Source organism: Dryobates pubescens, chromosome 10, assembly GCF_014839835.1.
Source record: "Dryobates pubescens isolate bDryPub1 chromosome 10, bDryPub1.pri, whole genome shotgun sequence".
Lineage (NCBI taxonomy): Eukaryota > Metazoa > Chordata > Aves > Piciformes > Picidae > Dryobates > Dryobates pubescens.
The window spans coordinates 26591752-26717735 of NC_071621.1; the positions used below are offsets into that span (position 1 = coordinate 26591752).

At 44.0% G+C, this 125984-nt stretch overlaps 1 protein-coding gene across 1 annotated transcript; it reads left to right on the forward strand.

Annotated features, from left to right (window-relative positions):
- Positions 1 to 24624: 24624 nt before the first annotated feature.
- On the forward strand, positions 24625 to 95370 carry ARHGAP20 (Rho GTPase activating protein 20). Its single transcript, XM_054164747.1, has 15 exons — positions 24625 to 24829; positions 35890 to 35975; positions 57955 to 58125; positions 62955 to 63104; positions 65080 to 65121; positions 66161 to 66245; positions 69058 to 69135; positions 76299 to 76365; positions 78300 to 78482; positions 83535 to 83713; positions 87250 to 87411; positions 88948 to 89057; positions 90926 to 91115; positions 91711 to 91822; positions 93421 to 95370. Exons 1-15 carry the CDS (start codon positions 24731 to 24733, stop codon positions 94473 to 94475), a joined length of 2769 nt encoding a protein of 922 aa, XP_054020722.1. The 5' UTR covers positions 24625 to 24730; the 3' UTR covers positions 94476 to 95370.
- Positions 95371 to 125984: the final 30614 nt, after the last annotated feature.

The following is a 125984-nucleotide window of genomic DNA, read 5'->3' on the forward strand; positions in this document are numbered from 1 at the left end:
AAGCTGTGCCAGGGGAAGTTTAGGCTTGAGGTGAGGAGAAAGTTCTTCACTAAGAGAGTTGTTAGCCATTGGAATGTGCTGCCCAGGGAGGTGGTGGAGTCACCATCCCTGGAGGTGTTCAAGAGGGGATTGGACATGGCACTTGGTGCTGTGGTTTAGTAGTCATGAGGCCTTGGGTGACAGGTTGGACTTGATGATATTTGAGGTCTTTTCCAACCTTGTCGATTCTTTGATTCTATGATGTCCTTAGGCTTTCCCACTGTTTCAAAAAGATATTTAAGCCCTTGGTTTCAATTAACCCAATAAATAATTATTCCTTCCACCTATGTCCAAGGGCTTGTCTTTGCCACCTGTGTGGTCAAGCAGTCTTGAGCTGCAAAGCAGCTTGGAAAGACCGTACAGAACAAACCTGCACAGCTCCAACTCTTCTGCTGTGTAACAGTCGTTGAAAAAAATGGTCATCATGCACCACATTGAACATATCTAGGCTACAGCCCTCTTTGAGAGCTAGGAGTCTCTCTCAGACCCTCCTGACTTGTGAAAAAAAGAGGCAAAAAAGGTAAAAAAAATAAATGCAGGTTTCCTGCAGTGCCACCTAGCCTCATTATCACCTTTCCTGGCACCACTTTCAGCTCAACTTCTCCCTCAAAGGATTTGAAAGCCTAACATGGCTGAGACGGCATTGCTTTTGGAAACTTTAGGCTATTTTATTTCTGCTTTTTCCTGATTTTTAGACTTAACACATTTTCTTTTTTTTTCAGCTATATGATAAGTACCATCAAACTGTAACGAGGGAGAATGACTTAAAACATAATTTAAACTAGCCAAAAGTGATAAAAATAACAAATCCCGTGGGTAGCATCCAAAAGACTTTCTCTCATACTGACTGATTAGAAGGCTCATTTAATTGTCTGGGTGCAAATTTTGTGTCACCAATTCCTGATGTTCAGAAGTCTTGAGACTTTAAAATTGATAGGTTCACGCCACTGTTGTTTGCCTTTTGGCAAATAGAATAGAATAGAGTAGAGTAGAGTAGAACAGAATAGACCAGGTTGGAAGAGACCTTCAAGATCATCGTGTCCAACCTATCATCCAATACCACCTAATCAGCTAAACCATGGCACCAAGCACCCCATCAAGTCTCCTCCTGAACACCTCCAATGATGGTGACTCCACCACCTCCCTGGGCAGCCCATTCCAATGGGCAATCACTCTCTCTGTGTAAAACTTCCTCCTAACCTCCAGCCTGGTGCAGCCTGAGACTGTGTCCTCTTGTTCTGGTGCTGGTTGCCTGGCAGAAGAGACCAACCTCTGCCTGTCTACAACCTCCCTTAAGGTAGTTGTAGAGAGCAATAAGGTCACCTCTGAGTGACCTTAAAAGGGACCTCCCCACTGCAGGCTCCATTGTTTCAATGTAAGGATTTTTCTCTTGAAAAGCTGAGAAAAAGAAGGGATTTTTTAATTCTTAAAAGCAAGGTGAGATTTGCTGATGTTCACTGAGTTTCAAGAGCTGTGGTCTAAAAATATTGCAAGTGCTGGGCACGCCACAAACGCTGTAAGGAACTTTAGAAGTGGACAAGCCTAGTAAGAAAAACAGCCCACACGTCATTAGTTTTTAAGGGCTGCATTCCATAGAATTTAAAATCTTGATTTCACAGACTCCTGAAATGCCTGGAAAGGGTCTCATCGCCCTTGACTGATTCAGGTCTGCCTGTTGCTGCTCGTCATACACACTGGGAATGTGCCCCATTTCTTTAAAATGGGCATTTTTTTGCTGGCAGTACGTTGCCACCTCCATCTCTGTCTGTGTCTCCATTGAACACTTCCTGCAAGCCTGGCCCAGACTCTCAGCTGCTATCCAAACAGGGCTAGGAGATGGACCCTGGGGAGGGTTGGGCTTCTTGAGGAAGATGACCCAAGAGACATGGAGCCAGCAGAACTGCACTGCAGAAGCCAGATGCCCGTTGCAGCACTGGTTCCTGGGGCAGAGTACTGAAGCCCTGCAATGCAGTTGCCTTTTGAGGAAAGGCATAACAGGGGTGCTGGTGCTGCAGCATACATTTCTGGAGGCTGGACCCTGCCAAATGCAACAGATATATGGGGTATTAAGCAGAACTGGTAGCCAAACAGTTTATCTCCCTTTTTTTTCCCCTGTAGCTGAAGACACATCCATTAGCCCATGGTGCAGAGTTGTTTACAGAAGCAGACCTAGTGGCAGTTAAACTGTCCATAGCCAAACTTTCTTTAAAAGTTTATCATCCCCATTTCAGAGGGTTTACTTAAGAAAAGGTCCTGCTTGACCAGCCAGGCAGTATCAGAAAGCTCAAGAGCCATGTAAAAGTGATGCAAGAGGGACAGCGCTGCGTTATCAGCACTGGTAGGAAACACAGCCGTGGCCATAACGGAGTTGTGCAGATACTTGCATTGTTTAACATCTGTGCTCGGGCCAGGCTCTCCTTGATTAAGAACAGCCAGATGGACACCATAAATCAGCTGGAAACCCCTGGGCCAAACTCTGTGCTCAGACTGATTCAAACAGCTCCATTTAATGTCACAAATGGGATTTCTGCAAATGGAGCTCAGAGCAGAATTTGGCCTTTCATGTTTGTTTAGATTAAGAAATTTGGACAGTAAAAGGCCGCTTATATTCTGGCTAGCAGGCTGGGTATTACAGCACTCGGATAGTGGGAAGCCCAGACAGATGGTTACATGAATCACAGAGAGACAGGTCTGATTATCTTGATATTTTCCATGTGATGGAGGGATGTGGTGCCATATGGTGGAATATGGCTGAAGGACCCTTGTCAGCTGGGCGGGATGTGATCTCTTTCCAAGACAAGTGGCAGAGTGCAACAACTCCGGCAGTGAGGAGGACAGACCAGGAAGGGGCAGCTTTCTGGGAGAGATGGAGATGCTAAGCCATTAGCAGCATCCTGATGGGAGGATGGGAAGAGTAAAACAGGGCAGGCTGGTCAGGTCCCCCAGTGCAAAGGCTCTGAAGGATGCAGGAAAACAGAGAGGGCAAAAGTAAATGTGTGACGATGGAAGGAAGAGAGAGGCTTTATACTGAGGAGGAAGGAAGCCAACAGCTTCTGTGGGGCACAAAGGGCAGTAGAGAAGCACTGCCGATGGGGAAGAAGTCTGCTCTCTGTTTCCACAGGCTGCTGTTGTTCTGATGGACCTTACAGTTATTTTTTACAAGCTACCTTAGAATAGAAACAGCCTATAGTTTGCTGCTCTGTCTTGTCCTGAGGGCTGCAGAAGAAAGGAAATTGCATCAAAGGAGTGGATTTCCACAGACCTCTAAGAGCTGTTTTTCAACAGTGAACTTGTGCATGGAGATTATTTAGAGCCACTTCACTTTCATAATCTGTTGGCTGGGATTGATAGTCCAAAGCTTTCCATTTTGCATATGGCAAATCTATTTGCAGAATGTCACATTAAAAAAGCAACCCCAAACCAACACATACACACAAAGTACTACCTAAACCCAAGGAAATTTGCCATTCCAAAGTAATCAAAGCATAGAGTGGGTTTATTCTTTTGAACTCAAACAACAGGAGCTCTCCAGCAGATGGTGCCCAGGGCTAGTGGTGCACCAGAACGGTGGGTCCTGACTGTGTGGAGAGCATTGAAATGATGGGACCCACCAGAAATAGCTCTGCCCTCACATTGGCAGTGAATCCAGACCACAGTGCTAAAGAACACATTCAGAAGTTAAAGAATATTTGAGCAGCAACTCCTTGGTTAACCAAGGGCCTGGGCACCCAAGATGGTGTGGGGAGGGCAGGTGGTGCAGAGAGATGTGCAGTGTGTATCACAGCTTGACCAGCACTTGCCAGAGAGGATGGTTTGTTATTTTTTGCAAGGTCTGACAGGAAAACGTCACATGTTTAAATTGGGGAAGTATTGTAGATGTTGTTTGGGTCTGGTCAGGGAAATGAGGAATGAGTTGTCTTTTGTTTGGGTTCTGTGGTTTGCTCGCTGATGTCTATGGCTGTCTGTATATTTAGCAGAACTCAAAACTAAGGCTAGATACATCAGAGAGCAAGTGGAAAAGTACTGAGGAGAAAGCATAAGAGAGATGTCTGGGAGATACCATGTGAACTGGCTGGACCACAGAGCAGGTACACTGAAGCTCATGCTATTTTGTGCTGGAGCTGGCTGAGGACATGAACCTCACAGGACAGAGCATGTGAGCCATGGTGATGATTCATTGCTGGCCTTCCACCTCCAGAGCCTCCACTGTTGGAAGGCATCCCAGTTTGGCAGGACAAACTGGAAAGGCAGCATTGGAAACCAGGGGGCAACGTATCTATAGCATGAGCTGTAAGGAAACAGCAGAGCAGACGACTCTACCTGGACGTAAATGGGACAAACAGTTTCAAACCAGGTGCTTAACGTTAACACACTCATGTGTAATATGGCATGCAGATTGCTGCTCAGATTCATTATCACTAAGTGATGTCCAGCAGCAGAGTTCTAGAGTGAACCATGTTTTCCACCTGTTTTCACAGAATCACAGAATGTTAGGGGTTGGAAGGGACTTTGAAGGATCATCTAGTCCAACCCCCTGCCATAGCATGATCACCTATACCAGATCACACAAGAACGCATCAGGCAGGTCTTGAGTATCTCCAGAGAGGGAGACTCCACAGCCTCCCTGGACAGCCTGTCCCAGCGTTCCATCACCCTCACAGTGAAATAAGTTTTCCTCATGTTTCCATGGAACTTCCTATGCTTCCACTTCTGCCCATTGCCCCTTGTCCTATCATTGGGCATCACCACAAAGAGCCTGACTCCAACCCCTTGTCACTCACCCTTTATATATTTATAAACATTAATGAGGTCACCCCTCAGTCTCCTGTTCTCCAAGCTAAAGAGCCCCAGCTCCCTCTGTCTTTCCCTGTAAGGAAGATGTTCCACTCAATAATTTTTGTGGCTCTTTTATGAGTGTAGACCTCTCTAGAGGCTGCTGGGAGTACATGTGCAGACAGTGCAATGACAGTTTTTAATATTCTCAGAGTGGAGTTACATGCTGCTGTTTCATTCTTAGAATAGGAGAAGACTGTACCTTGTTTTAAAGTCATTACCTTGTAAAGGATCTGATTGCCTCCTGTGTGCTGAGGAAATAGAAAATGTCCCTAATTTGCTGTTAGAAGATCAAATGGACAGATTGCACAACAGAGGAACTGGGCCCTTTGCATGGAGAAATAGCTTCCTGCAGTAGGTGCTGGCCTTTTGAGTCAGCAGATGGCTTTGTCAAGAAATATGAGGTACATTTGCAGGCATGTTAGCTTGGCTAACCTCTTACCAGAGGCAATGAATAGAAGAGGCCAAAGAGAATGGAAGTGGTGGGGAGAAACCTCGTTATGCTCCTGAGGTGAGGCTCATGCCACACAGTGTGAAAGGTAGGAAGGATTAATTGTGCTTGCCAAAAAAGCAGGATTTAGGGCGAGAAAAAGGATTTGATATCAGATTTAGCATCTGAGGCACTTAATGGAATGACTCTGGCAATTTGTTAGCCAGATCAACATATGATTTCTTACTTAGAGAGGAAATGCTCATCTTTACTCAACACACCGACGCAGGGATGGATGTTAGTAGAGACTACTAAGAAAAAAAGGACCAGTTTACCTCATCTGTCCTCTTTTGTAAATGTCTTCACTTTCAGTTGTTTATAGCTTCCATCTTCTCCATGTAATTCAGGAACATCTCCAAGTAAACCCCAAATTCAGAGGCCAAGCCACAAAATTATGTGCCAGCAGTGAGCCAGTACATGGGAGCTGGGAATCAGTTGCTGGTCCTCTGCTGCTTCCACGGGCAGCAAAGGAGCAATGAGAGGTGGTTCAGGGGCAGACATTCAAGGGATTTTGACACACTCCCAGCCAGTGGGGTCTTCATACAAACCAGCTGTCTGGATGGGCTGTGCAAAGCTGAGCTCTGGGTATCAGGACTGAAATAAATTCTTGGAAAGCAATGCAGATTTGATGCTTTGCTGGAGTTGCTACAACTGCAGTACAACACCACGCATGCTGTGAGCAAAGGGCAACTATCCAGTTTCAAAGCAGAGGTCACTGTCATTGCTGCCAGGGATCATTTCTGAGATGCAGAATGATACAGTAAATAACAACATCCATCCAGCCTATGAGTCCAGCTTACAAAGCACAGGTTCTGAGGTTTGATTTTTAAGATGCTCAACCTTACCCAAGGCCTGTAGTAGCTGTATCGTGATCAGATTGCTCTCCTGCTGATGCCAGCTCGTGTGCTGGTATCATCTCAAACCTGTGGAGAGAAAGTTGTGTGGGTTTATGAAGCTTACACCATTTGGATTTTATGACTGCAGACATCTCCTGCCTCTGCAGGCTGCAGTAAGGTGGGATGCACTCTCTTTTTCCAGCTGGAAGTAGAGATCCCCTGTTTGATTCCTGCTGCTGCTGCCTGTGGTCCAGTTGAGTGGGAGGAACATGTAAGGGCTTGCTGGAAGAGTGGGTCAGGAACTTGCACACTGGGGCTGTGCTGCCTCACGAGCCGCCAAAGCCTCAAGGTGAAAACTGCAGTCAGTGGGCAGGAAAGCAATGAAACTGTCTAAGCAGGTGTCTGCACACACAAATGTGTGTACGTGAGAGGTATTGAGGGAGACACAGAGCCAGAAATGCAGACAGGCAAACCTTCCAGGAGACATACAAGAGATTCTAATGCTTTTGATTTACCCTTAAGGAGATTTTCCTGTTATGTCATGGGGAAAATAAACATGTACTTACTGTTTTATGGCAATCAAGGTAAGAAATTTGTTAATCTGCCACTGTAATGACAGAAAGCCTGGGCTGGTATAGTGTGATACTGAGTTTTTACAGATACAGAGGCAAGATGAGAAATGCTAAGGAGCAGTCACACCTAGAAAGGACAATGGAAGCATTCCTATGGTTTCTTACTTTTGGAAGTGGGAAACTCACTATGGACAAGCACAGGCAGAGACACCATCTTGCCTGTGAATAAAAGCAACCATAAACAACTGGAAAATCTGGGGTTCTTTTTAGTCTTCTAGGTGCATGGATTTCTGCAACTTGTACCTATGCAGTTGAATTTTATGAATCAAACTGAAGTTTAGCAAGTTTCTAAAGTAAGTTTCAGAATACAAAACATTTTAAACCTTCACCTACTTGGACAGTATTTTTTTGTTTTCAATAATGAGCTCAGTGAAACACATTTCCCTTAGACTTGAGTCTGATTCTCCCTAATTAATTCCTTTCCTTTCCTAGTGTTCTTTTCTGGACACTACCATTTCAGTGGGGTACCACAGTTTCCCATTCTTCTCTCTCTGACTCTGTCACTGTGAGCGGAACTCATTTTTCTCCTGAGTGTTATGATTTCAAAACAGAAAACAGCTTTGAGGTAATTTAGTGGCTGACTCAGCAGTTTTCCAGAAGACAACTTAATTTAGAGACAGGTTCTAAATTCCCCATCTCTGAGGTATTGAAAAGTCACATCCCCCTCACGGATGACTCACTGCACATCTCAGTGCAGCTCAATGTCTGCCCATCTGGGCACGTGGGATGGTGCTCAGTGTGACATTCGGTCTCCGCAGCAGACTCTGTTGAAAATACTTCTGGGCCAAATGTACAAAAATGCTGAACTGCAGACAGCTGCTGCCCTTGCCAGCAGGACAACTGATGTGAAAACTGGCTTATCACAAACTTTTATGTACCGAAAATCTCACAATGTGGAACAGAAAGAAACCGTTCCTGTCCCTGATGTTTGGTGCGATGATTGCTGCGGTGCTCTACAGCACGGCTCTCACCTCTCCTTGTCAAGTGGATGCCACAAACTCTAAATCAAGTAACATTATCTCTGACACCTTGGCTGTTACAGTACCAGATCAAAAGATTTATACCTTGCTCAACATAAAGTAGTTACAGCTTGTCTGTGCTGAGGAAAAAGTCAAAAGTGGAATTTGATGTCATTAAAAAGAAATATTTCTCCTTAAAGCAAACTCTGTTTATTACGGTGATTTAATTCAACCTGTCCCTGTCCTTACCACCAGCTGCTCAGAGATGCCTACTCAGCTTTCAGCTTGTGAAATAAATCTCTCTAGCAACTCCCACCAGTATTTTTGTGTTATCAAGGCAAAAAATAGAGACTCTATTTGAAGAAATTCAGCTTCAGACATATCAGAAATATGAGCCACCCCCTTCCAAAAACCCAGGTCATCTTTACTTTGTATACTGAATACACATCTTTCATTTCCTCAATCAAACATGATTGTAAGATTCCCATGGGCAAAGCATGTAAACATACATACACACCCCCAGGCTCACAGATATATGAAATGATAATGTATTTACTTGTCCCTGTCAGGCCTCTATTATGTACATATATTTCCAAGCCTGCTCTCCTTGCAGTGAGTAGTAAACTATAGAGAAGTCACTGACTGTACCCATAGTGACCAAAAAACTCTGTAGAGGGAAAATTCTTGTGTGGAGATAATAATATATTTAAACCTCAGAAACCTCCATGCTTACGCACACTGCATTTTCAGAAATGGATATATATACTTAAAAAAAGGATCAAAGAGGTTTAAAGGTTAAGGCTGAAAAGATAACTGACAAATTTGAACTAATATTTTCCAACTCATCAACACCCAACTGTTTCCTGATTGTCACTTCTTCTTTCTGGGAACCTGTGGTAATACTTTTTAAAAGGGAAATAAACAGAAAAGTGGAAAGAAACCAGTCCCAAATCTTCTCCCCCTGCACCCCAAGCACTGTGTTTACAAATTGGCCAAGACTCAGTTTACTGATTAAAAGCCATGGCTCTCTGCTAAATTGTGGTAAGCCATGGTGTAGTGGTAAACCACTGCTCTGCATATAGAAAGCTCTTGAAAGCATTACTGAGTTGGCATTGCTCATGCATTTTACAAGTATTAGATCTGCGATGCAAGTTATGAGAGAAATCTTCTTTGGTTTGCGAAAGTAATAAACATCTGGGGGAAAGGATGACCTTCTCGCTGAGAACTAATGATAAAATAAACAAACATCCTAAACCACATGGAAAAGCAACAGAGTTCCTTTGAATACGTGTTGTGCGTTATAGGACATGTGTAAAAACATAGAGAATGATTGCTCAGGTATGAAACAAACCTTTGAGGTCTCTTCCAACCTTGGTGATTCTGTGTGATTTCTCTGTGTGTGTGTGTGTGTCTCCCTTCCCTCCACATTAATATAACATCAGGATTGCAAAATATAATCGTGAAGCATCATGAGGGCAGCAGAATTACATTCAAGAAGCCACATGTGTTTCTAAATCAAAGATCTTGCCAAACAGTCTTGCTTACATTTTACGATGGAGTTTTACCATTACCGGACAAAGACAGTGACGTAAAGGAAATAATCTGGGATTTTAGTGGAGCAAATGATAGGGTATCTCACACCAAAGAACAATAATCAAAACTGGCCTGGAAATGAACACTGCCACATGGACTGAAAACTGGCTGGAGAGCTATGAACAAAGTGCTGTGAAGGATAACAAAACATCTAGCAGAGAAACCTTATGAGGGACCAGGGTGCCTGGTCTTTGTTTCAGTCTTACAGAAAAACTGTGCCTAACATCCAAGACTTGGGGTAGCCAACCTGTAGGCTAGGGCAATGTACTCCCCAGAGCAAAGGACTTGGCCTACAGCCTGCTTTCTGCTGCCAGCTGTCCTCAAAGTCCTCCAGGCGCAGGCAGGACATGAGCACCACCGAGAACAAATGACTAATGCTAGCAGTTATTCAGAAACATGAAAAAAAATACATTGGGATGAAACAAGGGAAAATAGCTTTTTGTTTATTTGGTTGGTTGGGTTTTTTATTTGTTATGCCTGGGAAAATATTCCTTGCTGTAGGTAGCTATAGAAAGTAAAGAGGAGGAAGTGATTAAGAGGAAAGAAAACTTTAAATAGTAGCAAAAGCAAAGTTCTCAGAGATTTTTGAATACCACCATCCCTGCCATCCCTCATGCAGTGCAGCAAAGATATCAGTGCAGTTGTATCAGACACAATTATTCTGCTGAGCTGCACTTCATTTTCTTTTTTGGTTTATATTTATTGCTGTCCTATGACCAGCAGGATGAGGGAGGTGATTCTTCCCTTTGCACTCGTGAAACCCCACCTGGAGTACTGCATTCAGTTCCGGGGCCCCCACTATAAGAAGGATGTTGAACTGCTGGAGTGGGTCCAGACGAGGGCCACAAAGATGATCACCCCTATGGAGACACACTGTGGGAGATGGGGGTGTTCAGCATGAAAAGAAAGCTCCAGGAAAAGCTTATTGCACCCTTCCAGTACCTGAAGGGGGGTCTACAAGAAAGCCATGAAGGCACCTTTTACAAGGGCTTGTTGTGCTAGGACCAGAGGGAATGGATTTAAGCTTGAGGAAGGTAGATTTAGACAGGATATTAGAAAGAAATTCTTTACAGTAAGGGTGGTGAAACACTGGAACAGGTTGCCTAGGGAGGTCATGGAAGCATTTAAAGCCAGGTTGGTCAGAGCCTTGAGCAACCTGGTCTAGCAGAAGGTGTCCCTGCCCATGGCATAGATGTTGAAACTAGTTGATTGTGGTAGTTTTAGGCTGTACCTTTAAAATTTTCCACAGATCTTGAACAGAAAGTGGTAAAATGTAAATAAATCACCATTGGGTGTAAAAAGGAAAATAATGGTAAGTTCTAAACAGTCTTATTGGACACACTATCAATAAAGTGGGGTTGTATATACTATCTTTCTCTCTTTCGGCTTCCTCACTCTGGGAGACACTAACTTGCTTCTGGCTGGTTTTGCTGACCTTGGCTGTATTAATTTTTTTGGCTGAGTATCGTAACAAAATACCTCTGTGCTCTTTTCTCTTGTCCCTTTGTGTCTAGGGGGGATAAGGAGGGAGGCAGGGAGTGGGGAGCTCCACAGGGAGTTAGCAGCTCCCCTGGTTTTTGGTCAGGAGGGTTCTGTGCTGTTTATAAATTGTAAATACCTGTAAATATATGTAAATATTATATATTTTTTACGTATTCATTGCATTTCATTGTAAATTGTAGCTGTGCTTGTAAATACAGCTGCATTTGTTTCCATCTGGGCTGGGCTGGCAATTTACTCTTAGGGGGAATTTTCAGCCCACCACAATGATCTTTAAGGTCCCTTCTAATCCAAACCATTCTATGATTCTATGAGATTTCCTAGAGTATTGTGAGAACAGGAGCTTTTATTCCAATAACTCTTTGGTGCCACTCAGAAACAAACATTGCAACTTTACTAGACAGTAGGAAAATGTGCACCACAGCTGATATAATGCCTGGGACCTGTAAATTTACAATGTTTTCCACAGGAAGATGAATGGCATCTGAGCCAAGAAAGATCCTGGTCTCGCTTGACATCAGCAACAACTGGTAGACAAAATGATACTCACTCTACATAGGTCAATATATAGGCCAGAAACAAAGTCAGCTTTATAATGAAAATCCTTCCATGATGTCATTTAGGTATTAATTTAGCAGAAGGATACTATCATTCCCTAACATGGTATTTATTCTGCTGCCATACATTAGGGTGTTCAAAGACTTGAGTAAAAGAAGGAGCTTTCAGTAATTAATCAGCCTGCTCTGATTGCTAGCTTTTCAGTGCAAGTCTCTGGAAGAGTAAATCATTGTTATCTCCATTACCATGCACATAATTCATTAGCAAATGCTCATATGCCAATTACACATCAATCCATATACACCAATTAAGCAATGAAGCAACCAAAGCCACAGGCTGGTAAGTCGAGCTCAGCTTTGTCCTGCAATCTCTAAGGCACAGAGGTTAAAGAAATACCTTCTCCTCTTGTGTTAGGCAGCAGATGAAGGCATAGCAGAAAATACTTTTCGCCCTGCTGAGAGCTCTTTATCTACAGTGAGCAGCCACTCTTCCAAAAACACAGGGTGGCCATCCCAAATTAGAGGAGGTGGACACAAGGGGATATGGGGTGTGCTGTTCTCATGGGATGGTCAGGAGTGGCTAGGGTGGGTGAGACACCACCAGCAGCTTTCTGTTTTCAGACTTTGAAATGAGGGAGAGACAGGCAGGGGCTGCACTATTCTGGCATATCATAGAATCATAGAATCAACAAGGTTGGAAAAGACCTCAGAGATCATCAAGTCCAACCTGTCACCCAACACCTCATGACTATTAAACCATGGCACCAAGTGCCACATCCAATCCCCTCTTGAGCACCTCCAGGGATGGGGACTCCACCACCTCCCTGGGCAGCTTAAACTATTCATGAGATGCAATGAGGGATTTTTATTACCCTGCCAAAAGAAACTTTTGAACTGAAGAGAATGGGAAAGGTCCTGCACTGACGTAATTCCAAGGGTTTCCACTGATAACAATGGAGGTATGCAACCAAGTATCAACCTGCTTTCTGGTCATGGTTCCTTCTCAAACACAGTGTTACTCTAGAGTCTTCATTAGCATCACATTATAAAACTCTGTTAAGAAATGCAGTTTGCAAGCATCTTGCATGTGAATGCAGAGGCTGAGGCTTCCTGAGTCACTTTTAACAGGTTTACATTCAGGTGGAGAAAAAGGAAAGGTGGGCTGCTGCTAACATTGTGCATGAAATAACCTTCCTCTGGCAGCTTTTTACTTTTCCTCATCAATCCAGTGAAGTAACTGTACAATTATGACATCTAAATAACATTGCAAAGAATAAAATAAAGTGAAAGGCCACAGTATGTTGTAGAACAAATGTGACATCAGAGCCAGCTCAACCTTTTGAAACCAGCAGAATAGTTCTGACAGAAATACATGCCATGATGTCATACTGCAAAGCATTAAGAATCCGGCAAAACCCAGACTGTACATTCATACACATTTCAATTTCAGTTCATAGAAATGTATATTTTTGCTATCTTGGTTATAAAACTGGCCTGATAATCCCATGATTTGGCCAAAACCTATAATTCAGTTGTTTTTCTTGACAGGCCTTTTACCATCAACAGTTTCCAGTGACCGGTAAGTCTGCGAGCCAACAGCAAACCTCTTTGATACAGAACTAAGCTGTGAACCTTGAAGAGCAGCAGAATCAACATGACAGCCCTGTGGTTACTGTTTCTGATTTCTTTTTAATAAATGCACAGTGCTCTTCCTGTCACTAATTTTAGCCTGGGTTTTTAAAATTATTTTTGTGGCCAAGTACACATCTTCACAGCCAACTATGTTTTGACAATTGCAAGTACATGTGAAGTTGGTAGGCTTGTATGCTGTCCTGAAAAGGTAGTGCCTGGGCATCTAATTGTGATTCTCTCTGCTATGTGTTTGATTTCTCCTCAGGCCTGAGATTGGCTAATACCACAATTACATTTAAATGGAATGGAATGGAATGGAATGGAATAGAATAGAATAGAATAGAATAGAATAGAATAGAATAGAATAGAATAGAATAGAATAGAATAGAATAGAATTAACCAGGTTGGAAGAGACCTTTGAGATCATCGAGTCAAACCTATCATCCAACACTATCTAATCAACTAAACCATGGCACCAAGCACCCCATCAAGTCTCCTCCTGAACACCTCCAGTGATGGTGACTCCACCACCTCCCTGGGCAGCCCATTCCAATGGCCAATCACTCTTTCTATGAAGAACTTCTTCCTAACATCCAGCCTAAACCTCCTCTGGCACAGCTTGAGACTGTGTCCTTTTAAGGTGATCTTGTATTCAAGTTGTGTGCAAAATAGTGTAATATATGGTAGTGCTATCTTACTGATGGTATTGTTCTGTTCTGCTCTATTCTGCTCTATTCTATTCTATTCTATTCTATTCTATTCTATTCTTGACACCATGCCTGAGGGTCTTCCAGAAGGAAACCCACCCTAAAAACTAGATCATCTAAGTACCATATTTAGAAGCATCTGGAAAAAGAAAAATTTAAAAAAAGGAAAAGAAAGAGGAAAAGAAAGAGGAAAAGAGAAAGGAAAAGGGAAAGGAAAAGAAAAAGAAAAAGAAAAAAAGAAAAGAAAAAAGAAAAAGAAAAAGAAAAAAGAAAAAGAAAAAGAAAAAGAAAAAAAAAGAAAAAGAAAAAGAAGAAGAAAAAGAAAAAGAAAAAGAAAAAGAAAAAGAAAAAGAAAAAGAAAAAGAAAAAGAAAAAGAGAAAGAAAAAGAAAAAGAAAAAGAGAAAGAAAAATAAAAAGAGAAAGAAAAAGAAAAAGGAAAAAAAAAAGTCATGTGCCTTTAATAAAAAGGCATAATTTTCAGCAAAGTCACTTGAATATGCCTCACATTAATTAGGGTTATTTTTCCACACTCTAGCCTTGTAACAGTTATAATGAATGCATACACAATATTTATGTCACTATTTTTAGGCTGAGGGAAGCTCCAGTTGTTCCTTTGCCAAGCTGACATTGCTTCCTGCTCACAGAGGGAGCCAGGCGAAATGGCCCAAAGGTAACCTATCCTCCTCATCCAGGTCACTGACCAGAGGTTTGCTCACAATGATCTCCATGACAGCAACCTTGCAAAGCCCATGCTGCTGCTGAGCAGACTCTCAGGACTGTGCCCTTGCCACCTCCTTGTCCCCCCTGCTGCACATGACATTCCTTGACTCAGCAGCACCGTGGCTGCCACCTCTGTGCCTTCTCTGACCCTTCATTTCCTTCCCACCCCTTCAGCTCCTCTCCTGCTGCTCCTCTGCCCCAAATCATCTGCATTCGCAGCAATGAATTTCTTCACTTTTCAAGCATCCTGGAGGAAATTTTTTTTTTCCAAAACAGATTAATTTTCTATAAATATTATTTTTACCTTACTTTCCTTACCAAAAAAAAAAGAGAAAACGTTTTATTTTTAGCATAGTTTACAAAACAGTTTTTGTTTTGACGAGTCTGGGAGTTATTACAGTAACAATTGTTTTTTTCCTCAAGCTTGCATCCTAGAATAATTCAAGTCCACAATTATCCTACAGCTTAGGTTTCAATTCACATACATGCACCTCAGTAACCATAATCTTTCTGTTAATTTAAAAGTAATAACCATTTAGCTTTGCTTGACAGCCAGGGCTCATAGGCTGCTGATTCAGGAGAAATCCTGGATCACCGCTTTCATATTTAGAAAGAAGTGTGATAAGAGTATTTGCTGGAATCTCATCTAAACATATAATAGCCAAGTATTTTAAAAGCATTATACATAGTTTTCTGGCTTCAACACATATAATCACAGAATCACCAAGGTTGGAAGAGACCTCAAAGATCATCAAGTCCAACCTGTCACCACAGACCTCATGACTAAACCATGGCACCAAGTGCCACGTCCAATCCCCTCTTGAACATCTCCAGGGATGGTGACTCCACCACCTCCCTGGGCAGCACATTCCAATGGCTAACGACTCTCTCTGTGAAGAACTTTCTCCTCACCTCGAGCCTAAACTTCCCCTGGCACAGTTTGAGGCTGTGTCCTCTTGTTCTGGTGCTGGTTGCCTGGGAGAAGAGACCAACCCCCTTCTGGCTACAACCACCCTTCAGGTAGTTGTAGAGAGCAATAAGGTCACCTCTGAGCCTCCTCTTCTCCAGGCTAAACAATCCCAGCTCCCTCAGCCTCTCCTTGTAGGACTTGTGCTCGAGGCGTCTCACCAGCCTTGTTGCCCTTCTCTGGACACTTAAGAAATATGAAACTAAGAAGAGGACACAGTCTCAAGCTACACCAGGGGAGGTTTAGGCTGGATGTTAGGAAGAAGTTCTATACATAGAGAGTGATTGCCCATTGGAATGGGCTGCCCAGGGAGGTGGTAGAGTCACCATCATTGGAGGTGTTCAGGAGGAGACTTGATGGGGTGCTTGGTGCCATGGGTTAGTTGTGTAGGTGGGTTGGATTGGTTGATAGGTTGGACTTGATGATCTTGAAGGTCTCTTCCAACCTGGTCTATTCTATTCTATTAATACATTTCACTTTGCTAAATGGATTTTTGCATCATAAGGAATGACAAAAGTTCTGGTAAAATATTAAGGATGAACTACCAACCTCCCTGTACCCCTCCACATGGCTACACCTTTCTTCAGCGAGTGAAAAAGGAGAGAAACATTTGTTTTGGAGGTGGGGTGTGAAAGGAAGAAAAACGTGCATGTTGCCCTTACAAACAAAATGTATCCTGCTTTGGAAATGATGATTTAAGAAGGAAATGTACCAAATGGAAAGAATTCAGAGGACAAGACTGGTCAGAGGACCAGGATCCTTCAACTGCAAGGAAAAGCTGAAGGATTTGGTATTGTTTAGTCTAGAAAAAGATGATTTTGGGGGCATAGTGTCCAAATATGTAGAAAGTAGCTCTGAAGAGAAAGAAATAAACTCTTCACATCCCTTGGGCTTAGGACAAGTTGTCATAGGCTTAACTGAGGTGCTTCTCAGGCATCAGGGAAAATCATTCCCAGCTCACAAGGGAAGCACGTGCCCATCGTCACCCATTTCTAAAAATAAGTTACCCAGGAGGTCTTCAGTAAAACCTTAGGTAAAGCTGCTTGGTGCAAGGTGAGGTGATCTTCTGAGGTTCTTCCTGAGTCTGCTTCCTATGATTATTGTGTTGGAGTCATGAACAGTTTGGACACACTCCAAATCCATTGCTTTTTCCCTTAAAACTGGAATTAGGACTTGAGAGGCAGGGGGGCTGTGGTGGGAGCCTAGGTCTCTACCTGGGGCACAACTCTACCCCACTCTTGCTGGCTACCCTTTTCTGGTAGTCAATCCCTCTTGCATTACAGCAAAAGCCAAACACCCTCTGGAGGTTGACAGCTATCATTGTCCACATCAGCTGGAAGGTCGAGGAATTTCAGCTCTCATTGTATTGTGTTTGCATGTCAAGGTTTCAGTGGTGGGGAGGCTACAGGGGTGTCTTCTGTGAGAAGCTGCTAGAAGTTTCCCCAATGCCTGACAGAGTCAACGCCAACTGGTTCCAGAAGATATCCACCTCCAGCCCATGGAGGACTCCATGCCTGAGCAGGTGAATTAAACCAGAGGAGACTAACTCCATAGGAAACCCATACTGGAGCAGGCTCCTGGCAGGACCTGTGGCCCTGTGGAGAGAGAGGGTCACTCTGGAACAGTTTTGCTGGCACGACTTGTGACCCTGTGGGGACCCACACTGGAGCAGTCTGTTCCTGATGAACTGCACCCTATGGAAAAGTTATACCCTGGAGAACTGTCTCACATGGGAGAGACCCCCACACTGGAGCAGGGGAAGAATGTGAGGAGTCCTCCCCTTGAAGTGGAAGGAGTATCAGAAACAAAGTGTGAAGCACTGGGTGCAAATCACATTTCCTGTTCTCCTGTGCTGTTGGTGGGGAGGAGGTAGAGGAAATTTGGAGTAATTAAACTTGAGAATAAGGGAAGGATGGAGAGATGTTTTAAGATCTGATTTTATTTCCTAGTATCCCTAGCTCTGATTTGACTGGCAAGAAATTACACTAATTTTGTTAAGTCTGGTTTGCCCACAATGGCAATTGATGAGTGATCTCTCCCTGCCCATGAGCCTTTCATTATGTTTTTTTCTTCCCCACCAACCTGAGGAAGGGAGTGATAGAGCAGCTCTGGTGGGCATCTGGCATCCTGCCAAGGTCAACCCACCACGCTCATATAACCCACCATTTAATCTGTAAATTGCTAGTGGTGTGGTTAGAGGCTGAGACACGCAGGAGAGCCAAGTCCTTGCTCAATGGAGTGCAGTGAAGTTTGGGCTCCCACCTTGGCTTACAGAAGCTGAAGATACATACAGCAGGTTATACTGAGTGATTCAACACTGTGTACAAGAAAAATAGAGCCATTTCCTCATGGATCCCTAGTCAGCAGGAGGATGTCTAGCTCATTTTTTATTCATCTGAGTCAGTTTTGAAAGCATGTTATGAAAGGACAACTAAAAGTCTTGCCCATCATTTTTTTAATGTCTGCCATTCATGGCTTGACAGTCCCACAAGCTACTAGGAAAAGGGAGTTCTCTATGGTGAATGGAAAATGGTAAATCCAGGCAGGAATCAGAAGTCCAACACAATCCATCACAATGTTAAGACCACAAACTGATAAAAAATATGACCCTCTGGGTTCTTAAATACACCCACAGTAAAAACTGTCTCAGTTGTGAATTAGCGACAAAGTGATGCCTGAAATAAATCCAGAGCCAAGATGATAACGTGATGACTTTTCTGGATGAGTGCATGGTACACTGGAAAGCATCCCCTCTTCATGGGAGTTTCCTTCATGTTTCCTAAAAAGCCAACATCAACAGTCCACTTTCTGCTTGCAATATATTTAAGTCCCATCGGCCATAAAACAAAGATGCTCTATTCTTAATTCAGCCCCAGTAACTTCCCCTTCAAGTTACTACAAATGTTCCTGTTATGAATGTATAATTCTCACTGGGCACATATATGCCAACCTGACTCATGTTACCTCATTTATCACCCTGTGCCTCAACCCACTGAAATGGGAGTTTGGCTGTCTACAGGGCTGATGCTTTGTGGAGCTCCAGGGAGTCCATCAGCAACACCTGGCTATAACATAAAAAATCGTATAGGTTATTTATGATCTGTGTGCTTCTCAACCACAATTTCAGGACAAGCATCTGAAAACACCCCCTTATCAAATTTTAGGTGATAGGATGTCTTTTCTCAACAATACATTGACGAATAGAAACCAACCCCTGTGTTGATCATCACTGCAAGTGCTGTAGACTGTGGGTTTTCCAGGAGTCAAGCAGCATGATGGGTACAGTGAGATCCAAGGAAGCTCAAGATTGTACTGAAGAGATGTGTGTCCTGCACATATCTGAACACTTGGTGGATGTTTCCTAAAGCCACCCTCCCTTCTCTTAATGACATTTGCTTTCTATACTCAGGATTATGCTGCAGATTCATTTGAGAGTATTTCCAGCACTACCCATCTAGCTGAGAGCAAAGTTAAATGGTTCCAGGCACAAGTGCTCAGATTTAGTTCAGAAATGTTACTTTCAAAGGGAAGAGATTAGGCCTTATCTTAAATAAAATGCTATCTTTTCATGTCTAATACTTAGCTGCCACAGTAGGTCCCTCATGGATAAATATCCAGTTAATGACTTAACTTTGCCTCGCAATATGCAAGTAAAAGATTGAACTTTGTACAGTGGCTGCAAGAAAATCTTCAGTGAAGGGAAACAAAAAATAAACAATCAAGATAATGCATAAAAATTAGAAATAAGGTCCAGAAGAGCCAGGGAAAATGTGAATAGCAGGAAACTTTGAACACCACTTGCTTATGGGTGGTGGTGATATCAGGCCATACACACACTGAGACGCTTACACCAGTCACAAGCATCATACTAGTTTAGCTACACTGATTATAAAATGAAGCTTGCTTCATTAAATCAGAGCAATGCTTGCATGCAGGAAACATCCAGTCCTTCAAAGGCAAGATTCCCTTTGATGCACTGGCCTTAATTTCACATGGCATATGTAATAAGGCTGAAAGAGATATTAAGAATTGCTAGGATCACTGCTAGGTTCCTCTGTAAGGCTAGGTTGTAAAAGTCTTCCCTCATATCTGAGCAGCAGGTGTGGCTGTGGGATGACAGCTCTAGCTGACCATAACAGTGATACCACATGGAGTACCAAAAGCTCAGACTGTCCCAGTACTTGTGCTGTCCTAATTTCTACAGAAGAGCTGTCAGCTGGGGTTCACATTCAATGTGCACACTTTGTCCCTGCTGTTGGAAACATGCCACATGCTGCAAACTCAGACTCCACATTCACACAGGGCCACCCTGTATTTCTGGGACAGAAAGAGAGAAAGTAGATTTTTGTTCATCTGACAATATTGGCAGAACTACACAAGACAGAGAATCTAGCACAAAAGGCCTTGCAAACCTTAGAGCATGGGAAGGGGGAGAATGAATATTTCCTCTTAAGGTGAACCTGTCTGAACAAAGCATCAGTAACTGCTGTAACCCAAAATCCAGGACATCATGAACTCTGCTTAGCACCTATTCACACAGCATTTAGTAATTCTATTAGCAAGTTGCTATCAAAATAGAAGGGCAGGGCTTTGTACCTGGGCTTTCTTCTGCCCAAGCCCTCCAGGATGACAGAGGATGCTCTCAGCTTAACACAACTTCTTTGGCAAGCAGCAGCATCAAATACTGTCAACATGAGCAACAAAGGATTCACACTGTAGGGTAAATACTTGCTGCTACAGCTCCTATGCTGAATTTCATCATTCATTCCATCCATCCACCCATCCTTTTTCTCCTTCTCCAATCTTTCAGCTCAGCTTTTCTGCTTAAGATATGGCCCTATTTTATACTGTTCATAAAGCATGAACACCATAAGATTCTAGGTGCTGGGATATTAAAACAGAAAGTTGTTGCATCAGATCTCATTGAAACACAACTGCCTCTGAAGTTTCCAATTCAGCCCTACTGCAGAGCTTTAATTGCATGAGGCATCTGAGAGGGTCATAAAATTAGTGCTCAGGCAAATGTACCCTTTCGGGGCAGATTTGGTACAATCACAATTGTTCGGTGCAAGTTAAGTACAGCTCACTCATTTTTGGCCTCACATAGTCCTTTGGATATCATGATTTTCTTGGAAGGGAATGTCTGCTAACGTGTTCGGAAAGCTCATAAAAACTGGAGGTAGCTGCAGCCTTTGTATCTAGCATTTGCTAGCAGTTCACTGTGGGTTTCCCTAATGTGGCAGATTTACAGGGGTCATATTTCCATCTGGATGGGTTTGCCCATGAATAATTCTCCTCTGTCTTGTGCACAAATGTGTTTTTCCTGCAACACCCATATATTTCTCTGTTCCAGTCCGCGCTCTGTCTCCCCAGTATTTTTCTTCACACAACACTGTGGCCAAGGTAACAGAAAGAAAATCTTTCTATCAACACTCATGTTATTTTCTGAGTCTTGTATGCCTTCTCTTAGGGCAAGGCTCAAGCATGATTTTAGCTGGTGATGACGATAATTGGTGCAGTTTAAGGATGAATTGGTGCAAATATGTACTTTGGCTTTTCATAGTCCAGACCAGTATGGGTGAGAAACACCCAAGCTAATGTTAAAACTCAGACAGCATTGAGAATATGAGAGGAAGTGCCCACCAGATGCTTCATGACAATTTCAGAGCATGTCTGCTCTGGGCTGCAGGGTAACAAGGAGTTGGGGTGCTTTGAGCAGTGACAGTCCTGTCTTTGTGGCTGCCTCTATATCAGCACATGTGGGAGTTTCTGCACTCCTGGTCAAGCAGTGAGGAAGAGACAGTGATTTTCCCATTGGGAGTCTCTGCACAGAGGTGGATATGGGTCAGGCAGAGGCAGCACTGAGGATGCTGCACAGGCTGCGATTGCACCCTGTCCACAGCCTCCATCACACCGCCCATCCTCTAAGGTCTCTCAAAATCCAGTCTAAATTCAACTAATAAAATTCTGATCTACCAGAAAGACACTGCCAGTTAAGCTGTGAACAGTCCTTTGGGAGAACCTATTTTTCTTGTTTCCTGGTTTTGACATTTCTTAGTGGGTTGGTTGGTTTGTTTATTTTTACCCTTTGAGGTTAATCACTGTGAGGCATGGGACCTGCTCACTGCCAGCATCACACCAGAGGTCTTTTTACAATTGGGGTGCTCCAGGCTGCCTGTACCTCACTGCTGTAACCTTCATGCTCCCTCCATGCCTCTATCCCTCACACTGCAGCGAGAGAAAGTGAGGCTTGTAGAACCTTGCTCCTTCCAAGTCACTCCTGAAAGCTCACATCTCGGGTGCTAAACTTCTCATTCACTTTTCAGGCAGAGAAGTTATGGGAGAGTTAACACCAGAGAATACTTCAGCTAACAAAAACTTGATGGCTTTGTGTTTGCATACACAAACATTGGAATGGGCTGCCTGGGGAGGTGGTGGAGTCGCCATCATTGGAGGTTTTCAGGAGAAGACTTGATGGGGTGCTTGGTGCCATGGGCTAGTTGTTTAGGTGGGTTGGATTGGTTGATGGGTTGGACACGATGATCTTGAAGGTCTCTTCCAACCTGGTTTATTCTATGTATTCTGTGTATTTTATGTATTCTATATTTGTGCTGCACCAAAAAGAAAGCTCCTCTGATTTTTCTCACCAAAATGGCAAGATGTTGATCTATTCATCTTCAATGAAGAGCATACAAAATGTGCTCATGGTAGTAGATAAAAGAACCTCCAAGCATGTATGAGCATTTTGGAAAGCTTATGTAATGTTTCCATTGCAAAACAAACATATACTTACAGCCCCATTCCCAAAATGTCACCAAGAATATCATCGCTTGCAAATGTTTCTGGGGGGAAGGTTGCCAAATTGCTAAGTATACTCTGGGCTTCAAATAGAAAATTTTGCACTGTTTCCTTTCTACCCTGACAAATCTTTTCTTAGCCCTCTTGCAGAAGCTTGGAGACCTGCCTGGGGAGGGCATACCACTGGGTTGGGTGATGTGCAGCAGTAATCAAAAACTCACCTCCCAGTTTTAAAGCCGTGGGCATTGTGCCAGGGGGAGCCTACGACTTTGCTTTTTCTCCACTTGCCACCAACTCCCCACAGGACTGGCACCATGGTGCAAGGAAGGGAAACAGGGACACAACCAAGGGGATAGGAGCAGAGGGATGGAAGAACCTGTGAAAGCACTGGGATAAGGCATTGTCACCACCCAGCCTGGTGTATAGCTTGTGCCAAGGCCCAAAGATGCAAAAGTCAGCTGACACAATGATTTTTTAGGGACACAGGCTTTAAAATTTTGAAAGGTTTCTTTGTGTGTTGGTTTGTCTTAGTCAAGTGTAACTGTCTGTAAATTAGTGCAGATACCAAGAATGCATCATTTCAAGGCTTTTAGGCTTCAGCTGAAAAGACCTCACAAATACAGTGAAGACAAAATGGTGCAGCTCCTGTTAGCATACAGAATACACACAAACCTCTGCCCTCACCATCCATTTCTTTTTCCAAAGGATATTACGGGCAGCCTGCTGGGCTTTCTGACATTGGACGCACAGGCATGATGTTATTGAAGAGCTATTTCCTAGTGGCTACAGATGTCCGTGGCAGTTTGGGGTTTTCTGGTGGTGTTTGTTTATTTGGTTGGTTGGTTGTTTTTTTTCGGTTAGGCACACGGTAGGGAGAAAAAGTTAGCAGTCATATCCAGAATGTCCCAGTGCAGGCAGAAGCACTCATACTGCATCCAAGGCTTTAATATTTGATTTCTTTACTGACATGATTCTAGTGACTTGTAGAAATGAGAGTGCAACGAGAGGGCAGGTGTCTACATCAATCTCAACAAAGAGACTGCTGAAGCGCTAACACATGGACATGCTGGGCTACATAACATGGAGTCACATTCATCATTTACTGCTATTTCAGTTGTGTATGGCAAGAGCAGCCACCACCAAGTTACAGAAGCAGCACATACACTTCTGCTTCCAGAAGAACCAGCCTGAGCTCTCTTGATGAAAAATAACCTTGTTAAAGCTGGATCAATTCCCAATCCAGTTCATCACAGGAATGTAAAAACTCTTCTCACAGAAGGAAAGCAGTAGATATGAAAAGCTGCACGAGATGGCAGATCTTTTTCTGCTTTTTCAGTGATCAGCATGGGAGAAAATGCATGTAAAGCCAGTGACAGCTGGAACAGCTGGAGATAAAAATATCCCTCAAAAAGTGTATAAAGACAGGATTATAAAGAACCTCTTGGGCAATCAGAAGCAGCCCTTTGCTGTTGAAGACAACATATTTAATGAGAGTATACAGTAACATACAAATATGACAGTCGTATCAGACTGGCACTGTCCACGGAGCTATGCCTTCTGCTGCTGGCTGTCGGGGCTCCTCCACAACCTCCTCTTACGATCACTCTAATCAGCGTACTTACTCCCATTCTCCAGCTTAGATTTATTTATAGCCTATTTACACTCATTTGTTCGTGAGCCAGTGCCGTCCATTAGCTGAACTAGTGGTTCCTCCTCCTTATTATCCACGGCTTTCTGGCGCACAATAGCACCACCTCAGCCTTCTCCGGATTGCCCCAGCACACTTGGAGCCTGTGCCGTCATGGCCACTTTTACTTTGTGCCAGGGACACCAGTACCTATATCTGCACCCAACCTGCTGCTTGCTCCTCAAATGGGGACCATCCCATGGGGTCTGGAGAGGACCATGAGTCGTGCTGACCTGCCTTCTGCAGGGAGGTGGTAGGGGAGGGTAATCCTGGCGCAGCGCAACACCGGCCTCAGTCCTGGGATCACGCAACACTCTGCCAACATCTGAAACCCGGAAACGCCCACCCCAGCCGCGGGACCCCACAACACCCACGCCGCGCCCCGGGGCCCCCCTGCACCCCACCAGCACACAGCCCGTGCCCGTGCCCACGCCCCCGCCCCGCCGGTCCCGCTGCGAGCGCCCCGCCTCCCCACCGCAGCAGCGCGCGCAGGCGCGGGACGAGGCCGCGCGCCCCCTCCCCAGCACGAGCGCTCTCTCCCCAGCCCCTGACTCGCGGTGGCGGCGCACGCGCGTGGCGCGTTTTCCCCGCCCGCTCCCACGGAGCGGGGCGCGGACCCGCTGGGGGGGCGTGGCCTCGCAAGCGGAGCTCCTGTCCTAGGCGTGTCCCCGGGTGGAGGCGTGGCCGCAGGGGGAGTGGCGCGGCGCGGCGCGCCCTGTCCATGGTGCGGGCGGCGGCGCGGGTGTCCCCGCGGCGGCAGGGCGGCGGCGTGGGGCTGCATGGACGTGATGTCCCCGCAACAGGAGCACCTCGGGCCGAGCCGCTCGTCCTCGGTGAGCGGCGAGGGCAGGGGCTTCGCCGCCGTCGATAGCAAGAAGGTGAGGCTCCCCTCCCTGGAGACCCCGCGGGAAGAAGCCCCCCAAACCCCGGAGCCCCCCGCGGAGCAGCGCTTTCCCACCGGACACCTCACAGTTCCATCGCCCTGGGTCCTGAGCCGCCGCCTCCAGGGCAGCTGGCCGGGGAGGAGCTGCTGGGGGAGCTGGGGCTGGGGATGTCCGCGGGAAAGGGTCGCTCCAGGGAGTCGGGGATGCGGCGATGCCCGGTGGAACTCACGGGGCTGTGCCGAGTGGATAACCCAGGGACCTAAAGGGAGTTTGTTCACGGATATCTCGGGAGCAAAGGGAGGCTGCTGTCTGGATGTCCGGGGTAGGTAAGGAGCGCTGCAGGGTAGGTATCCCGGGAAGCTAGGGAAGGGTTTGCTGGGTGGTGGTCGGTGGAGCCAAGGGGCTCTGCTGCTTGGATTTCCCGGCGAGATGGGGAGGTTTGCTGCATGAATCCGTTGCGGAGATAAGGGGGTTTGCTGTATGGATGTCCTGGGGAGACCTAAAGAGGCGCTTTGCTGGATGAATGTCTGAAGGTTTTGCTGGGTGGGTATCAGAGAGAGCTGGGGGGGAGGTTTGCAAAACGATTATCCGGGGGCGCTGAGAGGGATCTGCTGCATGTGTCTGTGGGGAGCAAGGGAAGGGTTTGCTGGAGCTGAGGGGCTTTGCTGGTTTCTCTGGCACGTGCTTTGAACAAGAGCAATGTAAGAGCAGCTTCCCGAAGAAGCACCTTGCGCTCGCTAAGTATATCACAATCAAAGAGCGTTATTGCATCTTCAAAATTGGTTGTAAAATCTGTTTCATGTGTCAAATTGCTTTGCAGCATCTGACACGATCAAGTGCAAGATGCTCACTTTTGTGTATAGCCAAGTGCATTTTTCTGCCTCATACTTAGCTGTAACAAATGAGCTGCAATAACCACATTCTTCCCACTGTGTAAAACAGGAACTCTTTTTTCCCCTTTTTTCCCCCCTTTTTTCTTTTTTTTTCTTTTTTCCCCTCCTTCCCTTTGGCTTTTCAAGTGCTGTAGTGCTTTTCTACCCAAAGCAATGCTGGTACCTTCCTACCTTACTAATTTTGCCTCACAATGACATTTAAATCTATGCATCGCCTTGTGTTTAGAGGTTCACAGTGCTGACTGCCAAATAGGCTGGCAGGATTAGAATGACTGGCCAGGTTATGGTGTGCTTTACTTACATCTGTCTGCTTGGTGGCATGAATTTAGCATGTACTGGTGGCTGAGTTTGTGTCCAGTCTTGCTGCTGGTTAGGGCTTTGCTGACCATGGCACAGTGGTGTGGAAAGGAGCCCTGGTCCCTCCCTTCCTAAGTGTCTCTTCAGAGTGGGGAGAAATGCTTTTCATTTCTATAGGATGTGTCTGTGTGTACTGTGTCCCCACTAAGGCATGTAGTGCTTCAGCCTGACTGCAGCCCTGGGGACCTCATCTCATGGCAGGTGCTGCCAACAGTGAAATGGTTGCCTGGAGAGTGTTCGGCCAAGATTTCTATCACACTTTGCTGCAGTTAATACCTGATCAATTTCTGAAGAGAGTGTGATATACCCACATGAAGTGGCAGAGTACCTTCTGCTGCCTAGCTGGACAAAGTGATGGAGCAGGTTCTCACCCTAAGTACTGTGATCTAACTTGAGATGTCTGAAAGTATGGCTTAGGTATTTTTTTTACCATTTCTTTCATTCTTGCTGAAGACAAAGTACCACGTACCTTCCAACCTGCCACAGCTGTGATGCTCAAGTACTATGAAGATGAAGAGTATTTTCTTACAAGTTTTAATTAATGATTCAGCATTCTGAAGACAAATATGAATGGTAGCACTTGTGTTTCCTATTCCTGCTCCAAAGAGCCCACAGTTGAAGGAACACAGACCTTGTTTTGCCAGTGTTGACAAGGGAGCAAGGATATTATATTTTACAGATCTTGGTAGTCCTGTTGGAATTCCTCAATGTGGAGGCACATGCCCGTGGCTTGGACAGCAGCACTCTGTGCTGGGTTAGGAACTGGCTGGAGGGCCATGCCCACAGAGTGGTGGTGAATGGTGCCACATCCAGCTGGCAGCCAATGACTAGTGGTGTCCCGCAGGGATCAGTTCTGGGTCCCATCCTGTCCAATATCTTTATTGATGATCTGGTTGAGGGGATTGAGTCAGTCAGCAGTAAATTTGCAGATGACACCAAGTTGGGAGCAGGTGTTGATCAGTTAGAGGGTAGAAGGGCTCTCCAGAGGGACCTTGACCGGCTGGACAGATGGGCAGAGTCCAACAGGATGGCATTTAACAAGTCCCAGTGCCAGGTGCTGCACTTTGGCCACAACAACCCCTTGCAGTGCTACAGGCTGGGGTCAAAGTGGCTGGAGAGCAACTAAACAGGAAGGGATGTGGGGGTACTGATTGACAGATGGATGAACATGAGCCAGCAGTGTGCCCAGGTGGCCAAGAAAGCCAATGGCATCCTGGCATGCATCAAGAATGGTGTGGCCAGCAGGAGCAGGGAAGTCATTGTGCCCCTGTACTCAGCACTGCTTAGGCCACACCTTGAGTCCTGTGTCCAGTTCTGGGCCCCTTAATTTAAGAAGGACATTGAGACTCTTGAACATGTCCAGAGAAGAGCAACAAAGCTGGTGAGGGGTTTGGAGCACAAGCCCTATGAAGAGAGTCTGAGGGAGCTGGGATTGCTTAGCCTGGAGAAGAGGAGGCTCAGAGGAGACCTTACTGCTCTTTACAACTACCTGAAGGGTGGTTGTAGCCAGGTGGGGGTTGGTCTCTTCTCCCAGGCAACCAGTACCAGAACAAGAGGACACAGTCTTAAGCTGTACCAGGGGAAGTTTAGCCTCGAGGTGAGGAGAAAGGTCTTCACTGAGAGAGTTGTTAGCCATTGGAATGTGCTGCCCAGGGAGGTGGTGGAGCCCCATCCCTGGAGGTGCTCAAGAGGAGATTGGATGTGGCACTTGGTGCCATGGTTTAATAGTCATGAGGTGTTGAGTGACAGGTTGGACTTGATGATCTTTGAGGTCTTTTCCAACCTTATTGATTGTATGATTCTATGCAGCAGGGGTCCAGATAGAAATCCTCCTGCAGAGAAGCAGCTTGAGACCCTGGCTTGGCCATGCACCATATGGCAGCTTTTCACACCACCCACCGTCAACATAGACAGCAACCAACATCCAGCCAAACACTCAACTGCTTGTCCACAGTAGCGGTGCTCCCTTGAGACATGCCATCTCTATGTGCCTGTCTGGGGAAGAAGATGCCTACCTTTATGCATGTACAACAATACTCTAGTTGTAATGTTGCCTGGATCTCAGTGACAGTTCAGATATATACATATATATTTGCTACTTGAGTCCTATGGACTCTATATACATCTCTGTTTTGTCTTCCAGTCCTTGCCAAAGCATTGTATTTTTCCACAATACAGACATTCTTCTTTACTACTGGGGAGATTACATGGCTTGTGTTGGTTAAATGGAAAAATATGTTGGCAAGAAGTCAGTTTTGGTACTGGTGACACAGCATGTCAAGTTCAACAATTTTGTTTCACATATGCACTTAACATAAATTACTCTCTGGCACAAATACCCCCAGATATGGGATGCTGACCACTGAACCTTTCTTCCGTTTTATTATCATGACTATACCTTTCTCAGACAAAATGTATTTAGCTGAGATTTACTACATTGTTCTGTGGTTGTCTGAACTCCTACTTTATCTTCTCCTTGGCTAAAGGATCACATGCTACATCACATCAAAGGACCAAGAGACAGAAATTGTGTAGGAATTCTCTATGTATTTTGTGTGACCGTTTAAACTACTTTCCCGGAAACTAATTTCCTTTCCTTTTCTTGGCGTGCGAAGTGATCTGAACTGCTAACCTACCTCACAGACACTGGGAGGTTCTCTCTAATGCTTACAAGGCATTGAAGACACCCTGCTAAAAGGTGACATTGAAATGCAGTGTTTCAGTTAATGCTTTTTGGAAAGTCTGGGCCAGATTCCTTCCATGGCTGGACTTCTTGGAGTCACTGGACTATGTGCAGTTGACCTACAGAGAAATTTTGTCCTGACTGCTTAGTTCAGTAACCAATACCAGTAAATTGATGCAACTCTGAAGTGGATTGAAGTAACATGAGTAAGGGTGATTATACTGATGGAGCTTATTTCTACAAATTTATCAAAACAAACAATGCAGCAGAGACATCTTTTATGCCAGGGTAACTGTGTCAGCAGTAGCAGCTGTCGTCATTTGATTGTATTTATAACTTCCTGGTGTTTTACCTCACTCTTCTTAGTGGGCTGGATTCCAACCCTGAATATTTTACACAAGGCAATGTAACTCTTAGGATTTTTTTGCTACCTCCTTGAAGATTTCAAGTAACTACTTATAATGCTTCAGAGGCCTGGCAATTTTTAATATTTACTCATGCAATGTGTGCAAAAAAATTAACCATTTTTGTACAGTAAGCGAAATAGTGTTTCTGCTTCGAGACTTGAAATATGGTATCCCATCGCTATAAAAATGCATTTCTTTTATGATTCCTATCACAAATGCAGCAATCATTTATTGGCATGGAAAGGAGGCTTAAAGTGTTCCCCAGTTGTGTAATAAATGGATAAAATTCAAACAAATTAACAGCATTGGAAGAGTAAAGGTAGTCATACATAACCTTCATCCCTTTACTGCTTGTCTTACTCTACAAAGATTAATCATGTATTTGCTCTTATGTATATGGTTTTTAACATAAAGCTCCTTAAGCAAAGATTTCTTCTTCCTCCCTGTTCTGTTGACTATGATCCTGGCTGAGGATCTGGTGTGTTGCTTCCCAAACCACACCGGTTAGTGCTGGGAATCTTGGCTCTTCAGGAACAATTCTGTCACTGTTCAGTAAAGTGATGTACAGTTCCTGTCATCCCACAGACATGTCCTGTAGAAATTTACCTCTGATGAGTACTGAAAATGCCCCTATTTTATTGAAATCATCCACATAGTTGGTCTTTAAGTTGAAATCACCTTGGCAGGCTGTGCTGGCTTATGATAACTTACTGTTGCGATGTACCTCCTAGTGCTGCTTTAACTATGAGCTAGCATTAGCAATGCTTCCTCTGTCTGTCCCCAAGAGAAACTTAAAATTAATACACGAAGCAATGTGTTCTAGTTCTTGAGTTTCCTAATCTTGCTTTGTTGTGGGGTTCTTTTTTCGTCCCTCTTGGTGGCAGCAGCAAAGAGAGGGACTTGGCAGATCGTGTGAGATCTAATACCCAAGAACTGTATATACCAGATTGTCACCTGTTTACTTAATGCTACTTGAAGTATCCATGTGGAGTGGGAAGAATCTCCTCTCTCTCTCACCTGTAAGCTGCTTCTGAGAAAGCCTTGCTGTGCAGACACTGGGGGAGAATTGTGTCCATGTGTTAACCTTCCTGCTTTATGTCCCGTTTCATCAAAACCACCACAAACAGAGTTGCTAGTCTGAGCATTGGGGATGCAGTGCAGCTGACAGTAGGACTCAGGCAACATATTCAATGCTCCCTTCTTCCACAGATTTAGTAGTCTTCCACATCTCCATCTTTTGATGTAGATGGGTGAGATCTTTTTAAAGACATCCATATCAGTGGTGTGAAAGATTTGTAGCTTTTGGGAGGTAATTGGTAGAATACCTTTTGCTCCCAGTTTCAATCATCCATTTCTCTGTCTACTCTGAGATGGCCTCCAAGCATCTGTCTTTGCTGTGCTGCTCTTCCATGGTAATGTGCTTTTGCATCCACTCTATTGATAGCTTTTTCCTCTTGGGCCCCTGCAATTGTTTTCTCCTTGATTATCTATCCAAAAATGGCTTTCTTTTTAGGTAAATCCTTATAAGTAGAAGTATTCTGCCAGCATAAACGAAAGCACATAGTTTTGTCACCTGCTCAGCCTTATAGTAAATGGGCTCTCTGTGGGACCTAGACAACTCTGCTGCCTGAGCCAGCAGTTCAAAAGCAGTCATCTTCTCACCCTGTTTATAAGGGCTCAGGAATGTTACAGGTCAGTATAGAGCCATTTTTTTGCTTTACCAAAGTATGAGATTCTTGTTATTTGTGGTATTTTTAGACAACCATATCCTGTAAGTCTAACAAATACTGGGTTATAGCATGTAGGAAAAAATTAATTTTTGCCTCTCCTAAGTAGCCCAGTCACACAGGGGAAAGAGAAATGCCTAGTGCTCCTGGAAAATTAACTGCTAGGTGCTGAGAGTTTTTTTGATTGTTAGGCAGTTAGTTGAACTTTGCCTTACAGTTTTTGCTAAATGATTCTGTTCTCTGCTTTGGTTCATGTCTGGCTAAACCAAAAATGTGTGCCACAGGTAGGTTTTGTTGCTCAGAAAAGAAAGAGAGTTTGCGTGGGTAAAATGCCCCACTAGGGTTAGGGTTGACTGAAATGATTTCAAATAGTAGACTTTGTTAAAACCAGACTTCCTTTCATTAGAAAAATAAGGCAGTGTAAGGGAGTGCTTAGCCACTTGAGTGCAATCCTCAGCTCACGGTATCAGCACATCTGAGTGTTGTCCCTGTCACCCAGTTAAATGACCCAGGCAGATGTCCCAGCCTTGACCCACTTCTGGAGCCGGGAGCCTGAAATCCTTTCATCTCTAGGGAGGCTTTTGCAGGGGTGTCTGCACATTGGTAAGGAGGCATTTGTGCTGTGTTCACCTGTCAGTCAGGAAAGTAATGTATTTTTCTACTCTTCCTTATATGAATCTTTTAAATAGACATCAAGTAATTTCATCTTTTCATCCTGAGCTCAAACTACTTTGTGAGAAGACAATTGTTCCCCATGTTACTGAGCTCACAAATTTGTCTTTTCCTTGTCCTTTGTCAGACAGCAGGGAGAGGGTTGATCTGATTAATTCCATTTTCTTGGTTGCCTTAGGTTTTTTTTAGCAGTCAGTAGAGGAAAACAGTACTTCTAGGACAAGATGAACTATGTACTAATGTATCCTTTTCTCTCTGTTGACTACAAAAGGAACAGAGAGATAATAGCTCAGGTGTGCAAGTCTGAGGTTGGGTGAGAGAAACCCTCCTGCATGTCTCTGACCATCTTATCAGTCGGGCACCATGAGCAGTGTGCTCCTAGGGAATCACAGCACACAGTCCCTGCATTAGGCTGCCTGCTTCGACCTCCTACACCTTTGCAGCAGGATATCAACTTACTGTGTGGATCTTCTCTTCTCTAGATACTTGAAAATATCATAAATGTTGTATATCTGCTACTTACTTGGCATCACAAAAGAAATACTAAATACCACTTCTTTTTTTTTTTTTTCACATACTCTTTATTTAATTCATGCTCTACCATTTTCTTTCTAAGCTTGATCTATACCCACAGTTTGAGAGAGTGCTTTATCTTCAGTTCCATTTTTTGGGGGGATGTCATGCAGGTGCTGTTCTGTGTTACCTTTCCCACAGAATGGGGATTATTATGATAATTTGGCAAGATACTAAGTTCCATAAGTTCCATAATTCCATGCCATTTCAACTGTGAGAAAAAAAATTTAATTGAATACTGGCAGCTAGCAATAGATTTTTGTTTTTCCTCCAGCCAATTACTTGTGAGATATTTGTGAAAGTTTTGCTGCAATCCATAGGGATTCTGATTCCTGAGGAGAGACAGCATATTTTCAAAGTTGGTTTACAAGGTTACTGTCCTCAGCATGGTGGGCTGATCTGCTCATAAACCACCTACAATCACAGTTTACAAAACAGTGATTCAGAGTGTAGGTCTGATCATTATCTGCTGTAAATTCATTCTTTTGAAAGCTATAGCCTTATGTCTGTTTATAACAGATGAGAAATTAGCCAAATACTAAAGTGTACCACCAGTCCAACAACTGAAAAGGCAAAAGGTTTTGTTTCTGTTAAAAAAGGAGTCAAGACAACCACCCCCAAAAATGCTGAAAGTATGAAGTTAAACCTGAATCAGAGGGGAGATGGGCAAGAACTGAAGCTTTTGAACATGAGGAAGGCAAAAATCACTCCAGTTGGTCCTGACTGATACAAGATTATGATCTTTGCATCTGGCACACTGTAAACATTCATTATGGATACTGATTTTATGATACATTTCACACGGGTGTGACTCAGAAAGCAAATATGAGGATTTCTCTTTGTTGACCCCTGTAATATTTACATGAGAAAAATGGGAGGTTACGATGTGGGACACGTATTGAGAAATTCTTCTCTGTGTCCCACGCTTAGATAATTGGTCACTGCATCTCCTTTTGCCCCCAAACATCTGTTTTCACTACAGCTGTCCAGGATGCATCTCCTTTTCTCTCCACTGCCAGGGTGACATTTCTGCACATGTAAATGCAGAGTGAAACTAAGGAGACCAAGCGTCTGGGTCCAGCTTAGCCAAAAATTGTTTTGTCCTCTTCGTTCTCAAAGTAAATCAATTCCAGTTATCATGATGGTCATTTATTTTCTCTTCCTGAACTCTGCACATGGCAAAAACCCCTCAAACCGCCAACAAACACGTTTATATTTGTAGTGAATGTCTCTGTGTAATGTTTGCATACAGCTGACCTGACTCTTCCCACTTCTACTCTGAAAAATTGCCTTTTCCAAATCTCATTGGTGATCTTTTTCTGCTTTAAGGCTCTATTTTTATAAGCTTTGCTTAATAACTTAGGTCTGTATTAAGGAGTTGCCTGTAGAGGCTGTGGAATCTCATCCTTCGAGTCAATACAGATCTGAACTGAAGGCAGTCTGGAGCATCCTACTTGAAAGGATCCTGTTTTCAGCAGGTCTACAAAGGCTGAACCAAAAACCTCCTGGTGTCTCCTCCAACTTGAATTTTTCTATGACTCTCTGCCAGTCATTTAAGCTCTTGTTAAAGTTGTCATAGTCTTAATCTTTACCTTGGTCCTCAGATATTTAAGTCGACTGGAATCTCACTGCCACAGGCACTATTCAATGTTGTTAAACCAAGCATGAAAAAATTTCCCATCGTTGAGATTATAAAGTGCTGCATTTTTTTTAGTCGCTTCCTTATGAGAGCTGAGAAACCAAAGGATTTAAGATCTCTTTGAAAACATAATCAAACCTCCACTGTGTTCACAGGAGCTGAGATGCTCTACTTCTAGCCACCCCCTAAAGCCACCTACCTAATAATTAGACTTGCAGTAAATTTCCAATTGGTAGTGGATGCCATATATAAACTCCTACAAAAAAATGCTGGTTGGAGGAAATCTGTGACTTGCCTTCTGTAGGATGTTAGACTGCATTGTTACACAGGTCTATTTTTGCTTTCATGTTTGTAGATATGCTGCTTTTTAAAATGCTAAAAAAGCTTCACAGATTTGCTAGAAGTGAGACAACTGATCTCTTTCACTAGAAAAATTTAGTGTAGTTGTTTTTTTCCCCTCAAAACTAGCAAAAGCAGGCTTTTATTTCTGATCAGGCAGAAGACAACTAAATGCTCCCAGGCTTAATTTATCAGTCTTGAGAAGCTTATTGTTTTAAGAAAGAAAGAGGGAGGAAGGGATAATTTTTAAAGGTGAATTGACAGGTGAATTTGTAACAGTTGCTGTGCAATAGCTGTAACTAAGTATCTGACAAAACAATCATGCTCTCCCTAAATAAGAGGGGAATCAAACAAATGACACAAGAAATGCACTGTGATGAGTAAAAGAAATGCACTTCACTAAAGCCCATGATACTGCAGAATCCCCTTTCACTGAGGGGAGCACACTGTGCATCTGCCCAAACAAAACGTGTGCCATGTCCAGCGCATACATTGGCAGAAGAATCAGATGTTCCCTAACATATCCACTCCTGGTAGTCAGTGGATATTTTTAGTATAAAGGAAAAAAGTCTTGCTTTGCCATTAGCTGAGAACAGAGACTTCATGACTGTCACAGGTTCACTTGTCTGACTGCTCTCAGCAGTTACCAGGCTGGTTTAAGGGACTGCTCCAGCATTGGATACTTTCCTGTCAGGGTTTCAGGAGGAGTTCATCTGCAGTGCTTTTGTTCACCAGTTTGTTCTGAAAAAATATTTGAGCTAAATAAGGTAACAACCACCCTTCTGCTGGAGGGGCAGTGAGAGGAGAGGTCATGCACCTTGGCAGCAGGCTGCGCAACCGGTTCTAAAGAACAGCTCCAAAGTTAAGGCCACGACTCCTGAGTCCTGCTTCTGGCTGTGGGTGGGAGAGGTTACAGTGATGAATACACTTGTGTTCAGGGAAATATTTGACAATTTCTACCTTCAGGGAAAACAGTCCTGTTGTTTTTTTTTTTTATGGTAATATTCAACTTCAATCAGTGAGAATCCATGCTCCCTTGCTAGCTACTGTCATTTTCATCTCTTCCCTATGCTTCGTCATTTTGTTGTCTGTTTGGGTTTTGTTTCCTGCTGCATTCTCTGTCTTTGAGTGTCTCTTTCTGCCCATTCACTTCCTAGTTCTGTGCTTAGAACTGTCCTTTCTCACTTTCATATTTTGTCCCATACACAGTCAGGAATGAAAAATAATGTCATTTTTGACTATTGAGGGACAAGATGTAATGCTCCAACTAGATTAGCAGGGAAGGAAAATGCCTTCATTTCTGAAGATCTGTAAAAAAACAGGCAGCCCAATCTAGCATGTACAGTTGGGTGGGCAAATCTAAAGCTTAATTTGTGGTAAATGTCAGACCTGACACAGAAGTATATGAAGCATTTGAAATTTGAACCACTGTCTGATTATTTGATACATTTAAAGTACAATAGATTACTAGGGGGCAAAAAGTGATTGAGAACAAACTGCAGGTATTTATTCCATGTGTGCAGGTATCTGTATGTAGACCCAAATTATCAACTTTTCTTTATCACTGGCTTTCTGATTGTGCTCCTGTTTTTCTCAGTATGCCATACTTTACAACCCTTTTCTTCCTCCAGGGTTTCTGAGGGCAATAACTCAGCCTTTTTTCCTGTGGTCTGAAATTGGAGTCCGGCTGTGACGGGTCTGTGTCATGCAGTTATTGTTCAGAATTTCACTTACTATTTCATTTTGTTTTCTCTTTTCAATCAGAAAATGAAGAGTTTGGCCCAAAGACGCCAGTCTGCACCATCTTTGATCTTTGTCAAAGCACTAAACAGATCTAGATCAGTCTCAAGGTGAGTCAATGTGTTTTTCTGTCTATACCGTTCTGCCGTTTCTCAGTCTTCAACTTGAAATATTGTTGAGCTATTGTCCACACCAGGTTGCAAAAACACAATTCAGGCTGCTTTGTAGCTGTGCAGCTATAAAGGCTGCTGAAAGATGTGATAGACCCAGCCCAGACACTGTCTGATCTGCTAGAGGGGGTTTCCCCAGTGGTAACACACTAATCTGTCTACACCCAAATGGGCAAGCAGAGCTGCTCTGCAGGTTTCACTTGAATTTAAGAAGAAACTTCTTTACTTTGAGGGTAATGGAGCACTGGAACAGGCTGCCCAGAGAGGCCCAGAGAGGCAGAGGTTGTGTAGTCTCTCCTTCTCTGGAGACTTTCAAAACACACCTGAATATGTTTCTGTGTAACGTGATCTAGGCATACCTGTATTAGCAGTGGGGCTGGACTAGCTGATCTCTGGAGGTCCCTTCCAACCTCTACCATGCTGTGATTCTATGATTCAATTAGCAATCAGACATGCAGCATTTGGGCTGCTCAGTTCTAATTAATTTGTGGCTACTTGTGATTGCCTGCTGTGGAAGATGGCATGCACAGAAGATGATAAATGTTTCCTACTTTTTGCCTTGTACACTTAGGTGATGACATGCATAACTTAGGACTGGTTGTTGAGGAACTGTAGAGTTTAATTTGAGCTAAGTTTCTGTCATGAACTGCTGCATGGCACAAACTCTCTGTGGCTCTGTAAGCACCTTCTGGTTTAGGACAATGCTGTGGGCCAGGCTCTGATGGTCATAGCCTTCTCCCACCCAGCATTAGCCACTTGTGAGGCTGCGTATGTGGGTGTGTGTTGGTGTGAAGCATTCAGAACGTTTTCTCATCTTCTGCCAGCTGTTCCCTCCCTACCCCAACCTAAAGCTACCATAGAAATGGGAGTTTCTATGGAGCTAGTCTTCTGGCAGCCCCAGCCCTGACCTGCCTTTTGAACCACTCCACATATATAACTTTTGTCTTCCTGCCCTACAGTTCATTAGACTTTAAACTCAGACAACTTAAGTGTTTATCGAGAAGCGAACCATCTGGTAGGCTGTTGATGCTTCCAGCTGAGCGGAGCTCTTTATGAAGAAACATTATTGAGGGAAATTAAAATACTGCTTTGTAAGGAATACTTTTTCCGACTCTGTGGTGTGTTAAAAAAATCAGTATGTGAATTTTGGCATTTTCTGTGTGTTTAATCTAACCAATGCCTGATTTCGTATTTGTCGTCATGCAGAATCCTACAGTATTTCAGAAACCTGTGAAAGTGCTCTGTGAAAAGATCAGAGCTTCAAAATAGGAAAGGAAAATGAGTTGAAACTACTTGCAGGTCTTTTTGCTGGCTATGACATAAAAGAGGCAACTTAGAAATGAATTCCTAAAGGCATTTGCACCTTTTTGTGTAGTCTAGTGGCATGAGCCTAGGACTGAGAGCCAGCAACATGTGTTCTGGTTCTGTCTCTAAAATTTCTTCTGTGGCCTCTCTTTGACTTTGTTTCCAGGTGTTTAGAGTAAGCTGAATGGGTATTTTGTAACTACTTCATGAGAATACTGAAATAGTTTAGATTGTCTGCACTACTGTATTTATTCTTCACTTGCTGTTATTTCTTCATTAGATTTGTATCTAGGCTTACAGGTTGGACTCGATGATCCTCAAGGTCTCTTCCAACCTTGGTGATACTGTGATACTGTGATAATTATGATACCACCTTTTAGGCATCGATGACACATTCATAACTGAGGTTGTGAAATTAGAGGTGAACTCTGACTATGAGTGAGTAGCAGTAAGTGCAGAGTACAGAGGATGAGAGATGTGACCTCTCAGCCCTTGGGCTTCAGGTTGGATTGGTTGATGGGTTGGACGTGATGATCTTGAAGGTCTCTTCCAACCTGGTTTATTCTATTGTTCTATTGTTCTATAATGTCTTCCCTTCAAGCTGTTTTAACTGTTGCTGCTAGATATTAAGAGAATGAACTATATTTGATACTTGTATTTTCATCTTCTGTCATTTGCCTGCTAGGGTTCAGATATGAACATTTTTCTTCAATTCTACTTTTGTTTGCTTGCTCTGTTGCCTGCTCTGTAAGTAGCAGAAATTTGCCATAGCTGGAGAGCCCCTGAGTGGGAGGAGACACACTCAGTATGTATATTTTCACCAAAGAATTATATGCTTTCTTAAGTGTAAATATCTCTTGCTTGTATAACCCAGATCAGAATTATTTCCAGATCTGGTTTGTGGAAGGATTTTTTTGGTAAAGCCAATTGTTAGAAACTATGTGGTGGAGAGGACTGAAGGAGTACTTTACCTTGTTCTGCAGTAAAGGCAATGCTTCACCTACCCAATGGACCCTGCTGCTTTCACTTGCTGATGGATACTGCCTCAGTTACCTCTGTCCTCTGCCTGTGGCATGCAACAACTTATTTGTCCCTGTTGTTTTGAACTGAAGTCTGAGGCATTGGTGAAAGGTATTGGATGACGTCTGAGGACCCTGGAGCTAGAGCAGGTGATACTGTAGATTCGGTGTCTATCAGTTGGAAGGTAACACTTTGGATGGTGTTAATTATTGTTCACAGAAGCAGTAATTCTCACCTGTGCCTGACTTCCTTGTCTGTGCAAAACGCATTCCTTTTCGTCACCAAACTGATGGATGAGCCTGAACTTTCTACTTGGTCTCTCATGTGAATGCTTAACTCTTGTGAAGCACTTTCTCTTAAGACAAGCTGAAGAGCCACAAAATGACTTCGCACGTGTTTTAAGCTTCTCCAAATGTTTTATCTCAGACCTGTCTCAGCTCTTAGTTCCTCTTCTCGTAGACACAGCCAGCCTGTAAAATCCATTATTCTCCTCTGGCAGTGAACCTTAATACTGGGACTCCGTAACACTTACTTGTTAATGGTTGATTAATGACTTGTAGATAATAAAGCTCCTATCTGAAGTTAGCAAACATCTGTGAGGGATTTATATGAATCCTCTCACCTCAGCAGCTGGCTCACCTCAATATTGCTTGAAATTAATGAACAAGTGCAAAGTTTAAAAGGGCAGGAAATACTTAGAAACACAAGTCAGCTTGTACTGTTATACTGCTTTATATATCAGGTGTCTGGTTTATATACAGGGCACTTTCATAAGATGTGGTGGTACCCACTTTGGACAAACTTATTGTAGGGCATTTTAAAGTGTATTAATTATATTGATTCAAAGAAACCATTGTGACATGTGGAGAAGACTATTTAGCATTCAGAGGGTTATGGTTTTTTAAGGGTAGCATGTTTGTAGTTGTGATGGCACAAAGATGTGAGGTAAGATGATCTAACTGGAAAAAGCAGATGCTTGTTTGTCTTCTGTGTCCAGTTCTGGGCCCCTCAGTTTAGGAAAGATGTTGACTTGCTGGAACGAGTCCAGAGAAGGGCAACAAAGCTGGTGAGGGGTTTGGAACACAAGCCCTATAAGGAAAGGCTGAGGGAGCTGGGGTTGCTTAGCCTGGAGAAGAGGAGGCTCAGGGGAGACCTTATTGCTGTCTCCAGCTACCTGAAGGGAGATTGTAGACAGACGGATGTTGGTCTCTTCTCCCAGGCAACCAGCACCAGAACAAGAGGACACAGTCTCAAGCTGCACCAGGGGAGGTTTAGACTGGATGTTAGGAAGAAATTCTTCATAAAGAGAGTGATTGCTCATTGGAATGGGCTGCCTGGAGAGGTGGTGGAGTCACCATCACTGGAGGTGTTTAGGAGAAGACTTGATGGAGTGCTTGGTTGCATGGTTTAGTTGATTAGATGGTGTTGGATGACGGGTCCGACGCGCTGGTCTTGGTTTCTTCCAACCTGGTCTGGTCTGGTCTGGTCTGGTCTGGTCTATTCTATTCTATTCTATTCTATTCTATTCTATTCTATTCTATTCTATTCTATTCTATTCTATTCTATTCTATTCTATTCTATTCTATTCTATTCTATTCTATTCTATTCTATTCTTCTTCAGTCCTAAAAGAGAAGCACATATGAAAGTCTTGTCAGCTTAAAAGCTTGTCTTCTTTTTCTGCAGGTATATCCCTTGGTTTAATGAAAATTAAACCTTCCTTATAAATCTTGCCTTGCCGTGTCAGTTATATAAAATGAGTTAAAAGATACTTAGCCTACAGAAGAATTCTGGGATGGCTGTATGACACAGTGGTGCACAGATGTAGTCCCTGCCTCATTTGACTGTAACTGCAGAGGAACATAGTAAATAGTACAGATACTATAGTGGAATTTGGGCCCTTGCTTCCAAGGACATGAAAATATGCAGACTATTCATTACATCCTTCTTTCTTCTCTTGCATTTTTTTCTGTGCAGCTTCTCTTTCCTCACAAAACAGTGGTAAATAGCCATGTAATGACTCTTTCACATGATCAGATGTCCTCTTTGGAAACACTCTGGGCAAAGTTATTCTAGACATGCATTGTAAAAGTAAGCTTTTGATATTTTTCTTGGCTGGTACTAAAATGCAGGGAAATAAGTTTGATTGTTAATTCCATTAATGTGTATGAAATCAGCAAAGGATTCAAGTTAGTTATATTTGGCCCTGGACCTGTTCCACAGTTGTAATTTTGCTCTTACATTTTCCTGATGTCCTTTAATGAAAACTGCACAACTTACTTAATGATACACTTCAGTGCAACACAAATTATAGGCTTGAGACAGAAATATCTGTCTTGTAATCTCAAAATAATTGATACAGAATAATAAAGGCTTGTTTGAAGCCAGATTTTCAGCCTTTGTTCTGCTGTCCCACAAAACAATTTTCACATGTGACAAAGCCCAAGCTACCAAGTTTCTGCTCTGCACTGCTGGACTTCTGCTCACTTCTCGGATTTTCACAGACAGCCAAATTCTGTGCTGCAATCGCTGGCGGCTTCCACTTTCCTCATGCCTATCTCATCAGATTTTTGAAAGTGATATTTTTACATGCTGAAACTTATTAATATAATTTCACAGTTTCTGACTCTCTGTGACCATTTATAGATATGTGTGTCTGCACACTAAAGGTGTTAAAATATCGGGAATGAAGCTGCTCTTTATTACAGTGTGAAGCATGTTTATGATGTTATTTTGGTGAAAGCTAGAGCTGGGGCTGTTTTAAAAAGGAATTAAGCATGAGTTTTAAAAGGTTTTATAAACAAATCTTTAAAGAGCCCAAAAAGAAAATACCTAAAAAGTCACCCCCACCCAATTTTATTACGTGACTTTTATGACTGAAAAAATTAAAGGTAAAACCTGAGGATTTAATGAGTTTCCAAGGTGGTTTTTTTTTCCTCTCTTTTGTATGTGAAACACTGTTATGCCATTCACAGAGAGGCTGCTCTTCCTTCTCCCAGTGCACATACAGTAAGTGATTCTGGCATGTTATCTTGCAAGGGTCCCATGCCAAATGCTAAATATCCCAGATAATGAAGATCATATGTGTAATCTAGTAATGCATTCCACTTGGCACTAGTCAAATACAGAGTGTTCCCAAAGTCTTGGACATTGTGTTTTCAGGGTTTTAGTCAGAAGATACATGGATGATCCAAGCAATGTGACTAGATGAAGGCTAAAATAATGACTTTTAATAAATGTAAATTGCCAGAAGGCCTTAACTGTCTGTTTTTCATAGGGAAGATGAGTATTTGGTGTTTGAGGCAAATCCAATTGTGGAGAGGAAGAGAATAAAAGTTCATTGAGAGTAACTAACTTGTTAAGTAGGTATTTCAGCTGTAATCATTTTGCTCATTCTTCAGTTGTTTCCATGGTAGCAAATAATTTTGCCTAGCAAAATAATCTCTACAAGGCACATTTGGTTGGTGAGGCTCAGCAGCTCAGTACAGTACTGGGGCATCAAGATGGAGTGCCTGTCACCCCGTCATGCCCCACAACCATTTTACTGATTGTTGCAGCATGAGACCTTTATGGACAGATATGCCCTGAGCCATTACAGCGGAGGCAAATATTGTCCTCAGGCAGCCTCTGGGTTCTACACATTGACCACAAAAACCCCATGCAGCGCTACAGGCTGGGGTCGGAGTGGCTGGAGGGTGGCCAGGCAGAAAGGGACCTGGGGGTACTGGTTGATAGTAGGCTGAACATGAGCCAGCAGTGTGCCCAGGGGCCCAAGAAGGCCAAAGGCATCCTGGCCTGGATTAGGAATAGTGTGGCCAGCAGGGAGCAGGGAGGTCATTGTGACCCTGTACTCAGCACTGGTTAGGCCACACTTTGAGGCTTGTGTCCAGTTCTGGGCCCCTCGGTTTAGGAAAGATGCTGACTTGCTGGAACGTGTCCAGAGAAGGGCAACAAAGCAGCTGGTGACGGGTTTGGAGCACAAGCCCTATGAGGAGAGGCTGAGGGAGCTGGGGTTGCTTAGCCTGGAGGAGGCTCAGGGGAGACCTTATTGCTGTCTCCAACTACCTGATGGGAGGTTGTAGCCAGGTGGGAGCTGGTCTCTTCTCCCAGGCAACAAGCAGCAGAACAAGAGGACACAGTCTCAAGCTGCAGCAGGGGAGGTTTAGGCTGCACAGAAAGAGTGACTGGCCATTGGAGTGTGCTGCCCAGGGAGGTGGTGGAGTCACCATCACTGGAGGTGTTTAGGAGAAGACTTGATGGGGTTTTCACACACCACCAACTGTGCTGGTTTCAGGGGCAGATCGTCTCAAGACCAGGACAGGAGGTGGCATGGCCAGATGCTGTCCCAGTGTACTTCCGTTTCAAATGCAAGTGTTGTAGTTTGGGTGGGAGATGGTTCCCTTACAGGCTGCAAAAGAGAGGTAGCGGGAGAGGATAATGGCGTAACAAGTCACTTTGAATCTGGTGCTATGTGCTGCAGGAGAATATTTACAGTGTCTGAGGCAGAAATAGCTGTCAGGCAAGCCAAGGCCTTGGCTAAGGGTTACTCCCTGGTGTGGCCCTCACTCAACATCCCATGGCTTGTGAGAGGCCTGCTCAGGTGGCGAGGGGACAGGTAGCTAATACTAGGCATGCAAAGCAACATTTCTAAAGCCTTCCCCTCTATCCTCAGCCCCCACATGGTGTGGTCGCAAGAGATGAGGGCTCTTAAAAGCTTTCATCCACCCTTAGGAAGAAGCATGCCATGGATGGAAGTCCTTGCAAGGCAGTCTTTCTGAAGCCACAGCACGTGTGGGTTTTTGGGAAGCACAAGGACTGTCGCTATTGTCAGAGTGGTTCCCCAAGGTGAAAATCAAAATGACAGCACCTTGGGAACAGCCCTGTGTTCTCTACTCCTTATTCTAACCATCCTTTAGCTGGGAGACTCTAATACACTCAAGAGTACAGAAGACTTATTTTGTGAAAGAAAGGAAGGATACAGGCAAAATCCCACAAAACAGAGTTTCTCAATGTGAGGGATTAACTCATCTTATCTTATTTCAGAGCTTTTTCCATGAAGCTTCAGCTGCAGGAGTCATGTGGTTATAAAAATCACATTTCTAATTGTCAAGATGGAGGGAAAATCCTGTTCCTAAGGACTCAGTCAGCGAAGCAAGTGAAAAGTTGTTTAACTCTGGGTTCAATTCTTAAATTTAATTCAGCTTTGAATGTTGTGATCAGGGTTTTTTTCAGAGATTTTCCATTTCAAGAAAAATTGTGATGTTTTATGATTTTATGCTTAATCAATGGGATTGCCCATTGGAATGGGCTGCCTGGGGAGGTGGTGGAGTCGCCGTCATTGGAGGTGTTCAAGAGAAGGCTTGATGGGGTGCTTGGTGCCATGGGTTAGTTGTTTAGGTGGTGTTGGATTGGTTGATGGGTTGGACGCGATGATCTTGAAGGTCTCTTCCAACCTGGTTTATTCTATGTATTCTATCTGAATGAGCAGAAATCTCTGTCTGAGAAATTTCCCAGGTTTCTTCCTTCAGTGTGTCACGTGTGGAAAAATAGTGTGTGTTTTTTTCAAGACACTGTGTGGTATCAAATTGCTCTTCCTTTTTAATGGAACTGCATGCAATTAAGGCAACTTGTGACAGTATTGTACCAGTTCCAACCCAAACCATTCTATGATTATGTGAGTCTATGAAGTTGTTATTTTTTTATATTATTTCTAATTCATGCTTGATTTGAGCTAATTATGACACTGGAGTATTGTTTCCTTAAACCATGTGCTTGAACGCAGAAGTTATTTTTATGTAGTAATAGCCGGGGATAAAATTTTATTAACTGTTAACAAGGAACAAAGTGAACTTTCTGAGGCCTCAAATGGCCTTTTTACTCAGAGATTTGCATTCCTGTCCCCCTGCTGTGTTTTTTTTCTGTTCTGTTTTGTGTGTGAGCGTGTGTGAGTATGTGTGCATATGTTTGTTTTTGATAAAACCCATCAGTTCTTCATTTCTGACATACAAACTGGCTTACAGCGATGTTTGTACATCTGGAGAGTGAAATGAGCTGCAGCTCTCAGAGATATGCTGCCCTTTTAATGAAAAGGACTAGAGGTAACAAGAAGAAAAGCTTGGAACCAGGGCTTTGGAGGGATTGGAGTTTAAATGGGGGATTAATTTTACAATAAATGACTAACAGTTTAACACTGGCGCTTTAAGCTGATTCCCCTTAGGACAGATTTGTGACAGTTCTAAGATGAAGGCGGCAAGGGGGCACTGCATATTGGGATGAGTGCAGGGCTCCGCTTGTCCAGATTTCTCACTGTCCACATCTGGTTTTGGCTGCAGCTCATTTTGGGGGCTTTTTGGATTAGGCTTTGAGGAATGGCAGAATGCAGCTGTTGTCCAGTCATGGCGTATCCCCGAGTTTTAGACAATAAAATCTCTGCCAAATGACAGTCTGGCCAAGCAGTTTGGGCAGCAGCATACCTGAGGAAATCACAGACCAACTCGATCAGACTGCTATGTGACCATTTATCTTGTGTAAATAAGCAGAAAGCCTCTAATGATGTGCAGGCTGATGTGCAGCCTCTGGTGCTCTCACCTCTGGCAACAGCCAGCACAAAATACACATTGAACTCTCTGCCTAACTCATACAGCATTGGTTATCCTAGTCCAGTTGCTTCCTCGTGGTGTGCAAAACTGCTGGTGAAGGAGTTTTTAATCACATCACAGGAATAGCAGTCTGTCTTTAGAGTTCTTCTGTGCCCATGTCTTAAGGGGCTATATCAAATGAAGGACAACAGGCATCAAGGACAAGACATGGGAATAATTTCAGTACCTGAATCTAAACCCACAACTTTATAAACATCATTTCAGTAGCTTCCTGACCTCCTGAGTCCCTTTGTTCTTTAGTGATTCTTCTACTGAACAGATTGCTCCCTAAACATCTAGAGTTGTGCTTGTGCACATCCCAGTAAAGCATGACAGTTGGCAGCACTGAACAGGTTTGTGTCTGTCCTAGTTTCTGAGGGAATAAAGTTAATTTGCTTCCTGGTAGCTGGTATAGTACTGTGCTTTGACTTTAGGATGAGAATAAACACTGCTTTGTGAAAGGCTCCTGAGAAGCTCCATCCACTAGTCTACAAACCCTGTTTCACCTACCTGGGCAAGAGCAATACCCTCACAAAAACAGTTGCAAATGTTGCTCTCTCTTAAACTTCTGGCTGATTCCAGTTTTCTGAAGTGTTTTAAATAATTATTTAGAGCAGTGGTTTTCAAGTATGCAATATCAGGGCTGAAGTGGGAAGGAGTCTGTCTCACTGGGTATTTTGTCAGGGAGAGATCATGTTTTATGTTGTAACCAAGGTTTGTGCCATCTAGCAAGCTTGGCGTAAGCTGTGGTAGGTGTTTCTAAGCTGCTTCTTAGGAAGGTCTCCACAGACCACCACTGCTCTTTGACCTTGAAATCAGTGTGCTTTCAATAGAATTTAATCATGAGGTTCAGCGTTTTGCCTACTTATGCAATCCATCCTCTGCTTCCTGGAAGAGTGATGTAACTACTAAAGCAGAGGGTGTTTGGAGTGGGTGAAGGCTTTCCTTCTCTCTCCTACAGTTGAAGCTGGGCCATTGTGCAGAAGGACATGCAATATTCCTGGGACGAAATCCCTTGTATTCACAGGAGTGATCTTGGCTCTGTAGATAAATAGTAAAAGCACTTGAGAGGGAAAAGACCAACAGCTGTTCCCAGGATTATTTTTGCATGTCACGTTCTGACACATCCAGGTTCAGCCTGTGCTATTTTCTACCTGAAAGTGGCTGTAAGTATTGAGATGAGCGTGCTGATTCAGATCCCTGTGCACTCTATTGGGAGACCATGCACTGAACACTGACTGCATTCAACAGGAGTAGGTATCTAAGTACACCTGAGTGCATCCTAGGTCTTCATGGCAGGATTGTTTAGAAAATGCAAAGAATGTTAAAGACCTTTGCCTGAATGAATAAGCAGAGCTGAAGTGCTTTCATCCATCTTCCTTTCCAACTGCATGTTCTCACAATAAAAACATCCAGTATTTTGTCACACATTTGGTCTCTGAGCCCCTTGGACTAAGCAACCTCACACTCGTTCCCCTCACTTTTGTTGTCCAAGAGCAGGACAGGTTTTCCAGTAGGTGGTGTGTCAAGTTTCTGCAAGGAGGACACTAATCAGACATGGGCAAGCTCTTCTGGCATATTAAAGGCCCAAATAAACATGGGAATGTCATTGTGTGAAAGGCTCTTGCGTTTCCCCTTCTCCAGGCTGCAGGTAAAGGGTCTGTGCCTGCTTCTCCATCACCATCAGCTGCAGAGATGTCTGGAATCCTCTAACAGCTTTTGCCCTCAGCTCAGATCACTGGTGGAATAGAACCCTCTGACTAACCTGCCCGAGTTGCTATGTGAAAATCTCATTGACTATGTAGGCAGTTGTAGGAGAGCAAACAGGTGCATGTGGCTGCAGCTACTTTGTCTGCTGGCTGTTCATAAGGAATGTGGGTCATTACACTTACAGTAGCCGACAGCGGCAGGCATATCAAGTAATCTCTTCCCTGTAATAGGATAATTCCTGTGCTGTAGTACTAGTATCAAAATATGGTTTAAAGCCCTTGAGGCAAGCCAAAGCCAGCTTTGTTTCTGTTACAGCTGGGGCAGGTACAGTGAAGTCACAATCCCTTCTTCCCTGTGGCATCCATATCAGTTGTCTCTCACAGGGAAGGGATCCTTAAAAACTTAGGCCAATACAAGGCTGGCCAGATCCTTCCTTCATGTCTGCAGTGGAGCTTTGTGGAGTTCGCTCCACAGTCTCCCACAGTCGTGGGGATAGAACCAAGGACAAACAGCAGTGGCTGCAATGAGAGCTGCAGCTTGTGGGAGGATAAAGTGTGGTGAAGGGGCTTATCTTTTAAAGGCAGTACTTGCAGCTATTTATAGGCCACCTTCTCTGTGATTACTTTGTTTACAATCAGCAAGTTTTCTCCTGCAAAAGGGCAATCAGGGAATAGCGGCTGGTGGATTCCAGGTTTGCTTTACCTGGCCGCACATTTGAAGTCTTGCACTGTGTTTGTTCAATGCATTTGCCTTCCTGAAAACCTGTTGTCACCCAACTGCAGACTCTATGCAGGTGACATGAGCTGTGGAAGGGAAGAGCCTAACTGAGTTACTTATTAAAGAATGGGAAAATGGGGGGGCTAAAGTGGAATGACTGTTGAGCAAGAAATGTTGAGAGACCTTGAGCAGGCCCCTTGATATTACCTGATAACTAAGTGATGTGACTGACAGTCAATAAAGCTAGGCAGCCACCTAGAAAATGCTGTTTCCCTGTTAAAAGGGACACAAAAGTGCCTTATTCTCGCCCATGTAATATGTAGGTGCAGACCATTAGGTAGGCAGATGCATGGAGGCTCACTAACAGCCATGCTTGACCTGTTTCGCAAAGGTCTGCAACATGTCCTGGCTATTTTTGGTAGTCCAGAATTCCTGGCTGTTACATGACCTGCCCTGAACTCTTGCAATACAGTTTGCAAGAAGATACCTGAAACCTCCTTTTGAAGGAAAGGTTAGTTTTGTCCACGAGGCAACACAAAATCAATGGAATTGAGCTAGGCTTTAAAATTACCTAGCTGTGATTAAGTGGGATTAAATGTCTCAATTGTGATTACCGCTTCTGCCAAAAACTTAAGGAAGGGCAGAAACCTTATCCCTTCAGACTACTAAAATAATACTGGATCCTCCTAGAGGGACATGGGTGAAACTGAGTTCCCAGAGTGCTCTCTGGTATGCTTCTGTGGAATGGGTAAGAAGGAACTAGAGTGGAATTGACAAAGGTAGGCAGAGCCTCCAGACTGCAGGCTACAGAAAGCTCCTGAAAGCCCTGACAATCATGGTGCAGGACTGCAGTGCTTGGTCATTCAGTTCTGGCCTTTTCCTCCCCCCCCCCCCCCCTTTTTTTTTGTTCCCTTCCTGATGTTTGGTTGTTTGGTTTTTGTTTTTTTTCCTTCTAAACAGCAAAATCTTTGTTTGGGTAGAAAATGCCTATGATGGCATTTCTCTGGTGCAACTCAAGGTGATGCTGCTATGTCACTCAGTAAAACAAGTGGGAAGTGCTGTGGGGAACAGAGGATCAATTCTTCCAAAGTTCAGAAAAGGTTTTGTTGGTTTCTGCATATGAACATGTCCTCCCTCAAACCAATCTCCCCTGGACCAAAACACTTTGAATTTGTTGATTGTTAGCAGAACTGTATATAGCAGGCCTGGAGGACACCCACACTGCAAGAGCTTTTCAACACGATTTAAGTAACATGCGCTAAATTCTTTACTGGTGGAAACAGGCAAAATATCACCAAAACGTGTGGTGCTAATTGATACCAATGAGGAGTTTTGCCCCTGTGCTAGATTTTCAGAGTAAACACCTTGCAGCTGTTTGTTAAAAATAAAACAAAAAACCCTTGGAAGCAAACCAAACCACAAGTGTGTTTTCCTGTCTCCAGCCACCATACTGTAGTACATATTTGCTCTGCGGAGAATATTGTCCTTTTGGCTATGTAGAAATTGCTTAAGTGCAGCTTGGGTTTAGTTATGCTGCCAAGCTTCCATCCTGAAATGTGTGAGGATTTTTTTCTTCCTAATGATGCATTTTTACCCTATGGCCATGTGATATTTTACTGCAAGTCTTAATAGTTTACTGATTTTTGGAAGACTACAGAAAAATAATACAGTTAGGTGCCTCAACACCTGGAAGGTTTATTGTGAACCACATTATTCCTCATAATAGTTTTTACTTCTTTTAATAACATTTTGACATCATGCAAAGATTATTTCAGATAGTTGCAAATCACTCTTTAGGATCCTAGAGTAATTTCAGTTTGAGTATTTTCTCAATGTGTTTTGAATTAAAACGTGTACCTTGGATTTTAGAAGCAGAGGATTGGTACCTGACTTCCTGAATGTAATCGGTAGCCCTGATTTCTGCCCTAAAATAAAAATTTATCTCTTTATCTGAGCACAATTTGTTCCCAGTCTCTATTAAATTTCATCTTCTTTCCATCTCCTGTGCTGGAGAGGGAGTTGCAGTGCATTTCACAGTGTCACAGTGTATTGGAGGTTGGAAGGGACCTCAAGAGATCATCAGGTCCAACCCCCCTGCCAAAGCAGGATCACTTAGGGTAGTCTGCACAGGAATGCATCCAGGTAGGTTTTGAAAGTCTCCAGAGAAGGAGACTCCACAACTCCCCTGGACAGCCCGTTCTAGTGCTCCATCACCCTCACTGTAAAGTTTCTCCTCATGTTGAGGTGAAATCTTCTATGTTCAAGTTTGAGCCTGTTGCTTCTTGTCTTATTACTGTGCACCACCAAAAACAGCTTGGCCCCCTCCACTTGACACCCACCCCTCAGGTATTTATACACATTTTGATCCAAAATATCTGTGATGCTGTTGGGACAGACTGCTTTATCTTGGGTGCAGTATTTTCTGCTGCAGCTTGCTAAGGGCCAGCCACTTGCATGGGTAGAATGAGGATAGCCCTGTCCTAGAGGCTGTGAACCAGGGCTGATGCGTGCTCCAGGGCATAAGGCTTTCCATGAGATTCACAGGCACAGTCCTTAACAGAAAATGCAGGGGTGAAAGGTGACTGCCTTGGATTTATTCAAACACATTACTCATAAAAAAGAAGCTGGAATCATTAAAGCACACTTATAAAGTAGGAGCCTGCATTTTAATACTTAGTAGCTAATGTTCTTTGAAAAACTGAGCAGATCCTGGTTGTTTAATTGTACAAAAGCTACTGTACACATTGGTGATGGCCTAGGGGACTTTAACAGAGTGCTGCAGAAAATAGATGTGCTATTTCTGGAATGCTGTGCTGTTTTCACAAAGTGCTGCTTCAACTATGTAAGATTTACCATAGATAACAGCAAGCAAACATGCCCAGCATCCTCCTTAGCATAGCAGGGAGTTGACAGTAGATTTTCAGAGATGGGTTGGCAGCATATGCAATTCAGAGAGTTCTATGCTTGTCTCTCCAGGTCCCTTCTATAAATAGTCAGTGTAAGATTACAACAGCATACTAACTTTATAACAGCCCATATCTTACCTATCACCTTTCTGGAAAACACTCCTACACTCCTGGCTGATACTTTTTGTGCCTACTTTCACCCTTCAGCTATAATTATTTATTAGCAGAAAGTGCAGTATAAAATTAGATGAAATGCACATTCTGGATCATGAGGAGTTGATGTGGGAAGATCCTGAGCACATGAGTGACTTGCTGGGACACTGGTCATGGCTGCAAGGCAGTGACAGTGGGAGTACCTAGCACCTTTTAAAATTGAGAGGGTTTTTATTATTTTTTTTTAAATACAATATGTCTGTCTAAATAATGCTATGAGCTGCAAATTACTTTGTGTGGGTGAGCCTTGTCTACATGGATCCTTGTTCATGACAAAAATTACTGTTAGTGCTGGGCCCTGAAACCAGCAGGTGTTTACATGGCCATTCCAAAGAGGTAGTGAGGCTGAGGCTGGCTGGGGTGAGCAAGTCATGGGCAGGTTGTGCATGGTGGTTGCCTTCCCTGTTTTCTTCATCTGTAAACAGTTAGTGAATGTGTAAAGAGTTCATCTGTAAACAGTTAGTGAATGTGGCAGAAGCCATGTCACAAGGACATCTCCAGCTAGATAGCATTAGTGTTCAGAATCATGTGGTGTCTCCTAGTTTCTGTCCTGGATGTTAGGAAGAAGTTCTTCACAGAAAGAGTGATTTTGCCATCGGAATGGGCTGCCCAGGGAGGTGGTGGAGTCACCATCACTGGAGGTGTTTAGGAAGAGACTGGATGGAGTGCTTGTTGCCATGGTTTAGTTGATTAGATAGTGTTGGGTGATAGGTTGGACTCGATCTCAAAGGTCTTTTCCAACCTGGTCTGGTCTATTCTATTCTATTCTATTCTATTCTATTCTATTCTATTCTACATTTGATTTGAGCAAATTATCAAGTACCTGCACTGGGCTTTTCTTGTTCCACACTATTCTTCAAAGACAAAGTCCCTTACTAATAAATTTTGGAAGCAGATCTGCTATGTGTAAGGCAATTGTAGCCTCCTTACTCTCCCCAGACTATCTAATGTGGAGTGTGACTCTTATGTGTTTTAATGAGCTGTCAGCATGACAGAGGCTAAGTTCATCAGGAGTGCGAACAGGGCTGCAGTGTTTCAGTGTACAAGAAAGGCTCTTCTTTCACTTCATTTTTGCATACAGAATGTGATGTTCTGTTGCCATTATTTTGTCAAGCTGGTAGGACATAATACAAGTCACATCCAAACTGTCAGTTATGATGAAATTAGATACGTGTTGATGTCCTGAAATGTTAATATTGCACTCATCTGTGCCCTAGCAGCCCTGCAAGGCAGATCAGTACTCGCTGCAGTGTTGCAGGTTTGTAACTATTTTTTCTGCCTTATCTAAGAGGAGACACACCAAATTGCAGCTCCTTACTTTTGGTTGGTTAAAAAATTGTTCTCAATGCTTATTAAGTTAATTATCTTGAATGCAAAATACCTTCTACCCGTGTGATTATGGGCAATATGTCTTATGTGTTGAAAGATTTTCATCTTGGCTTCCATGCTCCAGTTAGCAGGGCCTGGCTCATTAGCAAAAATATGAAACAAGCATCTATTAAGCTGCTATTGAGTTTCTTCTCACATGGAATTTTGGAAGCTTGAGGGTCTGAGTAGGAGGTACAGGGAAAAAAAAAAAAGAAAAAAGGTGCAAATATTGTTACCTCTTCTACTAAGAAAATCAAAGATCTTGGCTTCTAGATCAGGATCTCTTTTGGGAGCATCTCTGCTGGTCACAAATCACATGTTGGCCCTGACTGATAAATCCATTTTGGCAAAATTCTGTAATGTGGGCTGGGCTGTAGATGTTTCCTACTGTGCAGATAGCTGCTGTTTTTACTAGCCTTGAAAGGATGTGAACAGCTCCTGCTTCTCTCAGTGGGCTGCTCTACCCCAACGCTGTGACTCGGTGTAAATGCTTTACTGAGAGACACTGAAGTTGGAAATTCATTTGCTTTACTTTTCCTGAAAGATAAATTGTTGGTTACTTAATGCCATCCAAAACTGGCCTTTGAGGTACATAAAATAAGTCTGTTGTCACTGAACACTGTGAGGAGGGATGACAACTACTCTGCTTGGTGGTCCCTCTAGCCTGTAACCAAAACAAGGTTAGGTTTATACCATAAGCTGCAAGCTCTGTGTATATAAGGCACAAAACTGAGCTTCTGGTCCTTACCTGGGCTTCAGCACTGGCACAAGCATGCAGTATTTTTGCCTGTGGTGCTTATGTGTGAAATGAGTATAGGCTGAAGGTGAGAGGCATTTTGAAAGGTGTTATGGTGTATGTGTGTTTGACAGACCAAGCTCAGCCTCTCACGTGGCTGGGCCAGCTCAGATTTCAGCCTTCCGAATAGATGCCATTTCACTGCTCTGCTAAGGAAAAGGTGCATTTCTCATCTACCTCTTGTAAAGGACTTCAGAGGTTGAAGAACAAAGTGCTATTTTATTTCAATAGATTTCTGTTGTGTGGAGCACATTAGTGCTGCATCATAAGAGGAAATCACCTTTGTCTTCTGTGGCTGCCGAGATGTCATCAGTGGGGAGAAGTTCTGGCAGAGAACAACAACAAAAACAATGGAGTAGGATTCAGGATGAAGCGTGAGCAGTTTGTGAGAAGGATGTTGTATAGCTGAGACACCTGCAGTAGCTCATTCCAGCTTAGGTACCTTGGAACAGAATGTTCTCCTCAGGCATCTTATAGCTTAATCCAAATCACAGATAGGCTGAAGTCATCATCAACTGAAGACAAGGGAAAGCTTCCCATTGGCATAATGACATTTGGATTATGGACTTAGTAACCACTCAAAGTAGGCTGTTAAACTCTCCTTTGGAAAATGGAATTTATTTAATTGTTTTCACTACAAATAGGGAATAAAGCCAGCATTTCCGTTACACCAAGAATAAACACGTTGAGGGTCATTCCATTACTGAGAAACCCCAAGGAAGCTTTGCAAGGGGAAGAAGCTGTAGTATTTTTTTGTGCTTCTGTGGTTTCTGGTAAATACAGGATTGGCAAAGTGAGCAGTGATGTGTTTGCTTTCACATGGAATGCAGCAGGGATGTATGTTGCAGTGTTTGGCTGACTATTTTGGATTTCAACTTCATAGATCACACCTACAAAACTGAAGAGTTCTTTTCACTCATTCTGTCATTTGTATAAGTACAAAATGCCTGGTTTGATAAATTTGAAAAATAATAGGTGTGAAAAAGTAGGTTCTGAGAATGCCAGGAGAAAAATCTTCAATTATCTTTCTACTAATTTCAGCCAGTAGAGTGATTTTAGTCTTTTTCTGAATAGCTCAAGAATATCACCATAGATATCTTCAAATTACATAGTTACTCCTTGGTTAAAACCACTCCTGGAAATTTCAGATCCACAAAACAGTACTTCTAGGAAGAAATGTTGACTTCAGACTAGAGTTGTACAATGGCAATGCCTTCTAAACATCAGTATCAGCTTTGCTTCGACCTGGAACTGCTTGCTGACTCAGCAAAGATATTCCCATATTTTGGCAATCAGTTCAACAGTTCCTTCTTAACAAATCTGGGTGGTGCCTTTTTTCCTGGTGACTGGAAAGATGCTACTTTCATAGAATCACAGAATCAATAAGGTTGGAAAAACCTCAAAGATCATCAAGTCCAACCTGTCACCCAACACCTCATGACTACCAAACGATGGCACCAAGTGCCATGTCCAATCCCCTCTTGAAGACCTCCAGGTACAGTGACTCCACCACCTCCCTGGGCAGCACGTTCCAATGGCTAACAACTCTCTCTGTGAAGAACTTTCTCCTCACCTCGAGCCTAAACTTCCCCTGGCGCAGCTTGAGACTGTGTCCTCTTGTTCTGGTGCTGGTTGCCTGGGAGAAGAGACCAATCCTCTCCTGGCTACAACCACCCTTCAGGTAGTTGTAGAGAGCAATGAGGTCTCCCCTGAGCCTCTTCTTCTCCAGGCTAAGCAAACCCAGCTCCCTCAGCCTCTCCTTGTAGGGCTTGTGCTCGAGGCCTCTCCCCAGCCTCGTTGTCCTCTGGACACATTCAAGAGTCTCAATGTCCTTCTTAAATTGAGGGGCCCAGAACTGGACACAGGACTCAAGGTGTGGCCTAAGCAGTGCTGATTACAGGGGCACAATGGCTTCCCTGCTCCTGCTGGCCACACCATTCCTGATGCAGGCCAGGATGCCATTTGCCTTCTTGGCCACCTGAGCACACTGCTGTGTTGGGGTTTTATGTGTGTTAATCACAGAACAGCTTTTAGGGCAACACAGTGAAGGCAGAAGAGGCAGACATGGCTCTAATACCACTGACTTTTACTTTTTAAATTGTATCAGAAATTGCCTTGTCTTTAGTACTGAGTTTTGTGTAATTCTATTCAAAGGAATTTTCAAAGAATCAGTATTTGAGTGCTTAGCACTTTTTCACAATTAGACCCATTTAATGGCCAGAAAAGTCAATGAGCCATTAAAAGTGAACTCCAAAAATATCTCTCTTACATAAATCCCTACTCCTGAGGGGATAGCTGATCTGCATTTTTTTTCCAACATAACAAAGCTTGTGTTTCATTCATATCTTGTAACAATGGAATATTAATTGAGAAGATCAAAAATATGCCTTCCAAAAGACATTTTTGTTACTGCTGGTAAAATTCCTCCATGTTCCTTCATGCTATGGCTTTAGAAGGCTCTGGATGAATTAATGGCTTTGATTTTTTGCTACTTTGTTTCAAAGGAAGTCAATATTTTAAGGGTTGGTTTGTTTGGGTTTTTTTAGTAAGACTTAAGAGGTAAACTATCAAAGTAAGTGAAAGGTCTTATCAGAATTGACAGATATGCTTGAAAGGCACTGGGTCAAACACAGATTTATTGCAATAATCTTTTAATGGAGCACTTCCCCTACAGGGCCTGGCTGCAGGAGCTGGGGCTGTTCAGCCTGGAGAAGAGAAGGCTCTGGGGAGACCTTATGGTGGCCTTCCGGTACCTCAAGGGGCCCTGCAAGAAGTCCAGGAAGGGACTTTTTACAAGGGCTTGTAGTGATAGGATGAGAAGGAATGGATTGAAGCTTAACGAGGGAAGATTTAGACTGGGTATTAGGAAGAAATTCTTATAGTAAGGGTGGTGAGTCTCTGGAACAGGTTGCCCAGGGAGTTCCCTGGAGGTGTTCAAGGCCAGGCTGGGTGAGACCTAGAGCAACCTGGTCTAGTGGAACATGTCCCTGCTGATGCCAGGAGGGTTGGAACTGGATGACTTTAAGGTCCCTTCCAACCCAAACCATTCTATGAATCTGTGAATCTCTGTAGTAAAGGACAGCAATGGAGATGTAAGACCCTGACCCTATAGGAACTTCAGTAGGGGTGGGCACATCAGTCTGTGTTTATCAATGCTGATTTGGTTACAGCAGTGTCACATGAAAGGTCTTTTTTCCTACCTATTGCTTTTACCAGGTTCAAATATAAGTGACTGTTTCTCTGTCCTAACCTTTGAGGTACAGGCCATGCATGGCTTTCGTACAGGTGGACCTGACTTCTACTTAAGTTTGTGTCAAATGCTGCTAGGAAGTTTATGAAATTGAATTCCTGCAACCTATCAGTCACTGACAAACCAATGAATTCCCAGTCCCATGGAAGTGGCAGGGTAGGGGACATGTTTGCTCTTCCCCTGACTCCTGTTGCTGGCCACACACCATGTATCATTATTGTATTGGACAAAAACTCCTCTCTCTGCTTGAAGCTCCATGCTCCTGGACACCATTTCTTCTCAGGAATAATCTAGTAACTTAGATTTGCATTATTCATTCTGAAAGTCATTCTTCTTCTTTCTCTCTTCCCTGAAGAGGCAGGCAATGTAAGGCATGATTAAGAGACAGTTTAAGACAAATTAAGTTGAGGAATTATTTCAAAAACTTATACTCCCAGCCAGAAAGGGGAATTCAGGGCCAAACAAGGCTCTCCCAGGAAGGTAGAGATCCTCACTGACTCCTTACAGATCAGTGAAAGTGTGTCCTGCTAATGCAGGCCAATCTCAGATCTTATCCTTTCTCTCGCAGCTGTCAGGATTTCCTGATTATTTTCCTGAGTAATCCAGCTGCAGGCATCAAGGAGAGTAGAACTGGAAATGATGCATGCTCGAGGAGGTGTACAAGAAGGTTTATGACCTTCTTTGAAGGTTTTCTCTGCTCACTCTTGTTTTCTTTCCTATCTCCCATTTGTTTTGTGACTTTCACTGCTGTGCCTTTCCTTGCCAAGCTAATCATTTTTTTCTTTTTTTTTTTTTTTTAACAAGAAAAAAAAAAGTAAACACAACACATTTGACTGAAAATTGAACTGATTCAGAAATGGTTCCTTTGGAGGTACCTTTGGGGAAAGCAAATAATTGAAAAGTTGCATTTAAGAATTAGGAGTGAAGATGCAGATAGGTCCTGGGTTTGACCCAGAAATTCATGATTTAAGGTGCACCACAGTGCAGGAGACCTAAGTTCGGTTCTGTCACCTGCCTGTGAGAATTTGAAGCCATACCTCTAGGTTTCTAAGGGAGATCCTGACGTGCAACCAGCTTCTAGAGAGCCCTAAAGGAGGAGGGAGTGTCCTCCTCTCAGCCCAGATATCTGCTGTCAAGGCTCAGAAACTAGAGATAACTTGGGTGATATACTGAGTGAGATATCATTACTCTGGAGAAACTCTTATTTCTGCCTCAGTAGCTATTAAGCCACCTTCTGTAGAACAGTTAGATCAGGACACATTGAGGGAATCATGTCTCCACCATCAATAACCTTCGACTTCAACCTCCGTAGCAAAGATCAGCATCTTCCAGGAGAGAGGCTGATCTTTTCCCCATAGGCTTGGGTTTGAATTATCCAGCAGCCGCTACATATGGCAGCCTCAGAAAAGCATAGCTCTGTTCCATATACACAGAGAAACCTACAACAGGAGCTTACTTCAATGCACGTGGGTTATGTGCTGGAAGAGAGAGAGGCTGAGCAGCCTCTTTCTGTGTTGCATCTAGTCTGTATCTGGTGAGGTTCAGTTGCACCTGATGTTTGTCCTTGGTTCTGAATGTTTTCAATCAATTGCTTTTATGCACTTGATATATATGATTAATATGAGTCCTCCCCAAGGCAGGTGTGCAATTAGCTATTCATTATGCATATGTCTCCACTCTCTGTATGGAGAGCCTACAGAAACTGCAATATATTCTCTAAGACAAATACAGACAGAGAGGGTTATGTATGAAATTTTGTCCTTTGCTAAATGCTGTCTATGTGCTTGGGCTACAAGAGACTCAGAGAGCAGAGTCCTAAAGAGATTTTTGTGTCAGAATCTGGCTGCTGAATTTCCTTCATTGTGCCTCTCACCTGTCACTGAAGTGTGGTCAAATAAATTGCCTTCTGGCAGTAGGAATGGGAAGTTGCTGCTTGATTCTCACTCACATGTAATCAGCTGATTTGCTTTCCTTTGTTCCCTTTATTTCCTTCTGCAGGGAAGGCTGCTTCTCTCCCATCAGCCCAGAGGCATGTCCGCTTGTGCAGTCGTTCATGTGCCACAACCGAACATTCATCCTGGATGGCCATGTGCAGCTGAAGACAGGTCTGCAAACCCAGGAGCGACATCTTTTCCTCTTCACAGACCTTCTGGTTGTTGCCAAGTCCAAGTGAGTATGGCCCCTCAGGCACATCTCCTACAAAGCAGCCCCTTTTCTTGGTGGAGCATAGCATGGATTTCCATAATGCTTTTTTAGCAGCAAATCTTCCCTAAGTCATAAGGAAGATTTTTATTTGATCAACCACAATTAGGTACCTGACTTCTCCAGGAACCTTTGAAAACCCCATAGGCAGAGGAATTCCCTAGAGCAATTCCAGGACACAACATCAGAAGTATCAGACATTCTTGGATGTATTGGTTGCATTGCATCATCTTCCCTGTTTCGGGAGCACAGTGTCATAGGAAAGACTCCTGGTGCTCAACTGTGTCTGTCACTCTGCCTTCAACTGACTGTTGTGTTTTAGAAAGGTCATCTTCAGTCCTGTGGGGTGTGCATAGCACCAGTGGCTATGTGGCAGAGGAGTTAGGGATCTTAATGCTTACCTGGAAGCTGTTTTGATTCACACCAGTCACAAAAAGATGTATAAAAATGGAGATTGCAGGCATCATTGCAGTGTGCATCTCTGTAGGTTGTGCTGTGCCAAGAGGAGCATGGGGAAGGAGAAGGTGACAGGGAAGGGGAATGGAAAGGGAAAGGGGAAGAGGAAGGGAAGGGAAAGGGAAGCAATGCTGAGCAGTCTGAGTAGTGTTCATGTGTAATCAGGCTTGATGCTGAGCTCTGATTATTCACTCTACCATTCACAATTAAATCAGATTTACAAGCTGTGTCTAGCATGCCAGCTTTTGTGGTTTAAGGCAACTTCAGAGGGTGCTTTCACTTGTTGTTATGGGTTGTGGGAAATAATAATAAAATATCTTGATGCAGCTTCATCCTCTCTTAGGCACCGTGTTTGTGGTTTCACAGGGTGGGTAATATTGATGTGAATCCTGGGCTTTTGCAATGTGTCTTTTTGCTTAAGCAATTGTTTCAGAGGCCTCTGGGAAAAGCCAGACTAAATCTGTGTTTTCTGTAGAAATCTGAGCTGTGGCCATTTGAATCACACATAGTAAACATAACCCTCCTCCCCCCAGCTGAACTCCCTTGCTTGATTTGGTGTGACAACACGGAGGATATTTTGCCCAAAACATATTCCGCTATGGGTGGGTGGTGAATATAAGAACATTTAGGGGAGATCTTGATGTTCTACCAGCAGTAGCAGTAATAGCATTGTTACTGTATTTATTTATGTTTGTGTCTTCACCTCACCAAATTTCAGCTTTAAAATGTTAAATATTTGCAACTTACCTAGATTTCTAGTGTCCTCTTGAAGCCTCTGGGGGAAAACTAGCACCATCCTGCAGCAAACTCACCTGGCCATGAAAGAGTGTCAGAGGTGGTTAAGGCAAGTTGTGCTCTTTGGGATCTTTTACTCTGTCCACTAGCTATTCAGTGGATGTAGTCCACTAGCTTAGCTCCTAAATTGTGGAAGACTAAAGTTGAGAGAGTTGAATCCCTCCCTCCATGGTCAGCATACTGAGCAGAGGCAATGTTAGAACCTGAAGCTGAGCTGCATATTACTGCAGGTTTGGCTGAGTCCCAGAGGGTCTATTTGGATAGGAAAGCACTACACAGTGTAACCGCTCCAAAATCTGATCCCCAGGTAGTAATAACAGTTCTTACAGCATTTGATTTAATGCAGTGAAGAGCCTGCAATGTTTGAAGAAGGTGGAAGAGAACAAATTGTGCTTCTGCATGTGAAAGAAGAGGGAAGGGGGAGGAAGTCTCTGCTAGAAATGGTAAAAATAGTATTTTGAGTGATATTACTTCATGTATTTTAAACAACTAATTGAAATGTTCTCTCTACAGCTGCCCTGTCAGCAATTAAAGCATCAGAGCTGTCACTAATGAATACTACTTAAAAATCAGCATTTTTAAAGCTATCTCACATTAAAATACTGCTGCTGATTCCCAGAGGGTAAACCTGAGTGAGGTGTGTTACTGTGTGGCTGTGTCTGTTGATTGTTGTTGACTTTTTAATAGCTGATGCAGAGTCAAAGCAGCAGGACAGCAGAACAGAATTAATGATACAGTTGAAACTGAGTTCACTTTAGAATTATTCCTTGTAAAGGTGCTAAAATTTTGTAGTACACTTTTGTATTATATAGTTTTTCAGCTTGGGGCATATGAACGCATATGACACCTTAGGTGGAGCTCAGCACGCTACTGGTGTCAGCTCAGCTCCAGGTAGTCAGTCACTATGAGGAGAGCTCAGGTGTTGACTTCATGTGAGAAGCAAATGGGTACAAGTTTTTGCTAAAGAGAGCAACAAGTACCATGTATCCTCTGAGCTTGCTAGGTAAAGTCTGGTACAACACTGAGCTCCTGCTTAAAGGAGCATTGCTCCTATGGAAATTTGTGAGGGATAAGTTCTCTCTACAGCTGCTTTGGACAAGGTGCCTGTAGGTTTGTTTTCTGCTACTTTCTAATATTGTTTTTTTTAAATGTAGACTGTTACCATTTCAGGTCATGTATTAGACCAGCTTACAAAAAATAATACTGTGCTTCTCTCTGCTGCCCTCTCCATGACTACCTTCATGTGAGGACTGAGTCATAAATTAATTGGTTGAAAGAGGTTTTCTCCCTCAACCAGTGCTAAATATTTAAAATGTTATAGTGTTTTCTGTATATTGATTAGATTTCTTACAGAAAGTATGTGTTTTTATTTGACAGGGTAAGTATTTCAAGGGTCAAGGTTTCTCATGTAAGTTTTTGTGTGGGAAGCGCAAAGAAATAGCTTCCTCTTTTTCCTTTGAAACATGTACATGCATATATACACATGAGTCTTAAGGTTATTGTCCCAGCCCAGCTGGACATAGAAATTAATGTTTGGGTGCATACCTGGAATCATGGTAGCAGTCTCACAATAGATCCATTAATGCTTTTGTCAGAGGGTCCTGTTAAGGAGATTAGCAAAACTAGTGAGAAGTTAATCTTCCATCTGTTAACGGCTGCAAGCCACTTACAAAAAGCAAAAGGAGCTAAGTTTATTTGCAGAGGTGGCACGGTCTGAGGTGCATCACTACCCACACCATTGATGGCCCCAGTTTTTCTCTTGATTTCAGTGGAATCTGGATTTGCTTGGTATTTACAATGTAACACTTGCAAGGAGGCTTGCTTCCTTAAAAAAAACCCCAACCATCTCCATGATTTTGTTACTCTTCCCATTTTTCAAATGTTCAGCCATGCTGCTTCCTTAGTCAGCAGTAGTGTATCAATTTCTAGAGGTAATGCTTTGGCATTTAAATGGAAGACCTACGTTTCACAAATGCTGGGAACCCATGGATTGAATAAAGGATATGGCAGATAGAGATAAAATTGTACTTCAGGCTCTTTGGATGTTAATGGAGGCTACTGTTTCAGCACCTCTGGAAACCAGGCCACTTGAATACTGATAATAGCTGAGAGCTGTGGCTAGGCATGGCAAGCAGGGTAAGAATATACATCAAGCATGACTGGAGAACATCTTTGTGCTTCTGCCAACACCCTGCTGACACCTGCTACTGGCACTGTAGATGTCTGTCTTTATGAGCTGTAAATGTTAAAAAAGTGAAGCAGAATGTAAAGTTCACTGTACTGGCTAATAGGAAAAAGAAATAGAGGAGAAAGGGACGGTCAACAGATTGATTTGGTGGAGTCAGACCAGGCATACATTTATTAACATCTATGTTAGGATTCACAGCTTTATTTTTTGGTAGATCCACATTTTCACAGTTCATTCTGTGGCCAGTCAGTTACAGATATTTATGTATTGTTGACAGATCCTTCTTGTTGCACTATAAACTTGTTTGTTGATGAGCACATTTAAACATTCTCCTGTACTCCAAGTCTCTCTTTGACAAGTTAACTAAACATCATGTAGTAAAGAGGGGAATTGTACAGCCAACTAGGAAACACCACGGTCAGCTTAGCTTAGCTGATCATGGTGTCTAGCTTTTAGTTTAAAAAATACATGAACTTGAGGTGGTGTTTTACAGTATTTTATGTCAATCTAATTGAAATGCACCTTTTTGCCAGATGTGATATGGACTGATGGCCACCACTGCGAAGGCTGCTGGGTGATTAGTAGTGCACTACCCCACTACACCTGTTAGCACAGTGTCAGATGGAAACTTCACACTAGTCAGGGTACTGCAAGTTCACCTGTGTCCTCTTGAAAGCTGTAAGGTTCAAGTACTTTCATGTTTCAGACTATATTGGTTCAGTCTGTCCTAAATTGAATACCTTGTAAATGAAACTAATCTCAGAGAAGGTAGTCCATATGTATCAAAGCTCTAAGAAACTGCTTGCCTGGTGTATTTATTTATGGAGCACTAATCACCTGGCACTGCCCCTATCCACATTTGCAAAGCAGTGATGAACTGATACACCTCTTGTGCAAACCTGCCTTGAATTGAGTGGCTGTTGCATAGCTGTAGAGCTGGACTAACTTTGCCAGTACTGGTTGTCACTACTTATACTCACTATAATTGTTGACCCTGGAGCTAAGCAATCCAAATACACTGTAAACTCACCAATACCATTAAAGTCACTGAAAGGAAAGTCCAGCAAAACTGGCAAGCTTTGTCTCATAGTGAAATTTGAAGGGAGCTCTCAACATGGGCAGTTTTCTCCCAAGAAGGGGTATGGCTAGGGATGCTACAAACAACCCATGTTGATCCCATTTAGATGAGAAATTGATATATTTTTATATGCAACCCAAATAAATAATTGTTTTCTTCAGTTAAGGCAGAAGTGCTTCTTCCATCAGCTCCAATGCAAGTGACTGAAGAAAATGAGTTGTTTAACCTGCCTTGCTGTGTTTTCGTGAGTGTGACATACCTCTGAATTTCTGCCAGCAGGTCGCACTCTCATTTCAAACTTAAGTGCCAAGCACGTCTCTGTGAGATGTGGACAGCATTTTGCACAGAAGAAGTCTGTGAAGGCAGCACAGACCCAGAGAGGTCCTTTGTTTTGGGCTGGCCTACCACAAACTGTGTGGCAAACTTCAGGTAAGAACTGAGATATGTTTTACTTACCAAGTTGCTTAAATGTTTTAGGCTGACAGGTAATGAGACTATCAAGGGTTCATTGTGGCACCAGTGAACACAGGAAGCGGGAATGTACTGGGTTTTAAAACAGTTTCTCCTACTGCTGTGAGCAGGTCACTTACCCTCCATGCCCCATCTTCTGTCTCTCTGCAAATATGGCAGTGACACTCACTTATCACTTAAACATTAGAGAAAATATGTGGTTTGGCAAAGCACTGCCAGTGTTGCAGCAGTCTTGCTCAGTTTAAACTCCTTTTTCCTTTTCTTTATCATTATCTTTTTCTTTATCCTTTTCCTTTTTCCCTTTTTTCCTTTTTCCTTTTCCCTTTTCTTTGGTATAACTTGAGAAACAGCTTGGCTAATTAATAGGATGAACAACAAATAGTAAATAGTCAAGCTAATGAAAGGATCAAAGAGATTTTCATAGGATGCTTTTAGACAAAAGATCTTGCATTGGAAGTAGCAGGAAACATACAGTGAAATACTGACCCTGTCCTAGTTCTCTTTTTAATTTAATTATGCCAGAGAAAATGTTCAAAGTTCCTCTTAAACCAGAATCTCTGAATTTTAATGAAGAGAAAGATTTTTGGTCTGTCTTTGCAACATTGACTGTAGGACACACGGGCCATAGAGGTAATTTCAGTGATTAGGCTAATTTTAGTCTCAGCAGGAGGGCTCTGTCATCACTTTGGATAAGGGAGGGCACCGTCCCCCTGAAATCCCAGCTGCTTAGCCACCGTAAATTGTCTGGGTCTTGGAAAATGCATGTTCCTTTTTACCAACAGGGAGCAAAAGCTGATGCATAATTTGTATGTCTCATTGGCTGTATCCAAAGAGAACGCTGCGCACAAACTACTCTCTATTGAGCTGGTTGTGCTGTTTATGTCTTTTTTCTACTTAATAGTCCCAAAACAAAGCTGAAATTTTCTATTGATTTTCAGTTGGACTGTTGCAAAGAAACATGATCTGTGATGTAGAGACAGAACGTGATCCTTTATAGCTATCAGAAAGTAGCTGGGTAAGAAAGCAGTAACTTGAATCAAAACAAAGTCCAAGATTTTGCAGAAGTTAAATTATGCCTGCACAGAAAAATCAGCTGCACAGAAGAATATAAAACACCATGCATTAAGTCTGTAGGGGTATAGCTGACAGAATCGAAGCACCCAAAGTAGAATCATGCATCTCTTCACATCATCATTCAGTAGATCTCTTGTTCCTTAAATGCCTGCTCTTAAAATTTGAAGAATTTGAATTGCAGGAGCAGCAGTGGGAACAGCAATTACTCCATCTGGGGCAGGATTTAAATGAAAAGAAAGCTGAAGCAAAACTAGATTAGATTCCTTGCACTATCCTGTTACTAGCTGCATTTAACTGGGCAGGTTTGTATCCTGGAAAGCTTATAGATGAGATGAAGATAAATGAGATAAGCCTTAGAATGTTCAAAGTTAACCTCTACCAAGTACAATGAGACCAGGTTTCATTGTCTTATGTGTCTGTTGTGATGTGGTTATAAACCAAGTAGTGAATAAGAACAGTGAAAGTGGAAGGAAGTCCTATATACCTGAAAAAAATACCTTTAAACCTTGGAATTAAGTTTGTACTGTAAAGTGACCTCCTTTTCTATTTGAACATTTGTTCAAGAATTCAACCAATTTCCTCCTGCAAAGCTCACTGGTAGAGCTCATCCAGTGGTAAAGCTTTAATTTCTGTGACAAAAGCTAGCAACTGGGACTTTTGACCTCAGTGGCAGGCTTTTCAGTTGCTTTTGGAGGGAAATAGGTGGCTTTTTTCAAATCTAGAAAAAACCTTTTGGTTTTGGTAGGTATTTATGGAAATTGCAACTAAGAAGCAATTCATTCTACCATGGTTTGTACAAGAGCTATTTTGGTGTTAGAATGACAGCTGATTTGTCTCTGTTTTGCTGTGATTCTTGCAGGTCTGCAGAACAAAAGGAAACGTGGCTGTCCTTTTTGCAAAGGTACTTTACTATACAGTCTCTGAAGACCATGAAAAGAGTCCCACTCATGTAGATCAGTAATTCCCAAGCTGTGGTGCTTATGTCATCATGATAGATAAGCTCTTTGAAAGTGGTGTGGAGAAAAAAAGTCCATCTCATATCTTCTCCCTGCAGAACATATGTCACTGTATGTGCCTTTCATGCAATGATCACTATTCAAGGAAGGAAACACTTCCTTGTGCCTGAACTTGGCTCAGCACAAAACTGGAGTGATTCCTGTCGCATATGGTCCCTTCCCTATCCAGCTGTAGGAGCCTCTGTCACCATCACTCATGTGGAGTGTGCAGCTCTTTCCATGGTGATGGCATCTAAGCAAGCCCAGCATATGAACCTCTGTTCTAATCTGTCTGCTGCACATGTCTGGCTGTATTTTTGTCCTTCAAAATGTACCCCAAGCTGAAGAGTCTGGTGAGAGAGCTTGTGTAAATAGAGCTGGTTTATTTCGGTCTATGTTTGGACAGAAAACTACTAGTAGTGGGTTTGTTTTCTGGTCACCTAATTCTATTGGTTGAAATTTGTGTCTTAATCAAATTCCTCAGGATTCCTGGGGTTGTTTAAATCTTCCTTGCTGGGGATGATTTCTAGCTCACTCTTCTCCTGCCCAGTCCTTTGAACTGGTTTGTACAATGGGGTGTCATTCTTTCCGGTTACATCCATCCAGTAACATCCAGTTACATCCCCAGCTATAGCAGTCTGCCTGTAGTGCAGACTGAGGCACCACAAGAAGGGGTAGGTTTAGCTTTATTTTTAAAAAAGCATTTTCTCTGCTGCTCACTCTGATTTCTTCAATGAGCTTTTAACACAACAGGGCATTACCGGGGGGCACAGTCAGCATCCCTTCCTCATAATGCTGAGCGCTTTGCTGTCATCAGAGATCTTTCTACTGCAGTACATCTGCAAACTGCTGCTTATATAGTTGCTTGATTGCTGTTCAAATTTCTGCCTTGCCATTTATGTTTACAATATTAAGAATGTACTTGTTTTGTACTTGTTATGTTAGCCGAATAAGAGAAGAGAAAGAAAAAGACTACCCAAAAAGCATTCCTCTGAAGATAATTGCAAAGGACGTGGGAACTTGTGCATATGTAAGTGCTCTTGGGCTAAATAGGGGTCTAAAGCCATATCACCTGTAAACCCAGTGGATATTGGGAGGGTTCCTTTGGTTTGTAAGCTCCTTCAGGATCCAGCCCCTTTAAGACTTGGCATATGCAGCTCTGAAGTGTTTATTTCCCGTGTTTAACACGAGTTCCATTTTAAAGAGAGTGTCCTTGGTAAGAAGTGCTGGCTCTGGCACACACACTAAAGACCGTACAGTGTGAGGTCTCCAGAAACACCTCCAGCGGAACTTATGCATAAGCATCTTCAGAAATGCCAGTACAATGTACCCTTTTTGGCCTTGCAAAACTGATCTAAACCCACAGCTGCCCTGATTCAATTCTGCAAAGTCACAATGGGTTTTATTGTTTACAACGACTGCAAGTAGCAAAGCTGTGTATATGAACACCCTGAAATTGCCTTAAGCATGTTTTTCTTCAACTAACTGATGCTGGCAAATTTATAGGCCAAAGGTAAATTGGTAAAGAAAGGTCATCCACAGAGTGATTTGCACCTCTTTTACTGAGTTATTTTTAAACCATTTGCACTGTATTCTTGAATGTGGCCAGTTCCCTAGGGATGCCCTAACAGTCAGTGATAAACCATCCATTCTTCCTTTGCTTCTTACACATTTGTCTTTTCAGCTGTGCTTGTAAGATCTGCATTTCACGGACAGAAGCCTAAAGAGCACTTGCAAGGACAGGGGAAATTTTCACAGAATTTAGACCTAACTGGTGGTCTTTGCCACTTGGAATTCTCTGTTGTGTTTGCACAGACTTAATCATAAAGAAGTCTCTCTTTTTTTGAGAAAGTTAGAATAATAATTAGAATTGGTAGAATTGTTAGAATAATAGTTAGAATTGCTGGGTTGCTAAGACAAATGTTAATAAACAGTAACAGTGACTGTGGTTGTTCAAATGCAGAACTACAGATCAAGGCATGTTCAGGTGTCCACAGATCGTACATGCATTCAGGTGTTGCACTCTTGTACCAGGGGGTTTCAGGGGTTTTTAAATGTCTTTTCTTCTTAGATATAGTTAGCTCGTGTGCCAAATACAGTTTCCCAATCCTGACAGTTCTAGAAACTACACACTGTAGTCTAGCTATTATCAGTTCTAAAACAGAGGAGGAACAGTTGGGAACTTTGTGATGCAAATAGTCCTCCTGACAGTGTGGTCCCGGTGCTACAGCAGCTGGAGATGCCCAAGAATGATTTCATTTTTGGAGGGTAGGGAAGGCTGAGCACAAGGCACAAGCAATTTTATTATATTCTAGCCGAGAGCAAAACTTATGCAAATGTGCTGACCTACTCCTGAGAGCCAGATGTCATTGCCTCAGGCTAATGTTAAATTTTTTATGGTATGAGCATCCTGAAGCAAGTTATACAGTATTCTCACTACTTTCCTTTGATTACCATGGCAGCTTATTACCATCAGGGACTTACACAAATGTACAGCTCAGATCTCTTCTAAATGCAGAATATCAGGAGGCTGTTTCACTGGAACATCCTATGGCCAGCATAAAATTGATATGCTACAGGGTAGCAGGGTATAGTAAACTGGTTTGGGACTGGCAATGAACATTTACATGCTGGCTCTGCCACCTTCTTTGGGTTATTGGACAGTTTGCTGCAGTGTGCATGCATTTGTTCTGCCAGAGCTTTAGGCTGGCCATGGACTTGATGCAGTCCAAGAGCTGTGTGGTCTTGTTAAGCAAGCCAAACTAGCACATCTCTAAAGATAGCTTAGAAACTTTTACTTGACATGTGGGAGATGCCTGTCAGCTTGGAAGCGAGGCCAGCGTGGCTGTGACGATTCAAGCAAAAACCACTCTGGTCACAATGTCTCCACTTGATTTTGCCTCTGCAAGGTGATGGCAGCAGGTGCTGCCACATTCTGGCAAGGCTGAGGATGGAGCCATTAATCCTGGTGTGCTTGAAATGCGTTGCCCTGCAGAAGAGCAACCTGTGGTGCTGAATTACAGAGCCCAGCTGTACAGGAGTAATACTGGTGCCAGGCAGCAGGTGCTGAAATCTCACTCTGGAAAGACTTGCTCGTGGAAAATGGCACTTCCACCAACTTAGCATTTGATGGTGGTTGCTGTAGCTATTTAGAAAGTGGTATTTCTGCTGATCCATGCTTTTCCATACTGCTGATCAGGAGATTCTGGAAGATGCTGGAGAGAGAGAGCATTTTAACTGGATGAAAGATTACCAAGAATAAGTGCTTCTGGCACTAAGTTAAATCTAGCTTTGAGAAATCTATATAGAATGTGGCAAAGGATATAGAGATGAACATAATATATGATGTATTATTTTCTGACCAGGGATGTTTTCAGTATAAAAGGGCAGAAATTGTTAACAATTGATATGAGAACCAATTAATCCACTAAAAAAACCTCACTGGAATGCTTCTTTTTTCCTTTTCTTATTTTTAAGGAAACTGGCATGCTTTTAAATTAATCAAACTATTACATTTCCCCTCTCTAGTGTCTAAAGTGCAATTAGTGGCTGTTTCTTTTTTGCACATTTTAATGTGGAGGGCTTGTCTCCAGAAATCATGGCGCTCTCCTATCTGATGGAACTGTTGGGGAAGCAGGGAGCCAATACAGAAAGTGTGTGATCAAACCCTTGGTCTCAGTCAGCTGGATCTTTATCTATATAATATAACTTATCAAGTGAAGTTTTAACTCTCAAAATTTCTAGCAATTAATTATGCTTAATTAAACTTCAGATACTCTTTGCCAACAGACAGTTTTAATGCCCATTTCCCTTTCTCTTTTTTTCTTTTGTTCTTTTCACAGTCAAAAACCCTAAGTGTAACCAATGTTGATACAGCAAATGATGTAATTCTGATGGCCCTGCAGCAGCTGGGAATTAATGTAAGTCTTTGCACCAGTTTTAATAAGTCTTCTTGTAGTCATTTTTAATGAGCCAATGGTTTCTTGCACTTTTTCTAAGTTTTAGGATAAAAACATTAATTAAATAGAGAATGTTTTTCTTAGCTTCTTTCTTTTCTTTGAGAATAAATTCTTTTAGTACTGCTAGATGTGTGACTAAACACACATCTAGCCTGGAGAAGAGGAGGCTCAGAGGAGACCTTATTGCTCTCTACAACTACCTGAAGGGAGGTTGTAGCCAGGAGGGGGTTGGTCTCTTCTCCCAAGCAACCAGCACCAGAACAAGAGGACACAGTCTCAATCTGTGCCAAGAGAAGTTTAGGCTTGAGGTGAGGAGAAAGTTCTTCACAGAAAGAGTTGTTGGCCATTGGAATGGGCTGCCTGGGGAGGTGGTGGAGTCACTCTCCCTGAAGGTGTTCAAGAGGGGATTGGACATGGCACTTGAAGCCATGGTTTAGTTAGTCATGAGGTGTTGGGTGACAGGTTGGACATGATGATCTCTGAGGTCTTTTGCAACCTTATCGATTCTATGATTGAACACTCAAATGGTAACAGATTGAGATTCCTCCTCCTTACCCTTTTCCTGGTAACATAAAACAAAAAATAGGGTAGGGGAAAGGAGAGGGAAATTCCTGAAAGAAATAGTCTGGAATGAGTTTGGAAGTAAAGGAGGTAAATTTTTAAGTATATATCTATCAACAGCAAGGAGGGTTCACAAAGGTAAGGGATAAGGATAAATAAGAAAATATACCAAACCAAGCCTGGATTGCCTTGTATTTCCTGGATGTAAGTGGATTCAGTCCTCTAGAAAGCATGGATGCAGCTTGGAAAAGTAGGCTGTGCTTGGTGCAGGAAGCAGCAGCAGCAGATGATCTCTCTCTTGAGCAGAAGAGGCAAGGAAAGAGAGAGAAGTAAAAGATGTCCACCCTTTTTACAGGCTTGCTGGACCGGAAGGGGGAGTGGAATAGATCAACTTTGACCCAGGGGCCCCCTCTTCCTGGGAGAGGGAAAACCAAGTCTCTCTCTGCCCACCCGGATCAAGTTTCTATTGTCCACCTGGGGGCTGGATTCTGTCAGCCCCCCATCAGGCATAGGTATAACCCAGCACACCTAGAAATTCAGTGTTGCTGAAATGAAGCAAAAGTGCCTTGTTAATATATAGACCTTCAGAGATCATCAAGTGCCTTAAAAGTTTTGACTAATTCTCTTATCCTTGTAAGGGATCCTTTGCATTTGAAGTTGCTTTTAAATCTGTTTCACTGATGCCTAAGAGGAGATATCTTGACACATGAAATGAGAGTCCAACTCAGCTCCTTTTGCATACTTAAGTGTGAAGAGGAAACCTACTGACCTGCTTGTTAGTTGGTTTCAAAACGTGCAAACCTGCATGATCAGCTGTGTCCCTAGATTACAAGTACAAGCACTGCTCTCAAGTGTCCAAATCAGACGCTCTAAATATTCATGGACCTTTAGTGTAATGTGAGATATGAATGTAACTGAGTGATTGCACAGAATCTAAATGCACTCACTGTAACTGAGTGATTGCACAGAATTTAAATGCACTCTATTTAAGCAATTTAAGCAACTGTTTTGGAAAAAGGCTTTTATGGAGCTTTGTGGGATCATTGCATACCAGGTTGGAGGGAGCCTCAAGAATCATCTGGTCCAACCTTCCTTGGCAAAAGCATTTTCTAGACAAGATGGCCTGGCACCCTGTCCAGCTGAATCTCAAAAAGTGTCCAATGCTGGGGAATCCCACTTCACTGGAGAGATTGTTCCAATGGTTGATTGATCTCATTATGAAAATGTTTCCTCTTTCATTAGGAATCTCCCCAGGAGTGACTTGTACCATGTGACTCCCTGTAAAAAGGGCGTCTCCATCTTCTTTGTAACCACCCTTTAACTGCTGGGACATGATGATAAGGTCTCCCCTAAGCCTTCTGTTCTCGAGGCTACACAAATAGAATTCTCTCAGCTTCTTCTCATGTGACAGGCTGTCCAGTCCTTTGATGATCTTTGTGGCCCTTCTCTGGACCCTCTCCATCTCATCCATATCTTTTTTGTGTAGCAGGTACCAAATCTGAAGACAGTCTTCCAGGTGTGGGCTGACAAATGCTGAGTAGAGTGGGATAATGGTTTCTTTAATTCTGCTGGTGTTGCCCTTGTTGATGCAACCCAGAATCCTGTTGGCTTTCTTTGCTGCAGCAGCACACTGTTTACTCATGTTGAGCTTGTTGTGCGCCATGACCCCCAAGTTTCTTTCAACAGAGCTGCTCTCCAGCCAGGCAGATCTCGGTCTGTGCTGCACTTCTGGATTATGTTTTCCCAGGTTACCTCACACGTGTCCTTTTTGAACTTCATCAGGTTCTTGTTAGCCCACACTTCCAGCCTGTCTAGGTCTTCCTGCTGGGTGTCTCTCCCTTCCAAAATGTCCACTTCCCCACTCAGTTTGGTATTATCAACAAACATGGGTAAACTTGATCCCATAATTGAGATCACATATGAAGATATTAAACAGTATTTGGCCCAGTATTGATCCCTGGGGAACCCCACTTCTGACAGGTTGACAGGTTGAAAATTATCTATTTATCTCCACTTTCTGGGTGCAACCTGTCAGCTAGTTCCCCACCCACCACACAGACCACTTGTCTAGACCATAATGCATCAGTTTCTCTAGGAGATGGCAGTGGGGAACTGTATCAAAAGCCTTGGAGAAATCCAGGTAGACAACGTCCATCCTTTCGCCCAGGTTGCTAGGTTACTTTGTCATAGAAGGGGATCAGGTTTGTCAAGCACTATTTGCCCATGGTGAATCTGTGCTTGCTTTTCCCAATCATTTGACTTCATTGGACTTGTGATAGCTCATAGGAGGATTCGTTCCATAACTTTCTAAGGGACTGAAGTAAGGCTGATGGACCTATAATTCCTTGGATCCTTCTTTAAGCCCTTCTTGTAACAAGGGTGACATTAGTTTTCTTCTGGTCTGCAAAGTCCCCAGATCTCCATGACTTCTAAAAGATATGGAGAGCAGTCTCACAACAATGTCAGCCATCTCTCTTGAGCACTCTTGGGTGAGTAATATCTGTGCCCATTGATTTGTAGGGATCAAGCTCGGATAGCAGTTCACATACCCACTCAGTGGGTCTGCCTCTGCATCAACCTGTGTTTTCCTTCCCTGGGGCCCAAGAGTGCTAGTAAAGAGCTTTGAAAGCGTGAGAAAGTTGTAAAGCTTAAAAAAAGTTTGGAAAAGCCTTTATTTACCACCACCCTCTGGGTGTGGCCTGTCAGCCAGTTCCCCACCCGCTCCACAGGCCACTCGTCTAGACTGCAGCGCTTCGGTTGTGATGCAATAGTGCCGGGCAGTGCACCAAGGAGATGCAGCAATTGCTAGCAGACCAAGTACTGCCTCAGCTGGCTCCCTTTGCTCTAAACCAGACGAGGTATGTCTAGTATGCCTCAGGTGTAGTAATGAATCAGTGTTATGCACAAGAACTCTGCCTCCCTTATTCTCTTTCTCTCACTATTTCACGGTATGGTTCCAACTGTCACCAGTGGTCACAGAAGCTGCTGGGTGACAGCTTTTTAACTGGACTGCCAGTCTGATGGTTGGGTCACAAGATTTTTGAAAACATCTTACTCTTGGTGCACGTGTTGATCTTGTTGCATGGAATCTGACAACTCTTCCCTTACCATAGCAGCGAGTGTGAAGTGTCAAGTATGAGCAAAACACCACTCTTGTGCTTCCGGGGGCTTCTGGAGAGCCCCAGCAAAAGTTGGATCTACCTCAGAATTTGCCTTCCCTAGCACTTATTATCCCTAATTTTCAGAGGCTTTTAATGCAGCCAGGGGCCTGTTCTGCTAGCTTGGTATTTCTCAGGCACACAATTTTCTGTTCAGACATTTTCTTGTGGCTTAGACATCCCATTTACCCAGGGCTGGGGCTGTGGCCTGAGCAGCACTCCGTCCAACCTAAGTAGCTCTTGGAGCTGATGGAGGGACTGCAGAGTGAAAGGGATAAGATGCAAGTTAAAATAGGATTTTTACTGCACATTGTCTTTCCTAGTTTGTACCAAATAGCAAGAGACTGTACTGTATTACAACTGCAAGTCTTTATTATGTTGTGTTATAACTGCAAGTCTTTATTACAATGTACTTCATTTTTACCCATGTTATGGCTGTCATTTGCATTTCTTCATTTTGTGTACTGAAAAAAAAACCCCAGGAAAATGGTAGTATTGCAAGAGAGCATTTTGTTTGAGATGAGCAGGAGGAGGAGCTGGTTAGGTTTCAGCTTTGTGTTCTTTTGTATGTGTCACAATCAACCCTTTCCCCCTCTTTACATTTTAATTTTGAGTGGAAAAAGAATGAAAGCTATCTGAAAGATTTAAAATCTTGCCTGCAGAATTTCTTGCCCAAGTAATACACTCAGGTTTTTTTTCACTGCCTCTTCATAGCATAAAACCTTTTTCAACAGAGGGATATTGTGAGATTGGCATTAAAATCAAGCAAGCTAAATAAATTAAGCTATAGCTTGTGTATCAGTCAAACACCCAGCCCCCTCAAAGGATTGTTCTGGCTGTGAGGAAGCTTCTCCTTATTTGCCATCTTGAGGGTTTTTATTTATGTCCAGAGAGAACCACTTGAAAGGAGCTCTATGACTTTTCAATGGCAATTATAAAAACTGCATTTCACACACTGTGTGATTAATGGGGCTATTACTTTGGCTGAGTTCACTCTGGTTTAACACACCAAGGTTTTTCCCTCTGTGGTTTCACTGGTAAAATGACAACTAGTTCATACAAAATGGCATTGATCATCTGTTCCAAATTATCAGAAAGGCAGAAAGAAGAGCCTTGGGTTTCCCAGCTTCATAAGTACACTTGCTGATTTTTCTGGGACAGTCACATTTATACTGACAAATGGCCTCATAAAGCCAGTGGAATACATTATTTGCAGTCAAGAGATGAGCAGTCTGCCTCCTGAAACTGTGCTTACTAGTTCTTCCCCTGATTCTCCTTCCCAGCAACAAACCCTTTCATATATATGTTTAAAAGGAAAAGTAAATACTCCTTGTGCTCCTCAGCTGTATTTATTTGTGCCTGGCTGCTTGCCCTGAGGCATCAGAGATGTCTCCAAAGCCTATTTATTTTCCTTCTGCCCCCTGCTAGCTAACTTAACAGCAGTGGTAATATGGGCCAGAAAGCTCTGTCAGTCAGAGAGCAAACTGCAAAGGCTTTTTTGGGCATATCAGCATTACACTGGGTGTGTACAGCAAGTAGAACGAATCACAGATGGTAGGGGTTGGAAGGGACCTCTGGAGATCACCAAGTCCAAGATTCTCAAGAGATTTAGGGACACTCGATGAAGATCCAGAAAATGCAAGAGAGGTGAACATATTGAAAAATAGATAGGATTGAATTTTAGAGCTGAATAAGTACTGGTATGAGGTATTTGTCATCTTTTATAGCTGAAAACTTCTGGGTTTTAATTATCCTAATTTAGCAATGTCACTGAAAAGGGATTTAAGGTGTAATAGATCACTTTTCCTGCAGTGTATGTATCCACCTTTTGTCCTGAGAGTGGTTTATATTAAAGGTCATTCTTATTTCTGTTGTCTCACCATCCTATCCTGCAATAGTTAATGTTCTCCTTCTTCAGTTAAACTGAAGAATTGTATATTTACACTAAAAGCAGTATTTAGAACCCACTTTCAAATCAGCAGCTTTTCCCAAAGATGTTCACATTTTCCAGTCCTCTGGAAGTTGTCTCTGGTGCAGATTTATCTTCTCCACTGTAAATTGTAACAGAGGACTCATCAGTCTTAAAGCACCATCCAGCGCTCCCAAGTCCTGCCACACAAAAGGGCTGATGGTGGGCCCACAAGGAGATTTTGGGGCAGTGTTCAGTGCCAGGAGCCTCTTGGGTGTCATGATCTTTGAGGTCTCTTCCAATCTTGGTGATTCTGTGTGATCCTTGCCTTGACATCATCAACACAGTCTCAGGCCAAAGATGCACCTGACCTGCTGTCCAGCACAGGGTGCAGGGTGCTGTTGGCTGGTGAGCCTGATCTGCTTACAGGGATTGTAGAGGAGCTGGGGAGATGGTTAAGCAGAGGTCTCAGGTGTGAGAGTGAGGGTGCCTGTGTGCCAGAGCTCATCCCAAAGGTTGCAGTTGTCCTGGTACTTGGGACAGGGCTGGTCACCTTAGCTCACATGAGCTGTCCGCTGTCTGCCCCAGGCTCCACAGCAGGGCCCTGCTTTGTGCTACTTATCTGCAATCACTCTGGGAGGTCAGACCTGTCCTCCTGGGTGCTGGTGGTGAGAAGGTGGACACAGACTTGCTGGGAGCCTGGAGCAGCATCTGGGTCCAGAGGTCCTCTCCATGCTGTGTTCTGTCTCATTTCCAGCCTCTTGGGTGTGGGGAGTCACACGGGCAGAGGACTGACAGCCACATGGCATGGAAGACTGGCATGGCTATCACCTTGATCTGTCCTTAAAAGTAATCCTAAGCCCCAGCAGGCTATTACCTCTGTTCCTCTGCTTCCAGGAGCAGCGAAAGAACTGGGGCAAATTTCCTCTTTTTGCTTCAGAAATGGCAGGCTCCAGACCCTCTCATTGCTCAGAGCTGGACCCTGGTCACACAGACTACATTGAACATGACAGACAGTTCAGAAGCTTTGCTGGTGGCAAATTTAGGCACTGCAAAATTAAAGGGAATTCCTTTGGCACCGCAGACAAGGTGCAGATTATCTTTGGTCTCTTCTCCCAGGCAACCACCAACAGAACAAGAGGACACAGTCTCAAGCTCTGACAGGGGAGGTTTGGGCTGGATGTTAGGAAGAAATTCTTCACAGAAAGAGTGATTGGCTATTGGAATGAGCTGCCCAGGGAGGTGGTGAAGTAACCATCACTGGAAGTGTTTAGGAAGACACTGGATGGAGCACTTGTTGCCATGGTTTAGTTGATTAGATGGTATTGGGTGATAGGTTGGACTTGGTGATCTTGAAGGTCTTTTCCAACATGGTTAATTCTATTCTATTCTATTCTAGTCTATTCTATTCTAGTCTAGTCTAGTCTAGTCTAAGAAAGCTAATACAAACCTGTTCTTAGTGGCTGGCAAACTTATTATTAATATTGGTTTTTTAGGGCTCTGAAAAAGACTACAAGCTGTGGGTGATTTCAGGAAGAGAAGATGCTCCTTACCCTCTCATTGGTAAGTTCCTGACATGGTTTCATTTTTCAACATTCCCCCAGTTTTTAGTGCTGAAGGAAGCAAGAAATAAAGAGAAGACCAAACTGCAGTTTCCTCTTTTCTTTGTTTTGTTTTTCCCATTCTTACTCTTACTTCCCTGTCATGCAAGTTTGTCTATTTGGGGAGCTAGTCAAGTGCTGATCTGTTGTTTTGAAGAGCAATTGTCTGCTTGTGTCACTAAGGGGGTGAAAAAGTTCATTTATCTCTGCCCCAGTTTTGCTGCAAGAGCCTCAGTCTTTCTACAGCCAGTCTCTCCACTCACTCACCTCTTCTCCTGGAGCCAGTTCAGCTTTACCATATTTCTTCCATAGCTTTGTTTGCTCCCCTCCTCAGCAAAACTCAGCAGAGTTTTGAGAAATGTTCTGTTCTTCCACAACTCGAGTTGATTCAAGAGGTCCTTTCCAGTCCTTTATTTGTCTAACTGGCTTGACAGCACCCCTCTGATTAGGAGCAAATTATCACTTACTCACTATCTAAAATGCTTTATAAAACATTTCCTCTCCAGGAATCAACCCAAAGCTCAGAAGTGATTGGAAGGAGTGATTTGATTTTGGCCCGTGATTCACTTGTTATTAAGAGCCTTTCCCTGTAGAAGCCCAGTATTACTTGTGCTATGTAAGAGCTCACAGATGACTAGAACAAGAAAAATGAGTGGATTTTCTCTTTTCCTCCTGCAAATCTAACCCCAGTAAATCTTAACATTCCTTCCTAGAGCAGCCTCAGCTACAAATGCATTGCTGGAGTCAGATCACATTAATATTTATAACATGTCCAATTTCTACACCTTAAACACAGTTCAAACTGTCTTGTCGTTGAAATGTGCCAGACATTGTCTTTCCAGTCATGAGGTGTAGCTTCTTCAGGTAAACTCAGAGGCATGGTTTTAAATATAGAACCAGAGAATTCAGAAATGGGAAAGGCCTTTCTAATTGACCAACTCTCACTGTAAACTCAGGTCACAATCATTTGAAAAGAAGAATCTGATACTAAACTGATTCTGCCTTGCTATTTATGCAGAGTTTTATCACACAAAACCAGCTTTTGTCATCAGTAGATATCAGAAGCAGGGTCTGACTGTGCTCCACAGAGAATGACTGTGCTTCAGCTTCATACTATAACGCCTATAATCTCTAATAACATCTCTTCCACTATCAGTGTTCAAGTCTAAGTGCAAGGTAACTAAGACATCTTAAGACTGCACCCATATTTAATGTATTTCAACTGCCAGGTCTTTAAACAAGCCCCAGAAATATCTTGCTGGTGGCATTTTTAAAAGCTCCTCCAGAAATAAATTGCCTCTGTGTAGTCCCCAAAGATGCTGGTTAGTGCCAAGCATGGCTCATTTACATTAGCCCTGTGATTAACATTTCCTTCCTGTTTCAGCCCCAGACAGGAACCATAATTGTGTCTCATTTGACTGAGCTGATGGTGGTTGCATGAAGAGGGAGGGAAGATCACTTTCACAATGGTTTTTTTGGTTGTTGTTTGTTTTGCTTGCTTAGCAAAAACCTCATTTCTTGCCAGAACCATATGAGCAACCAGTACCTAAACTTTCAGTGTCATAAGTAAAGCTGTAGAAAGAATAAAGCACTGAATTCAGAAGTAGTTAATTCTGTTTGGTTTTAATTTCTCTGATGAGTTTTTATGCAATATGTCTATAATAGGTCTGACTTTACCTTTATGTCACTTTAACTACACTGAGCACAGTAACTCCATATCTGCCAGTTCAAGCTTTTATGCCAGTGTAAATGCACAGAAATGCATCAATTCTGAGATTACTGAGAGAGAAAGTGTTGCAAGCCAGCATGCAAAATCTGCTTTTCCTCCAAGGCAGATAGAGTTTTGCAAGTCTCCAGTCAATCCAACACAGATTATTCTGATTTCTCTTTGAACAGGGCATGAATTTCCCTTTGGAATTAAAATGAGCCACATTCGCGATGCTATGCCCCACGGATCAAAGCACTGTGCCTGCCCTAGGCAGCTTCAGGGGTCCTTCTTGACAGAGCAGCTGCCCCAGGAGCTGCAGTGCCAGTTTGTGCTGAAGCCAAGCCGCCTGGCTGTGTGCCAGCAACTGAATGGTACGTCACCCCTCTCACCCCAGCATTGTTCACCCGCAAGCAGGCTACATCCCTGGCTGTGCTGTAGAAAGCAGACGTGCTGGTGTTGGAGGTGGGGGCTGTGGAAAGCAGAGAGAAGCATGCAGATGTACCTTCCAGCTGCATGGGGGATTGTGCAGCGTAGCTCTCCCTGATTTGAGTGTGCTGTTGTGTATGTGTCATCTTTGTAAGTTACATTTTGACAAGCTGCCTGTCAAGTGATTGTTCTAAATGCAGCAAAAGAAGTACAAGATCCCTGCCCTGCAAATTGTTTTTGGAAGTCTTGTTAGATGAGCTTTTCTCTGCAGTCCTTGCTCTGCTCTGTAGCAAGGCAGAGTGGTTTCACAGTTGAGAAGTCAGGGCTTGAATTCAGCTTGAATTCAGCACAGAATTCCCATACAACATTTGGCAACATTCTTTATCTCAACAAGGTACTTAGAGCTACACACCTGCCTCACTGGGACCCTCGCATGGCAAAGCAGCCTAGGCGTGTGCTTGAGTACCTAGATGAAGTGAGCAAATACAGCTTCTTTATTTCAGTTCTCTTGGAGCAGAATGAAGACAGCAACATTTGCTTCTGCCTTTGGCTTTGATGCTAAAAAAAAAAATGAGCACCTGCTCTCTGTTTTGCACTCTGTTGTCAGTGACACAATGACTGCTTACTGCTCACGAGTAAAACAAATGAGGAGACCTTTGCAGGTCTGGGGCATTATACTAAAAACTTTGCAGGGCAAGGATGTGGTTTTTGTTGTGCTTAACACACTGGCATACTCATCTCAATTAGGAACTCATCCCTACTTCACCATTAATGGCCTCATAATAGTAAAGATAACATGCACGCTGCTGTCCTGTGCACTCCTCAGTGGCCAAGATCTCCTACAACACAGAACTAGAATCCATTTGTAATAACTTTTAGAAAGTAAATATGGTGAGGCTATACCAGTGTCTGTTACAAATTGTTCTGGAAATCAATTGCATTTTATATAAATTAATTTCCTTTCCACATGCCTTCACCCACCCCCCACTCCCCAACCCCCTTTCCCAGTAATTTGTATCATATATTACTTCATGGCATAATTTAAGAATGAGGCAATCTAGCAAAGGGGTGTAATTAGGTTTACAGGCCCCACTTGGCAGCTGACGTTGACTGGCAAGAGAAAATAGAAATGCAAATCAGGCCTGTAAAGTTCTAATGCAGATGTGCTGTCAGCAGTGCTGTGCAAGCTGCAGGAGGGAAAGCAACGCTGGCCTTGGGGCAGCAGAAGCCTGGGGCATCCTGCAAGCCATGCACAGGGACTGTGCTAAGTGGGAGAAAGAGGCTTTCAGTCCTTTCAGCTTTCCTACTTTCATCAAACAAAACCTTTCAAAGAGATGCCTAGGCCTGTCTGCTTGCAAACCAGATTATCCAGAATGAGAGGACACAGTCTCAAGCTGCGCCAGGGGAAGTTTAGGCTCGAGGTGAGGAGAAAGTTCTTCACAGAGCAAGTTGTTAGCCATTGGAATGGGCTGCCCAGGGAGGTGGTGGAGTCACTGTCCCTGGAGGTGTTCAGGAGGGGATTGGACGTGGCACTTCGTGCCATGGTTTAGGACGTCTTGGGTGACAGGTTGGACCTGATGATCCTTGAGGTCTTTTCCAACCCTGTTTATTCTCTGATTCTATCTTGCATACAGCACTGGTCACTGAGCTCTTCCTAACGCCTCACCTGTTTTGGGTTTGGAAAATGTTAAAGGATACCTCGTGTGCAAGCCAAGCGCATCTTTAAGGCTGAGAGGGGACCTTATCAATGTCTACAAGGGAAGGGTGGCTGTCAGATGGATAAAGCAGTATCTTTTAAGTGATATCCAGTGGTAGGACGAGGGGTAGTGGACATAAACTCAGTCACAGGAAATTCCATCTCAATGTGAGAGAAAAGTTTTTTATTGTGAAGGTGATGGAGCACTGGAACAGGCTGCCCAGAGAGGTTGTGGAGTCTCCTTCTGTAAATATCTTCAAAACCTGCCCAGATGCATCCCTGTGTCACCTGCTCTAAGTGGTCCTGCTTTGCAGGGGGTTGGACTCAATGATCCCCGGAGGTCCCTTCCAAACCCCAACATTCTATGACTCTATGGTTCAGATCAGCAAGCAAGAATCTGTGTTGTTATTAGGTAACCACTGGGCTTACCACCATTTACAGAGCAAATTCACAGGGAGTGAAGTCTGAAAGCCCACATTTCACTGCCACACATGGCTGTTATTCTCCTTGCCATTGCTTCCCCACACAGATACAGCTGTGCTGGTCATGCTGTCTCTTCTAGAGGCAGCAAGGAGTAGCTACCCAGTTGTACCAGCATGCACCAACTGTGCTTAGGCAGTGTTGTAGGTGTTGACAGGCAGACATAATTGATGGCTAGCCATCACATCAAACAAGTAGCTGTGTGGACACTGACTATGGTGGTGCAGTTGCATCAACTGCCCCAGCAGAGTGCTTTAAAAAAGTACAGAAGAATTTACTGTATGAAGGAGCTGGACTGTTCCTGTTGCTTCTCCTGCAGCCTTTCAACACGTAACAGGGATGGCCATCTACCAGTTAAATGTAGCCATTAAGTAGTGCTCATGAGCATGTGTCTAAATAGTATTGAAATTGCTGATTTGCTTGAAGTTTAGCTTGCAAGAACTGACTGCTGCCAGTGGCTGGTCTGTAACCCAAATGATTATTTAATCATCTGTTAAAAGAGAGAGCAAAATTTCAACAAGTTAGTCTCAATACAGACAGGAAGTCTTTGAAAGTTGTTTGACAATTAGGGGTTTGATCAGAAAGGATCCTGTGTTGTTAAATAGATCTGAGGTTTTATTTAGAAGTTTCTGATTAGTTTGTGAGAAGAGGAAATGCCACTTGCATGGCTGGCACTCTACCTATGAATAGCAATTCCCTGTGAGCAGAATAGACAGCTGCTACGAGCTCTGAGTGAGAACTGCCACCAAAGAAATACTGCCTTTTTTTCTCATTCTGGCCTAGAATAATCCACCTGAGCAAGACCCTGATATTTTTTTATGGAAGCACTTCTACAAAGCAATAATTGGCATCTGTTGTGCCTGAGAGGAGGCTGGGCTTCTCCTAGTGTTGAACTTTGCACAGGTTCAAGAAAAGAATGTGTGCATCCTCCTCATCCTGCTCTCCCAGGAGAGAGCTGCAGTTAATAGAGTAGAGTAGAGTAGAGTAGAGTAGAATAGAATAGAATAGAATAGAATAGAATAGAATACGCCAGGTTGGAAGAGACCTTCAAGATCATCGAGTCCAACCTATCATCCAGCACTATCTATCAACTAAACCATGGCACCAAGCACCCCATCCAGTCTCCTCCTAAATACCTCCAGTGATGGTGACTCCACCACCCCCCTGGGCAGCACATTCCAATAGCCAATCACTCTGTCTATGGAGAATTTCTTCCTAATATCCAGCCTAAACCTCCCCTGCTGCAGCTTGATACCGTGTCCTCTTGTTCTGGTGCTGGTTGCCTTGGAGAAAAGACCAGCCTCCACCTGTCTACAACCTCCCTTCAGGTAGTTGTAGACAGCAAGAAGGTCTCCCCTGAGCCTTCAGGCTATGCAGCCCCTGCTCCCTCAGCCTCTCCTCATAGGGCTTGTGTTCCAAACCCCTCACCAGCTTTGTTGCCCTTCTCTGGACACGTTCCAACAAGTCAACATCCTTCCTAAACTGAGGGGCCCAGAACTGGACACAGTAAATCACATTTACCCCTTTTCCACGTTGTCAGTTTAAGGCACATCTTTAAGAGTGTAACAAACAGTAGGAGACTAAGGAAAGTTCCTATTTTAAGACTCCTTCCCCCCCCAACACACATTTCTGCTATTCATTTTTCTCCCAAATAGCATCTTTTCTTAATTTTCACTTCCACTGAGCTCTAGATGGTTGCCAGAAAAACAGCACCAATATGTATTTGCTGTTATGTGAATAGAACTCCAGGTGAAGCAAACCATATTGCTATGCTAATATCCAGCTCAGCTGAAAGGGGAAAAAAATGCCATTTTGAAAGTTATAGGTTAGTTATGTTCTCCCAAAACATGATGTATCAACTCACACCTTAGATGCTGCCAAGTTTATATTTCTTGAAGCTTTGGACTGCTTAAAACGTCTATCCTCCATATTAATTTTTAGGAAAAGAATTTTTCATCAGGCTTTCACATTCATATGTTCACATTTTGAGTTAAACTGTAACTTTTCATCCTGTAAGCCCCTAATGAAATGACTTCCACCCATTCCCAAAGGGAGCATCATTCCCAAGAATGGAATGACGTATAACAAAAAATCACTATTTGGGCTAAAAAACAAGTGTAGTAAAGCATAGAAGAGAGAAATCTGGTACCATGCCATAAGCCTTACTTCTGCAAGCCTTGCTTCTACCCTCCATAACAGCAGAAAGCAAAATGTTTGAAGAACCAGCTAATAGAAAGGTGCATAGGGTAGGCAAGCAACTAACTCAAAGCTGTAGACTGGCTTTGAAAACCTCTAGAAAAGGAAAAATGTAACGGAATAGTTTTTCCCCAGCTAGCACTTTCATCACAAACGCTCTCAACCCACCCTTAGCAGTAGCATGTGCTATTAAGAAGACTTTATACTAGCAAATGTTGAGAAAGGTCATATGAAAAAAAACCTTTTTCTATCCCAATTTGAGTCTTTCCTTCTCCATACACTATAGCTTCAATTAGTGGTGCTAATGTGCTAGCGAGTTATTTAGCACAGTTCAGCTTTGTGTGAAGTCAGCAGGCTGAGGTTTGCCATCCCACACTTCACAGTAAGTGCTGATGCCGTGGTCCAGCAGTGCAGTGCAGAGCCTCTTAAGAGTGTGGGTAAGGGCAGCATATTCTGCACACACAGGGAGAGGTATGTGCTTGGTGGATTATGCTGAGCAGGATGCCAAGAGCTGGTTGAGTCCGTGACATTTTTTCCTTTGAAACCATAGCTACCACCACAAAACAAATAGTGGAATTAGGATTGAAATGCATTTCTTCTAATAAACACCTTTCTCTTTTCCCAGACCTAAGCCAAAAGTCATTTAAAAGGAAAAGATCTATCATAAATTGGGCTTTTTGGCGTGGCCCAGGCACTCACTTGGACAATGCACCCCTCTCTTCAACATCTGCTGCTCCTGGGAAGCTCTTTGGCCTCTTGCTAACAGCCATCTGTGAGGATGACAACCTGCCCAAACCCCTCTTGGTGAGTCTCAGGCTCAGGGCTATCTATTTGCAGTGTTGGAATTTCTCTGTGTAGTGAATGAGAACATGGGGACACTTTGTAAATGGGAGACTGAAATTACTCAGGCAAAGAAACCAGAAGGAAACCTCATTTGTGGTTCTCAGCAAGAACAATGTTCTCTAACCTATGCTGTGGTCAGGCCTCATTGATAACAAAGAGCTTGAGAAATGTATGTGATCAGTCAGCTGCTCTGGGCTATTTCTTCTTTATAGTCCATGCTACAAGGCTGGTTCCCTAGTCCTCACTGATGCAGTGTAAATAGATACCACGTTCACACACAGTTTTAAGCCACTCCCAAGATCTCTGTAAAATCCCCAGTTCCATAACTGTGGCATCTACTGTTCTTCATAGACAGACAGACACATGCATACAAACACTACCTGTGCTTCAGTAAACAGTTTCAAAACCCTTTCTTGAGGGCATCCCCGGGTAGGCAATCAGTCTGGATCCTCCTTTCTGATCCGACAGCATCACTGCAAAAATAGGTGGGAAGGCAGAGGCTCCAGGAGCATCTTTCCACTAGTGCTGTGGGTGCCCTCAGAACCAGTCCAGAAACATAAAAAAGGTTTCCCTAGAGCCCATTCCTAGGCATAACTAAGGCAGGTGGGGGGCATTTTTGGTCAGAACCGAGGGCTGCCCTCTTGGCAATGCAGTAATTGGAATGTTTACAGAGTGGGAGTGAGCTACCCAGGGTCAGGCCCCTTATCATGACAGCCCAACCTTCGGCCATAACGACTTGCCAGAACCCCACTGAAATCAGCAGGGTTGCATCAATTTATAGGAAGAGATGACTTGTCTCCTAAGCTTGTGCTTGATGTGCTGCTTTATCACTGCCTGAACAGTGAATCATACCAGGACATTTCAGGTCTTTCAATTCTGTGGGTTTGTCATTTTCTTTTGAGGGTGAAGTGTGCATTTTTAACATTTATGTGATTTAAATAAGTCCTCTGGAGATGGAATCTGTACAAACCTTCTTTCTGAGAGATAAGCCAGTCCTGCGTTCCAGAAATTACTCCAAAGCATAAATATTAGTAAATTTCTACCTGAAAAAAACAACCCAAAGTACTAAGCATAGAATCACAGCTTGGTAGACTTTGTGCTTTGAACCTTAAACACTGTGTTTATGCCATGAAATATAACTTCTGATTTCATGCAGAATGGAATGGAATGGAATGGAATGGAATGGAATGGAATAGAATAGAATAGAATAGAATAGAATAGAATAGAATAGAATAGAATAGAATAGAATAGAATAGAATAGAATAGAATAGAATAGAATAGACCAGGTTGGAAGAGACGTTCAAGATCATCGTGTCCAACCCATCATCCATCTCCATCTAATCAACTAAGCCATAGCATCTCCGGTGAGCCAGCAGTGTGCTTTTGTGGCCAGGAGAGCCAGTGCCAGTCTGGGGTGTATTAGAAGGGGTGTGATTAGTAGATTGAGAGCAGTTCTCCTCCTCCTCTACTCTGCCATAGTGAGGCCACATCTGCAATATTGTGTCCAGTTCTGTGCCACTCAGTTCAAGAAAGACAGGGAGCTGCTTGAATCCTGCCTGGATGTGTTCCTGTGTGATCTAGTGTAGGTGATCCTGCTCTGGCAGAGGGGTTGGACTAGATGATCTTTCAAGGTCCTTTCCAGTCCCTAACATTCTGTGTGATTCTGTGTGTAAATGGAATACTGTATCTTAGGGACAGATGCACCTCCCTCCACATGGGGAGGTGGTGGAGTCACCATTATTGGAAGTGTTTAGGAGGAGACTTGATAGGGTGCTTGGTGCCATGGTTTAGTTGATTAGGTGATGTTGGATGATAGGTTGGACACGATGATCTTGAAGGTCTCTTCCAACCTGCTCCTATTCTATTCTATTCTATTCTATTCTATTCTATTCTATTCTATTCTATGGACTGTGTGGGACTTATCTGCAAGTGAAGGGAAATACCAGAGATGAATACTGCAGGCACATTTGATATCTGTGCTTCAGAGCTTCAAGCTTGCTTTCACCGCTGAAGGGTTCTGTTTTAGCCATTGCCACACTGAATTGTCTTACACCATTAGCTTCATTGTATAATTTTGCCTGATTTTACTAATTTAAGAGGGGCTTCTCAGTTTTATCCTGTGGGTATTTTATCAAAAATATATTTTCAAAACATTGGTTGTTGTGCTAAGGTCCTGTGCTGTGAGACTCAGCCCCTTGTGAATGTAGAACTCAGTCACTGCAAAGCAAAGGGAAATGCTGACACAAGTCCTGATTGCATGAAGGTGCTCTTTCAAAGTGACTGCACTCACGTGAGTGCTTGACTTTCAACTGCTGCAAGCAAGAAAGAAACATTAAAGAACAAAAGTAAAAATTACAGTTTCTACTAGACCTATCTGCAGGGCTTTGTGTCAGAGACCTACCTTACAGCCCAGGCTAGCAGTGTCACCAAATCCCACTGCTTAGATGGTACTGTTAGAGTAATGTTGGTAGGCTCTTGCCATCTCTTTTGATGATGTGGCCTTCAGAACACTGTGTCTATGTGCATAATACCAGAGACAATCTGCACCCATTTCTCCCTCATGTCTGAGAGACAGCCCACAGGATGCAGCAGACAATTAAGCAACTGGAAAATACCATGTACATGTTATCTCAAGAGAGCCCTCTGATTTCAGCATTTCCTTTTCTGCTAGCTTTCCTCTCTCATCTAGAAGAAAGCAGTCCCTCCTGGAGTTTTAAAAGCTAGTCAGGAATTAGTTTGTTTTCCCTCTCCTTTTGAATATCTCATATAGTGATCTGCCTACCTGTTTGCTCCTTTGCAGCCTGACTGGCTTCAGAGGAGCCATAAGACAAGCTTTAGCCCCTTCTGGCTAATCTCCCAAGTGGGAGTACCTTGCTCCAGAGGAGGTCCTGCTGACAGGACCTGAGCTGCTTGCAGAGTACAGTAACACTCACAAGAAACAAAGGGGGCAAAATCTGACCCAGATCTGCTGTAGAAGTGTAGATATTAACAAACAAAGAACTTCCCAACTTAGATAAAACCTCATTTTTTCCAGACATCGAGCATGGAACACAAGTCTCTCTCTCTGGTCGGTGATGACATTGAACACTCTAGTGAGGACTAAGACTCTTTCCTCTTCCAGCAAAGCATGTCTGGCTGAGGCTACTGTTAGACACAGATCGTTGGATTAAATAGACCTTTTTCCATAGTGTGGTGTTTGTATATTGAAATGGCTTGGCTAAAACTTGCACAGATACTGGAAGATCATGTGGAAGGTTAGTGCTCAGTAGTGGCAGCACAGCACATCTGTGGATGGTCTCCAAAATCAGTGCCCCAGACAACAGCTTTGCTGTGCAGTTCAGTATGGCTTGAAGAGTGAACCTTAACTTGTGTTTGATTTGTGAGCTTTATCAAGACTCAGAGATGTCCACCTGTGGCAAAAGTGGCAACACTACATTTTAATGGCACTAGACAATAAAATATACTACTAAGAAATCCCCTCTCTTTATTTTGTTTAGGACATGCTTTCCCTCCTTTACCAAGAGGGCCCTTCCACGGAAGGCATTTTCAGACGCTCTGGGAGTGCAAAAACCTGCAAAGAGCTCAAGGAGAAGCTTGATTCAGGTGCTGAAGTGGACCTAGCCTGCGAGTCCATATTTGTGACAGCATCCTTGTTTAAGGTTTGTGAAGAATGCTCCTTTCCTCCTTTTTAGGTGAGAACAGTGCAGATCATCGGCACGAACAAGTAGGGCTTTCCTCCAGGGACACGTCCAAGGACAGCTTTGTGGGCTGAATTAAGAAGCTGGCACATTAATATTATGAGTATCTGTAGAGGAGGCTACCACTGAATTAAGATGGGGAAGAGGACTAGCCAGCTAGCTTTCCTGATGTTTCAGCTATAAGCTGGTTCTGTTACTCTCTTAATCTCTGCTTAAAGTCACTTAAATACTAGAAAGGCAGATTTGCAGACCTATTTCCCTACACTACAGACCCTAGTCAGTGTATAGTGTTACCCAGAGTACTTGGATTAATTTTACCTTTCATTATCTTTTCTTACAGACTTGTACATTAAAAACAATGCTCCTTGTGCAAAAAAAAAAACATTGCAAGCCTCCAGTAAAACTTCAGCTACAAGGAGGATCATCATATTTCTTTTCACATTTTAGAGCAGTGTGTGTAGTTTTTGCTTAAAAGAAGTAGCAATCTCCATTCTCATGCAAGCAGTGCTTTGGGGGGATGTTTTTATTGCAGAAAGCCATTCCTCTTGCTACCATGTACCTGATAGGTTTTCATGGGTGGGACACCATTGCTTTCCTTCAGGTGGATTGAGAACATGCATTTAGGGCAGGATAGCTACACCACGCAAAGTGCTCATGGTAGCAGTTTCAGGGAGAGGCAATTGCTTGGCATTTATAGCAGTGAAGAATTAGCACAAAAGAGCAAATGTGTTACATCATAGATTCCTTTACTCTAGCTTGTTTGAGTAGCTAGAGTTTGGGCTTCTCCCCAAGTTGCAACAGTCTGTCTGCCAGTGGTTGAGATACTAGGAAATGGGAGCAGCAAGACTATCAATAGTGTAAGTAATGCCTATGGTGTGGCTCAGTTGGTAGCACATAAGACCCTTAATGGGAAGCTTGTGAGTTCAAGCCTGCAGTGGGCACTAGTGTCCTCCCTACTCTAGTCATGAGGTCTGTGGTGACAGGTTGGACTCGATGATCTTTGAGGTCTCTTCCAACCTTAGTGATACTGAATATTGACTACAATATACTGCCTTAGCAAAAGGGATTGATTAGGGGAAGGAAGGTAGGGCTGGCTTGGAATGCTTTATGGTCTGGAGGTATTTGAGCTTGTCAGCTAAGGAGAAGAAGTGGAAGAAGTAGGGTCTACCAATGAAGTTAAGTGATATGTGAAGACAGATATTATGCAGCATCAAAATAACTGCTCCCACTGCAGACTTTTTAGTTCAGCAATAGCTGATGTAGCATCCAAATACCTCTAACTTGACAGGAAAGGGTGAGGAAAGGGCAGAAAATTTTCCCTTTAGTACAATCCAAAGCATTTAATCTCAGATGATTTTATGCTGGTTTCGGTTGCTGTGTGGAACAAGATGCTTGTCAGCTAGTGCTGTCCCACCTGTATTTGCATATCTTATTCCTGCTCCCTCCTGGGCTCCAGAGCAGCTGTTCACATGTTTTGTGTTCTTTTCTCTTGATAAGGATTTTCTTCGCAACATCCCAGGCAGCATTTTGTCATCTCAGCTCTGTGACAAGTGGGTCTCTGTGATGGATCAAGGAAATAATGAAGAGAAGATAAAAAGCATCCAAAGGTAGAGTTACTTATATTTCTGCATTCTTTTCCTGTAATTTTATATCCCAGAATGCAGAATCCAAAATATTCAATGTACAACTTACAATTACTTTTTTCTTTTTTAGATAGATAGATAGATGGTAAAAATATGCTGCAGAGCATGCAAACTTAGATATATGCTTCCATGTTGTTGTGGGGCTGGATTTGCCCCCCCCCAACAATCAGAGATTCACCCCCAGAATGGAGAGTTGCCTCCAGCATAAATCCCCAGACTAGCTCAAAAAGATTGGAAGCAAAATGAATTTATTTGTACAAAATGAACTAAGTATGAAATGATATAAGGTGATAAGACATGTAAAGAATATATATACATATATTTACAACTTATCAACAGTACAAGGGCCCCCTTGTACAGATCTACACCTTTCTAGGCAGCCCAGAGGGACTGCTAGCAGCCTCCTACCCCCTCACTTCCCTGGTACCTTCACAGACACAATTAATAGTCAGTTGAGCCAGCAGAAGGTCAAAAGGGAGATAAGGCAGGAAGCCATGCAAGCAAAGCTTCAGAGAGAGAAGAAGGAAAAAAGGGAAGAGAATGTTTGTGCAGCCAAGTATAAGCTTGGCAAATGAATGGGATGATAGAAACCAATCAATTACTATTCTGTGTCCAATCCCTAACTTTGCCTTTTACTCAAAGTCTCTGGGCTAAAGTACCAGCTCCAAACCATAACTTGCCTCAGAGGGACAGTTTTCTGGCTCTCTTTTGTCCTGGATTTCTGCCTTTTCTGGATACCAGTAAATAAATAAAATATCCTTCCTCTATATCTGTATCGATATCAATATAGATATGGATATAGATGTTGATTCTGTGATTCTATTGGGGGAAATTTAGGCTTGAGGTGAGGAGGAAGTTCTTCACAGAGAGAGTTGTCAGCCATTGGAATGTGCTGCCCAGGGAGATGGTAGAGTCACTGTACCTGAAGGTGTTCAAAAAGGGATTGGACATGGCACTTGGTGCCATGGTTTAGTAGTCATGAGGTGTTGGGTGACAGGTTGGACTTGATGATCTTTGAGGTCTTTTCCAACTTTATTGATTCTATGATTCTATGATTCTAGAGATAGAGATAGAGATAGAGATAGAGATAGAGATAGAGATAGAGATAGAGATAGAGATAGAGATAGAGATAGAGATAGAGATAGAGATAGAGATATGCTGTTCAAGGCTTGGATTTCTGCTTGATACCAAAGCAGGGGAACTCCCAACACCCTGGGTGAAAATGCAGCTGAAATAATTTCCTCATATATTCCCCTTCACCCATTTCAAATTTTAGTGACTGTTTTGCAGCCAGGATGGACTAGTGACTCAAATACTGGAGCACAGTGGCAAGGGAAGCATCCACCCTTGCAGGTGATACCAGAGAGAAAGGGGACAAAGTTTTTGTCATGGGAAACAGAGCTTTGGCCACTAGCTGACCTCACGTGCACTTACATATATATATATATATATAAATATATATATATATACTCATGGCAATTTGGTGGCATGGAGAGACAGCCAAACTGTTTGTTTAAGCTAATAGTGAATTATCAGGAAATTAGCTGAAATATAGTTCCATGTCATCCATTGTACATGGTTCATTAGTTTGACAGAGGGTAATTTTAATTATATGTTAGGGTGTTTTCTGTCCTCCCAGAAAACTGTTTACAGATGTACCACAGTGAGGGAAAGCAGCTGAGCAGGGACACCTCCTTGACCCACTCCCTGGTTTAGTTAGTGCACTGTGTTACACTTTTTCTGTATTTTCATTATCTTGACTTGTATGTATCAATGAAAAATGGTTTTATTCTGTCCAGTCCCTAATTTGAAGAATGTGTTTATGTTTTCAGGTTAATAGAGCAGCTCCCCAGAGCTAATGTTGTTCTCTTGCGCTACCTCTTTGGAGTGCTGCATGGAATAGAAATGCGATCTGAGGAGAACCAGATGAATGCATTTAACCTGGCTATCTGCATTGCACCTAGCCTGCTCTGGCCTCCTGTTTCCTCCACTCCTGATGTAGAAAGTGAATTTACAAAGAAGGTAAGAGACACTGCAATGTAGTTAAAAATCACCTCACCCTTCATCTTGGTCAACTGGGATGTTGGGTACGAATGTGAAAACAGTCAGTACCTCTTCAGATCAGCACCTCTCCTCTGATCATGACTCCAGAAGCATTCATCAATCCATTCTCATAATCTGCCTGAAAGAAGGGAAGGGAGTCATAAAGCAAGACCCAGTGTATTAACAAAGTGTTTCAGTACATCTTCAGATCAGCACCTCTCCTCAGATCATGACTCCAGAAGCATTCATCAATCCATTCTCATAATCTGCCTGAAAGAAGGGAAGGGATCATAAAGCAAGACCCAGTGTATTAACTGTTTCTCTCGTTTGAAAGATCTCTGGTTGTGGTGAGCTAGGAACAAGGCAGAATAGAAAAGGAAAAGGATGTATACAGGGACATTTTTGGGGAACCTGGCTATGTTGCTGAGGCTCAGGGGATCGGGAGAGGAGTTCTTGATGGTCAGGGGACACATCATGAATGGGCAGTTTATTCCTGTTCCTTATCAGTGTGGTGAGCTTGCCCTGAGCAGAATAATGGAATATCTAACAAGACATCTACATTGCTTTGTTGCAGATTTCTAGCCTGGTACAGTTCCTCACTGAGAATTGCTGCAGGATTTTTGGAGAGGAAATCACCTCCCTCTTTGGAGAAATACTGATGACATGCAAGAGAGAGAACAGCTCAGGTAGTACAGACAATGTTTTGATTCTGTTAGATGGCTAAACTTAGTCAGGCAAAAGATCAGTATATTCCATGGAAGAATGCTGGTCCCTCTTCATGTGCTGTTCCCAGATACTGCTGTTCTCTGTCCTTTGCTCAAAGTATTGGTGGTAATCAATGATTCAACTAACCAGACCTGGACCACACCACAAAATGCTCTCCCAAAAAATCCCCTTGCTCCTATTTCAGGCATCTGAACCACTGTGTTAAGAAGGTAAAAAAATGGGAAGAAGGGGAAATAAAGAAAAAGAAATAAAATAGTCTGGAGAAGATTTCTTGTCAAGTCCAGAATTTTTTCCCCAGCCTATGTTTTCCCTAAATATCAGGAAGTCAGTGATCAACCATGGTAGTAATACAGCTGTCACACCATTCTGTTAGGGCTGGAAGTGTCTATTCTTCATTGTCAGAACAAAGACATCTTCACAGTTTCAGTGGAGCATTCAGACTTTGCTACTAGCACAGAAAAATCATGGAACTGGGAAGAGAAAATGCCTGACAATCCAGTTGGCATAGCATTCATGAATGTCATTAATGCTCTTTTTCTCTCCAACTCTGTGATACTATCAGTTCTGACTGGGGTTTTGAGTCTCTCCTTAAAATATTTCCAAAGCAGCATTTCTGTAAAATAAATTTTGTCACAGCTGCCACATACTGAAAGTGGCAATGGCACTCGCTCTGGCATGCCAAACTGACAAAACATCCCAAACTCCTCATGCTCTGCCTCCAGTGAAATTTGGGGAAATCCAGTGAAATGTGCCTGCCCCTTCCCCAGGAGTGGAGGCATATGGTATCTGCTCTGCTGGGACAGAGAACTCAGACCCACAATAGGTTATATGGCAGCTGAACAAGTTTTCAGGCACGCACTGAGGCATGGTGGCTGCGCATGCATGAACTCTGTCTGCTGCAAATGTGAGATAAGTCAGCTTAGTGTAGCCCAGGGCAGGAGAGAATTAATGTCACTCCAGTTGCTGCACATAGGGAGTAGGGCCCAGGTGTGCGCTGCTCACTGGAAACAAGGTGACTGTTCAAACTGAGACTAGAATGTTCTTCAAAACATTGCTCTTAAAAATACTACATTTTCTGGAAGACCATAAAAGCATGAAGTACCCCCTGTTAACTTGTCTAAAAGGAGGAAAAAAAGGTTAAATGTTGCTTTCAACATCCAATAACAAAAAAAGGAACATTCAATAAATCACTGATTCAATGTCCTGTATATACATTATTATTTATGGCTGGATTTATGGATTGCCTGCTACTAAGCTTTCAGATGTAAGAAAAAAGCCCCAAACAACAACAACAAAGAACATAACCCTTGCTTGTTTGTGCCATTATCCTGTTTGTTGACTGAGCTGCAACTTAGCACTCATTCAGTTTTTTCCATTTCAAAATCAGGCAGCATTCTTTTCTGAAATCATTGCCATTTCTGCTTGAAGAATCTTTAAAGGGCAAATGCTCCTGAAAGGGAAGGAGACTTGCCAAAAAAACAAAACCTCAACCAAGCAGCTGCTTCTCAGCAGGGTGGTTCAGTCACTGATGTGTTAACAACTTGGTTTGTCCTTGCAGATGCTGCTTCTCTCCATCTGAATGACTCTTCCTACGACAGCCTGGAAAACGAGGCGAACGATGAAGCTGATTCTTCTTCCAGCGACTGGATTAAGAACCGGGATCAGGATAACAGGAGCAGGGAGTCTGTCTTCACGCTGAGCGACGGTGACTCGGAGCAGACGGAGGTGGATGAAATCCAAACTAAAACCAAGTCGAAGCCGTTGACGATTCCTGCTGACGTACACCGGAAGTTTTCATCACCGGAAAACTCAGAGGAGTCTCTCCTCTCCGGCACACGGGGCTTCTCTTCAGCAGCTACCTCAGGCACGCTCAAAACCTCGAGGAGACACAGGCGCTCCTCAGAGCCCACTATTGGCCTCCTGGCACCCAGCTTTGCCCGCACTGGTGATGGTCGTGAGAAGGCAACACGCAAAGCGAGCTGTGATGTTGTCCTGTCTCATGAAGATGAAGATTATCTCCATCAGCTTCGGTCGTTGCAGATGGAAGGACAAAAGCTTATCAATCAGAGCTTGATTATAGGGATTAATATTGGCAAAAGTGACAACACAAACCAAAACATTGAAAAGAAAGACTTGTCCCGTTGCCTCCTGCCCCCAGCTCTAGAGGGATTAAATATTTGCTCAGGATTCAGTTCTTCTAGCCTGTCTTCTCCTGGGACATCTCCATCTGTGTCGTCGATGAGCTCTCTGGACAGTGCTTTTTCTCAGTTTTCAGACCAGTCTGTGTTTACCCCAACTGAAACCTCCTCCCCTTTTGATAGCACTTTTCAGTCGCTAAAGAAGCGTGATGACACTGCTCCTGAAGCAGCTGATGACTGTTTGGTTACACCCAGTAAGGTGCCGCCATCTCCCCAACCTACCAATGCTTTGGCTGAGGGGGGCTTGATGGAGCCCAGCAGCAGGCCAGCACTGAAGGCTGCTGCTGGAGTCAACTGCTATTTGTTTAAGCCTGATACTCAGTCATTACCTCTAAAAGTCACAGAAAGAGACAGACTTCATGATCCAAGGTCAAAGAGGAGGTCTAGAAGAGCGTTACAGCTATCCAAAGTTTAAAGAGACTGACCAGAGCTTTTTGGCAGAGGAATCTTAACACTTCAAGTAAACACCAAGAAGGAAATGCCTTTGGTGTTGATGTGTGTTCATTGTAAGTTTAATATCTGGGTTGTTCAAATTTAATTGAGCAGTCCTCAGATTCATGAGTTTTCTTTTTTTAAGGAAACTGAGTAATGTTCCCACATAAGAACTTTGCAAGAACATTGTAAAAATCACAAAAATTGCTCAAAAGCAAGCAAACAGAAATCTCCAGAAAATCTGGAAGGGTCCCAGGAGGCACCTGAAAGCAGCACCCTGTTCTCTGAGCCTGTCAGGGCAGTGGGGGTGCCTGCTGGGCCTCCACCCTTGACCACTTGTGTGTTGAGCCTTGCGGATGTGAGTCCCAGTCCTTTGTGGTTCTGATGTAGTGTGCAAAGTCAGCATAGATTCCATAACTGTGGTATGATACTACTGTTCTGAAACTGATGGGTATTACCTTCATCACCCTCCGAGGAGTAAGTGTGTTGTTTCCTGTATGTTTATGAGGTATGTTCAATAGGTGTAGTTATTCCTTTCACACTGCAAAAGAAAGAAAGAAAAAAAATAAGCTCAAAAAACATGTAAAGAGAAATGCTGAAGCTTGTGACTAACACCTTGCAACCCTTTGTGTTTCATTTACTGTGCTTCCTTGGCCGTTCCGTTCGTGTTTAAGTTGTGAATAGTTCCTTACCGTCGCTGTAAATGGCACTCCGTATTTACTGCAAGCAGAACACATGTCATTTTATTATGCAGCACCTAAAACATCATATAATATATTAAAAGTGATGCATTATCTAAATGCTTTGAGTTTGTATAATATATATCCTGAGAAATTTTGCTATTATATATGTTCTGGGAAAAAGGAAAACAAGCAAACAAAAAAAAAAAAAAGAAGTGTATTTTTGTACTTGCAAGAAACTGCTGCTAATTTTACGAGTTCTGTCCTGTTGTTACAGCACTGGTATTGATGTGTATGCATTCAATGCTATATATTAAATATTATTTGTTATGTCAGCAATTCAATTCATATTCTGTGCAGTTTTATTTTCAGGTGTCAGTTCTGCGAGCTGTTGCTGCAGCAAACGTCCCGGTGATGCCACTGCGAATCATGCAACAGGAAGGACTGCAGCGGGTTTTCTCCACTTTGGGTGGCATCACAGAATCATAGAAACAATAAGACTGGAAGAGACCTCAAAGATCATCAAGTCCAACCTGTCACCCAACACCTCATGACTACTTATCCATGGCTTCAAGTGCCATGTCCAATCCTTTTTTGAACACCTCCAGGGATGGTGACTCCACCACGCCCCTGGGCAGCACATTCCAATGGCTAACAACTCTCTCTGTGATGAACTTTCTCCTCACCTCAAGCCTAAACTTCCACTGGCACAGTTTGAGACTGTGTCCTCTTGTTCTGGTGCTGGTTGCCTGGGAGAAGAGACCAACCCCCACCTGGCTACAACCTCCTTCCAGGTAGTTGTAGGCAGCACTAAGGTCTCCCCTGAGCCTCCTCCAGGCTAAACAACCCCAGCTCCCTCAGCCTCTCCTCATAAGGCTGTGCTCAGACCTCTCTCCAGCCTCATTGCCCTTCTCTGGACACATTCAAGTGTCTCAATATCCTTCTTAAACTGAGAGACCCAGAACTGGACACAGTGCTCAAGGTGTGGTCTAACCAGTGCTGAGTACAGGGGCACAGTATATGGCACACATTCACAGTGTATGTCATAATCCTGTTGGCTTTTGTAAATTTTAGTAATATTTAAGTAAGAATGAATATATTTTTGCTCTTTATCTAGAGAGCTGAGGGTGTTAGAATAGAATAGAATAGAATAGAATAGAATAGAATAGAATAGAATAGAATAGAATAGAATAGAATAGAATAGAATAGAATAGAATAGGAGTAGAATAGAATAGACCAGACCAGACCAGGTTGGAAGAGACCTTCCAAATCATCGTGTCCAACCCATCATCCAACACCATCTAATCAACTATACCATGCAACCAAGGACCCCATCAAGTCTCCTCCTTCACCTAATGAGATGCAGTTAACAATATGGAGGTGCAAAGAGATAACAGCATCACAGAATGTTAGGTGTTGAAAGGGACCTCAAAAGATCGTAAGTCCTGTCCCGCTGCCAGAGCAGGATCATCTAGAGGAGGTCACACAGGTGGGTTTTGAATGTTTACAGAGAAGATGACTCCACAACCTCTCTGGGTAGCCCATTCCAGTGTTTTGTCATCCTCACAGAGAAAAGTTTTTCCTTTTCAGGTAACAAGTACAAAGGTTGAGAGGAAGGAAAGGAGGGCAGCAAGACAGTGGATGCAAGCAATTTTTATTCTTTAATATTATCAGGGTCATAGGGAAAGCAAGAAGGACAGGGCTATATTAAACACATCTGGGCGTGTGTGCATGCATACAGTGCTTGTGAAATTGCATTCACTAGCTTTTTGTTTTCAAAGGTCCTTTTCCACTGCAGTTAATACTGGCTAGTACTGGAGTTTCACATCCTGTTCTGCTCAGCTTTGCTCTTGTAAGGTGCTTATGTTCCTAAATCACTGCACAGTTCCAAAGAAAAATGTCAACACTATCTACTGCACTAAGCCCTTTCCAGATATTACCAGCATAAAAGGCTTTTAGCTCTGTGTCAGACAGGATGGATACGCTCCAACAGATTTGGAGGGGTGGGTGAGGAGAAGATGTCTGATAAAAAAAAGTTGGATATATCCTTACTTGAAAATATACAGTCAGAGGTTATTATTTTGGGCTCTTACCCTGCCAATGTTGTATCTGTAAGCAAAGGTGCATTTGTGAAGAGTCACATAAAATCACAGAATCAATAAGGATGGAAAAGACCACAAAGATCATCAAGTCCAACCTGTCACCACAGACCTCATGACTTCAAGTCATGGCTTCAAGTGCCATGTCCAATCCTTTTTTAAACACCTCCAGGGACGGTGACTTCACCACCTCTCTGGGCAGCACATTCCAATGGCTAACAACTCTCTCTGTGAAGAACTTTCTCCTCACCTCGAGCCTAAACTTCCCCTGGTGCAGCTTGAGACTATGTCCTCTTGTTCTGGTGCTGGTTGCCTGGGAGAAGAGACCATCTTCCATCCGTCTACAACCTCCTTTCAGGCAGTAAGTCTCCCTTGAGCCTCCTCTTCTCCAGGCTAGACAATCCCTAGACAATCAGCCTCTCCTTGTAGGGCTTGTGCTCGAGGCCTCTCCCCAGCCTCGTTGCCCTTCTCTGGACACGTTCAAGAGTCTCAATGTCCTTCTTAAATTGAGGAGTCCAGAACTGGACACAGTATTCAAGGTGTGGCCTAACCAGTGCTGAGTACAGGGACACAATGACTTCCCTGCTCCTGCTGGCCACACTATTTCTGATGCAAACCAGCATGCACTGAGAACTAGACCAGCGTGTCTAATTGTGTGCAGGCTCAAAGACTTCACTGCAATTCCTTCTTTTTCATCTCTTTCATATTCAGCTATTTTGATAAAAAATGGTAATATACAGAGTCTGATCTGTAATAGTCACCTTCCAAAGGCAAAAGCCTTTGTTATGTGTTTTGAGACCTGTCACCTAATGGCCCTATTTATGCACCTCCTCTAAACAAAAAACAGAGATGCTGTTTCAGAATCAAACAGCCACTCTGCATTTCATTTTGAGCCGGTAAGGAGCACATTGCCGCGCTGCCAAGATTACATCAAGTAGCAAACGCTGATTCATTGCAACAATAATAAAGGGTTTAGAAAAATCTCTGGTCTCTGCAATATACATTTTCTGTCCTACACATGATGTCTTCCAGCAAGTCATTTATCTTTGCTAGTCTGGAGTAAAAGTATATCCAAGAGTGCTGCAATGTGAAACAAATGATGTGTCTGCATGTACGCTGTAGCTAATGCTAGAGTGCTTTCAAGCTTTAAACATATGGTGAGCAAGCTGGATGTAGACCCAGTACAATTTAAAATGCTCTTCTGTCCTACAAGACGTGCACCCTGCTGCTGCACAAGGCATGTTCTGTGACAGTCACCAAAAAAAGACCACTAATGGAGAAGATCGCTGTCTGCAACTCCTCACCGAAGGAATTAAATGCTGTTAAGATGCAAAATGGATTATGCTGAACATTTTCAAAGTGTCAGATGTGACCTTGAAGACTGCAGTAGGCAGCAGCTTTAGGTGTGTTACCGTTGGGAAGCCAGTATTTAATGTTCAGGGGTGCCTGCTGCTCTCTTCCTCTCAGCTGGGACAAGATCTGGGTCCAAGGGAATACTAAAAATTAAATTTTGTGACTTTTTTTTATGGCTCTCCTGATGACCTGTGAGAAGGTGTTGGGATAAGGGTGGCCTGAGAGCTGAGCTCCCCCATCTGCCCTGGCTCCAGCTGCATGTTCCAAACACTGGGATCTCTGGCAAGGTCCTACCCAGGTGCCAGTCACTGTAGGACATCAGCCATTACAGAATCACAGAATCACCAAGGTTGGAAGAGACCTCAAAGATCATCAAGTCCAACCTGTCACCACATTAGTGGCAGTAGAAAGTGGCAGCTTTAGAGGATGTGCCCAAGTTTTAGTGACAAATGGTGTGTGAGATGTTTGCAAAATGTAATAATAATAATAATAATAATAGTAATAATAAAAACAGGTTGGAAGAGACCTTCAAGATCATCGCGTCCAACCCATCAACCAATCCAACCCACCTAAACAACTAACCCATGGCACCAAGCACCCCATCAATCTCCTCTTGAACACCTCCAATGATGATGATTACACTTAATTTGTTCTCAACCTGCACTGAAAGATTTTGCCTTTTTTTTGAGCCCTAGTAAAGGGCTTATGTAGCTGAAATGTCTTTTGGGTTTCTTTTTTTTGTGGGCTGTTTTTTGTGGACTTTTCCATTTTTCCTGCATTTGTCTCATAAATACTCTAGCTTCATCCCTGCAAGCTTTATCTCTGCATCCTAGCCCAATTCAGGAAGCAGGAAGACACATCCCATCTATTCTCTGGTTAAACTAGTTTGTAGAGTTCAAGCAAAATAGGTTGTAGGTCCTGGGGCTGAAACATGACCTTTAAACCGAATGTGTCGTTCTATCCATGCCTCCAAATGACTGTATTTCTGTTAATACCTGCTGGTCTAGCTCCTTTCTTGTTCAGGGGTCATATATGGCTCCAGGACATGATTCTCAATGTCTTATTTCCAACTCTGCTCCTGATCTGCTGTTTATCTCCTCTGCACCTTCTTTTTCATCACTGGCCTTTTCTCTAAATACCCAAGTTTGCTGGGGCAGGTTGGTGGTTGCTGGTGTTTGCACAGCAACCAGCATAGCACCAGTGCTGGGTGCAGTCACAGATTCACAGATTCCAGTGGGTTGGAGGGACCCTCAGTGGTCACCTTTTCCAACCCTGCTGCAGTCAGCCAGGATACCTGACATCTGGAGTAGAGGTGACATCTGGAGTATTGTGTCCAGTTCTGGGCTCCCTATTCAAAGACAGGGAACTACTGGAGACAGTCCAATGGAGGTCCATAAAGATGATGGCACATCTCTCTTACAAGATATGACTGAGAAACTTGGTCCTGTTTAGACTGGAGAGAAGACTGAGAGGAGATCTTATCAATGTTTATCAGTATTTAAAGGGTGGAGGTCATGAGGATGGGGCCAGGCTCTTTGTGGTGGTGCCCAGTAATAGGACAAGGGGCAAAAGACACAAACTAGAACACAGGAAGTTCCACCTAAACATATGGAAAAACTTCTTTCCTTTGAAAGTTATGGAGCACTGGAACAGACCACCCAGAGAGGTTGTGCAGTATCCTTCTTTGGTGACTTTCAAAACCTGCCTGAGTGTGATCCTGTGCAACATGATATAGGTGAACCTGCTCTAGCAGGGAGATTGGACTAGACAGTCCCCAGAGGCCCCTTTCCAAGCCCTACCATTCTGTGATTCTGTGGGTGCTGCACCTGTAGGACCTGCACAGTGGTGCTCCTGCAGCAGGATGAAACCCACTGGGAGTCCTTAATTTATTACAACTGCAGTGACCTCTGTGTGAGATGGGGAGCTTGTTAACAGGTTTTCTGGTAGCACAGAACAGTTATTTAACTCTCTACCACATCCACAACTCCCTCCCATAGTCATGCCTGGAGTAAGGAGGGAGCTGAAGTTCCAGCTTGAGAGTATTTCCTCTCATCCCAAGCATAACTATTCACCCATGCATAACCAGAAATGGGAGATCAGCAGATGACCACAGCTCTTGTGGACCACACACATGGTGCACTCACACATATGTGCACAAGGTGAGGTTGCCATGACCCATGCATAGAGACTTGCTTCACAGGTCTTGCAGCCTTCTCTGTGCATTTACAGCACTTCCAAGACAATTTCAATGACTTGGGCCTATCTCCTTTTATCATCTGTCAAAATGCAGGGGCATGGGAGAATTCAGCCTCAGGAGGTTTGTTGTCCAACCTCCCAAAATGGGCTTGCCAATCCATGTAGTTCCTATCTGGAGGAGGGGTAGCAATAGCCCAGCAATTCCCTCCTGTTCATCAAGGCCAGGGCAATTTAGCAAAAGGGAGCTGTCTTAGACAGGTGAAGAATATCTTTTGGAAAAGGTGATGATGGTTCTTTCAAAGAGCTCAGATAATGTCTAGTATACTAGCAAAAACTGTAGTCTTACATGCAAGTTTCAGGTTATCCCAATAACCTTTTCTATCAGGAGCAGAGACTATGAGAGATGTTTTTCCCTCAGTAATTAACATCTTCCCATATCCTGTGTCCAAAATACCTGCGTACACATAAGGAGATAGCCTCAGTGACACCACTGGACAACCTCATGCACTCACAGCATTTCAAGAAGTCCTCTAGAGGAGGACTCAAGGCACTGGCCACACTCAGGAATTTTCCCTCACAAAGGACTGATGTGGGAGGAGGCTGAGGGATCGGCTGCGTTGAGCCTTGTCTTTGGCATTTGTGTATGGCCACTTGGCCTCGGAAGCGCGCCTGCCAAGTGTAAGAGGCGATGGAGCGTGATGTCTGCTGGCTCAGTAGAGCCCTACATAAACATCAGGGGAGGCAAGCCAGCTCTCTCATTCACAGAAGCACTTGCATGATTTCATTTGCTCTCAAGACTGCTTACCAACAGCTCTGTATTGATGCCGCCGTCAAGCCGAGCGGACCGACCCGCCAGTGTCCAAAGGGGAGGACTCGGTGGGTGAAGGTGTTGACTGTTTCTGTTAGCACATGGCTGCCACACAGGGCCTAAAGGTCTTGGGCATTGCTTGTGGTTTATAAATAATGTGCAGTGCACTTTGTAATGATTTTTCCTTGATACTTGATTTGCTCCAGGCTTTATTTTGCCTGAATTTCACAGCAGCTTCACTGCAAATGTCAGCAGTTCCTTGAGGACAAGTCCTCCAGTAGCTGCTGCCAGTTGCATTAAGTTAAATAGTTCAGATTTTAGTTGTTTTGTGACCCTGCATGGGAGAGGTGTTTCCAATCCAGAAATTATTCCTCTGCACTTGATTCTCTTGTCACAAAGTATTTCTGTCAACCTGCTACAAGTCTGCTCTCAGACACAGCTGTACGTGTGATGTGACCATTGAAGGCAAAGTCGTCGCTGCTTCTCCTCCTGGGTGTGGAGAGCTCCTGCAGGGTTTCCTGCTGCCCTGAGGACTAGGATGGGCAGGGGATGGTGGATGGTCTGCCACTTAGGGAGGAAAGGAATAGGACCATTCTGCCAATGTGCAGAGCTGAGGCTACAGGACCCCAGTGAATCCTTAAATAATCATACAGAATCACAGGATGATAGCTAATGTGCTTAGTGAATGTGAATGGGAGGGGAAAGGGAGAGAATACCCTGATCCAGTGACACCCCCAGAGTCAGATTCCACCTGGGGGTCAGGTTTCCACCCACCCACCTGGTAGCTCTTACAACACCCAGAAGCTACAGGCTGGTCAGTCTCACCTCTGTGCCTGGTAAGATCATGAAGCAGATCCTCCTGAAGGCCTTGCTAAGGCATACAGAAAATGAAGGTGATTGTCAGTAAGGAGCTCAGCTTCACCAAGGGTAAATCGTATCTGGTGAACCTGTTGGCTGTCTATGATGGAGTAACAGCATCAGTGGGTAAGGGAAGAGCAACTGATGTCATCTGCCTGGACTTGTGTAAAGTGTTGACACTGTCCTGCATGACATCCTGATCACCAAATTGGAAAAACGTGGACTTGAAGGGTGGACCACTTGCTGGATAAGGAATTGGCTGGGTGGTTGCACACAGGACATGGTGGTCAATGGTCCAAATGGAGACCAGCGGTGTCCCTCAGGAGTGCTGCTTAATGTCTTTGGCAGTGATGTGGACAGTGGGACTGAGTACATCTTCAGCAAGTTTGTGGATGACACCAAGCTGTGTCTGGCTGACATGCTGGAGGGAAGGGATGCCATCCAGAGGGACTTGGACAGGCTTAAGAAGTGGGCCCAAGCCAACCTCGTGAAGTTCAACAAGGCCAATGGCAAGGTCCAACACCTGGATTGAGGCAATCCCAAGTACAGATACAGGCTGGTTGAGGAGTGGCTTAAGACCAGCTTAGAGGAGAAGCATGTGGGGACATCATTAGATGAAAAACTAAACATGAGCCAGCAATGTGTACTTGCAGCCCTGAAGACAAACCATGTCCTGGGCTGCATCAAAAGGAGTGTGACCAGCAGGATGAGGGAGGTGATTCTGCCCTTCCACTCTGCTCTCATTAGATCCCACCTTGAGTACTGCATCCAGTTTTGGTGCCCCCACCATAAAAAGGATATTGAATTGGTGGAGTGGGTCCAGAGGAGACCTGCAAAGATGATCAGAGGGCTGGAGCACCTCCCTTATGGGGACCATCCATGACAGCTGGTGGGGCTGTTCAGCCTGGAGAAGAGAAGGCTTTGGGGAGTCCTTGTAGCAGCCTTCCAGTACATGAAGAGGGCCTGCAAGAAGGCCTGGAAGGGACTTTTTACAAGGGCTTGTAGTAATAGGGTGAGGGGGAATGAATTGAAGCTTGACTGGATATTAGAAAGAAATTCTTTACAGTAAGGGTGGTGAGAGAGCATAGAAGAGGTTTCCCAGGGAGGTTATGTATGACCCCTCCCTGGAGGTGTTCAAAGATAGGCTGGATGAGGCCTTGAGTCACCTGGTTTAGTGGAAGGTGTCCCTGCTTATGGCAGGGGGTTTAGAGCTAGATGATCTTTAAGGTCCCTTCCATCTCAAACCATTCTATGAAGTTTATGCCCTGGTGTCATCTTTTCAAGCTGGATTTGGTCCCCATGGATGGTTGGCATTGAAAGATGCTGTCCATTGCTCGGGCTTATCTGAATACTTCCACAGCATTGCTATCCCTCTACTAAATAACTAAATACTTGCAGAAATGTGAAGCATCTAAATGATGCCAGACTTTCCATGCAGAGATAGCATGAGGAGTCTGGAAGGCCAACTTCAGCAAAGTGCCTGGGCTTGGGCCTAATTCAAATGTGTAAATAGTTCCAGAGGATCCTAAAAGATTGTGTATATGCTGAAGTTTATACTGGCCTGGAACACATGTGCCTATTTTCTAAATAAATCAGAAACCATACCAGATGTTTCCACCTTGCTGGAAAAAAATGAAAGGGAAGGGAAGGGAAGGGAAGGGAAGGGAAGGGAAGGGAAGGGAAGGGAAGGGAAGGGAAGGGAAGGGAAGGGAAGGGAAGGGAAGGGAAGGGAAGGGAAGGGAAGGGAAGGGAAGGGAAGGGAAGGGAAGGGAAGGGAAGGGAAGGGAAGGGAAGGGAAGGGAAGGGAAGGGAAGGGAAGGGAAGGGAAGGGAAGGGAAGGGAAGGGAAGGGAAGGGAAGGGAAGGGATGGGATTCCGGCCATGCCTCATGGTCAAGAGACCAACACAATGTAGGTGCAGAGCAGGTCTCATTGTCAAATGGGTTATTAGTCCAGACCTGTTAGTGTGTTGTTGACACACCTGAGAGACGGGAGGCCATCCAGAGGGACCTGGACAAGCTTGAGACCCATGTGAACCTCATGGGGTTCAACAAGGCTAAGTGCAAGGTCCTCATGTGGCAACTCGTGGTGTCAGTATAGGCTGAGGGATGAAGGGATTGAGATTAGTCCTGTAGAGGAGGACTTGGAGGTACTAGTGAATGAAAAGCTGAACATGACCCAGTAATGTATGCTTGCAGCCCAGAAAGTCAACCACATCCTGGGCTGCATCAAAAGAAGACATTTGTAAGTGTTGACAAGATCCTCTCTCAGTCTTCTGCAGGCTAAAGAGTCTGGACAATGATTCATTTGTCTCCCAAGATCACAAATAAAAAATATACCTAATCTGTAGTCCAAAGTAGATTATCTGTGTCATAGGAGAGTGTGTGCTGGATTCAGTCAGTAGTGGTGTAAACCACCAGCCCCTGATTCGTCCTGATTTTCTACGACAGAGTGGCTCCAGGATCGCTCTCATCACCTTCCCTGGAAGAACTCAAGGATTTTTTGTTGTTGTAAGCACCCTTCTTTTTTGTTGCTGCCAGTCTCTCATCCATCGATCTCCTCTCAGGTGACACTGAAATAACTCAACTCTGCAACATGGCTGCATGTGCCAGACCCAGCATTCATTCCATCAGGTGAGTCCACAGGGAGAAGCATCGACATTCTACCACAAATTTCCATACATCTGCAAGTCAAAATGAAAATGAATGATTCACATCCTACAGGAGTACACTGAAAGGAGACTTCAAAACCAGAATATGTTTAGAGGCTCCTTCCCAGGATGGAGAAACCATCCTGCCATCTCCTGAGCATCATGTCCAGCATCACCTGCTGGATCTGGACACTAGGACAAAATTTTTCCAGGCACAAGTGGTCAGGCATTGGAATGGGCTCCCCAGGGAGGTGGTTGAGTTACCAATCCTGAATGCGTTTAAAGGTTGTTTGGATGGGGTGCTTAGGCATATGGTTTAGGGGTGAACCTTGAAGAGTAGGGTTATTGGTTGGATTTGGTGATTCTGAGGGTCTTTCCAGCCTGAATGTTTCTGTGATTCTGTGACCCCAGCCAAGGTGTGTGAGTGCCTTCCTCACCTGGCGCTTGGAGGGGGTTTGGGCGAACACCCAACAGACCCAAGATAATGCATCACGTTTGAGGCAAGAGGCTGCATCACTTTGATTCATTTTCCTTTCAGCAGATGTGACTACAAAATAGGTCAGCCCAGCCATTAGGGATCCAGTTGTGTTGTGTTTTGTTTTGGCTTGGGTGTTATTGATTACAAGGAACTGACAAAAGCATGCACCTAAGATTTCTTTTTCTGTCAGCTTAGCTATTTCCAAAGGGGAAACAAATGGCACGGGATGGTCTTTTTAGGCAGCAAAACAAAGCTTTCTTTCAAAAGTGACCTTATTCTTTAAAAGAAATAAACTGGGGGTGGGGGGTGGGGGGAGGAACCCCAACAACAGAACCCACAACCAACCAAAAACAGCAAGCAAAAGTTTTGTGTCAAAAGCTTGGAAATCAATGGTTTCCAGTCGTGTTCATTTACCATGACACTTACACTTGATGCCATGTGCCCAGCATTTCAGCTCTTGGCTCAGGAATATCCACGTCCAGCCCAGCTGTAACATCTCCCATAGGGACCTCTCCTTGACAGGCTCCCCAGTGCCCACCAAATCTTGGCAGTTCACAGGCACACAGGAACACATCAAATACTGATGAAACTTTTGACAGTGTCAGGACTGGAACAGGTTCTGGCTCTCTTTCTCTTCTCCCTCCTCAGGGACAGCCAGCAGGGAAGTGGGAGAGGGAGACCAGCTGTGGTGGTGCTTCACCTCCTTGCACAGGTGACAGATGAGCATCTACATTTGGGTGCATTAGGCAAAAGGCTTTTTAGGTCCATCTCAGCTTTTGGCAACATGAACCTCCTGGCAGCAACAAGTTCATTGCTGAGCTCTGTCCACACAAGAAAAGCATTCTGGGGCTTTGTTTCAGAGCTGTTTCTGGGGCTTTGTTTCAGCCACTTACAACAAAGTGCTGATGAAGGGCTGGTTATCAAAGTGTCCTGAAGCTCAAGGCATTCAAAAAGCCCTGAGATCCTGAGGTGGACAGGTCTGAATCTAGTACTGCAGAACCTTGCCCTCCTGAATTACCCTGGTCACACAGAATCTGCTGATTTTCCTGAAACAGTGGAGTTCATGCTCACTTTGAGCAGTTACATCTCTCTCCCTTGCAATACAGAGCTTTTTATGGGTTAAAGGGTGTGGTGGAAAGGTTTTAATTTGCCTGAGCATCAAGAAGTGGATGTATTTTGTAGGTAACATTGAGACTTAGAATCGTAGAATCAATAAGGTTGGAAAAGACCTCAAAGATCATCAAGTCCAACCTGTCACCCAACACCTCATGACTACTAGACCATGGCTTCAAGTGCCACATCCAATCCCCTCTTGAATACCCCCAGGGACAGTGACTCCACTCCCTGGGCAGCACATTCCAATGGCTAACAACTCTCTCTGTGAAGAAATTTCTCCTCACCTCGAGCCTAAACTTCCCCTGGTGCAGCTTGAGACTGTGTGCTCTTGTTCTGGTGCTGGTTGTCTGGGAGAAGAGACCAACCCCCACCTGGCTACAACCAGCCTTCAGGTAGTTGGTAGCAATGAGGTCTCCCCTGAGCCTCCTCTTCTCCAGGCTAAGCACAGATGAGGAACATGCTCAGCATTGCTTATTGCTTTCTTTTGCATTCAAAGGTTCGCTCAGACCGTTAGAAAGACCTGGAGGCTGTCGACCTCCCCCTCTCAGCCCCAGCACAGCCTGCACCTTCTCTCAATTAGCAAACAGCACAAAGAGCTGTGTGCACTGTAGGTTGTTTGCCCAAATCGTTGTAGAGACACTGCTGGCTATGGAAAAGGGCATTAAGGAAAGCAAGCTGGGCTCGCCAACAGCAGATAATTTATCTGCAATGAATAATTCAGCTAGCTTTTGCTGTGAAGCTGAATTAAACACAAAGCATTAAGCACACTGACATCCCCAAATAAAGGACACTATTCACTCATGGCACAAAGGAATATTGTTTACTATCATTAATTAACTTCCACACAAAGCCACAGCCATTTCTTTAGGTTCTGAGAAGGAGTAAGAGGAGAACGTGAGCCCAGAGCCGCTATGATTTCCGTTTGGCTTTCTCTCTCTCCACAGACACATACTGGCTGCAGACTGAGCTGGCATCTTTGGCAACACCACCCCTGCGCTGGAGCGCAGGCAGGTTGCTCCTTACAGCGGGTGAGGATGCACCGCTCAGTCCGTCAGCCCTTTGTGAACGCCGCCTGCCCCGCTGCTGCAGCACCGCGCTTGGATGGTCGCGGCCATGGGGCGGCACTGAGACCGCCCAGCACTGCTGCAAAAAGCTGGTAGATAGCAAACTGGCATTCCCTGAGGGTATGCAGCTGAAAAGCTTCAGATAGCTCTGAATAAAGCCTGCGGAGGCAGCACTGCATTTGCCTTTGGGAAATGGGTTAACGGCCTGGATGCTCGATCTACATAGTGAGAGCATTTTTTAGCATTTAATGAGCCTGTGTGCTAATTAGTTCTCTGAAGTCTCTCATTTGAAATACCAAGCTTTAGGATAACTGGAAATGCAAATTCTTGGCAACATGGGCAATTATTATTACTGCTGCAGTGGTGATTAGAAAGCAGCTCTTTGCAAGCAAAAAGGGAGATAAGAGGCTTGTGCCAGATGGTTATGGAGCTTCTCTTCAGCACTTACATTGTACTCTTTGCAGGTGATCTTGTAGATCACACCAAAAAAACCTGAAGACAGATTTTGGTGCAAAGCAGTTTTCTTTTGGGAGACAAGGGTGACACTGAAACATTTCACAAGGATACATTCATTTTGCTTGTTTCCATTTAAAAATGGCTGAAGGCACGCTCCCTTTATCCCTCAGAGTCCACATTTTCTTCTGACACTTTACATGAAAAAAAGCAAAATTAAATTCTATGTCAGCTCTTGCTTCAATTTATTTTATATTTTCAGAGAAGCAAGAAAATGTCAGAATTTCAGTGTCTCAGCTTGAATTAACTGTTCCATTTTATTCCAAGCGATTTCCTTCAAGTTCTGCTCGTTAAGAAGCCTTCGTGGTTTTGCAGCCTGAACAATCTCCTGGGAAGAGGATGTAAAGTGACTGAGCGGGGAACAGAGCTGTCAGTGATCACACAGTGCTACAGTAGTCAGCTCAGCCTGAAGCTGCAGGCACAACTCTGACAAAGGTCAGGGTAAAGGGATGCAAAGTGCCATTTTTAACTAAAATAATACCCAGTGAGGATATAGTTCAAGAAGAAGAGCTGGCTCTCTGCCCTGAGTCCAAGATAATCAGACAGCTCTCCTGCACTGTGATGCAGACAGCTATCCCACCCCGGATGTCCTACAAGCTCTCATGGCTGAACATCATCTTCCTGATGTCTTGTTTTTACTCCAGTATTATCAGGTCCTTTTGAATTTCGAATCTCCTGTTGGGATTCACTTAAACATTTAGCCCCCTAATTTCAGGTGTCTACGCATGTGCTCCCACTGCACTTGGTATGGTCAGCAGAACACTGACAGCAGCTTGGTCAATGACTAAATGACATGGAGATGGTTTGGCAGGTGAGATCAATTGCCCAGACATCAGTTATGTGAAATGTCCTAGAAGAGTGGACGCATCTGCACTGGGCCAGCAGAAGCCACACAGGATGTCCAGGGCCCCTGATCCCCTGGGACAATACCTGAAGACCAAGCAGGTAGCACTACATATTTACACTTTGGCAGATAGATCCTTTCCTGGTGCTTGCTTTAGAGGAATGGAGTAATTCTCTGGACTCCACTGACCATTGAGTGAATCCCCAGCAGCTACCAGAGGAGCTCAGGACTTAGCTTACATGTGGACACCAGTGCATACATCTCTAAATCTCGGTGGGTACCCAGAGAGCTTGCATGCAGTCTGACTTCCCCTTTATCATTGTCTGCAAAAGCATCTTGCCAGTCTTCAAATGATCTTAAAGTGCAGAGGCAAGGAGGGAAGGACAGACCCCAACAAAGCCTCTCCCAGTGCAGACAGCCACAGTCTCTCTCATCTGATGGTGACTTCTCTCCAAATGAAGCTGCTGGCCCATGCCATATTTTCCCTGTTCCATGTAATCAAGCCATGCTGTTTGGGCTCAGAACTCAAGTCTCTACTGCCTTTTCTATTTCCTCTTATCCAATGACTCTCAGAAATGAATGAGAAGACAGAAGAGACAGAGAAGAATATTTTTTTTATAATAGATTTTCCTTAATCAAATATTTTTATCTCCCCCCAAATTTCTGTTTATATTTGAATTGAGCAAAGTTTGTGCAGGAGCAGGAAAGGCTCCCAGCCAGCACATGTCTGTGTGTGCAGGGCAAGAGAGTTCAGCTGGGCTCAGCTGGGGAGACCTGCTCTGCTCCCAAAACCATCATTACTCACTCTATCATGGACATTATGGGAAAGCAAAGCAGTGGCTCAGGCTTTATTAATTATTTCTGCCTAGTCAAATGAACTCTTCCTCCTTAATTAAACCAGTGAGGAAATGCTTCAACAATGACCATTACTCTCGCTCTCAGCAGTCAGTGATGCACTGAACAGCAACTAATGAGGCAAGAAAGTGAGCATCTCTCTGCATTGGAGAAATTAGCTCAATGAGAGTGAAGCAAGCTGATCTTACTGTGCTCTAAACACCAAGGTCAGAGCTCTCCAGTCAGCAGCTTGCTTTAGGAATAATTACTGGAAGAGTCACTCTCATCAACCACAAGGGACACATAACCACAGCCCAGCTCAGGATGGGGGATAGCTCATCTTGCATTAAGCACACTTGCAGTTATGGTTATCTCTTGGGGGTTTTCAAGATTTTCTGTTGTTTGTGGGACCCCACAGGCTCCTAGCAGGTTCCTGCTCCACAGAAAGCAGTGTGAAAAGTGCCAGATGCCTGCTTAAGCCAGCATGATGGGCTGGGGGCACAGCACACCCATCCCAGCCATCCCACACACCCCATAGACCCTCTTGGGAATGGTGTCCATAGCCCTGACTCATGAACCGGCTCAAGGCAAAGGTGCCTTGCAGCTAAAGGAGCTGCATGACTGCATCCAGTCCACTCTTTTTCTAACCCTGTATTTACTTTAAAGCAGTTTGTTACATAGCTTTGGACTCCAGCAGGGCCTGACAAAGAATAAGATTTTACCATGTTGTGAGCTTGTGCTCAGATACTGACACGGGGAAACTGATGCTAACATGGCAGAAATAGGGACATTGCCTTTCAACACTCAGTTTTGAGATGATGCTCTACTCTTCACAGTATCACAGTATATTAGAGGTTGGAAGGGACCTCAAGAGATCATCAGGTCCAACCCCCTTGCCAAAGCAGGATCACTTAGGGTAGTCTGCACAGGAATGCATCCAGGTGGGTTTTGAAAGTCTCCAGAGAAGGAGACTCCACAACCTCCCTGGGCAGCCTGTTCCAGTGCTCCATCACCCTCACTGTAAAGAAGTTTCTCCTCATGATGAGGTGAAATCTTCTGTGTTCAAGCTTGTAACCGCTGTTTCTTCTCTTATTACTGTGCACCACTGAAAAGAGCTTGGCCCCCTCCACTTGACACTCACCCCTCAGATATTTATACACATTGATGAGATCCCCTCTCAGTCTTCTCAAGACTAAACAGCCCCAGGGATCTCAGTCTCTCTTCATAGGGAGGTGCTCAAGTCCTCTAATCATCCTCGTGGATCTCCATTGGACTCTCTCCAGCAGTTCTCTGTCCCTCTTGAACTAGGGAGCCCAAAACTGGACACAGTATTACAGGTGTGGTCTCACCAGGGCAGAGTAGAGAGGTGAAAGAACTTCCCTAGACGTGCTGGACACACCCTTCTTGATGCACCCCAGGATACCATTTTCTCTCTTGGCCACAAGGGCACATTGTTGTCCCATGGGGAAGCTGCTGTCCACCAGCACTCCAAGGTCTTTCTCCATGGAGCTACTTTCCAGCAGGGCAGCCCCTAACCTGTACTGGTGCCTGTTGTTATTCCTCCCTAGATGCAGGACCCTGCACTGGTCCTTATTGAACTTCATGAGGTTTGCCTGTACCCAGCTCTCCAGCCTGTCCAGGTCACATTGGATGGCTGCACAGCCCAACAGGGTGTCAGCCAACCCCCTGCCTTGCTTAGGTGTTGTTCAAAGGTGTCAGGAAAGACATTTCCATTGCAAGCTGTACTCAGCGGCTCCCTGCTCAGGATTATATATGGTTTGGGGAAGGGGAGGGAGATTTTTTTGCAGAGCCACTCTGCACCCCTTTTACTGAAAATCCTGCCTAAGGAAGTGTGGCAAACCAGGGGCTTGCCATCCATGAGAGCCTCAGGGACCACAGTACAGAGACAGGGCATTCCTAAGTACTCAGGAACAGGCCTTAGTGATGCAGGTCACTCCCAGTCCTCAGGCTTTTTCAGTTGGAAGCAATTCTCTGGATGAAGTAAGCTTAGGTAAGAGAAGACCACACTCCTCCCCCAAGAGGTGAGCATCCCAGCATTCACCCAATACTGGCTTTAGGAATGAGAAAACTGAAATTCAGTCAAGGAGACATCTCCTGAAATAGGTGTCATGCCACATCGGACTAGAAAGGAGGCTAAGTGGTTCTCTAGGATTTAGGGGGAGTTTAGGTGCCTTTAATTGGAATTTAGGTTATATCTCATTTTAAGCAGGATTTAGAAGGACCAGCTGTAGCCATGGTTACCTCTGGTTTACTGTCTGAAGTACACTGAAGGGCAGAGACAAACCCTCTAGACATGACCTAGATGTAGTGGGGTGAAGTAAGAGGAGGATTGCCCATTGCACATTTCACTGGTTGCTTAGAACCAGAGGCAGCTTTGGCAGAAGCACTGTAGCCCATTGAGGTGGCTACTGCATGCACAGGTGCCCTTTGGACCCCTCGAGCTGCCTAGGGGTGACCTTCTATCAGCCTTGTAGAGGTAAGAGCAAGACTGGGGCAGGGGGCAGGAGGGGAGGAGAGTGGATTTCACAGGGAGAAACCTGGTGTGGAGCAAGGGTTAGCTTTTTTTCCACATTTGTCCTTTCTGGTCCTGTACAAGAGCTCCATCATCCCACTGAGCTTATGAGACAGGGAACAAGCTGTGATTTTTAAAAGTAATTGCCTGAGGGAGATATTAATTCTATTTTTATCCTTCCCTGTAACAAAAGCTTTCCAATAATGTCCTCACCACTCATCAGCATTACCCACTAAATGCATTTAAATAACACAATTACTGTACTACTTTTTGGGTTTACTCCCTGCTTGTTGCTTGATATTTTGCCAAATAAATAAATTAATTAATGCCATATTTCTCTTTCCAGCTCTGTTGTGTTTATAAGCTACCAGAACACCTTCCAAAGATCATTTCCTATGACTGAAGGAGTCTCTCTTGTGAAGGGGACTGTCCTGACCTGGAAAACATGAAAGCAGCACACACACACACACACTGGCCTCACAAATCAGTTGTATACAAAACACTGTAAAAACCAAGAGATTATAGGTCAGTTTGGATGGAGCTTCCAATTCCATTTGAAAAACAAAGATTAAGCAGTGGATGTATTAAGGCTGGAGAGCAGCCAGGCAGAAAGGGGCCTGGGGTTATTGGTTGATAGTAGGCTGAACATGAGCCAGCAGTGTGCACAGGTGGCCAAGAAGGCCAATGGCATCCTGGCCTGGATCAGGAATAGTGTGGCCAGCAGGAGCAGGAAAGTCATTCTGCCCTGTATTCAGCACTGGTTAGGCCACACCTTGAGTGCTGTGTCCAGTTCTGGGTCCCTCAGTTTAGGAAAGATGTTGAGTTGGTGGAACTTGTCCAGAGAAGGGCAACAAAGCTGGGGAGGGGTTTGGAGCATAAGCCCTATGAGGAGAGGCTGAGGGAGCTGGGGTTGCTTAGCCTGGAGAAGAGGAGGCTCAGGGGGGACCTTATTGCTCTCTATAACTACCTGAAGGGAGGTTGTAAACAGGGTGGGGGTTGGTCTCTTCTCCCAAGCAACCAGCACCAGAACAAGAGGACACAGTCTCAAGCTGCACCAGGGGGGGTTTAGACTGGATGTTATGAAGAAGTTCTTCACAGAAAGAGTGATTTGCCATTGGAATGTGCTGCCTGAGGATGTGGTAGCGTCAGCATCACTGGAGGTGTTTAAGAAGAGACTGGATGAGGCACTTGGTGCCATGGTTTAGTTGATTAGATGGTGTTGGATGATAGGTTGGACTTCATGATTTCAAAGGTCTTTTTCAACCTGGTTAATTCTATGCTATGCTATGCTATGCTATGCTATGCTATGCTATGCTATGCTATGCTATGCTATTCTTTAGGAGGCAAAACTGTTGTCTGAGGAGAAGACTAAAAAAATACCAAAAATAAATATTCTTCATAGATCAAGTCTGAGAGAAGGAATAACAATTTTAGGGAACCACTCAGCTGGAAAAACAGTCATGCTCACGGAGTCCATGATATCTGGTGTCTGAAGTAATTATGAATCTCCCTTCTCAGTTTCACCATTTGAAGGTGCTTGTACACCTTGAGAATCACAAGACAAGGGCCAGAAATGGAGTCTTGTGAATTCACATTTCCTATGGTTAACTGGATAGTTCTGGGTCTTTATCAGCTCTTCTAGTTAGTCAGTTTTAGTGACTAATCATCATTTAGTTTTTACCCAAATAACTTCCACAAAAGCATCTTGGCTGAATGTGATTATCACCCATAGCTTTTGGTCTTTCTATCATGCAGACATATTGCAGAGCTGTATCAACCTGTCTTGCATGTGCTTTGGCAAGATCTGTCTCCGTTTGCTGTTTGTTGGACAAGAAATACCTTGCTGCTGGGGATGAGATTTAGGATGGGTGGGAAGTGCCTGGAGGGATAGAAAGGTTTTGAGTAAAAGAAGTAGTTCTGAGAAAGGTTATTTTAGCTAGATTGTAATTACTCAACACTTTCCAAAATATACCCAGAAGGAGGAGAAAACTTGTGATCTTGGGTGGGAAGAGGAGGCTTTTTGTTTTCCTGTCAGTCTGTATGAAGTGCATAAATACTCAGATGCTATCATTTGTCTTAGGAAATTAAAGAAATCAGAGTGGGAGGATTAGAGAAAAATTTTATCACTCCTGGCTCTGTATCCAAAGATTTTCTTTCCCATGATTCTTCTTCATCATGGGCAAAGCATTTCTCTGCTGACCTGCTGAGAGGGTGCAAACCCCATAGCTGTGGCCAGATCACTGCAATTAGGACCCTTTGCCACTGCCGAAGGTTGAGTTGTAATTTCTCCATTAGCTGTTTTAGTTGTCTGCATGCAGAGAGTTTGATAAAGAGCATCTCTGCTCCTAGGGCTGTGTAACCGCTCCCTGCCTGCACTGCCCTGACTGGTGGCAGCTCAGGGATGATGCAAGGGCATGCTGCCACTCTTGCAACCATCAAGGCACCTACATAAGATACAGTACACAAGTCCCTACAACACCTTTTGTCTTGCAAAGTTCATAATGGCCATGCAGGCTGAGGGCTGATCTGAGGAGCCCTGGTGGCATCCTTTTTTTGCTTTGGTTTTTTTTTTTGGTGGGAGGAGGACATTAATGAAGGGTGGTACTCAGCTTAGGTTCAGCCCAGTACTTCATGACAGATTTTTCTGCTCCCTGGGGTTTTGCTGTAGTTTTACGTCTTATATTTGATGGATCTCCCAGCTTTATCAGGGACTATGCAACCAGGTGCCTTTATTGTGGAATAGAATGGAATGGAATGGAATGGAATGGAATGGAATGGAATAGAATAGAATAGAATAGAATTAACTGGGTTGGAAAAGACCTTTGAGATCATCAAGTGCAACCTATCACCCAACACTGTCTAATCAACTAAACTATGGCACCAAGTGCCCCATCCAGTCTCTTCCTAAACACCTCCAGTGATGGTGACTCCACCACCTCCCTGGGCAGCCCATTCCAATGGCCAATCACTCTTTCTGTGAAAAACTTCTTCCTAACATCCAGCCTAAACCTCCCCTGGTGCAGCTTGAGACTGTGTCCTCTTGTTCTGGTGCTGATTGTCTGGGAGAAGAGACCAGCCCCCACCTGGCTACAACCTCCCTTCAGGTAGTTGTAGAGAGCAATAAGGTCTCCCCTGAGCCTCCTCTTCTCCAGGCTAAACAACCCCAGCTCCCTCAGCCTCTCCTCATAGGGCTTGTGCCCCGAGTTTTTAGCCCCATGCCCTTTATTTTGGAAAACAAAGTAACATGAGAAAAGAGCTTTCAGAGCCTACACTATAGAGAGACTCAAAGACAATGTCAGTAATTACCAGATTCTGAAAACCATTATGAACAAGCTTACCAGATTTAAAAGGCATCACTTGCAAACCAATAGGATAGTTTTATTTCACATTTTCCATGAGAAAATAAAAGTGGTGATTTTGAAAATACTGTAGCCTGAAATTCAGTTTGGAAGTCAAAAACCTCCCAGCCAGGACCTTGAGGAGTTATTGGCACCAATATCAAAGCTATGAAATTAGGAAAAGCACCCAGAGAGCACAGACGGCATCAGAGATGGGGATAATCTGCGACAAAACTGAGGAGCAGGCTCAAGTTGTCTGCTGCTTCATCTCTTCAGAAGTAATTTGGCCAAATTTTTCCTTCTTTTTTTAAAAGAAAGCTATCAAAGCTAATATCAATGGCAGAGAGAGCTGTGCCTGGCAAGGACAGCATAGGAAGGATGCAGTGTCGAATGAAGCTGTTCGGACAAGACGTTTCTAACTAGCCACTAATTGAATCATCTCTTGCTGTATGCTCATCTGCTCAATGTGTCTTTAGCATTTTGCAGAAGGAGCTGAGGTGAAGGCCATGCAGCAGAAAGGTGAGGTGTTCTGGTGTTGCATGACTCTGAGACCATGTATACCAAATTCATTTTGGCTGCTCCTCTATGGTTCTCTGCCCCATGTTGTACCTCACCATTATGCTGGGGTAGTAGGGCCACAGAACTCAGTTGCACCCTGAGTTCCCCCTGCAGGTCCTGGGGGTTGCAGAGGACCCGCAGCCTCTGAAACACAGGGACATAGCACTGGATGCAGGGGCTGCTCCTGCACCCTTTCTGTTTCCACTACCAGCTCCTGGAGGGGCTTTTATTTCTACCAGCAGTTTAGCTTGTTGGGGTTCCAGGTATTGTGGCTACTCATAAAGCAAGAAAAAGCTGAAGAATTTCATGAGCAGAGTTTTCTTGTAACGCAAATATTGACTTGTGTGATAAAAAGGAATGTTTTGCAGGATACCTCATGTCTCTCTGACAAAGAAATACCACAAAAACGACATAAACTGAGCAGAAAAAAACAGCCCACAACAGATGTACCCACTGAGAGAATGGAAGTCATGAGGAGCTGCAGGCAACAGAGCAGGAGGGAAACAGTTGATAAATCAGGGGTCCGGCACCAGCAGCGTACAAAGTAAGAAGGGAGAGGGTTGAGAGCTCAGTGCATGCACCAGTGGGGCCTGGCTAGGTGGTTTATTTTTATATCTAAATATTCATCGTGCTCTGGAATGAATATTGCTGTTTTCACCTCTGGAGTAGTACAGTGCCTTGTATCAGATGTAATTTGTTTCAACATTTTTGCTAAACCAAAACACACTGGTCTGTTTATTTTGGAGAGGTGCGGAGCAAGTGGCAAAGATCAGCTCAAAGCCCTTCTTCTTCCCTCAAGTGGATTTGGGTCAAGTGTTCAAAGATTCAGTCCTGCTGTAGAGAGAAGCATCCAAATTTGCTGCCAGGAATGACCTCCTGAAACAAGGAGACTCATGAGTTTTCAGCAAAGGGACCTTTCAGTGCATTTCTGAATGCACTCCAGATTTGAAGGACAAAAGAAGGGCAACAAGAGTCCCCTCAGTCTGGAAAATACTATCTCGTTGCAGACACCACACACTGCTGACTCTGTCTGCTTTGTGCAGGATGGCAAGCACCGGGGCAGTTGTACTTGCACCAATTACACTGCAGCTCAACCTCACTTCAGGCTCAGAGCTGGGATTGGTTTTCCATTCACTAGCAAAAAGATTTGGGGAAATCATTTTGCCAGGGAGTAAGAATTCCTGGCACCTGACCCTGAGAGGAAGGTTAATGTTACAAAATTCTCAGGATCCAGAGCCATTACAGAGGCTCCTCAGCTAGAAGGAAGCAGAAATGGATTAGATGTATTAATGATGGTGTGTGCAGGGCTTTATGGTAAAGTGGGAGCAGCCCAGTGCTGGGCAGTTGACAGCACTGATTAATCAGTTACATAATCAGCAGGGCAACGAAGCTGGTGGAGAGATCTCGAGCACAAGCCCTGTGAAGAGAGGCTGAGGGAGTTGGGATTGTTTAGCCTGGAGAAGAGGAGGCTCAGGAGAGACCTTATTGCCTGAAAGGAGGTTGTAGATGGGGGGGGAGTTGGTCTCTTCTCCCAGGCAACCAGCACCAGAAGAAGAGGACACAGTCTCAAGCTGCACTAGGGGAAGTTTAGGCTTGAGGTGAGGAGAGAGTTCCTCACAGAAAGAGTTGTTGGCCATTGGAATGTGCTGCCCAGAGAGGTAGTGGAGACAACATCCCTGGAGGTGGGCACCTGGTGGTGCCCTGGACAGGGCACTTGAAGCCATGGTTTAGTTGTCATGAGGTGTTAGGTATTAGGTAACAGGTTGGACTTGATGGTCTCTGAGGTATTTTCCAACCTGGTTGATTCCACGATTCTATGGTTTCTGTGTGCTGCTGTAAAGGTCTCTGATGCATTGTGGCTCCTTTAGACATTTTTATGTCCAAAAAAAGGTACTATAGCAGGAAAATCAGAAGCTAAACCTCTTTTCTTACCTTTTTGAATCCAGAGACAAATACTGAATAAAATGCTAAAGTGGTAGAGAATAAAGACCAGCAATAAGGTCTTTAATTAAGGTAGTTTTAAATGTGAAGCTCACATTCAGTGCTCAAGCACAGGATGTTGGAATTGAAAGTACAGTATTTTCTGCATGCATCACTCAGTGGAGGGAGACCCTAGTCTACTGAGCTTCCCTGCTATGACAGCAATGACCCTTAGGGCACCTCCACTCTTCCTCTCCAGACCTTTGCTTCAGAGGCTCCTGTGATGCCCTTCTCCTTGAAGGACAGCCCCAAAAGAGCCAGAAACTTCAAGGCAAGGCACATTGATTGTTTTTTCTTCTCCATGCCAGGGCAGAATGTGTTTTTCCTAATTTACTGACAAAAATCCAATGGTGTGATGATCATAACAACCCAATTAGGCTGAAAGGGAAAAAGAAAGAAAGAAAGAAAAAACAAGTGCTGAAATCTGAAGCAGAGACTCTCCTGCTCTAACCAGCCCCTGCTGTGCTCCCCCTTGACAGTCATCAGTCCCCTAAAACTGAAGCACAGCCTGAACGAGCCTCTCTGTCACTCTGAGCTACCATATGCCTTGTCTCTGTGACACCATTTGTTTTCTTTTACAGCTATTTTCATCTGTTGTTAAACATTCCTTGGAGATGAGACCTTCTACCTTTATCCCCAGCCAAAACCCATCGCTGGCTCCCTGGGTGGTATGCATCTGCCTTCCTCTCAGATCCAAGAGGCTGCAGCTGCACCACTGATCTTGCATCAGCTCCCTCCCCCACCTCCCCTCTCTTTCTCCCCCCCAGTCAAGAGTTTTCTAGGAAGGTGACGCTCCCTTCCAAACCATTACCAGCAAAGTCTGTGAGCATGCAAAAGCTAGTGATGGCTTACTGACACATTGCAAGGGTAAAAAGAGAACAAGCTGCTACTTCATATCTGAACAGCTGGAACGTGTCCAGAGAAAGGCAACAAAGCTGGGGAGGGGTTTGGAGCACAAGCCCTGTGAGGAGAGGCTGAGGGAGCTGGGGTTGCTTAGCCTGGAGAAGAGGAGGCTCAGGGGAGACCTTATTGCTGTCTACAACTACCTGAAAGGAGGTTGTAACCAGGTGGGGGCTGGTCTCTTCTCCCAGGCAACCAGCACCAGAACAAGAGGACACAGTCTCAAGCTGCACCAGGGGAAGTTTAGGCTGGATATTAGGAAGAAATTCTTCATAGAGAGAGTGATTGGCCATTGGAATGTGCTGCCCAGGGAGGTGGTGGAGTCACCATCACTGGAGGTGTTTAGGAGACTGGATGGGGTGCTTGGTGCCATGGTTTAGTTGATTAGATGATGTTGGATGATGGGTTGGACTCGATGATCTTGAAGGTCTCTTCCAACCTGGTCTGGTCTGGTCTGGTCTGGTCTATTCTATTCTATTCTATTCTATTCTATTCTATTCTATTCTATTCTATTCACAGATGCACTTGGATGAAGTAAGAGCATCCAACTTGTCTGGGTATTTGCTTGATTCAAAACTGGATCCTTAAGGAGAGACATTTTTGGTCAAACACAGCTTGAAGGATAAATTCCATCTATGGCCAGGCATTTCCTTCAGTGAGACAGAACACACTTCTCCAAACCTAGGGATTATAACCCACCAGCCACCAGTGGGAAGAAAATCAACCCAGTCATAGCTACAATCCAGGCACAGCTGGCACAGGCACCCACAGATTTATCTGGAGTATCTCAAGTGGTTACTTACTCAGCACCAGAGTCTCATGTTGATATCACTCTGTGTGTGCAGTGCATTCTCTGTTGCCTGCTGCAGCACTGGCGAAACCAGGAGTGCAAATGTTCCCCTTTGTCATTGAATAGCACTAGATTATGTGATTGGTGGCTCATCCCCATGCACACAAAGGAGCAGAGGCATCAGGGCAACAGGGGCTAGGGGTGCATGGGGCAGATGTTCAGTGCCATATTTTGTCTTCATTGATCATTATGGCTGACCATGTGTCTGCACATCTGTCTGTGGGACCACATGCTCAGCCTCCCCAGTGGCTAGGTGAATGTGCCTGGAGCCACGGCAGCCTGGTCTGATCCAGCAGTAGCTCTTTTCCACAATAACCCTTACTCTCTGTTTCTTTCAGAGCCATAGACATGCCAGCCAGTTCCACAGCAAGCAGCTCCACCCAAAAGCACCTACGGCTGCTTCAATGTGCTGTGCTCTTCCCACACTCAAATTTAATCCTGGCTGAACATGAGCTAGGAGCATGCTCAGGTGGCCAAGGAGGCCAGGAGCATCCTGGCCTGCATAGGAATAGTGTGGTCAGCAGGAGTAGGGAAGTGATCATGCTCCTGTAGTCAACAGGGGTGAGGCTGCACCTTGAGTAGTCTTCCGTTTTGGGCCCCTCTCTACAGGAAAGTCATTGAGGTGCTGGAGCATGTCCAGAGAAGAGCAACAAAGATGGTGAAGGGTTTGGAGAACAAGTCTTATGAGGAGCAGCTGCAGGAACTGGTATTGCCTAATCTAGAGAAGAGGAAGCTGAGAGGAGACCTTATCAGTCTCTACCTGAACGGAGGTTGTAGTGAGTTGGGTGTTGATCTCTTCTCCCTAGTATCAAGTGATAGAATGAGAGGAAATGGCCTCAAGTTGCACCAGGAAGGGGATAGATTGGATATTAGAAAGATTTGTTTACAAAAGGAGTGGTCAGGCACTGGGATAGGCTGCCCAGGGAAGAGGTGCAGTGTCATTGTCACTGAAGGTTTTCAAAAACCATGTAGACATGGCACTTCAGGACAGGGTTTCATGGCTATGGTGGTGCTGGGTCAACAGTTGGTCTTGATGATCTTACAGGTCTTTTCCAACCCAAACTATTTCATAGTTCTATGCTTCCATGACTCTAATGCCTACCAGCACTGTGCTGCAGAGGTTTACCAGAGAATCATAGAATCAATAAGGTTGGAAAAGACCTCAGAGGTCATCAAGTCCAACCTGCCACCCAACACCTCATGACTACTAAACCATGGCTTCAAGTGCCATATCCAATCCCTTTTTGAACACCTCCAGGGATGGCGACTCCACCCCCCCCCGGGCAGCACATTCCAATGGCTAACAACTCTCTCAGTGAAGAAATTTCTCCTCACCTTGGGCCTAAACTTCCCCTGGTGCAGCTTGAGACTGTGTCCTCTTGTTCTGGTGCTGGTTGCCTGGGAGAAGAGACCAACCCCCAACCTGGCTACAGCCTCCCTTCAGGCAGTTGTAGAGAGCAATAAGGTCTCCTCTGAGCCTCCTCTTCTCCAGGCTAAACAATCCCAGCTCCCTCAGCCTCTCCTCTCAGGGCTTGTGCTCGAGGCCTCTCCCCAGCCTCATTGTCCTTCTCTGGACACGTTCAAGTGTCTCAATATCCTTCTTAAATTGAGGGGCCCAGAACTGGACACAGTACTCAAGGTGTAGCCTAACCAGTGCTGAGTCCAGGGGCACAATGACTTCCCTGCTCCAGCTGGCCACACTATTTTCGATGCAGGCCAGGATGCCATTGGCCTTCTTGGCCACCTGGGCACACTGCTGGCTCACATTCAGCCAGCTGTCAATCAGTACCCCAGGTCGCTTTTTGCCTGGCTGCTCTCCAGCCACTCCGACCCCAGCCTGTAGCACTGCACAGGGTTGTTGTGACCAAAGTGCAGCACCTGGCACTTGGACTTGTTGAATGCCATCATGTTGGACTCTGCCCATCTGACTCAGTCCCTGTTCAGTACCACCTGGGATCAGCACCAGCAGACAGAATTTCAGGCTGGATCCTGTTTTCTAGCACAACAGCCAGAAATGGGAAGGTGAGCAGATGTAACAGAGGCTGTACCAAACTTGCCCCAAACCTTTTTTTTTAGTCTTCCTCATCTCTACCAGATGTGAGAGATGCACCCTACAGCCTCTTCAGGGGAGAAGGCACAGTGCTATGGAAGTGGTTATGCACAGGGGAGGTTATGCTAGCCAGACTGAGATAACACTGCTGGTGGAATTCACACAAGCAATGTTAATGCTCAAAATACAATTTCTGCTGGCAGGCTGAGGTTAGGAGAGCTTCCAGAAGCATGGGGGGGAAATTTAGAGATACCTCTCTGAGCACAACGAGGACACAGCTTTAGAAGAGGAGTTTTCCCCAGCTGCAAATGCTACATCACTGCTGGTCAGAATTCAGATATTTTTAGTTTTTATCTTTAATTTGGATTGGTTCAGACAAACATTTCTAACTTTATAAAAAAGGAAGTAGTGGCCAGTAGATCAGAAAGTGAATCTCAGTGTTGCTTTTAGTGTCTGCTGGTTCATGTGTGAACCATGCTTCCTCAAGGATCTCCTAGCAGCACAACGGGCAAAGGAAGAGCATGGAGGAATCCTTGCCCACAGCAGCACCTGGATGGGAAATTCCCATTCCCCTTTCCCATCTTCACAAATCATTGGACAGGAAATCACTTACAGCAGCTGCAGCCTTTTCCCCATGTTAAATCCAATTGGCAGCTGGTCATAAGTGGTGTTCAGTTTTGCAGCCAGTCTAGTTTAATATCTTTATCAATGATACAGATGAGGGGATTGGGTGTTCCCCCAGTAAGTTTGATGATAACAGGAAGATGGGTGGGAACACAGATCTGATAGAAGGTAGGCTCTGCAGAGGAATCTGGACAGGCCGGATCGATGTGCTGAGGTCAGCTGTACAAAGTTTAACAAGGCCAAGTGCCAGGCCCTGCACCTCAGTCACAACAACCTTGAGGCAGAATGGCTGGAAAGCTGCAGAAAAGGATCTGGGACTGCTGCTTGACAGCCAGCTGAGCATGAGCCAGCAGTGCACTCAGATGGCCAAGGCGGCAAACAGCATCTTGTTCTGTGTTGGGAATAGTGTAGCCAGGGGGACTATGGAAGCCATCGTGACCCTGTACTTGGCACTGGTGAGGCCACACCTTGAGTCCTGTGCTCAGTTTTGAGCCCCCCACTACAAGAAAAACTGAGGTACTGGAGCACAGCCAGAGGAGAGCAATGAAGCTGGTGAAGGGTCTGGAGAACAAGTCTTATGAGGAGAGCCTGAGGGAACTGGGGTTGTTTAGTGTGGAGGAGGCTGAGGGGAGACCATATTCTTCTCTACAACTACCAGAAAGGAGGTTGCAAGTGAGGTGGGTGCTGATCTCTTCTCCCTAGTGTCAAGTGATAGGATGAGAGGAAATGGCCTCAAGTAGGGCCAGTGGAGGTTTAGGTTGGATATTAAGAAAAATTTCTTTAGTGAAAGAGAAGTCAGGCATAGGAAGAGGTTGCCCAGGGAGATGGTGGAGTCACTGCCCATGGAAGCACTAAGAAAAAAACAGTGTGGACATAGCACTTTGGGATGTGGTTAAATGGCCAGGGTGGTGTTAGGTTGATGATTGGACATGATGATAGAGGTCTTTTCCAACTGAAACAATTCTAGCTTCTTCATGCACCACATTGTCCTTTGTAAGGGCAAGGCAAAGTCAGACTGTAGGTTATCTTCTTCATGCCCTAGCCCAGACCAGTAAGTGGGAGAAGCACTGCCACTTTCACTGCAGCCCTTTTGGACATGACCTTTTCAACTTGCCTCCAACTGGGATGTAAATTAAGTTTGGACACAGCTGCCTTAAATCTTTCAGAGCCCTGTAGTTAGAAAAGCTGAAGTTCAGATTTAGTTTTTCTGTTTAAGAACTAACAAGCTGCCAGGAGAGCTTGCCTTTTCCTCTCCCCTCTAACATCTGGCAATCCAGATGATGGAAAATTCCCCTGGCAGAATGAGATTCACTGATGTGGATGCATGAGGTACCTGCTTCCTTCTACTTCACAGTCACAGAATGTTAGGGGTTGGAAGGGGACTAAAAAGACCATCTAGTCTAACCCCACTGCCAGTATCACCTATAGTAGGTCACACAGGAACACATCCAGAGGGGTTCTGAGCATCTCCAGAGAAGATGACTCCACAGCCTCACTGGGCGGTCTGGTTCCAGCGCTCCATCACCCTCACTCTGAAAAGGTTTTACCTTGTGTTCACATGGAACCTCCTATTGTCCAGCTTGCACCACTTGCCCCTTGTCCTATGATTGGACATCACTGAGAAAAGCTTGGCCCCACCCTCCCAACACTTGGCTCTTCACATATTTACAAACATTGATGAGGTCACCCTTCAGTCTCCTCACAGTCACTGAGTGTTCTCCAAGTTAAAGCAACCCAGCTCCCTCAGCTTTTCCTCATAAGGGAAATGTTCTACTCCATCTTTGTGGCTCTGCACTGGACTTCAGACATCACACACAAGATGTCACAGAAACAAGGATGGGGAGTGCTGGCTCCTATGGTCAGCTTCCCTGCCCAGTACAGAAGCCAGCAGGGCCCTGAACCTGACCAAAGTTTAAGAGGATGGAAGGGAAAGGACATGACCTAGAGCCACAGATAAGCTCCCCAACAGTCTCAGAAAGGCAAAGGCAATAATACCTCTCCTTTTGCTAGAGGTTGGTTTTGGACTGGCTTCCTAATACATCTAAGCAAAGAACCTTTTTACCCACCAGAAACCAGAAGGTAGCAGGAAATCCTTGAGAAATAAAGGTCTGTTTCCCCCAGACTGCAAGCATGAGTTGTAAACTAACGTTCAGAAGCAAAGGGAACAAAGTCAATTCTGATTTTCTCCACATTTCTGAAGGGAGAGAGACAGAAGAGCCCCACTGACTGTTTTTAACAGAGAAAAGAAATACTTTGAGAAATCAAATCTCCAGTATTGTTTACTTGGAGAAGCAAACAAATATGTATTTAACCAGTTTGGGTTCTTTACTGCTGTGTTGTTGTGCAATAATTCACACACTTGGATGTGCATCTCAAACTGTTGACTTCCATTGTACACCCTGAAACACTCTCAATGGCTTGGAACAAAAGGGCAGAAAAATCAGTACAAACAAGGTGTGTCAGAAAAATCATATAAAATAAGATTTATTTGCAAGTAATTCTGACAATAAAGAAACAAGTATCTCTGAGCTGTGCATTTTGGGGAATACCTATCAGCCCCTTTGCCTTCTGAGATTTCCATTTGCATGCAATATGGGATAGCTCAAAGTGAACTCTGAAGTGCCCCTCTTTTTTTTGCCTTGCTGTGCTTAATAAATTACTTCCACAGGCACACCATAGGACAGCCAAAGTCTTTACACTGAGAAACCGTCACAGGAAACACAATGAAACAACCTTGGCTTCGAAAGAGAAGTGGCAGGAGAGCTGTTTCACACAGTGTGAAGCACTTCAAAATTCCTGCAAGAAGTGACTGGTGCTGTATGTAAAAAAAAAGCAACAAACCCAAAACAAAACCCAAGAAACCTCCAAAATCCAACCACCACCACCACCTACGCCTGAACTTCACAGCTATACCAGAACCTCAGATCTCTTTCTGATGTAAGAATGCACAGTACACCTGTTTATGACTTGAGTTCCCTCTCTTGGAAACTACAGAGCTGGGTCTCATGTAAAAAAAAAAACCAAAAGTTCAAAATTGTAGTAATTACTGTTTATAAATGAAATCAGGACAAAAGGCAATTCAAAGTGGTATATACCTCCAAATCATGGATAGAGTCACAGCAGTATCTTCAGCACATTTCTTCATTTATTTCTACCCTTCCTTCTCCT

Bases quoted from the DNA above. Each gene is read 5' to 3' on its own strand.
- ARHGAP20 (XM_054164747.1), top strand. From the start codon at position 24,731: ATGGACGTGATGTCCCCGCAACAGGAGCACCTCGGGCCGAGCCGCTCG. The intron at 65,122-66,160 runs GTACTTTACTAT...TTGTTATGTTAG, and splicing joins TGGCTGTCCTTTTTGCAAAG to CCGAATAAGAGAAGAGAAAG. The intron at 76,366-78,299 runs GTAAGTTCCTGA...CTCTTTGAACAG, and splicing joins TGCTCCTTACCCTCTCATTG to GGCATGAATTTCCCTTTGGA.